The sequence below is a fragment of the Oryzias latipes genome, chromosome 1 (assembly GCF_002234675.1).
Source record: "Oryzias latipes chromosome 1, ASM223467v1".
Taxonomy (NCBI): Eukaryota; Metazoa; Chordata; class Actinopteri; order Beloniformes; family Adrianichthyidae; genus Oryzias; species Oryzias latipes.
The window spans coordinates 15501567-15645131 of NC_019859.2; the positions used below are offsets into that span (position 1 = coordinate 15501567).

Here is a 143565-nt window from a genome sequence, read left to right on the forward strand (position 1 = left end):
AATGACGCACATCAGAGGAGGACTGTGCAATGCCATATCGGTTACCACTTTTGCTTCACAGCGAGAAGGCCCTGGTCAGAATCCTGCCTGGGACCTTTCTGTGTGGTGTTTGTATGTTCTCCTTGTGCATGCGTGGCTTTTCTCCGGGCACTCCGGTTGCCTCCCACAGTCCAAAAACATGAATCAGGTAACTCTAAATTACCTCTATAGGTGTGAGTGTGTGTGGTCCTACAACAAACTGGCGACCTGTTCAATGTGTACCCCGCCTTCGTCCAACATATCTGGGTTGGCTCCAGCGGCCCGCATGACAGAAATTTAGCAGATTCTGAAGAAGGATGGATGTTTCAGAAGAATTTCTGCTTTTTACAGTATTATAGACTCACCTGTGCAGGGATCCTATATATTTTTTTAATCGTGTCATGATTTGCATAAATGCAGGATTTCAATTTAATTTTCCTAAATTTGGTTTTCCTCATTACCCTATCTAAAACAATTTTAGTTTGTATTTTGTATTATTTATTATAAAAAAAGAAATATTTCTTATTCATGAGTGGGCAGTTGATTCTTAGCGTTGTCTAGTATGGTATTGGCGGCTGAGGTGCAGCAGTAGGGCAGTCGACCTCTGATCTGAAGATTGAGGGGCGTGACTGAATGGGACTGTGAATGTAAAGTATACACCATTTACCATTATTAAAAGACGCACATTTTTGTAGAGAAAAAAAAATCCCACGGCATTCTTTTTTAAAATGCGCAGTATCATCATGTAGATGTTTGGGGATCGCAGGTTTATTTCTAGAAAAAGAGATTCATTATAAGTTTATGAGAAGCTTATGAGAAGTAATTTCCTTATAAAAACAGAAGGTAAAGGAGGCCCAGACTTTGGGACAAAACTAAGCTTCCCTGGGGCTAACATTTAAAAAATACATTTTTGTCACCCGTTAGATTAAAAATTTGCCTTTTTTATCTTTTTTTATTAGTCCAGAGACTGTTACTAAGAAAAGATGGATCTTTCTTCAGACATTGGTTTTGCTGGTTTAAAGTTCTTGGATCACCATATTTTGAACTTGATTTAATGCAGAGATAAATGCATAGGTTTGTTTAACTATCTCCTGCATTTCTAAGAAAACTATGTGTGCATTTAACAGTCTGTTGGTTTAGACTCAACACCCACGTAAACCAGAAAAAGCAGTTTAACTGGACATATGACAGTTTTTCTGCATACCTTAGATCCATTAGTAACTCTGAATGTAACACTTTTAAACGGATAAACTTCGCTTTGCTACATCGAACTTCCAACACTGTGCATACTCATAGTCACAGTCAAAGATTAAGTCACTGGATTACTCTCTTTTGCTGACATGTTTGAGGTATGAGGTACTGCATTGTAGTATCAGCTCAGTGAATCAATTGTCCCAACCTTAATACACTACATGTGTCGAGAGCTGCAAGCAGACGGCTACACAAAAACGGTTCCTCTGATGTTTGCTGAAGGATCGCACAGCTAATCCAGGTGCAAACATTTGCCTCGATGTTCCGCGTTAAGGGCCGACACCGACCACATGCTAACCAAACACGAAAAGAAAAATCACAATTTACTCTAATGCAGAACAGAAAGTGAACCACCTCTCATTTTCTTATCTTTTTTTTTTTTTTTTTTTTTACAGAACTTCGCAATAAACCATCATCTGACCTTTACAAGCTCCAAGAACATCCTGAAACCAAAAGAGCGAGATGCAGCAAAGGGTTGCCACAGCAAACAGGAACTTATTGCTGAACTTGAGTCAACCACAGAAAGACGTATTCTAAGTCGGAATGCAACAGGTCAGCAATAGGAATCACAGGTCCACACCTGAATTGCTTGAAAGCAAAAAAAAGGGTCATGTCAAAGGTCACTCTATTACCCAATGGAGTGACTTTAACAGGTGGAACACAAACAAAGGATTACTTAGAAGCACACATTTTTTTAAAATTCTGACTCCAACAGAGTTAATTTGTAATAAAAATATAGTTTGGTTATATCGTTTGTGTACAATTGTGTGAACATTGCTTATCAAACTAACTGGTCTGACAAAAACTAAAATTATATCCGTTTAAGAGATGGTAGATTTTTTAAAGAAGAAAGCAATTTAGTCATCATTCTGGGTAAGGGTCTGCAACCTGAGGCTCTGGACATGTGGCTCTTCTATCCATCCTTTGTGGCTCTTTGACTCAGAAGAAAAATACTAACAATTTTAACAATGGTTTTGGTTTATTTGATTTTGTTAATTAAATTATGGCATTTATTTTTAGTGGAAAAAAAACATTACAGCGCACCTAAGTCATAACAGTAGAAAATGACATATTTGACTTAGATTTCTTGCTTTTTGTTTAGGTAAATCTGCTGCAGCAGGAGGATCTTAGTCAACACATGGTGTATTTTATTTTTGAAGGAACTTGTGTGTGTTGCTGTCAAAAAAAAAAAGTAAACTTTTTTATGAATAGAAAACTGTAATACTGGTTTAATTCAATTATTGTAATAATTTAAAAGCTACATTTCATAAACGAAAGGCTTAATGGCCACAAAAACATGAATAAGGTGTATTTTTCCAAATTATAAAATGGGGCTTTGCGACAGTAAAAACTGGACCAAATTGCTCTTTTAGCGTTAAAGGTTGTAGATTCCTAGCTTTGGGCAATAAAATACCTTGATACTGATAGTATTCGTATCGAATTGTCTTTTTTTTACCAGTTGAAAAAATAGAAAATGAAACTGTTAATGCTTATTGCTGCTCATTCTGCTCATTGCCTGGTAAACATTGTCTATAGGTGCTGTTAACCTGGCTGTCTTGGACTCATTTTCAGATTTTACAACATCTTTGGGTTTTTTATTGACTCTACTTGTGCAGCTCGAAACCTGTGCCACAATAACTGGTTTATTTCATCTATTTTAGTTCTGTGACTTCATGAAAATAGATGCAGGGATCGTTCCATGCAGCTGTTCTCCATATGTTTTGAATTAATATTTTTGGTTGCAGAGGAATTCAGAAACGTCTGGTAACGATGTTCTCCCCTGAGTTCCATGCAACTTTGATGCATTTAAAAGAAATGATGTGAAATGCTAAAGTCTGCCCAGATCCCGAGACTTTCTCTCCCACCTCTCTGATGATTGTGTTTTTACTTCTAGCTTATCGTTTACATTTCTCATCAGTGTAGTGTTTGATCTTCCAGTGCAGATCTTTAACTTTGTCGGTGAAGGCTTGTAACGTATTGCTTGTTGACTGGCTGAAGAGGAAACAAACACAGAAGGCGCACACATGACTGGCGGGCTGTTTTGTAACCCTCCGCCCTTCTTCCTCTATCCGATAGCGGTTTAATTTGACAGGGCCTACCCTCCCTCAGCTCTGGAACCACAGGCCAAACACAGACTCACGACAAGCCCTGACAAGTCAGCCAAAGTTAACTTCAGCCCGTACGTACAAGTGGATAATATCAAATGTGATTATCATGCTGCTGAGTGAGAGGATCAAAACATCACGTGAAAGGACTTTGTCGGGTTGCAGCCACACGCCAGAAGAAAAATGTTGTGCACTGTAATCCAAAGATTTAGGCTTTAAATCTTTGGTTTTCATCTGCATAGTAGAGATTAGATTACAGAGTCTCACCGGAAAAACAAACTGGAGTTCTCTTATAGAAGTTAAGCACGGTATTTTTCACCTTTGTTCAAACCTAGCTCAAGGAAGCTGAAATTTCATCATCAGATTTAGCAGCATTTGGCTGCAGCCTCTTTATTCAACGGGTTTCAGAGACTTCCTCATGCACAGGGCTGACCTGTGCAACAGGACAACTAAACAACTCAACTTATTCGAAGGGAAAGTGTCTTCCCCAACCCAAAGGATTCTTCACTCAGGTTTCCAAACTGTCTGACAAACCAAGAAAACAAATTAGGTGACGAACTTAAAAATTAGTAAATAATGCAGGAAAAAGTATAGCACATTAAGAAAATAAAAGCCACAGAGGAACAAATGAATAAAGTTCTATGTTTTCTTCCCCCACTCCTGTTGACTTTTTGGACTTTCTTCACTAGTTTCTGCTGCTGAAGCTGCTGACATAATACTTTTGTCTAAGTTGGGCACAAATACAGACAATCGGGCCAGGAAAGGAACAGGGAAGAATGCCCAGGACAAAGACATTTCAGCAAGGCTCTCTGAAAGCGATAACCCGGTTAGAAGAGGAAACTCCAGCAAAAAAAAGCAACTCCCTTGTCAGAGGGTAAGATGATTCTCTGAGGATTGTCACCTGCTAGAAATAGTAACTTTTAAGCCACATACACATGGACACATACACATTCTTGAATGCACCAAACGCTGTTTCCTGAACATGCATTTAACCCACGGCATTCACACTGGACAAGCAGGGAGGGGCCTCCTCTTCTTTTTCTTTTCAACTGTTAACTAGTGCACGAACGCCACCTACAGTTGGGAAGAAGCTTAGTGTGAAATATCAAAGTGGTGCAAATCTGGTGAATCTTATTCCAGGATTTTTTCTTTCACAGCTCTATGTGGGCATATGAAAGACCTGGTGTCATATAAATCCGGCCGGGCACAAACCGCGATTATTCATTTCTCAAATTTAAAAAAAGTTGGCACATCCATGAAGTAAGGAGGACGAAATCCATATGTTACTAATAAATCCGAGTCCCTGATTGGTCAAAGTTTGACCTGGCTTAACTTGAAAAGCCTTTTCGGTGGCTGCACAATTTGCATGTAGATCCAAAAAATGGTTGTAAAAACTTGCGTAGCTGCGCATGATAGTGAGAGTTTTGAACAAGGAAGTCTGAAACGCACATCTATGCATGTTTACATATACTTTTCGTTGGAAGTGGCCACTTGAACGCACGTTGCTGAGAGCAGTGTGAACTCAGCTTCAGACTGTACATATTTGTGCTGTGTGGTGTCATAAATGTCAAAAGTGGATTACCGTGTGAGCTCTGTAAATAAAGAACCTGTCTTACGTGCATGTCCTAAAAGTTTTTCTTGTGTTCTAACACTATTTTGGTTTCAAAGAGTTACAAAGTTCTCTTATTGCTTATAAGAGTTTAGCACTAAAACATGATTCTTGCTTTGATATGGTGACAAAAACATTCTACGGTATCAAGAAAACACTTTCCTGCAAAAAGATTCCATTTTACTGTAATACAAACAGGTTTCCAAACACATTTTTGCATCAATCTGCAACTTCCTAATTTATTTGGTGCCTAAATTTGTTTTCCCGCTCCTCCTTTCTTTCTGCATCCTTTTTTTTTTTTTTTTGCAGCATGAGCCCACTGTTCCTCTTGTCTGTTTTTCTTTGGGTTTTTTTTGAGACCTGAGACACAATGACCCACTTCCAGTTCCTTCCTCTCTCTGAAGTTGACTGTGTAAATGTTAAAGTTAACAGTTGCTGTTTTTGCAGCAGATCATCCCCTCTCCTGCGGCTTTTTTTTCTCCATCCCTTTTGCAACCCACCCCGGGTCTCTGTGCTCCATCTGCAGCAGAGCGCCCTGTTTAAGAACTGAAGTGGATGAGGAACTTGGCCACAAGTCAATACCAGGGGACCCCCGTACCCCTTTCTGCATGCAAGGAATGCCCCGCTAAATGCACACAAGCCTCGATGCAAAGGCAAACTAATTTAGATCCAAACAAAGGAACTTTAGTGAAGTTTGACAGACAGCTGAGATTTGCCAAAGAAAGGCAAAAAAGCAGGGTTTTCCAAGTGGAACAAGTTCATTCAAGGCTGCTGAAAACTGATGGTCAGGGTGTTTTATGAATCCCCCCCCCCTTTTTCCCCCTCATTTTGCTCTGCACAGCTGCATGTTGAAAATGTGGAAACATTTGAACGCACCAAAGTTGGGTATCTGACATGCTGTGTCATTAAAACATATATGCGGATTAAGCAACCTGCTCGATCCATCAGAGCATGAAACAAAGTTCTTTTCCTTATCTTTTTTACCCACGCTGCCTCAGCCTCTTTCGCCTTGTTTTTCTCCCTTCTGCCTTCCCCCATGGCTGAATCTGGCAGGGCTATGGGTTCAAAGACGTGCGAGCAGCAGAATGTAGGTCAGCCATCGGTGCTGAGTTACCGATTAGAAACAGCTGTGTTTGCGGGCCACTCTCTCTGTCTGCTGGAGCTCGCAGCCATGCATTGCAGAGCCGTGCAGAGCAAAAATTTTACAGTAGGAACGATCCCTGCACTAAAATGTTCTCATTCTCGTGAAGAAGGGAAAAACAAAAACAGTCTCCTCGTCTGTTTGGAGAGCCGTTCTCCTGCATCAAATTGCGAACAAGTCTGGAGAATCTTTTTTGCTGACACACATTTTGTTGTTTGTCTTCTCTGAAGAGCGTGTTTCCTTTAAATGTCGCCTTTTCACTTCCTTTATGAAGAAAAAAACAGCCATGGAAGCTCATTGCCTATCTTTTCCTGCAACAGTGTGGCATTTCTACGGTTCTGCCCATTGTTTTTAAACGAAGTTTGCTCAGCTGCAGAATGTGTTTCCCTCCTGCTGCTCTGGACAATAGCCCATGTGTCACCATGCCGAAGCAACTCACAGATGCATCAAAAACAGCGGGGTCTATGAAAGCTGCACCAGTGCACAGGCATATGTGGGAAAAGGCAGGCTGGATGTGCACCACTTCTTACGAGAAAAAAAAACACACAAAGACCAGAACACTCGACTTGGTTGTGCTTCCTGAAAGCAGCGGTGAGTCTCTGCACTCCAGACTGCTTTAACTATCCTTCCTCCACTGCCAGCTCAGCAGCGGATGTGAGGCAAACCCTGCAGCTGCGGGTCAAAATGCCCAAAGGGCAAAATAATTCACACAGACACCTAAACACACACACACAGACAGTGTACTCACAATGCAAGTATGCACAGAAAGCACACAAACAAGGGGTCACACGCCACAGCTCAAAAAAACACCAGTTGCACGGAATTCATGACCTTGAGGGATAGTGGTAATCACTGTGGCGTGTTGTCTCTGACATGTGTCCATGCCACACCCTTTGATTACTTGTGAGCCAGCTGATGAAAAGCTTGAGCAAGGCATTTCAGCAACACAGGCTTTGGCACACACGCGAGCACACACAGCTGATTAGTGGTTGGACACGTGCATTTGTAAAGGTGGCTGTACATGGAAAAAAGGTAAAAAACCTGGAGGGAAAGGTTTCAGTTAGGTTTCATACTTGTTACGGATTGTGTAAACACATTTTTGCATGAAGTTGTGTTTTTGCCAGTCTTTTTAAACTAAGAGCATTCAGGGTCCCTTTTGACTAATTCAGACTTGCCCTTCAATGTATAGGCTAGTAAGCTTTCCAAATAAATATGAAATTATAACACATTTTCAACAATGTATGAATTTCTGTTTTGTCTCTTCTGCGAAGTAAGTCACTTGGTGTATAATCAAGACCACTGCTATCTCAAAACTGACAAGCATTTAAGACATCAGTGTGCTAACAGAAAGAGATCTTAAGTATTCCTGCAGCTGGAACCACAGAAATGCAATAACTCAACTCATGCAAGGTCTATAGAATAACACAGTTTGGGAGATATGACATGCAAAAGGGTCCATTAATGCAAAATGCTTCCATATTCTTTTTGTTTCATTAAATAATCACTTTGAATATCTTTTGATGTCTTTTCAAAGTGTTCCCAGTGGTCTTTTTATTAATTTAAGCCAAAATTTAGGGGGGAAAAAAAAAATCGTTTTTGGGACATAGTTTCTGCAGAGTGGCAGGAGTTCATTAGAAATTCGCCTCTGAGTTGTGGATGGGACCGTTAGGTATGGAGCAACTCCTCCCCCTCTCCGATGCAGGGAGCTTGTGGCTGGCCAGTGCATTTTCCACAAATATGTTCTTGTTCAAACAGCATTTTTTTTGTTTGTTTGTTCCTGATTCCTAACGATTTCAATAAAGAAATACTCAGAAATGCAATTTTTAAGATTAATTTTCTTTATGAATGTCCATCATCATCAGAAAATAACCACATGAACACGTTAAAAACACCAAAAACACAATTTTTGCCTGCCTGCCTGCAGGAAAAGATATGCTTGGTTTGCAGATTTTTTTGGGAGCATGTTTGTTTGAAACCTATGGATCGAATGGGTTTAACTTCACCAGCTGCCATGGTCATGATTATGTTTGTTTTATTTGAGCCTTTGAGCTCACATACACACAAACCAGTGTCGTAAACCCTCTGGTGTTTTCTTGACACACTGCAGCTGTGGACCATTTCACGTGTGGCGTCTTCTGAACCGCCCTAAAAAAGGTGGGATTTTGGTACCACCAACCTGACCGTCCCGAATGTTGGATACAACATAAACAAATCACAGTTGCAGTGCTGCAGCATAACGTGAGCAGGAGGAACTGGAAGGCCAAGACGTCTGCACACGGACAGTTATCCAGGCTCTGACATTTGTGCTACTAAGAAGCAGGATCACAAGGCTGAAACAGTGAAGGGTGTTGCTCAGCTTTGAATGCACAGTAACACTCTCAGGTTTAGGAGATGTGTCAGAAGCACATTGCTGAATTAGGCATGACTGCATTATTTAGGTGGACGTGACCGATTGCACGTACAACTGAATTTTAAAAGGCAAGGATGCTTAATGGCAAAGAAAAATGATGGATCTGACTAAAAAAGTCCAGCCAACTTTTTTGGCTAAAGATGTGTGCTAATTTGAGGCAGAATTTCACATCTTTACAAAATCCTGAAGCGTGTCCATAGCTCCTCATTGTGTGCTAAACATGGATTGATTCAATGTAAAGTTTTGCACCGAACACACTGGACTAAATCTCGACTCTCTCGGATATACCCAGATATTAATCCTGAATGCGATCGTTGTCACCACTCCCCCGCCTCTTCTACTCATATGTTTTGGTCATGTCCATCACTTGCACAATACTGGACTAACGTCTTCGGATTCTTATCGCAGACCCTCAAATTGCCCCTCAAACCTGAGCCGTTAACTGCCTTGTTTGGGGTCATCCCCAATATGACAAACTTGCCAACACTACAATCTGATTTTGTGGCATTTCTTACTTTTTTGGCAAGACGCAGGATTTTGTTGTGTTGGAAGTCTCCCTGTCCTCCTACGCTAGAAATCTGGATCAAGGATGTTTTGCACTATAGTAAACTTGAAAAGATTAAGTTTACTCTACGTGGTGCCACGGGCAAGTTCTTTAAAATTTGGCAACCCTTTTTTGGACATGTTAACACCTTACAATCACGTAACATACCCACCTAGCTGGCTCTCATTTTCCTAAAAAATATACTTTTAGGTATTTCGATTATTTCGTTTGCGCTCACTCATTTTTACTTTAAAATATCACTGACCTGAACTATTTGTTCTCTATTTATGAAGACCCTTTTTATGTATTTTTTTTTTTTGTGTGTGTTCTAATGCTTTACACATCTCCTATTCGTGATCCCTGGAGAGTTTCTTTTGATATATCACACATGTTGTGCTGCCATTTTATTTTCTTAATTTTAATGATTCATTACTATTATTGTAAGTCTTTGGTGTATATTAGGCTTAGTGATGGGATGTGTATTGCCTTTCTGTTTGGTTTTTTTTTTTTTTTTGCTTTTGTTCTAGGTTTCAATGGGGGGGAGGGAAAAAAAAGTGTAATCATTGTTGTTATCATGTGTTTACTATTGCTGCTCTAAAATCCAATAAAAACAATTTTGAAAAAAAAAAGAATTTCACATCTTTTAATCACCCAGAACATGCCCGAACACATAAATGCTTCATTCCTCCTTTTAAAAGGTCTTAACAGCCAGAGTGAGTGTCCTTCCTTGCTGTGCCATGCTTATTTATGGAAGGACTGCAGGGCAAAGAGCTAGCTCAAGGCTGATTGAGGTTCCTGCTCACAGATGAGTGTATACGTAAAATATTAATAAAAGATTGAATAGAAAGGTTCAGAAATGACAGCTTGAAGTTGGAGGAGCTTGTGAGTCTGAGCTGAAGTGAGTCAAAAACTGACCAAAGCATTTTAGAAATGTCATACCTTAATTATGTGGGGCAATATTTCACCAGTTTTTGCGCTAAAAAAAGAGTTTTAGGTAGAGATCATGTGATAGATGTGATTCCACCCATTGGTGGGAACACGCCGACTCACCCGTCAGGACAAATATTTTCCCTTCAACAGTTCCCTGCTATTTCATTGGTGTGTCACTAATTATGAAACACAGGATGCTTCAGTAATGGAGTTGTGATAGAACATGACCAGTACCTTAACTGACTAAAGCAGTTTGTGTCAGAGTCAACCGCTCAAACCACGCCATGTGTTGCAGCCGGATGGAAATTTTTTGAGCAGCAAGTGTGAGGCCATGGTTTAATGAGTCAGCTGTATCTTTTCATCATTGTCACGGGATTTAGCCAGTCAAGTAAGCATAAGGAGATGCCGATGACCAATCAGAGCACACCCCTTCTGAAGCACTCTGACCCTTGTACAGTGTGAGCATAAATACTTAGGATCTTAGCATGGGAAGCTGGTTTTATTTCTTTTCTCGTCTTTCATCTGCTTTAATGGTCTCATAATTACTTGGCGCATGTTGTATTTTGGAATTCAACTGACAGAGAAAGCTAAATATTTCTGTGCACTCTTGGCCTATTTGCAGTCAGACTGCTGTGGAACCAACATCTGTGACATGTGACAGCGACGCCAACACATCCACACACACTCAACAAACTAAGGTTTAAATGATCTGTAAGTCATAACCAACAAATGAAGGCTCAAAATACTTTAATCTATGTGTAAGAATTAAACTGTTGACAAATAATTGTGACATTGTGAAAATTTTTCTGATGATGGAGGACATATATGTTGAAATGACTCTTAAAATTCCTTTCTGAGTATTCAAATTGTAAATCACATGAGCAGTCAAAACGCAGTTTAAAAGACGGCTTGTTTGTGATGTAGTTAATACGATTGGTGAGCCCCAGGCTCCCGTCTCCAAACTCTCAGCAACAGGAAAGGAAAGGGGGGCGGGGTTGCTCAAACCCTAAGGTCCCACCCCCAACTCAGAGGTGAATTTCTAACAAACTACTGCTGCTCTGCAGAAACAATGTCCTAGAAAACAATACAGGTTATTTATTTATTTATTTATTTGACTAAAAACTGCATAATCATAATTAAAAGACCACTTTTAAAATAAATCAAAAGATGATTTGAGGTGCAGTTTTCTTCCCCTTCTCTAAATACCCTAATAAACAACCTCTTTTAAGTGAAACAGAAATGACGGACATGAGGTTGAGGTGAACATTGCATCAATTTAAAGACATTTAAAGTGTCTGAGGTTTGGTGGTACACCTAGCGAAATTTAAGAAACAGCTTTTGGCTCAGTTGTTATCACAGACAAAAATTTGAGAAACAAGCCTTGCATGACATATACACACAAATGCAAACAGCTTCTATACACTGAATATTTTTCTATCTCAATTCTCATTTTCACAAATATTTTCTGTTAATGTGGGGCACTGGTCTCTGACCAACCGTGGCTTGTGTGTGGAGACTCAAGATGGAAGGATGGAGACAGATGAAAAGGAGAGAAGCGACTGTGCTCATTTGGCTGCAAAGGCCAGAGGCAAGGTGCAGTGTGAGGCCTGAGCCTCAGTGATCATAGAGCATGCAGATGATAAGTCTATAAATAGAAACTGGGACAAAGGCTTTTCCCTTTCGAATAAGGCAGAAGGATCATTCGGTCTGTTGTATAGGACTAGATGTTATTACCCCTAAATATATTTTTTGATTGATGAGAATGTAAAAGGTTGACCTGTCAAAAATCTCCAAAGAAGGTTCAAAAGCAGGAGCATGATGACTGTTTGGATCATGTCACATTTTAAATTAAAAGTCACGAAGCTCAAATGTCACCTTGCAGACCGAACGATTAGCTGTTTTATCACACAAAAATATTTTAATTTAAAAAACAATGCAAAAGACAAATGATTTTGTCAAATCTTAAGGCATTCCAACACTTCAGTTTAAATGGAAAAATAACGAGTTTCTATACTCAGTAGTATGACTCTGAACATTTGCAGTAAACGCACAAGCTAAGAAAAACCAGAACTTTTTTCTTAAAATTCCACGTCAATAAGATAGGAAACAGAACTTGTAAAACAGAAGTGACTACATGCTCAAGATGATGAATGCATGCTTACATTAAAGATCCTTGGAGGGTCGAGATCAGCTTACTTGCAGGGCTTTGCTTTAGTGCGCTGGCCTCCTGGTAGGTCAAACAAATGTTAAACCTGAGGAGACATATACCTTATGTGACTCTTCAGACCAGCTGGAGTCGGAATGTGGTTTTAAACAGAATTCGGCACTACATCACATCAAAGTCGTCACATAGTTTCGCTCTATGATAATATTGTCTCATATTATTCAATATTGTATTACAGTTATGTGATCAAAAACAAAATTAGAATAAAAATGTATAGGATTAGATGTAGGTCTTAGCTTTTGTGAAACATATGCAATATATTACTGGTGAAATGACAGTGTGACTTACACTATGAGTATGTACTGGTTGCACAAATTCAAAAAATGACTTTTATGTTCTTTAAATGACGAACTTAAATGTAAATTTATTTTCTTGCGTACAGTTTTTTTTTACCTCCTTAAAAATGTAATAAAGTTGTTCTAAATGTGAAGACATTGGTTGAAATGACCACCTGATTTTAGTCTTTATTATTGCTGTTTGTATTAGATTTACAACTTTGCTAACCCTTATTTGTGTGAAGCTGAAATGATGGAAAATACAAGGGAGAAGGTGCTCGATATGCATAGATCATGCGATAAACAGCTCAGCTTGCAGCTGAATGTGGTTTCTGCATGGCTTGAGCTTGGTGAGCCAAATACAAGAACCTTTTTTTGTACATCACACATCAAAACGCAGCAGCACTCTGGGTATTCACACAGTCTGGAAACACTGGTATTTTAATCTATAGTATTTTTAAAAAATTCCCAGTTGTTTTTTGAATTATGACCATGTCAGTTTCAGCCAAAACCGAATAACCTGTGCTGTCCCCGCCAGTTTACAGCCCCTCACACCCCAACCTAGCATTACTAGTGGAACAAAAATGGCGAGCAACATTGGAGCTATCCAGCCGTGCAGTTTTGAGCAAGATGCCAGCTCGGACGAGAAAAGCGAAAACCTTCATGGATCTAGTCGTCTACAAGTGGACGTATCAGAATGAAGTGGAGCAGGTAGCTTGTGGCCCGCCCTGTTTATTTTCTACATCACAAATAAGCTCTTCTTCAGGCTCCTTTTTTTCATCTTATTCTTATTCACAATAATTTGAATAAAGAAAATACCCAGAAATGTGTACATTTTCTTTATATACAGTATATTTACAACCTAAAACAACTTCCCACCTTTGGATCGTGCATGTTTTTAGCAATTGTTTCTGTGTAACATCAATGTTCTTTCATAGTGGCAGTCTTATGCAGCTGTGCGCAAATTGCATTGCCTCATATGTTGTCGTGTAGAAGCTCTAAATTACTGGACTGATAGTTAACCCCTATGAAACATTCTGTATTACAGTGGTTCAAACAGGGCCTACTACAGTGGTTCTCGGTGGACTTTTTACTCATCACTCTGAAAGTTACTTTCTTGTGTACCACATTTGAGATTTGTCGATAATAGGGTCATACATTTTCCAGAACTAATATCTTGCCATGCTTGGCAAACCACATCTGTCCTCCCATCTTCAGACATTCATAACTTTTCCACAACTTCAGCAACTTTGACACCTTAATCGTGCTTACTGGGCATTTGATGTGAGGTTTTCTTTTAATAAAATTAAATTGAACATCTGTTTTGTAAGCTAGGGTGTGCACTCTATTCACATGGCCTTTAGTCACCTGAGTCACGAATCATGCTTGCAGACTTAACTCAACAGACACAAAAATAGATATGAAACCCAGCTTAGTTAGCAAAAAGGAAGGTTTTCTTTCTCTCCCTTTCTTTTTCTTTCTTCAGTGAGCTTCGGTTACATAAGGGAAAAAATATTAAGACACTAAATCCATAGACAAAACCCTCATTTTCACATTTGTACAGGATAATGAGGCCATAACACACAATATTTTACAGATTTGCATTTAAAGATTCATCTAAAATATATGATCTCCTGTTTCTTTTCAGCTTCAAAATTGAAAAAACAAACAAAAAAACAAATTTCTGATCAGATTATAACATCAAGGTCTCCCCACACTTAAATGTTAGCATTTGATGATTGTTAGGCAAAATAATAACACTCCCAGCATGCATTTAACATAAATTCTCTATAAAAGTAGATTATAATGAGCAAACATATTACTCATAATATGCCAAATGTGTATACAGCGGAACAAAAAGCAATCAAATAACTCAAATAACTTAAATAACTCAACGCACTTACTTTTTAGAGAATATACTATATGTAATTTTTTTTACTATCCAATGTTAGACAACTAAAACAAACAACACAATCTAATTTACTTTACAAGAATTTTGGTTCACAGTCGTAAAACATGTAATATTTTAAAAATGAATTTTTACTTCTAATTCCTTTATATGTGCTTACAAACTTTTTGATAGCATAATATTTCACTAACAAATTGCATACCCTATGATTTATTTAGAAAGCGAAATGCTTTTGGACATAATATTTTATGAGTCATGTCTGTACCACAATCTGCAAATTAAAACCTGTAACTGTGGTTATTTCTACGATGAACATCTTCAAGACAAACATTTCAAAGATTGTGTGTTTCATTTCTCCTACACTTTTGTGTGTTTTTTTCATCATAATAGGAAACCATGTTACGCCATATGCTCTTATATATTAATTGTGATAACTTTGCAAACGTGCAGGCCTGCACAGAACTTTCACCATGACTTGGACAGGAAATTAGAAGAAGTTAAAAAAAGAGGAAGAATGACCAATTCTCTTCCCAAAAAAACTCACGCTAACGACAGATGACGTACGGTATATGAAATATCTTGACTGAAAACATCTAGTTTACTTTATAATTTCAAAGGAAAGGCGTACACGGGGAGGTTCCAGCTTGGCCTCCAAAACAACACCCAAGTTCAGCAACTACACATTAATTTCCTTCTAACCAATCAAATCGCTCTCTTCTGAGCATGCAGCCAATCAGCTGCGGAAAAGGTGGGCTGCTTCGGCTGTTGCTAGGGCATGCCTCTTGTGACTTTCGCAGCGTGTAGCCAATCAGATCGCACCTAGGAGGTGTCGACCGATTCATTGGTCTAGACACGCCCAAGAGACGACGGAATACTTTTTTCATTGGACGGAGGTACGATCACTCACTTCCCTGAGTTAGGTGCTGTTGTTACTGTAGTTTGGAGTCATCTCGACTCAGAAGTGATCATAGCAGGGCGCTCACACCGCTCTAAAAGAGTTTTTACACGGTCATTACACCATTTTATGAACTGTACATTAGTGTAAATAGGCTATTTCTATTTTTTATATAAAGACAACAAGAAGATGGAACTTAATTCTCTTTTAATTCTACTGGAGGCTGCAGAGTACTTGGAAAGAAGAGACAGAGGTATTTAAACATTTGCGATTATTTGTGAGTGGAGGATGCCAGTAACAGCTAGCTTAAGTTTGTGTGTGTTGTTACGTTTTGACGTGCCCTGCCATAGTGCAGGTATGATGTCACTTCAGGCTCAGTGGGACACTATCGGGCGATGGGTCCAAGCTGTATCCTCACAGCAGCTTCCAACTGTTATTTGTCACACGTTTACGACCTAATTTTTTTTCTACAAATTGCTCAAACTTATTTCGACTGCGTGTCGAATTAGTAAACAAATATTGTACAAAATGTCTTTAAATGGTTGTGTATCAATATTTAGCCTGCCTAACATAGATCTAACCGACTATATAGTTTACCCTCCAGTGTATTGTAATCCAATAACGATCGATCACCCTTTTTTTATCCCTTAAAGTGACACCAAGCTGATGCATTTGTCTTTATGCCTTGTCTTTAATGCCTCGTTAATTTCGTTTTGCTGCTCCTGCAGCAAGCTATAGCATTTATGTTTGCTTTGTGTGCCAACAGAGGCAGAGCACGGTTATGCCTCTGTTTTACCATACACCAACGACTTTTCTCGAAAGAAAACGAAAACCTCTACAATGTCCAGAAAAACTCAAAACAATAGGTAAGTATTTTATTTTGGTTTTTTTTAAAAAAATTCCGGGCTTTTATTTTTTAAACTCCCGGTTTGTGTTGATGGAAACCCTCCCAGTCGCACGGTGGGTTTCCGGCCGCCAGCGTTCAGCCTTCACGGTGTTTTTTTTTTTTTCTCACGGAGCTGGGCCTGGCTCTGGTGTTTTGGTCTGTCCAATAAACAGTGCCACGCGTACACTGTCAACTCTGCAGCCTCTGCTCTGTCTCTTTCACTCTCACCTTTTACCACCCCCACCAATCTAAAAACACAACACTTCACATGGGTTTAACCTTTTGTTTATGCAGACCCTCTGATCTGCTGCTTCCACCAAAAGCTTCAAAATGCCTTTTTTTTCTCCTCTTCATGTGGTGTCTGTGTTTAGTTTGATGTGTTTGATGTAAAGTCACATAACGCCGGGTCCTGGGCTCAGAAACCGCAGCCCTGTTTAGATGCATTAACACTTGGTATTAAACTTGTGTTTTTTTGCACTGAACCATTGCTCCTGCAGGAAAAACAAACAAACAAAAAAAAAAACACTCGACACCTCCCATTATTGCTGCTGCAAGAAATCCTCTGGAGTAGTATTACAATACTGTAAGTTTCAGTTTCACTTCGGCCTCGTTTTGCTTTGAGCACAGCTGCACAGCTGGTTAAAGGTCATTTAAACACCAGCAGGTTAATATTTAACTTTGAAATAAGAGAAAAAAGGAAAAAACAGACGAGCAGAAACAGGTGTAGCTGCAGATTAATAACAACGTCTCAATAATGCAGCCTTTTCAGCTAAAAGGATGTTTTTTTCTATTGTTAGGTGTGAGAATTTTACAATAGAAAAGCTTTTATTTCGACGAACCTCCTCCACAGAATTCAACTACTCTTAAAATATAAGGCACAGCAGTTGTTTACTTGATAATCAGACAATTTCAAATGCTAATTGCACATAATGTGCACCAATGAAATCCAAAACAGAAAGAAAATGCCCTCCTTGTGTGCATCAGTGGACCCTTCTGTTCATTATCTATGCCATTTACAGTAAACAGGCAGCTTGACATGACTTGCACGATATGACAAAAGTGTTGTTAGAAACACCAAAATGTCGCCATTGGGCAAGAACAAAAAAATTCATTACAACCACCGTTAGGAAAGATCAGCAGGAGCGAGTGCTATGTCACCACAGGCACTTTTAAATGTGTAGTTTTGTGAAATCAAAGGTGATATTTTTAGGGCGCGGATCCCTCCGCGTTCCTTTGATTTCTTTTCTGACACAGAAACATGCTGGGTTTGTGCGTGTGGATGTGAAAGGTATGAGTTTGTTTGTGCTTGACACATGCATACACTCTGTAACAAACAAACCCACTGGGCTTTAGGCCCGCTTTCTCCTTCAAGTTCTTTGGATTGGCAAATACGCCAGCCAACGGCCATTTATAGGCTTTGCCAAAATGTTTAGCGTCTTTTTTTTTTTACTTTTGAGGCTCAACGCTTGCTTGGTGAATCTGTCTCTTCAGGAGCAAAATGCTTTGTTACAATGTAATAAGCATGTTCTGTGCATAGAGAAATAAGAAATCCTGATGGGGTTTCCTGAGTTACTCATAGGCTGTTGTGAAATCAGAAATGCTTCTAAAAAAGGCCTGAAATTTGATTGGCCAGCGATGCCTCGCTTCAATTCTGTCACAGAAGAAAGTGATATTAGAGTATAAATAGCACTGATGAAAAGAGAAACCCCCTCCTGCGGTTTTGACCCCGACTTCAAGGACAGGCTTTTGATGCTGCGCATCGCAAAAAAAAAGAAAAAAAATTGGACATTAAAGTAATTTTGCATATGGGACACTCATCTTTTACATAACATGTAAAGCAGCGTGCCGATTTGCTGTCCTTACAGGTTTGCCGGGTGTCCCTCCCTCATAGTCGTTTCCTGTTCGTACTCTATGCTTTGACTTTAATGTTTCCCCAATTTGCGCTTGTTTGAGGAGCATAACTTCCTTCATGTCCGACTCTTTGTCTGCTTTTGTAGAAAGGCACCAATGAGACACCCAGAGATTCTTCTTAGGAGGATATTTGTGCAGACTCTCTGTTATCACAGACTCAACTGTGACTCCTCTGATAGGGCGGACAGTGCAGTGGTGTGGAGGCCCTGGGCCCGCTCCCTCCTCAACACAGCTGTGGGAACCACTGCTTGGCGAGCACAAGGAGCTCCCAAACAGGGAAAAAGTCTGAAAAGGCCTGTTGTCCGTCTGGCTCTTTGTTGTTGCTGTTTTTGTTTGTAGCTGCTGCGGTAACCATGACGGGTGTCATGAAGGGAGAGGCTGTTTCTTATACGGACTGCAGGGCCCTCCCAGCTGCGTGTCATAATAGGGGCTCTCCCCGGAATAGCCCACATGCAGAGGAATTCTGCAGCGTCTCAGCCTCCAGACGTCTGAGTTTGTTTTTGTTCGCTGTCCAGGCTGCTGTTCGGTGAGCATGCAGCAATGGCCGCAGAGGGCGCATGCTGTTTGCCCGATTGTGGGGCAGATAGGGAAGAGAGCTTTTTACCCCACAGGCTTTCTTATGCTCTTAATTGCTAGACTGTTAAAAAATGCAAATGTATAATCAATCAGAAAAGGTTACGTGTTACAGATGTTGTGAATATGCTAACATGGTTAACGGTAGCGGTATTCGACTATGTTTGGTTTTTTTTTTACGTGTAACTAACAAAGTTGGGAGGTGACAGTTCTTGTAATGTTTGTTTTAGTTGCATTAGTCTGTCTTTTTCATATACAAAAAAGGTTGGGAGTTACAAGTATTGTGAATACGCTAACACGGCTAACGTGTAGCAGTGTCGTAATGTGTTTTTTTTTTTGTATGTGTAGCAGTGTCTGACTGTGTTTTTTTTACGTGTTACTAAGAAGGTTGGGAGTTAACACAGTCACAGTAACGTTTTCATAGCAGTATCTGTTTTTTACATGTCGCCAAAAGGGTTGGAAGTTACTAGAATTTTGAATACGCCAACATGGCTAACATGTAGCAGTTTCCTACTGTGTGTATTTTTATTTAATTTTTTTACGTGTAGCAGTGTCTGGCTGTGTTTTTTTGTTTACATGTAACTAAGAAGCATGAGAGTTAACATAGTCACAGTAACGTTTTCGTTGCAGTATCTGTTTTTTACATGTCGCCAAAAAGGTTGGAAGTTACAAGTATGGTGAATACGCTAAGGGGGCTAACATGTCGCAGTATCCGACTTTATGTCTTTTTTTTTACATGTTACGAAAAAGGTTTGGAGTGAACGTTTACAGTAACATTTTTGTAACGGTATCTGTTTTTTTACGTCTCAAAAAAGGGTTGGGAGTTACAGATGTGGTGAATATGCTAACGCGGCGAACGTTTCTAATGTGGCTAACGTGTAGCGTGTTACAAACAGGTTATGGAGTTAATGGGAATGCAGTTAATAAAGTCTGACCAACTGATGGACCTACCTCTGACTCTTTTTGTCTGCTCAATTCGCCTTATATATAACATAAGTTATAAAAAAGAACATTTATTGTCTGTGCCCCTTATAGTGCAGAAAAATGGTAATTGTCCACATTACCTTCACCAAAATTGAACTCTAGTCTTCAAAGAGCACTGGGTTTGACTTGTTATTGCTATCATAGTTGCAAGCTGTTGTCCTGATGTGGATCATTGGGCATTAGCGTTAGACAATTTGAGAGGAGGCCCTAATTGCTTCCAATCACCCTGAGCTCCATTGTTAGCTCGCTGACTTTTAAGCTGCTCCTGGAAACGTCTTTGATGCTTTGGCCCCAAGATGCTTGTGATTTTGAACCATATACAGACAAGTCTCTAGTACCTGTGGATCAACTCCAACCTTTTATCTTTTATCTTCATCACAGCCAATAACTCTCAGAAATGTTTTCAATGAGTCTACCTTCATTTGAAGGTCTAAAAGACACACAAAAGACAAAGGGGAGACACAGCATTTTCCACTTTTTTGTTCTTTTATTATTTTCTTTGTTACATCAAAATGTTTGATTGTTTGCATCTCCCACCTTTTGTTTAAATAAATGTAAGTATAACTTTTTAATAAATGCAATTGCTTTACTGACACTCCTCTTTCCTTGTTTCAGATCGTCACACAATGAGCTGGAGAAACACAGGTGAGTCCATATTTAAACGGCCCCTACCTTGTGTTCAGTTGATGTGCGTCTTTGAGCTCCGACTCACTAGCCGAAACAGTCACGGCTAATTAGGGTTTTCATTTTAAAGGCACGTCAGAGATTGAAGGTCATCTTGATTCCAACGGTACTTAATTGTGTCAGAAATTAGATACGGAGACGATGTCCAAGAGCTTCACATTTATTACATCTGTTGCCATTTTTGCAACCAATTCCCTGTCATGGAGTAATCCTAGCTACAATGACACATTACTTATCCTATGCCGTTAAGCACCTCATCCCAGCTCACATAAATGGGAATTTTTTTTATTGCGTTTTCTCATAGATGTAAAATAGACGTTAGGCTTTCATCAGCAGGGAGACGACTTCACAGATTCAGATGGTTTCCTCACGGGACAGAAAACCCCTCTGTGTGTTTGTGTGTGTGTTTAGTCAGAGCTGCCTTGCAAAGAAGGAAAAAAAAAAAAGCATTTAGGCAGCGCTTGTGAGAAACTTCCTTTAATTGGTGTTTTCGGAAACAGCTGATGCGGCTATCAGCATGTGAGTAGAGAGCTGAAATAGGCATGTTTAGTCTGCTCGTGTGACACGCTGTCACTCACGTTGAGGGCCCGGAGTTGGCTCGTCACATGTCTCGGGAGTGAGTAAGAGCGTGTGGCGCCCAGAGAAACAAGTCGGAACTTATCCCCCCCCCCCTCTTTGACTTGAGAGGCATAGATGTAGGCCAGGGATGATTACACTTACATATGTTGAGCCATAGCAGTTAACTCCCATTCAGTGATGGGTGTGGTCGATTACCAACGAAATGACGTGCAGTCAACCTGACAAATGCCAGGAAAACCTTCCAAATTTTCTTAGCTCACTTCCTATTTCATCAGTAACCATTTCTGTAAGAGCGGGCATTCTCATCTTACCGTAGAGATGAACTACACCTGGAACTGTAAAAAAAAAGTCATGACTTAGCCCACATTCCTGCTGAATATTTAAATGGAAAAACTTGAGAAGCGTAGTTTCTGATGACAGATTATAAACTGACTGAGAAGTGTTGTGACTCCTTCAAGGTGAGTCAACCACTGTCTGAACCTGTTGGCCCTAAATTATATGGTTCATAGCATACCTGTTGAAAACAGGAACATTCTGAACCACACGGCCACTCAGATGCATGCTCAGTTTGTAGGATTACAGGGATCCCTCGTTCATCTTTAGCTAAAACACACAAAGTTCACATTTTTGTAGAAAAGACCAGTATTTTGGAATGAACCAAAGATTGAAGATTTATGTAAATTTGGCAAGCTAAACGGCTTCTGTACAGGAGACACAACACGGAGGATATCGATTGACAATGGTCTACAACCAATCAAAACATAATGTGCTGTAAAAAAGCAAAACTTACAATCACACATAAAACCTGCCAAACTGTGAGGTCATTTTGCTTGTTTCGATCGTGTGACTGGTCACATCTACAGACCATTTTTTATAGTGCAGTTGTAAAAATTTGACCTTATGTAGACTATTAGAAGAAAACAAATCACAAGAGTTTTGGTTCGGCGTTCTTGCATTCTTTGTGTAGCTCTTTGAGATTACTTGCGTAAGGGTAGGTACTTTCTGAACAAACTATATTTAGTAAATTGTTTTGCCAGCCGCATACTTCTGCATACATGTTTGACCTGTTAAAGATTCGTTAGAGACGTCCAGTTGTTTTTCAGCCCTGCATGATTGACGTCAGGTTGGCCTTTAGAAAGGACCATCTGCATTCTGCAGTGGCGTTAAAGGCCATATTACAAACCTTTCTGGGAACATGAGTCAAACTACGGGTGTGTTTCAAGAACAAAGAGTCCACCTTGAACTGATATCGTCTGCGTAGGTTAAGGTGGAATCATTGAAGAGTAAACAGGTACGCCAACACGTGGTAATGAGAGAAAACTGGTTCTAAATTAAAAATAAAATGATTTAGACTAACTCTAGTTGGTCAAACGGGGGTCAGTCAGGTGTAATTGTGTTCTCAAATGTTGACCATTGATCAAACTTTTGAACTCACCGAACTTTCTGGCATCTGCAGTGTATTTGTCGTAAACATTCTGTAAATATCTGGAACGACACGGATGCAGAAAAGTCCCCAAACAGCTTAGTCATGCCCAAAACCAAAAGCTTTCTGGTGGGCCTGTTCTACCAGTTTACCAAATGCGTGACCAGTTTAATGTCTGTTTAAAGCCTCAGCCCTGTTTAATCTCCAGCAATCCGACTGTTGCCGCTGAAATCTCTGCCTCCTTCACGCCTTCAGACATCAGTCCAGGGAGGTGCTGCTGTTTTGGTCCTGACTCACTGTCTTTGTGTGGTCACATGTCTTGTTTTTCTTTGCGCCACAGAGCCATCCCTTGTGCTGTAGTTTGTTCACATGGCAGACGAGTTGACTGATGAATGTCTGGTTTAAATGCTGGAAGGCTTGAAATCAGTAGTAGAACAGCGTGAGCATGCCACAAGAGCTACAATTTCAGTTCCAATACCAATGAACTTTTTTGTTGTTTTTTTTTGCTCACACTCAGCTTCACAGGTAGTTTTTGTGGAAATATAGTTTCATTATCTCATCAAAGTCACGCAGAGCTCGACTCCCTCGATCTGGCTTGGGTTCTTTGGTCAAACTGAAACCAATTTTCCTAACATTTTGTGTGATTGGTATTTATTTGTTTCCATTTTTACAACTTTACAGCACTTCCAAAGTATTTAATCAACAAAACTTCCCATAACTTATCCTTATTTTAGCTTAAAATTGCTCTAATAGGAGTTCCTGCAACTAACTGATGAATCAACCAATCACAGGTACTAGAACAGTTGTCAAAAGAAATGATCAAATATTTAAAATGATCTTTTGTTTGCTGAATGCTCTTTGATCCTGTGCAAGTGAGGTGTTCCTCACTGCTGTCGCGCCGCTCCCTGCTATATTTGTGCCCCCATTATCAGAATTAGTCATCTGTTTTGGTGGGTGTGGGGGCTCTCACAGGGTCATTTGCCAAGACACTTTCTTCTTATCTGCAGCAGCATGAGGGCAGCTGTGACAGCTGTGTCTGCAGTTGCACGGGTGCAGGCAGAATGCAGCAAAGCATCAGCACCGATGACATTTGTGAAACCATTTGCGGCCGTGCGGTTGGTCTCCGCTGGCATTTCTTCCTTCCTTTTTCTGACTCGAGCCGCTCTCGATCAGCCTCGCGACGAGTCGCGCCGCCGCAGAATTTCCTTTTTTCTTGAGCGGAGCAGAGAGGAAAAAAAAGCCCCAACGCTTTCGTCTTCTCCACTCGCTTCCACTTGTTTACAGGAAATCAGAATCCACTTGTTAACATGTGCTACGTCTGTGCTGGTACTTTGATCCAAAAAAAGGATTTGCTTCCAATTTTTCCCCCCATAATCCACATTTAATGACCTATTTTTATCAGTATCAATAATATTAACGTTAGTGAAAAACACACTGCAATGACTCGCAACCCTTCTGCAGACAAAGTGCTATAAGAACTGCTGATCTTCTAAAGTTTCTCATACTTTATGGATGTTGGAACAAGCAGACCATTTGTCATGGTCTATTCTTCTTGCTAATTAAATTTACTCCCCTTGTGTCATCTTCTCTCAGCTTTGATGAATGACTTATTTGTCTTCTGAGGGGCTCTTTTTCCCTGGAGGGACGCTCAGCAGCGGCCTGCCAAGCTGTTTAAGTTATGCAAGTGTTTCGATGGAGGGGAGGCCCGTCTATCGCCTTGTTGCTTTACCTCTTACTCTCTCTAGAGACAACATCTGTTTTTTTCTGGGTTATTCTGTTTTTCTTTTTCTTTCTTCTCCTTCCCCTCTCCCTGGCTCTCCTTTTGGCCCACAAAAAGTGTCTGAGTCAGCAGAACCCTGAGAAAAAATAGCAGAGGAAAGCTGGCCTCAGACATTCATCACGCTGTGCTGCAGAATAAAACCCCTGCACGCCGGTTTCTCCACATCTGGACCATTAGTCCGTTTTATTGTATAATTTGTGGCAGAATATGACTTGCAAAACCTTTTTTTTTTAGCTCCTGTTAAGCCATATTTCTTTTGGTAGTTTGGACGTAGAAGTCACCTTATATTTTTAAAAGGGTTAAAGGTCACGTTTGCCCCTGTGCAGGATCGTTTAAAAAAGTTTGGAACATTTCGTCACTTCCTCCAAGTTCGTTTTTGCCCAACCGCCGCATGCTTACGTGCATTTACTTAAACGGTGACGCTCGTCTGTTGCACATATCCAGCCAACATAATCAGCAGTACTTATGCAAGAGGGGGTCGCATTTGTGAAGTTTTCTTCAGGTAGTGGGATCTGTTCGGCCCATTAGCGACATTTAAAGACAAAAAGCTTCTTTCATATGGAGCTGCAGCGTAATAAAACCAAATGTACCTAAAACGTACAAACTCAGAATCTCAGAGGTCACTCAGGTCAAAGCTGGCTACACTCGTTCTGTTGTGTAGTTTACCTTTTTCACGACCAGTGAATGCACAGCGTCCTCTGATGTCAGTGATCTGTGGTAACGTCCTGATGGGATCATTAGACAACGGGAGGACAGTGAGTTCTTCCATAAGTCAGGTTGTTGTCAGGATGTTCAGTGTGTCACGGACAGCTTCAATGAGGGTAGGTCGTTCCGTCATGCAGAGACGGGTAGATTAGGGGCGTCTTGTCTACGTCCTAGCAAACAAAGGTTTAGCTGTGCTGAATGTTTTTTCCTCTAAAAGGTAACCAGGTTGGTGCAAATTCTCCTTCTCAATGTGGATAATAGCCCTTTTTTCCCTTTATTTTGTTCTGTTTATTCAAATTTTGTATTTAATCTCCCTTATCAACTCTTCCTTGTAACCAGAATTTTGTAATCGCAGGCTGGCTTTCTGACCTGTGAGCTTCCTCTGTGGGTAAACCCCTCGTCTTTCATTGATTTTTGAACGTGGATCAGCTTCCTCATGTATTTCACGATTGTCATGTTGGATAAATAAAATGTGTGGATGGGTTTAGGGAAACTGTGGAGAGGGAAAAAAGCAGTTTAAAAGCCAAAGAGGAGGAGTGCAGGGACGACAAGTTCACATGTATACCCAAGGCAGAGGAGGAGGAGGAGGAGGAGGTGCAGATGAAGACATTCTTAAGCACAACTGAAGACAAGAATGAGAAGCAATGGAGAGGGGGGCGGGGGGGGGGGGGGGCGGCTACAGTGTGTCAGCGTGTCAGGCTGCCTGAAATTCAGGTCAGCGGGGCAAACGCTCCAGTGTTGGAATGTAGAAACAGTAAAATTCAACGGGGAGTTCAGTCCATGCCTGGCAGACACAGACCGAGCCCACTTCAGCTTTGCTGGGGATCTCAGCCGCCGCTTCCACCTTTGGTTGTGTCAGTTACCTTTATTTTCTTCTTTTCAATTTTTTTTAGTTGACCCAAACACAGTCAAACATTTGTGGAAATTGTTGCCGTGCAAATGAGTGAGTTCACCAGCCAGATTTTTTTTTCTTTTTTTTGCTAATTTCCAACAGCCACAAAAGAAAAAAAACATTAGATATTGATCAATAAGTCAAAAACCTCTATTGTTTGGTCACAAATAACAGTTTTTAACAAACCAGTGGCTCTATCTACACAAAAGTGAAGGATTAAATAGTTGAATTAGTTATTGTTAGATGCAAATAACTGCAAATTATTTTAGCGATCCACAAACTTGAAATTAGCATTTTCAGTTTACAGTTTATACATTTATCATTGTTTTGAAGTCTCCGATTTCGTATCATATACAACATATTACTAACATTCATGTATGTAGCACAAAGAAATCCTATTGAATTCAGGATTAAAATCACATGTTGAACTGACTGCAGCCACAATGAGTGTTTTTTGCTACAGAGTTAAAAAAAAATGTAATTGTTTTGTGTCATTTGGTCTATATATTCTGTTTGAAACTGTTCTATTTAATCTAGAAAAGGTTGTAATCCTTTCTTTCCTCTTGCGGATTTGGTTGCAATTTGTAAATTGTCCTGCTGAAACATTTAAAACCCACTCTGATCATATTTTAAAAGTGGTCTTTTAATTATAGTTATGCTGTAAAATAAAAATAAAACATTTTTGTGGATATTTTTAGTCGGACACAGTTTCTGCATTTGAAATTTGCCTCTCAGTTGTGGGCGGGACTGTTGGCTCAGAGCAACCCCGCCCGCACTTCTCTGAGAGCTCTCTGTTTACAAGCTTTTTTTACAAAATCTATAGACATTTAAGGCTGTATGAGAGAGTCTCAGACATACTTTAACATTTTATAGTTTAAACACACAAAGTTCAAATTTTGGTAGAAACATTTTGGAATAAAACCAAAGATCTGATCGCAATTGACGATTTATGTAACTTTGGCAAGCTGAACGCGTTCTTGCATTCTTCGTGTAGCTCTTTGAGATAACTTGCATAAGGGTAGGTACTTTCTGAACAAACTATATTTAGTAAATTGTTTTGCCAGCCGCATACTTCTACATACATGTTTGACCTGTTAAAGATTCGTTAGAGACGTCCAGTTGTTTTTCAGCCCTGCATGATTGACGTCAGGTTGGCCTTTAGAAAGGACCATCTGCATTCTGCAGTGGCGTTAAAGGCCATATTACAAACCTTTCTGGGAACATGAGTCAAACTACGGGTGTGTTTCAAGAACAAAGAGTCCACCTTGAACTGATATCGTCTGCGTAAGTTAAGGTGGAATCATTGAAGAGTAAACAGGTACGCAAACATGTGTTAAAGCTTACTATATGTTACACATTACCGCTGCAACAAAAATGGCGAAGAACATCGCAGCTATCCAGCTCTACAGTTTTGAGTCAGACATCAGCTTGGTCGAACAAAAGACGGACACGGATCTAGTCGTCTATAATTGAATGCACCAGAATGGAGCTCGTGGCCCTGCCTAGCGTATTTTCTACATCACAAATACGATCTTTTTCAAATGGCTTTTTTCTCATCTGCTCCTAATTTACAACGATTTGAATAAATAAATACTCAGAAATGCAATTTTGAGCTTAATATTCTTTATATATGTCTTCCATCATGAGAAAAACGCCACAAAAACACGTTCAAAACACAAATTTCATCAGAGTGGGTCTTTAAAGGGTTAAAGCTCCTGCATCCCACTGTGTTTTATTTCTGTAGGATCATTTTATTACAGTGAGCGTCTTAGAAATGTTGTCCGTGCTCTGCAATCTGCAAAAACTGTAAAAGATCTGTAAAAAGTTGTAAAACAAAAACCGCTTTCCAGTGTGCTTTCAGGTCAGTTAGTTCTCTCTGGATTTGTCAGAGTTTCCTCGTTGGTTCTTTCCTAGACTTTCAGTCAGGAGATCTTCCGGAGTGAACGGCTCAAGAAGCCTAAAAACATCTCACGCGTTTAGCAAATCATTGTGAAGGATCATTATAAAACCCCAGCTTCTCCGTGTTGAGGGGGGGGGACGATGTGGTATTTGAACTTGCAGAACTTGCCTCCACTAGTCAGTCCAGCATTTGCAGATGTGTTCTTTTTTTGGGGTGGGGGACGGAGCAGAAGGCAGTAAAAGTGCAGGCCTGTCATTTAAGGTGGTGTTAAAGAAAAACATCTAGTGATGCACAAAGGAGCCGTTCTTCTGGCCGCAGCTCTCTGTTTGCTCGCACAGTCACCTCATGTGTTTTTGTGCGAACGCCGCAATCAGCAGGTCGCGTGAGGAGAGGACTCTGTAATGATCCATGCTCACATGGAGGGGGGGGGGGGGGGGGGGGTGAGTACACGAAAACAATCAAACGAATCCAATTACTCTGCATTCCTGAGCACGCCCAGTGGAAACCCTCATTTGTCGTGTGGTTACGCTACTACAGCGCATGAGCAGGAAAGTTCTTCCATTTCCTGTTTAATCGCCACCTAAGCGTGGATCGCTGTTGGAGTTTCTTTAGGGGTTTGTGCGCGGGGCGGCCGCTCTGCGTTCAGGTTTCTGTTTTCTGTCTGCGTGCGAAGGCAGAGTCATGTGAGAGCCGACGGGCTGCGTGTTCCTGCAGTCAGGAAAATAAGTCTGTGAACGGGGGGGGGGGGATTGTATCCGTCTGCCTCGCCTTGTAGTTGTCACAGCACACAGTGGGTGGGGCGTCCTCGATGACAGAAAACAAACACAGCCTGTCCCAGACGACTGACATTTCATATCGGCGCGATTAAAAAGCGCCTGTGTGTGTGCGTGTCGTCCCGCAGGGCGTGGGCAGCGCGGCGGACAACAGGTTCGTATTCCTGCCCTCGAACGTGGACAGAGGAGTCCTGCGGAGACGACTAATGAAGGGCCGCTGACAGATGGTGGGACTGTCATGCTTGTCCTGCCCCGCACCTCAAACCTCCCCTCCTGTCGAAGGAACCTGCCAGCCAGATGTAGAGCCACTTTGCAGCCCCCCCCCCCCCCCCCAAAAAAAAAAAATTCCAAGGCCCCACAGCCGTGGTCGTACTCACGCAAGGAGGCCTCCCCTTTCCCCCTCATGTGGAACGTGCACGCTGTAAACACCCACTTTGAGAAATAGATTTCAGCTTAGAAATGTAACCCTTAAGATGTTTCGTCAGAATTCAAATCCTTGAGGATGACCTGTTGTTGTTTTTTTCTTCGGCTGCTCGTCGAGTCAGACCAGGGTTGTCCTGCATGCAGACTGGAAACAACAAACCCGTCGTTTCCTCTTCCTTTAAACCCAGCAGAGAAAGTGCAGAGGCTGCTCAGGCAGGACGACCCAGAACTCTTCGGCTGCGCTCCTGTCGACCCGCCCTCAGTCCGGCGAGCCGCCACTCACTGTAGTGGGAAAGCACTGCAACACGAGCACGGAGGGCAGACCTGTTGTCTGTTGGCTCCTCAGTCACTGCAGCTCTTTGTGATCTGTCCAGGGACACTGCGTGCCCACAAGGGCAGTTCCCGTGAAAACTTGAACGTGTACACGGAGTACCAAACCCGTTTCAGAATATTCCTGAATGTGCCCTTCTCAGGAATAGTTGCTGCACTCAGCAGTAATGGAGCAGACATCAGCAGGAATGATGGCTTTGGATGTTCTACTTTAAGCTGTGTAAAACTTTTTGACAAGAAGTCGTTTTTAGTCTTTTGGTGCTGATCTGATGATGAGAAGGGGGACAAAAAGGGAGGAAAGGCCGGAGGTCTGTCACAAATAATCCCATACAGCTCAGGACGTGGGAGCAGTGAAGTGCAGATCTGCATTTTTAGGCCTCAATCGAGGATCCTACGCCCCCACAACAACAACAACAACAACAAGTCTTCCTCGCCCCCAAAACTCTTCCTATTTCCCCGACAAATTGGCTAGAAGGAAAATGTGTGATTCAGAGACACGTGGTGCAGGGAGCGCACGCCGTCCTGCCCTCTCAGGGACACAACGTTCGCGTTCATCTGGTGCCACGTTCGCTCTGATAAACATTGCGTGAGGAGAGCCTGGCTTAAGGATAACAAACGTGAGTGAGGGAGGGTCCAAACGCCCCCGCCCGCTCCCACACAGCTCCAACTCGTCGGCGTGCTCGAGTGTGTGTGTTTGTGTTGTGGAAGGGGAAGCACATGTTGTTGTGAGGGAGCTGTCACAGACAAGCTCCAGAGTTTATTTAGGTCTCATTGATATGCATCAAGAACACAAGAAAAACAACACTTCACTGAGGGTTTAGCCCACTTCAGGGAAAATTGAGTTTTTAACATTTTTCTGATGATGCCGGACATATAGAAAGAAAATCAGACATAAAATAGAATTTCTAAGGAATTCTTTATTTTTAATCGTCGTGAATCAAGAGCAGTTGGAAAAAGATGGTATTTGTGACATTAAAAACACGCTGGGCGGGACTCAAGCTCCTTTCTCGGCTTCATTCTGATGCATCGACTCGTTTTCCTCATCCAAGCTGGTGTCTGACTCTAAAACTGGATTAGCTCCAATATCGCTCAGCATTTTTGTTGCACTTGTGATGCTAGGTTGGTGTTGTGAGGGTCGGTAAGCTAGCGGGTGAGAGTGCACACAAAGGGATGATGGGAAATCAGCAGAGGCTTTTTACTCAGCCCGGTCCCAGCCACATCTCAGATGAATTTCTGATGAACTTCTGCCGCTCTGCAGAAACTATGTCTTAGAAAACGACACAGGTTTTTAGATTTGAGCTAAAATTGGCATAATAATAATTAAAATAGCACTGGGAATGGTTTTTAAATAAATCCAAAGATGATCAGGGTGGGACTTCAATGTTTTGTGACTGTGAGGTTTTCTATTTACTGTATTAAAGGCTGTAACATTACATCACATTAGCTTCTCACAAACACATCAGTCATGCCTAACTGACTCTTTTCCGTCATTCTGTGACTTTGCACATTATTTATGTTAGCATTTTAACTGTAAACACCTATTTTTAGTTATTTTCCTCCATAAATAGTTTCCATCTTTCCCAGCATGCACTGGTCAGCAGATGTTATTTGATGGCAGGATAAACTGTATGTTTGACCGTTTTAGGCGTCGCTCCTTTTGCTTCTCTCCGGGGAGACATTTCTTTATGTTTTGCTAGAAGCTAAATAAATGTTGGCGCTTTGCTTTGAAAGTGGTGAACATTCACCGGAGCTCTTTCTTGTTTTTTCGGAGTGTCAGGTGAAAAAGGTGGTGAGTGAACGTTGGGGAGGAGGGCGGAGGACGTAAGAAGGGTCTAAAACACTGAGCTCTTTAAAAGAGGGTAGTCAAGCAGAGTATTTTTTTTGGGTGGTGGTGGGGGGGAGACGCCTTGTTTTGCTTTTTATTACTAGAGAGGAATGGGGTTTGGGGTGGGGGGTGCAAGATGGTTGGCTCAAGTTACCCTTTGGATGATGTGCTGCTTGGTGTAGCTGAGCACACTGCATTCAAATACCCCCCTTTTTTTTTCCAGCGCAAGGGAAAGAAGTCACAGGCGAGCTCAGACCGCATTCCCTTTCCCAAAACAACACCCCCCCCCCCCCCCCCCCGTGCTGCAGACCCCTCCGCTTCTTCCTGCCTGCTTCCCCTGGCCGCAGACCAAGTGCTTCATGTGGCTGGACTTGAGGCAGGTTGGGGGGCGGCCCCCGCCCTGTCCTCAGAAGACACTTGTTTTCCAGTGGGAGCAGGGTGTGTTAGTGTTGGCAGGGTGGAGCAGAGGGTTGAAGGGGTTCAGTCGGGGTCGTCCCCCCCCGAGAGAGCAGGAAATAAAAGAAAAAGAGCACTTTCACACGGCCTCTGTGCTGGAAGGCCTCTATGCACCTGTAGAGCCCAGAAGTTGTTTTAAGCCTTTTTTTTTTACGATAAATCTTCTTTCTTACATGAAAAAAACTTTTAAATAATTCAGTGACTGCAATTTAAAGGTGTAGTTTGGATTAAAAAAACACAACTGATCTTTTAGAAAACTTTTTAGTCCGATCTACTTGAGGGGGGCGTACGGTGTTTTCCTTAAGCAGAATGCAGGTGATGTCCTTCTTGGAAAATGTTGTTGTTTTTTTATTCCAAAAGGGAGCAGAGGGTAGCTGTGCTCCTCTGTGTTCCCTGCAGAGGAGATCTATCTTCCTGATTAGGTTTATTGTGGTTGGAGCTGATGGCCAGAGGAGATCTCACATTGTCGGAGCTTGTTTGCCGTTCAGCCAGAGTTAGCTGAAAGAACAAGGAAGCGCTTCACGGGTTCAGCCCGACTAAACGGGAGGACTGTAAAGTCTTTATGAATACATGTGATACCGGGACACACAGGAAGAAGGGGGGGGTTGGTTTAGAACAGTCGGGAATAAGGTCTTGGAAAGCGTCTGTAGAAAGTGGACGGGCTGGAAGATTAGCTCCGTTTAAGCCTCGCTGTCACTTAAACAAACTTAGTTTACTCGAGGATCCGGGGTTGCTGGCCTGCAGGGCTTTGGCGGGGATTTTTCTTGGGTCACTCACAGTCTGTGTCTTGGATTTGAGTCTGCAGGGGTCACTAGAGCAGATGAGAAGCTTATAGTGGTTCCCATTGGGAAAGATTATTGATCTGTACAGAGATATGAAGCCATTAGTCGGCGTGAAGCACATTTTGTTAAGCCGTAGCGGATTCAGACCTAACTGTTTTGATAAGAAGGCATAGATGGGAGGAAAATTCATGAGAAAAATGATAAAAAAATAAACTTGCATCATAAATTAGCAGCTTATTTCACCAAACAGATGGAAACTCAATAAAGACAGACTGATGTAAATAGTGTTTTGGTGTTTTTAAACATGTTTCTGTGGCATTTTTCTGATGAAAAAAGGACATGTATAAAGAAAATTAAGCTTAAATTTGTATTTCTGAGTATTTCTTTATATAAATCATTGTGAATTAGGAGCAGACGAAAAAATACTGCTGGAAAAAGATGGGCGGGCCACAAGCTTCCGCTCCACTCTGATGCATCCACCAGTAGACTAGATCCATGCGCCTAAACAGAGAGCTCTCAGCAACAGGCAGAGGAATGGAGGTTTCCCATCGCCAAAAGCCCCACCCACAACTCAGAGGGGGACTCTTTATTTTTATTTTATTTTTTTACTTGTCCTGTCCAACAGCTGAGCAAACAGATGAGAGTTGAAGGCCTCTTGTGTTGTACAGATTTTACTGTTACAACATGGGGTTATGAATCTTCTGACACACGAGGAGTATATTTGAATAAACCCCTTTTGTGATTTAGGCTAAACTTTATGTATATTGTATATATTTGTAACCGTTTATTGTTGGACCGGACATAAAAGAAGAGGAGGGAAGAAGAGAGACTGATGTTGGGGGGAGGGGGGTGAATGATGATTACAAGGGGGGGGGGGTAATAAAGCATCATAAATTATAAAGTAACAAGTTGCTGGAAGTTTATATTCATTACTGTCAGGTGTAGATGTATAATATATCTAAAAGGGGCGGGGCCTGTCCACACACACTCAAGATTTTCACAAGAAAATCATGTTGTTGATACAATTCTGACTCTTTTTATGCCCTGTGTGAGGTATTTAATGCAAGTAGGCAAACAGGGGAGGCGTCTCCCGCCATCACAACTCTCGATGTGTGGGAGACACTGCAGTGACATGACAGCACAGTTATGAAACCCGGCTGCATGCGTCTCACAGCTCTTCTGATCATTTATCGTAGCTGCAGCTCTTGGTGTTCACTTGCATTGATTGTCAGCTAAAGTTGATTTAAACAATCCCTGAAACTCCTGACCCCACTCGACCTTCTGGAGACGTGTCAAATTTAAAAAGCGAAACCCAAGCTGGCTTTTATGTGTTTTGAAGCTGTGGAGATGCAGATGGGAGCGTTGACTCATTCTGTCTTTGTGTGCTTGCAGACGTGCCAAACTGCGGCTCTACTTGGAGCAGCTGAAGAAACTGGTGCCTTTGGGGCCAGACAGCACGAGACACACCACTCTGAGTTTGCTCAAAAGGGCCAAGATGCACATCAAGGTAAACAAAGAACCGAGGGAATGTGCTCACATGACGGCAGACCAAACAGGGGACAAGTGTGTTTGGAACATAAAAGAGGAAAACTGTATTTGTTATCATCTACAACCTTGTGGGTTTGAACTTAGTTTCTTCTCCTCTAGGAATACCCTGAAAGAAAAAAAAAAGACCGAAAGGAAGAAAAATAACCTTTATAACCAACGAGCAAACAAAGGGGACCAGAATTCTGTCAGCTGATCTGTAGATAAGAAGACAACATGATGTTGGGTTTGTGAGCCACCTTTCCCCTTTAAGGTCCATTCAGGTGACAGAAATGAAGACAGGAGCAATAAAAAAAACACACACAAAAAAGAAAGTAGCTGAGCAGGATGGATGATAAAAGGAAATCCAGGAAGGAGTGTGTGTGGATGCAGCTGTTGAGATGCAAAGAGCAGTTGATGTCGTGGCTTCGTGATCAGGCTGTTTACAGGCAGCAACAGTGTGGTTGGTGGAAGGCAAAGATGTTGGCAGAGGTTTTTTTTTTTTTAACCCTTTCGTTTCCTGTTTACTGTGTATGTTCTTCTCTCTGCTTGAGAGGACGCGCGCCAATTCTCTTCACTGTTCTGGTGTCACAGAAGGGTTTCGCGCCAGGAGCGCCTTTGATTCACCACCGGAAAAAAAAAAAAACTTCAGATGCAAACGAGAGCAGACTAAACCCCAGAAAAGTTTGGGTTTGTTCTTCTAGCTTTTTATGGGTAAACATTTAGAGGTTACAGAGAAATTCCAGCTGACGTCTGTCTCTATCTGAGTATCTGTTGGTACATTTTCTTCTTCTGGAACTCTGTCAGGCATGAAATAGAGGCATGTTTGAGGGGCTTTTGTTCTCCAGAACATCAGGAACAGCACTGATGTGATTTCTATCTCAGTCTCGCCTATGCAACATTATAGAAAACTGCAACAATTGGGTACATGGAAAAAAAGAAAAGACAGGAATTTTATCTTTATCTTTTTTTTCTTTTTGCATCCTGAAAATTCAAAAAAGGAAAAAATCTTAATCTTAAGAAACATTTAGTCAAGCCTGATGCCAATCTTTCCTTTTTTCTGTCTGCAGAAGCTGGAAGAGCAAGACAAGAAAGCTTTAAATGTGAAGGAGCAGCTCCAGAGAGAGCACCGCTACCTCAAACGCCGCCTGGAGCAGCTTTCTCTGTCGGGATCGGTAGAGCGCATCCGCACCGACAGCATGGGCTCCACCATTTCTACTGATTCAGAACAAGGTATGCTGGTTCAGATGGGAATTTTTGGGCCCCTTTCAGTCCCTAATTTCTCCCAAATCTGGATACTAAAAAATCCTGAGTGCACACAGATGAGAAGGATGTGAGCTTCTCTGTGTCCTCTGAAGTGGAGGTGGCACTTAAAGCCTCACTTAGGGGGGGTTTTAAGGCTGGTCTCTGATAAACTCCCGATTAGCTCAGGATTGTTTGAAGGGTAAAGAGTCGGGTTAAAGGTTAACCCCTTAGATTACAGATAAAGAGGTCTGTTGTCCCTTTTTTTAGCTGCTATAGGGAGATGTTGCGGCATGCGGGCCCTTTGCCGTGCGATTCCGAGACCATTCCTCATCCCTGCGATTGTTAGTCTGCTTGTCGGGTCACACGTCCCTGGAAAGCTATAGGCTGCAGAAGTATGCGTCCTAATCCTGCATGAGGAAAACACACATGCAGTTGTTTATCACAGTGGATTGTCTGTGGGAGCACAAAGATCTGTCCGTTCACTCCGTATCAAAGGGTTAGGTTTAATCCTGAGGTGCAACATGCTTCCTTGCATTTTTTTGTTTGTGATGTACTTAATGCGTGAAGCTTTGAGACACCGGGCATTTGACGAGTTCAAGAACATGCTAGACACGGGTTCTTGAATGCGCATATAGCCCATGGTGTTCACACTTGACGAACAGGGAGGGGCTTCTTCTTCTTTTTCTACTGTTTACCAGCACATGTCCGCCACCCACAGTTGGAGGAGGAGGTTTGGTGTGAAATGTCAAAGCGGTGCCAATCTTGCTCCAGGTGTTTTCTTTCACACAAAGACTTAGCATCATAGATTTCAAGCCAGGCAAAAACCACAATTATTCATTTCTCCTCCATGATCAATTTTCAAACGGTTGGGCATTTTGTGAATTAAAAGCTGTTCAATCAATGCATCACTACCAAATCAGAGGCCCTGATTGGTCAAACTTTGACCTGGTTTAACTTTCAATGTGCATTCAATGGTTGCAAATGGTCCAAAAAAGTCCTAAAAACTTGCATAGCTATGTGTAAACACCTATGAACCTTTTCACATAGACTTCATTGGAAGTGGTCGCATGTTGCTAAGGGCGATAAGAACGTGGACTGCCTTTATGGGTGGATGTGGGGTGTGGACAGGCAAAAATGGGCGATAATGTACAGGGCAGTCAGTTAGCTCGCCCGTGGCCTGTAGAGCCAAACTGTCCCTGTGCAATTTTAGATTTTTCCACGCAAACTGTACATGTCAACCCCCCCATACTGGTGGATGAGACTGAGGTCTAAGTGAGGGGCTTTATTTTTTTTTGTCTCTAATATGCTTTCTGTTTTCGTGCAGAGGTGGACATCGAGGGCATGGAGTTCACCCCGGTGGAGGCCGACAGCGTGGACAGCATCAGTGACGGCGAGGAGTTGGAGGAGGAGGAGGAAGAGGAGGACCACTACAGCCTCCAGAGCAGCTCCAGCGACACCAGCTACACGGCGACACATTCCCACAGACTGCAGCCACACCACTGTTAGACACGGCGCCAGGCCTCCGCCCCCCCTCCTTCTCCTAATTGATTTGCAGCTCGCCCTTCATCAGAGTAGTTCACGACGGCGGTACGCTCTGAACTTTTGTTCCTCCTTTCCTGGACACGACTCAGCAGGAAGCATACCCCCCACACTCCCAACTGTTTACCTGCCACCCCCCCTCCAACCCCTTTCCTCTGTTGCTGCAGGCTCAGAAAGTGCAAAGAGTTGGTGGTTTTTCCATCTGATCGTTCTGTGGTGAGGTGGACAGCTTTGACTTGTTAAGCGGCACGCGAAGAGGAGGTCAAACGCAGGCCTTCAGCTATTGTTACAGAGGAATACGCCTTAAAGCTTTTCCTCAGAAGTCTAAAATCGGACCGATGCTAGATGCTAAAAACGTTTTTTTTAACCAAAATTCAGAAAAAATAAGAGAAAGACGTATCAGTTTCTAAAATTCATTAAAAACACATGCTTTACTATTTTTCTTCATTTAACGTTAAGCATGCAGTACAAGTTGACAGAAATGATTTTTTTCCCTCCATGATGTCATTTGACCATGAAGACGCTTGAAAAGGATCAGAGCTGATCAAATAATGTAAATAGTTGTACAGATGTTGTTCAAACCCTTATGGCTCCGCCTGGTTGGGCTGCCTAACCACTACTCCACACTACTGACCACTACACTGTAGCACCCTATGGTGTGGATGGACTACTATGTCACACAAGCAGAGAGAAAAATGTTTCCCAACTATAAAATCACCTTCTCAGTAGCTGATTGATGTAGCAATAAGTACAAGAGGCTTCCTGTGGGTGTTGACTAGTTCCTAGTGGAGCATAAGGTGCAAGTCGGACATAAGCCCCCCCCCCCCTTTTTTTTTCAGCCAGTAGTTGGCGTGCTGGCACTTTCAAACAGACCCCCCCCCCCCCATTTCATTCACTAATGGCACTGTCCGTGCGCAGCTCTGATGGTTTTCCTGTTGCGTTTGGTGCACAGATGCATCTCCCTTCAGCGTTCCGGTTAACAAGTCAAAGCTAGGAATGCTGGGAAAAAACAAAAAAAGTCTTCTCCTTTCTGTCACCCTCCATCTACGTTCTTTGGGGTCCGTGTTTCTAAAGTACCCCCCCCCGACTGTACCTTTTGCACAATCCTGACAGACAAGGCGCTTCTGTTCTTTGGTCATTCAATAATCAGTAGCCTCCATCTCTTGCAGTCTCTAGAGCTTGGCACTTTAAAGTTAAAAACAAAAGAAACAAAACAAAACAAAACAAAAGTGGGCCGGTCCAAGTCGGCAGGTCTGACCAAAAAAATATAAAAGTACAGAAAAAAGAAAAACCTGCAAACAAAAAGAAGCTACTTGTCACTAAAAGTGATCCTATTAACTAGTGTAGTTTATATTTCTTGTATTAAATTTTGTATTATATTTTCCTAAATGTTCTCATATGATGAAAATACAAAAAAATGTAAAAAAAAATAAAAATGGAGCAAATGTATTTATCCCCCTCCTCATCTCTACCTTCGATACATTTCTATAAATATATTTATCAGAGAGACGGGCAGAAGCCGGGCTTTTTGAAGGGAACCTGGGGACAAAGCTAATACACTGACCCGCCCCTCCCTCCTTCTCCCTTGGGTGACATTTCTGCTGTCATTCTGTGCCTTGGCGAGTCTTTTACATCTCTCCTCCTCCTCCTCAGGTCCCACTCTCTCCAGTTCCTCCCTAGTCTTCCTTCTGTTTGCTTGTGGCGGTGATTTCAACTACGCAAACCGCCGCCACGAGGAACAACAGGGTAGGATGCAATTTTCAGCACAGTAAGGACAAAATTACCCCCCCCCCCCCCTCATTGCTCTGTTGGGGTTTTTGCTGAAACCACCACCGCCGCCAACCCACTCCCTCATGATGCCAGTACCACCTCCGTCGTGGAAAATGTGCGTGCGAACACACTGGTAAACCCCCCCTCCTCTCTTCCCAATGGCAGCTTCCAGTTGCTCCGGACGGTCACCAACGGGGTCGTAATCCCCTGGGGTTTTTTTTGTTTCTATCTTCTTATTACAAATGTTTGATGGCTGTGTTTGTTCAGTGGGAGCCACTGGGAGAGGAGCGATAAGTGAATAATCCAATCAATGGCAGCTTAAGGTGTTATCCTCCGAGCTCCTAGTGCTCCTTCTAATATATATTTAGTGTTATCCATTGATCAGGGGACCTCTTGACACACAGCAATATTACCATCTTGTGCTTTCTGAGGGGGGAGGGACAGGGACGGGGTTGTTTATGCGTTTGTTTTTGAGGACAAACCGGTGGTTTTGCTTTTCACTCTGTGGTGCATTTTCTTTTATTTTGGTGACCAACACTTTTATTTGGATGATTTGACCTCCTATCTGCACTCTCTCCAAAACACTGCAGGAGGCCAAAACCCCCCGAAAAAAAACTTTTTTCTTTTTTTAAATTAAAGTTTACATTCGCGTTAAGGGAAAAAAAAAAACTGACTCTTTGTAGCAAATAAAAGAGAAAACAATTTTTTTTTTCAGCTTGGTAAAAACAACAACAACAAAGCGAACAGCGCAGTCCAGTGTGAACGTGATGAGAGGATTCTCTTGCACAGAACCTTCCATGAAAATGAACAAAGCCGGATATGAGATTACGTGTTTTTCAGTGCCGTCATTGAAAAATGTACATAGCACACAAACGCACACACTCGGGATGAGTTCAAGGTGTTAACATTTGGCTTGAATGTCAGCGGGAATGTGTGTATGGAAATTCTTTTAATGATGTGCCTTGAAAAAAACAACAACAAAAAGTTATTTTCGTAAAGGAAACCACAAGATTGTACCATTTCTATGGACTGTTGAATTAGTTCCAAAAAGAGCCTTCTGATGGACGGTGCTCATTTAACCCACACGACGGCTTCCAGCTAATATTATTCCTGCCAAACAGATAGTCACTTTGTTTTTTTTTCTTTTTATTCCATGCTTTGAGCTCATATTCCTGAATAGCTTTAACTACCTTTAGAACAGCTTACTATTTTTCTGCACTCATGTCCCGTTTGTCTCCGTGTTGTGGGCTGACGCTCTCCAGTCAGCTGAGAAGAATCACCAAAGGGTGAACTGACTTAGATGTTGCTGATGTCTGATGTTCTGTCAGAGACCTGTGAAAATGTTATTTTCAACAACAGAGAAAAGTTATCGAAGTTCTTTTGTTTGTTTGTTTTGTGTGTCAGAGTGCATGCACGCAACTACCTGGTGCTGGCTACCTGTAAGCAAACACTTGAAGGTATTGTGCATTCTCTCATTGTAATATAAATAAAAATTTTATATATAAATATCTGATGGCTTTTGTTGTGATTGGTAGGTTGGAGATGGTTTAGTTTATTCCAAAATCTTTTAAAAAACGGCACACCCGCGCTTGAAAGAAAGCCAAATTGATTCGTCAGGCTTACCAGGTCGGGTTCTTCTCTGTGCTCTCCGCCGTCGGAGGCCACCCATTCCAAAATTGGCAAGTTCAGGTAGGTAAATAATAGCTTATATCCAGTCATTCAATTAAAAAAGTAGAAATTAATGCTACAGATGCTGAACGCTAATCAGGTTTTAATGTAAATGAAAAAGCTGCGTCATTTTTTGTCTCTCATAGTCTATTACAGTGTTTTTCAACCAGTGTGCCGTGGGAAATTGCCCTCATTAACTGATCTAACAACTTTTTCCATCTCCAAGAGATCAGCTCTTCATCCAAACAAGCCCTGATTAAACACTAAGTAGTTGTGAATATGAAATATCGTAAAAGACTTTTTTCTTTGTTTCTTTGATTCTATTAAAGACATTTTGATAAGAACGACGGTACCGTGATTTAGCAGCAACTAAAGCTGTTTTCTGAAAATTTTTAAAAATACATGGTCATGGATGCATTCTGGTAGCTAGTTATTCACTTCTTAATCAAGAAACTAAGACTAATTGGAGCCTCATGATTTCTCATTCAAACCCCTAGTTTAATTTGCCATTAGGTCTTGCTGGTCCTAAAAAAGAATTTGGATAATTGCTAAAAGTAACACAATCCTACAATCTAAACTTTTCCTTAAAGCTACTGCTAAAACATACAAATGCTAAAATATAGTAACATCAAAGCCCCAAATGGCAAAAAGAACACCAGTAACTATGATATTCTATGAAAGTACCTCATTTATTTGTACATGATTTCTGCTTAAGAAATGACAGATGTACAACATCCACTTGCACTGTTTTCTCAAACCATAATTACATCAAAATATGGGATCTGCTTTAAACTATCTAACTATCTTTCTATACAAAGTACACCAAGCATGACCTGTAAGAAGTAAATACATTTATTGAATAAAATGCACTACTAGTATATTTCATTTTCATCTGCATCTTTGAGTCCGACTGCAGTGAGTTTTGATCAATGTGGTCGGTTATTCTGCAGTCTGACCAAGAAAATCTACAAGGGGGGGGTTCTCCTGGTCAATGGGGCACTGATCAAAGAAATAAAAAAAAAAGATCCCAGACCAGATTTAACTGATTTAAATACTACAAAACGGTACATACAAACCATTCACAGATTTGACATAAATGTCAATTTCAAACAATGTATAAGACAGTTGGCATGTTTTAATCTCTGCATAAATTCCACCGTGACTAATTGTATGAGAGTGAAATTCTGAACAACACAAATTGTACCCACATCCAACATTTGTCTTGCAAATGTACGATGAAAAGAAATAACCATATTTGTCGTTTTCTTCCAGCCAAGACCACTTAAATTTGTTTATCGTCTTCTCTAGACTGATGTCATGACCACGCTCAATAATAACGATGCCCGCCATTATTTTAACACAAATTTGATCACAAACTCTTCAGATTTGTTTGTGAAAGTTTAGCGTGGGTCCACCATTTTTGGTCTCTAGGGAATCTGTCACGCTGACCACGTGGTACAGACAGCCAATCAGAGCAGTCGACGCATCCGAAAGCAACTAAAACGTCCCGGGATTGGTCAATTAGGCCGGAAAGAGGAAGACAGAGACGGAGAAATATCAAAAATAAAGCAAAAATTCGCCGATTGACAATTTTTTCATCCGGAAAGCGATTTGTCTGTAGAGATCAGGTCTTTATTTCCTGGAAGGTACGATCGCTTTGCTGAAAAACCCGAATTTCCGGGAATACCCGGAAGACTTTCATCACTGTAAAAGGTTCAGTCTTCATAAAAGTTCGTGTTCTGTGACATTTTTAATGTGGGCACAGATTCATGGTGGCGTCCTGCAAACATTAGCTTGCCTTTCATTCATTGTGTGTTGTTAGGTGACTAATGGAAAGATTGACAGGGTTTTGGAGGAGGACATTAAAGGACTCGCTCTAAACATCGAGTCTGACACCGTTTCGTGAGTTTTCTCAGTTCCTCCTCTGCTGCAGTACAAAGTAGAGACGCTGAATAGATAAACGTGTTGTTGCTTCACTTATGTGCTTCCAAACTCCGCCTTCCTGCAGCACCACATACATCACGTGTCCCACAGACCCCACAAAGATCCCGGGGATCAAATCCCCATTCCTGGTCTTGATTCTTAAAACAACGGAAATGTTTAGTTTTGAGGTCCAAGTAAGGTTTCAGACTGGTTTTGTGTCGCTGAACGCCGTAATTGCCTTCATTCATTGCAATTTCTTAGTCTACAATTGACTCCACATCAGATTTCGGACAACAGAAATGTGCGTTGGTGGCTGAAGTGGTCCACCATCCATAAAGAGAAGAAGGTGGACCACTTCAGGGCAAACCTGCCTTTCCAGGGAGACGGGTGGAGGCGTCTGGTTTTCGACTTGCAAAACATAACTAATACATCCTTCGGATCCAGCTACATCGAGACACTGCGGATCCAGATTTGTGGACGTGAAGCCAGCGAGGGGATGTTTGTCTGCAGATTGATTGATCTTAGGTTGTCGTCTTCATCAGATGGATCCGGAGGGTGTATTTTACAGACAGGGAGTACTCAGAGGACGAGATCTTCAAAGATTTCAAGCTCCCCCTCCCCCAGAGGGCCAAAGTGAGTAGCGTCTACATACTGGACTGGTTCTGGGTTCCATCAGAACTCAAAATATTCTCTTTTTTTTTACAGAAGTAGATCCTGATGGCCCTCTGTACTGGTTCGCTGGTTCCAAATTATCTGGTGGAGGAATCTGCAGACTTTTCCTCCTTAGAATGAATGTTTTTGTCTTATCAGTTGTAAAGTTTACATTTTAACATTGTTGTAAGTTTTGTTTTGTAATAAATTCAAATTTGTTTTACAGAAGTAGATCCTGATGGCCTGAAGTGGTTCGCTGGTTCCAAGTCTGTGGTGGAGGAATCCTTCACTTTCGTCCTTTACCGTGTCCCTGAGCAGCCGCAGGGGCACCTCTCCTGCAAGACCAGAGAGCTGCACTTTTGAGATCCTTTCCCTAGAAAAATAAAAAAAGGAAATGAATCCCTATAAACTGAAGTCATGATTTACTCTAGAAAAAGCTTACACACATCTCTTCTCATCACTACTACTAAAAAACTTCTAAGTCAGCTACTAGTCTGTGAGGCTCATGTTCAGAATTATTGGGACAGTCTTACATGGCGTTTCATCTCTGAAACGGGCGTGAAAGGGCTTAAAGTGAAAGGGCGTAAAGACAACTGTGCGGGCGTATTCAGGAACTGAGTGAAGAACCTTACAACCATACAACCGCGCAGACGCAATTCTAACCGAGCGACCCCGCATTTTAAAAGTGCACTGTTGCAGTCTTAACCGAATGGCGATCCTGCGCCACGTTGGGTTTGCGCGCAGTGTTCGGGGTGTGTTTGTCACTTGGGGGCAGTGACCTTTCTGGTTGATCTGATTGGCTGCAATTTGCTGGTCAAATCCGGCGAGAGAGCGGGGGGGTTTAACTCTTGAGCTAACCCCCCCTACATACAGTACTTTCACAACCATAGGGCAGTTCAATTTTTTTATTCCTTTTTAACTTGTTCTGTCCAACAACTGAGCAAACAGATTAGAGCTGAAGGCCTTTTATGTTGGACAGGTTTTACTAGCACAAAAAGAGGTTATAAACCTCTTTTTATTGTATTATTGTTTATTTGTTATATTTAGTGTGTGTGGGGAGGGAGAGGGGAAGAATGTGGGGGGGGGGGGGGGGTAGAAGAGAATAAAAGAGAGAGAGGTGGAGAAATTGGGGGACACAAGCGCTGATTTGAACAAGTTATTCTAAACTGTGTAACAATTATACCAGATCTGCTGAGATGACAAATATTACATCCAAAGGTGAAATTCTGACACTAAGATGGGGGGGGGGTATCTGTCCATCAATACACTATGGGTTAGGAACAGGGATGAAGCAGACAGGGAGCAGTGTGGCAGTGTGTACGTGGGGATGGAGATACAGACATGCTGCCGAAGTTAACCGTGTGTTCACAATGGGAACCAGATCCTACCCAGCCCGACCAGGAGAGGGGGGAAGAGACCCCCGGGCCATGAGCACCCCCGGCCTAACCACCCACCCACCCAGGCAGGTGCAGAGGGAGCCCCCGGGAGGCATAGGAGAACCCGGCGTGTGTGCTGCTAACATGCAGTGTGTGTGTCTAAAGTGGAAGTTAAAATTGTGAGGCGGACCAGTGAAAGATGAGCACAGATGTATCGCTGTGCCCCCCTCCACCAGACCATCCCAACAAGGCCCTTAAATGATACAAGGTTTCTAATATGCGAGTAAAAGTTGAATAGAGGGCGGGCGCCGACGCGACCCCAGAGAGAGACGCCCCCAGCGAGCCCCACCAGCATGTCCCACCCATCCAGTTCCCGGAGCCCTATGTGCAACGCTGGTTTGTGTGTGATGGCAGCATACCCTGCCACACCCACAAACTAAATGGCGGTAACCTCCCCATTGCACACTTTTTAATTATTATTTCAGATTTTTATTCTTAAATAAATGCACACATTTCTTTGAGTTAAAATGCACATTTATTCTGGTTTCAGTATTTATTTGTAGCAAATACACATACATTTGTTTAGTTTACTTATTCTGGTTTGTTTAATTAATGTCACCTATTTTTGAGTTGTCAGTGCTGAGGGTGCTACTGGTCCCTACAGATGTGGCTGAGGTTCTGCTCCTGCAGCTGTGCTGTGAGGACTGGCAAAGGAGGAGCTCAAATCTTCACAGCCTTTAAATACTCCAGTCAGACAATTGGGCAGGTGCCATGTACAGAAGCCTCCAAGGTAGGGTTGGGCCGATGGACGATATCATCGTCCATCGTGATGGGTGACTGACATCCCGATGGAGAGACCACCATCGTGATGCCACGCCCCCGCCACGTTGCGCGTCGACACCATAAGCCGCGGTTACATGTAGAAAATATCCTGATGGGATCAATGGTCGGATTAGAATCCAACCGTGTAGATGGGCCCAGAAAAATGTTTTCAGAATGTAAAAACGTTCACTAAGGTCACAATTTCGGTCGGAATAAATCATTCGCACATGCGCAGTATTCGCACATGCGCAGTTTGAAAACCGGAAGAGGATACAACTTCCGCCGAGCGGCTTTTTTTCCAAACTTTATTGAATATAACAATTCAATACAAAACGATAACAGCGCCGAGCGGCTATATACATTGACATGTCAGCTCGGTAAAATACGAGATGATCTTCTAAACTTGCTTTTAATAATGTTACGGTTATTATGAAACACCTGTTCGCTCATCATTTGAATTTTAATCCGTATGGTCAGTGCTTTTTCTGAACGTAGCCAGGATTAGCAGTATGCTAACACGGGCTAACAACATTAGCTTTGGGTGGCGCTGCATGCTGTGATAACATCAGCCTTTATTTAGTCGGGACACGACTGGAAACCCAAATCCACGTGATTGTTTGAATGTTTTCTAAGGACTGAGCGACATTTCTGCTTTGATGCTTAAACCTCTGTGTGTCTGCTGACGATCTGAGCTGTGCTCAGACACACTTTTAGACCCGGTTCTGAGTTTGATAGCTCGTCCCCCTAGAGCTGCGGGACGGATCGCAGTCTAAAATCTCCCACACATACCGCTCATGTACCCCCCCCCCCATCCCCCCATCAAACACAGAGCTGTAAATCCGCACTCCGCCGGTCCACTCCGCCAGTTAAGTGCGGGAGCGGACCACTTCTTTTCTATCTTGCTTGTTACTTTTTCTGTTAAAGTCACTTCCCTCAGTTTATACTGGATCATCGCGGATTAACCATTAGTTGGGAAATAAAATGAAAAAAGCAAAATAACGAATAGCAGTTATATAAGAACGAAAAATGCAAAAATACCCCCCCCCCCCCCCCCGACGATGTCATCGTCCATCCCGATGGTTGACAGCAAACATCGTCAACGGCCAATTTAGGGGACATCGCCCAACCCTACTCCAAGGTGAGAAACCAATGGACTTATTTAATGTTTATTTGCTTTGCTTCTGTTGGTCATTATTCATTTTGTTCCACTTTTGATGATTTTTCTTTTCCACTAAGAGACAAAGTTTTGTGTTTAGTCTTGTCTTTATAGTCTTTGTTAAATGTCTGTGTAGTCTATGTTAAATGTTAGTTCCCCCCCATGTTTCCCAGGTGGTCTGATCAGCCACTATATATGTTCCCTGTTGTCTCTTTGGTTAGGTCAGTATGATTCTGTTACTTGGTCTGCTCAGTCGCTTAAGTTCAAGTTAAAGTTAAGTTTGTTGCCCGAGTTAATTATGTTTCTGTTGAGCTCTTTTAAGGGCCCAGTTTGTTAATCCTTTTACATTTGAGAAAAATGAAAACTTTAATTTTTTGATAAACTTCTGTTGTCCTCTTTGGCCGCTCGATCCCTCACAGGGTGGGAGTGGGAAGGAGCAGGAGGATGGGCACAACCGGGGGAAGAAGACTCCCCCAGGGCGACCAGGGTGTCAGGAGGCGACAAGCCAGACACAGACAGAGGCCAGAGTTGCGCCAGCGCAGAGGGATAGTCAGCAAAAAAGGGGGCCCGGTGCCACCCCCGAGGGGCAGGAGGTCCAACCCCACCAATCATGCCCTGACTTCCCTAAGAGAACCCCTTAACCCAGGGGTGGGGAAACTATGGCCAGCTGTTCATTTCAGATACAGAAGATGAGGACTTTGATAGATTTTTTGGATGCTGATTGATGACTGAAAAAATTCAAAATAAATCAAAACCAACTCAGATTTGCGCTCGCTGCCTCTTTTTTTTATTTTTTAACTTGTCCTGTCCAACAGCTAGGCAGACAGATGAGAACTGAGGGCCTCTTGTGTTGGACATATTTTACTTTAACAACAGGGGTTGTTAATCTTCAGACAAACCAAAGGTATGTCTATGTATAAACCCCTTTTGTAATTGAGGCCACGCTCACTGCCTCTTTCAAACACACACCAGCGTGCACGTTTTACCGGTATGTGTTAACGTTAAATACAGGAAAAAAAGACTGATAACTGAAACTGTGCCTTTCAGTACTATTGTATTGTGAAGTTGAGGAGTGCGTTATGGGAAATAATATGGCTTTCACTGTTTGTTTGTGTGTGTATGTCTGGCAGCTCAGTGTGTGGTGTGGCTCTTTGACTATCACAGTTAGAAATTTCAGCTTTTTGTGTCAAAACTTGTTCGCCACCCCTGCATATGTTAGAGGCTTTAATAGAAAAAAAAACGGCTGATGTAACGTGGATTTAAACATTAACCACTGACCTAAAACCAAGGTAAGAAAGTGCAGCGTGTTTTTCTGTGCTGTAAGTGAAAGTATGTATGTGAAAGTCACTGCATTTGTTACCGTTTTAATCCATGTTACATCCGCCATTTGGACGCTGACTCCATCCAAAGTCTGGGAGAGTCCTGTCAAAATAAAACAGAAATATGAATAAATCAATGAGAGGATCGGACAGTGACATCTTTATTCCACAAATTATGATTTCATTATTAGGTTTGACCAAGAGTGGAGATTTATTATTATTATTATGTGTGTGTAATCATCATTTGTTTCAATATAAAAACCACTGTTGATAGAAAATGCATCTTTAGCGACCGAATGTGTCTGTTTAGTTGAGGGTTGAGTGATAGGTTCACGGACTGCCGTAAATGTAAATAACCTGCTAACACGGTGGTTTCTAAGTCGATTTTGTAGCGGCCATAGGGTGAGCAGGATGGTATAGACGGTGAAAACCGAGAGGCTATGTCTACCTACGATGACCACATCGAAAACAAAACGAAAAGGTTACTTCACAGTAGAGGCTTCACAGTAGAGGGCTGCAGTGGGATTGGGTCCCGCTGGGTCCCACAGGACCCAACGCAAATCTCGCGGGAGATGGCAGTTTGAATTGTGCTGCGGGTGGGAGCGGGCGCCCATGTTTCCATCTCTCTGACAGAGTTTGAAGCCAAAGCCCCTCCCCCGTCTTTTTACCTGCTTTTCCTCTCTACCTGTTCACCTCATCTGCAGCTGAGAGTTGTTTTTCCCGCACTCCTCAGTCTGTTCTACAAAGAGCGCAAAATAGGGTCATCGTAGGTTGACACGACAGTCGGGGCGCTCTAGTGCAAGCGCAGCACAAGGATGAAAGAGCTGTGACTCTATCTGGCAACACTGAGCGGGATAAGGAAACGCATGGTGTTCTGGGGCCTCATTTATAAAACTTTGCGTAGGATTTGCGTCAGAAGTGGCGTACGGATGAAACATAGGACGTGCGTACGCACAGAAATATTCGGAGTTATAAAACCGTGCGCACGCACATCCTACGCATCTTTCCCTTAATAAATCACAACCAATTCTAAATGCTGCGCAGCTTTTGCGGCCTCATCACACGCCCATAGTTGCCCATAAATAGTCCGTGAAACGCCCACAAATGAATATTCATTGATTGCGAAACCATGCCAAACACGGAGAGAAAATCAAAACAACGTAACTTCACTCAATGTGAAGTAGAAGTTATCGTTGGCGAGGTGGAAAAGAGGAGAATAATGTTGTTTGGAGGGCACAGTGTGGGCATTATTAATGCCAAAAAGGCACGTGAGTGCAGACAGCGGCAGACGCCGAAAATGCTGCAGCCTCACAACCTTGGACCGTGGCCGAAATAAAAAAGAAAAGGTCGGACATCAAAGTCAAAGCAAAAAAACGTCTAGCGCTGTACACGGGGGTGGGGTGGGGGGGGGGGGGGGCACCGGAGCTGACCCCTCCTGATGAGAGACTGGCGGCAATAATTGGGGAATCCCTTTTAAGTGGAGTGGTGACTGAGGCGCAGGGGGACACCGACGCGCCAGATGCACGGGGTGACACACCCCCAAAAGCCTGAAGAGGAAGTCGGAACCGGCTCATAAGCCACTCGTCCTCGTTTGCCAACAAGTCTCCTTGCTGTCTAAAGATGCGTTCACTCCGAATTCTTCCATTTGCCACATCTTCTAAGAGCTCAAGATCAGCCATTGTGCGTCATTACGCATTGTGATGGGGCATTTTATTTCCATCCATTTAATTACATCTGACAAGCTACAGATGTCGGGAATAATCGACGTGGAAATGGGAAATTGATCAGCGCAAATGTAATTTCTTGTTGCTTTCTGAATGGTTGAGACATACGCCATACATTGTTTTATGAAAAATAAAACAAACTAAAGGCATATGCATGAATACCATAATTCTGTAGCTTATGAAGAAATATTTTACTATGAAAACAACTTTCCCCAGTGGAGAATTAATGCATCTCTCTCTATCTATCCATCTGTCTGTCTAATTGCACCTATATCTGCTCCACCAGACGGACACATTGACGGGAATATCAGTTGTGTACATTATTTCGTTCTGTTAACTATATTATTTATATTATTTATGAGGATGAATTGCACAACATGCCAATATTGCAGAACATGTTTCACTTTTCTTTTTGCAAATAAGTGTTCATTTGAATTTCTGTTGTAATTTTCGTTTGATATTTTTATTTGTTTCACTGCTGATCGATCAAACGTGTTCGTGTAGGCTGTTAATTGTAAGACTTGCTTTGTGAAGTCTTCATGTTATTTCTGAGAGGCAGTATTGTCATTTTCACTTTCACGTGTTTCTTCCATCTGCCGACGGTGTCGCCGTTTCTCCTTTCACCCGTTTTTGTGCGTACGCCTGGGTCAGAGTTTGCGTGAAGGACCGCACATTTTCCCGTCAAGTTTGCTTTTTATAAATCTCAATTATTGCGTAGAGAGTGGCGTACGCCTTCTTTTGTGCGTACGCAACGTTTATAAATGAGGCCCCAGATCTGCATGCTGATGCCCCACTGAGGCGCAAAACAGCAAAAACTGGAAAAGGCTGAAGCTAAAAAGTATTTTTCCATCAGGAAAAAAATAATTCATAGATTTTCATCTCTGTTGAACCATTAATGTTTTTTTCCTCCATAAATTCAAGTGACTTTGACCTGCATCTGTACCAGGTGGTTCAGCGCGCTTTAAGAGATTTAACCGCTGGCTTCAGAGGGACATCACTTTAAGAGGAAGAACTTTACTGTCCAAAGCTGAAGGAATCTCCAGATTGACATATCCAGCACTTGCTCTCAATGTCAACACATCCATTCTTAAAACCGTGGATAAAATGCTCTACAAATTTATTTGGAAAAATAAAACTCATTACTACATTAAAGATAACGTGCTTTTGAACACAATAGACACAGGAGGACTTAATGTCTTAGATTTCACCACCTTAAATTACACTTTTAAGATCAATTGGATTAAGAAATTTCTTAGCAACCCAGATTCCTTATGGAATTTTATTCCAAACTATTTATTTGCTAAACTCGGTGGACTCCCTTTTCTTCTCCAATCTAACTATAACATTCAAAAGTTGCCCATTAAATTTGCAAATTTTCCCAAACAAATGCTTCTGGCCTGGTCCCTAATCTATAAACATTCATTTTCTCCTCACAACTTTCATATCTGGAATAAAACTAATATTTTATACAAAAATAAATCTTTATTCTTCCCCTACTGGTTTCAAAATAATATACTCTATGTAAATCAACTTTTTAACTCAGAAGGGTGTTTAATGTCATACAATCAATTTTTAACCACTTATAATATTCCAGTTACCCCCAAAGAATTTGCAGTAGTCATGGATGCTATTCCTGAAGGTATTATAATCAGTGATGAAAGTCAGGCAAGGAAAAAATCCCTGAACTTTTCTTTGAGCGATATGGCGGGCACAGAGCGAAATTTTGGAAAAATACGTGGTCTTAGATGCATTCTGGTGCATTCTGGCAGCTAGTTATTCACTTCTTTATCAAGAAACTAAGACTAATTGGAGCATCATGATTTGTCATTCAAACCCCTAGTTTGACTCTCCATTAAGGACTTGCTGGTCCTAAAAAAGAATTTGGAAAATTGCTCAAAGTAACACAATCCTACAATCTACGCTTTTCCTTAAAGCTGCAAAACATACAATTGCTAAAATATAGTAACATCAAAGCCCCAAATGGCAAAAAGAACACCAGTAACTATGATATTCTATGAAAATACCTCAGTTATTTATACATTATTTCTGCTTTAGAAATGACTGATGTACAACATCCACTTGCACTGTTTTCTCAAACTATAATTACATCAAAATATGGGATCTGCTTTAAACTATAATTCTATAACATAATACATCAATTCTTTAACACCAATACTAAGTAATCTGGGAAATATCAAAACAAACATACAAACTAAACTAAACATTGTAAACATTATTTTTTAAGGGAGTGCGGGTCCAAACCATCAAATACTTATAATTAATGTTAACTATACTGAACTAAATCATGGTAATTAGGAAATACAAATAAATTAGATAGAGAAATGTATTCAAAATAAAAACTGAAACTCAAAACTAAAATTGAAATTATTTCAAAATGTGGTTTTGAGATTATTTTACACAAAAAAGTATTTGACCTACACTACCTTAAAAATCTTTTTTTTTTTTTTTCCAGCCAAGACCACTTCAATTTGTTTTTTATCGTCTTCTCACAACTGAGGTCGTGACCACGCTCAATAATGACGATGCCTGCCATTATTTGAACACAAATTTGATCGCAAACTCTTCAGATGTGTTTGTGAAAGTTTAGCGTGGGTCCGCCAGTTTTGGTCTCTAGGGAAGCAAGTCACGCTGACCACGTGGTGCAGACAGAGCCAATCAGACCCGTCGACGCATCCGAAAGCAACTAAAACGTCCCGTATGTTGGTCAATTAGGCCGGGAAGACGAAAGATGGCCACGACCATAGAGGAAGCGATCTGCGGAGAAATATAGAAAATAAAGCTAAAATTAGCTGATTTCAGACCATTTTCTAATCCGGAAAGCGATTTGTCCGTAGAGATCAGGTCTTTATTTCCCGGAAAGTACGTTCGGTTTGCTCAAAAACCCGGATTTCCGGGAATTCCCGGAAGACTTTCATCACTGATAATGTTATTTAAAGGTCTTGTACACCCTTTACCCTCACGTTCAGTCTCTTTATTTGAAACCAATATTGGCAAGACCTGCTTTACTACGAGAACGTCTATAAAAAAACAAGATCACTGTTTCAGAGAGATATTGCAGTTGTTCCCTATGTAACCCACTATTGGGGAAAATTTGCCCCAGATATTGAATGGAAGAAAGTTTGGACTTTATCCTCTAAATATTTTATTTCAAATAAATCCCAGGATGTTTGCTTTAAACTTCTTCACAGATGCTACCCAGCCAAATCCTCACTACACATAGACATTGATAAAAACTGCTCCTTCTGTAAATTAGATACTGAAACAATTATACATAAATCTTTTCTGGAAATGCCCCCAAAGAGGAACTTTTTGGAAAGACTTTACCTCTTTTGTTCAATGTAAAATTTATAAAAAATTTGATTTGGTATACAAGAATATATTATTTGTTTTTTTATAATGTTAATAATTCACTAATAAGGGAATACTATTTAATTAACCTTTTATTAATACTAGCCAAATTCCATATTCCTGAATGCAAATTTTCTGGAAAAAAAAAAAACCTTATTCAAACTTTTTATGATTGAGATAAGCCAATCTATCAGAACAATAAAATTTTTCTTCCAACCTCAGAGCTATAAGAATCTTTGACACCCTGGAATTTTTTAAATGTATAGAATAGCAACTTCTGCTTTTACTGCTCTTGTTTATAATCTTTTTTTCCTCCTTTGTTCTTTATGTTCCCCTGGCACATTTTGTTACTCTTTTTTAATCTATGTACTTAAAAACTGACTTGCTTTTGTATCCTGTATATCTTCAATAAAGTTTTAAAGAAAAAAAAGAATGTAAGAGCAGGCTGCGCCATTTTGTTCGTGCTGTAACCGTTCTGACGTACAAGGTTAATAAAAGCTGTTTGACCACCGCCCGTCTGAGGAGCTTCTTTGCGGCCACTACAGTATCAACACAAATACGTGTTTCATTTTTCCTGCGGGGCGGGAGTGTAACGAATACATTACGGGATTGGTCAGAAATTCGGCGGGCGGGATGAAGAAAATAGTCCCGCGCAGGGCTCGACTTCACAGCATGTGATTGGTCACCATCATGAAGTGACCCATCTTTACAAAATTAATCTAGATTTACCATCGAAATTACAGTGATATACATATATTCTAATACTATTTCATAGTCTTACCTGTATAATATGTAAACAAAGGCAGAGTTTTTATGATATCCAAAGACAGAAGGGTGAGGTTTACATGGAACAACTCGTTCGCCAGTGTTAGCTAATTTGACACATTACGCTATTAACAAACAGGAAGGTCGTTTGAGCATTAGCATCTTGGCTATACTATAGTGACGTACCAGCTAGGTTGTAGCATTGGTGTCAGAAGTGGAATCCTTCGCCGATGCCAGTGGCGGTTTCTGACAGTGCCAGGCCAGGGCGGCACTTCACTGGGAGAGGCGTATCCCGTGTCTGCGGTGTAACACAGACGGACATGAGAAATTCTACATGGAGACTATCAGCCATTATTTTTCACTTACCTGCAACAGCACACATTTAACTCTCTTAGTAGAGAGTAGGCAGACGTGGAACATCGCACCCATCTCTTCATCCTCTCCCCTCTCCTTACTTATGGTGCAAAAATAAATAAATAAATAAATAAATAAATAAATAAATAAATAAGGATGAAATAACTAAGAGTAAAACAACGTAAACCAGTCACATGAAAAATAATTAGGCAGAAAAAAACTGTGTTTAACCCTATTTCGACGAGAGCAGGCAATGGGGATTATTTCCCACAATCCCCCTCTCCGACACAACGTGCACGTGACCACCGCCCTCTGCTGCAAGACACTTGCGCCCACCACACCTCTTTGAGGTAGTCTTTGGAACATAACAAGTCAAAAAATTCGAGAGGGGGCGCAACTCACCGGTGGCTGGCTGAATCACACACTAACACAGGTAATTGGGAATCTTTCACTCTAACAATCAACTCTAGGCCGCAGCAGATGCGCGTTCCCGTCATAAAGACGGAGCTGTGTCAGAAGGAAGCGGAGGGGGAGGCAGCAAGGAGTGCAGTTTACATTACGCAACACCTGAATCATCGGTGCTGTTGGATCACTCAGCAGCTCATGTTAATAATGTCATTATTTACTAATTATTGTAGATATTTTCATTAAGATTCTTTTCTGTGGTTTAGTTGGTGTTAATATTTGACAAAAACACAGCAGGTAATGCGGGAAAACAGCTGCACTTTATGAGACCATAAATAATTGATCTTTTTTTATTGATTGTGGTCTTTTGGAGGATTGTTAATGTTGGTGTTGCACAAAATTAGGGAAATGCCAAATATTTTTGGAGGAATCTCACTGATGGGTACTATGATTTAGTTTGTAATGTTTTATAAGACCACCGGCCACCCCAGCCGTATCTAAAACCGCCACTGACCCTGATGGTGGTGCTGCCACTCACGTGGAGACAGTTTGATTCTGCTGGCTGGGCACATACTGGCACGGAACTGTGTCAGTAGGTTACAGATGTGCGAACCCAGTTAGACTGTTACACGGTCAGGTGGTTGGAACCCAGAATTGTGAGCACGAGTCTTCAGCCAGTGTGTTCATGTGTTTTGCTGTTTGTGTTGTTTGGTTCTCAGCTATGTGAGGGTTGTGGGGTTACTTAACTTAACCCTCTAGGTGGGGGCACTGTAGCGACCTGGGGGTTAGCCCCGCCGTCAGCCCCTAAGACTCATGAGAAGTGGAGAATCTTGGTGAGAAAACCATGTGTGAGATGGCTGGGAACAGAAGTGAAGTCCATGCTGTTTGGCTCATTTTCCTTATCCTCCCCCCAGAGGCTGTCCGGAGTCGTGCGGTGTATGGGGCACGGACAGCTTTCTCTTGGAGTCATCAGCAAGGCTCCCTACGCCATTAAAGCAAGTCTTACAATTAAAAAAAGTATAAATCAATTTAAAAATTATGCTATATAGTCATGTTTTTGTGTAAGTGTGAATCTGGCCTCCTTTTTTGTCTCTAATGTCAAGGTGCGCTTGACAAAATGCGGAAGTGACGTTGATGACTAGAGGCGGGAAAGATGACCTTTTGGCTAAGGCTAACAACCCAAGGAAATCGTGTTTCGCAAATATCAGCGGGGATGTTTTTCTGTCTTTACGCCGTTGGAAGCCACCTCTTCGACAACTGGCAAAAAGAGGTAGGTAAAGATCGGATCATTCAACTAAAAAAAGTAGAATTTGGTGCTAATGTTACTAACGCTAACCAGGTTGTAATGTAAATGAAAAAGTGGCGACATTCTTGTCTCATTATAGTCGATCTAAGTGGACCATCTTAGTTTTGTTTGGGTTTTACCGCAGAACCTACATTATCTGAAATCAACACATCGTCACGGAGCCTGAAAATGTCTCTTTTGAAGTCCAGGTACAGTTTTAGTCCTGTTTGTGTTGCTGAACGCCGTATTTTCCTTCCTTCCTTCATTGCTATGTCTTTTGTCTACAAATCCACGTCAGATTTTGTATGATTAAGAAGGCCCACCTGTGGTTGAAGTGGTCCACCATCCAGACCGAGACCAATGTGGACAATTAAGGTCCCCCATGGCCTCGTAGCTGGGGTTGGGTGGAACAAACTAGAGTTCAACTTGGATCCAACTACCTGGAGTCGCTTTGGATCCAGGTTTGTAGACGTGAAGCCGGCGAGGGGGTGTTTGTCCGGGTTTTCTTTTTCTAGGGGGGGCTTGCAAAAATTGAGACTGCCATAAACCAACCATCATAAAAATTTCTGTTGGATTATTCAACCTTGTGGTTTTGTAATAACCATAATTTTTGCTGCAGTACAAAGTAGAGACGCTGAATAGATAAACATGTTGTTGCTTCACTTATGTGTTTCCAAACTCCGCCTTCCTGCAGCACCACAAACATCTCCTGTCCCGCAGACCCCATAAAGACCCCGGGGATCAAATCCCCATTCCTTGTCTTTATTCTTAAAACAACAGAATTGTTTTCTTTTGAGGTCCAGGTAAGGTTTCAGACTGGTTTTGTGTCACTGAACGCCGTAATTGCCTTCATTCATTGCAATTTCTTTGTCCACAATTGACTCCACAGAAATGTGTGTCGGTGGCTGAAGTGGTCCACCAGCCAAAAGAAAAACAAGGTGGACCACTTCAGAGCCACATTTATATTGGACATGGGGGAACGTTGGGGAAAGGAGATCTTCAACCTGGCCGAATTTACATCATCTTCGTTTGGATCCAGATATGTGGAGACACTTGAAGGTATTGTGCATTCTCTCATTGTAATATAAATAAAATTTATATATAAATATCTGTCTTTTGTTGTGATTGGTAGATTGGCGATGGTTTAGTTTATTCTAAAAAAATGTAAAAAACGGCACACCCACGCTTGAAAGAAAGACGAAATTGCAGTTGACAAGAGGCGGTAAAGACGACCGGCAAACGGACATTCTACAAAAATGTTTCGTCAGGCTTACCAAGTCGAGGTTTTCTGTGCTCACCGCCGTCGGAGGCCACCCATTCCAAAATTGGTGGGTTCAGGTAGGTAAATAATAGCTTATATCCAGTCATTGGATTGTCCAACCGTGTGGTTTTGTAATAACCATGATTTAAATATTCTCCATAGATGTCAAGTTAAAAGGTTCAGTCTTCATAAAGGTTCGTGTTCTGTGACATTTTTAATGTGGGCACAGATTCATGGTGGCGTCCTGCAAACATTAGCTTGCCTTTCATCATTGTGTGTTAATAGGTGACAAATGGAACCACAGACAGGGGTTTGGACAAGGACATTAAAGGACTCGTCCTAAACATCGAGTCTGACACCATTTGAGTTTTGTCAGTTCCTCCTCTGCTGCAGTACAAAGTAGAGACGCTGAATAGATAAACGTCTTGTTGCTTCACTTATGTGCTTCCAAACTCCGCCTTCCTGCAGCACCACATACATCTGTCACGCAGACCCCTTATGATCCAGCTACATGGAGACACTGCGGATCCAGGTTTGTGGACGTGAAGCCAGCGAAGGTACGTTTGTCTGCAGATTGATTGATCTTAGCTTGTCATCTTCATCAGATGGATCCGGAGGGTGTATTTTACAGACGGGGAGTACTCAGAGGACGAGATCTTCAATGATTTTTAAGCTCCCCCTCCCCCAGTGGGCCAAAGTGAGTAGAGTCTACATACTGGACCGGTTCTGGTTTCCATCAGAACTTGCATGTTACCTTTGTTTTACAGTAGTAGATCCTGATGGCCCGCAGAGTCTGCTGGTTGTCTCTACCTGCTGGATCAACCCCACCAACAGCTGCATGAGAAGAATGACTGTAAAGTCCCCCCCCCAACAATGACTGCACAGAGGAATCTGCCCCCACCATTACACCATTTCAGAGTCACCTCATCAAGAACTGTTATCAGATCCAGGGAGAACGCTGGAAGATCAACTGATAGCAGAGAGTCGGGGCCAGGATAAAGTAGCACATGTCTTCAAAATGAATGGACCTGTTGGATCAAACTGTTTCCTGTTGAAAGTAGAGTAGATGTTTACAGAGTTCTGCAGGATCAGGTTTTGGTTTCTGACATTTTGCTTTGTTACATTTTTTTTTTTAAATTGACGTTGGGATCTTAATGTTTTTGTATCGAGTGATTTGTTGAATGATTTGCACTTCAGGGCCTCTGTATTATATTCTTTATTTCTGTCTGACAAACACATTAAAACAAAGAATTATAATAACAATTCATTTGCATGAGCTGATCATTAAACATGCTAGAGTCTCAAAAGTACATTTAACTCATATTTTATTAGAATTTAACACAAAATAAACATTCAGTCAGAACTATCACGCATTGACATGTTTACACTATTGCACATGAGTTGGGTCACTACACAGGCGTTCTGAGCTGACTTTCATATAAACCACTAGTGTTGTGATTGTCAGTTATGCTTTCTAACCATCTGTCCACTGCAGTGTTTTGTGATGGTTCTGCTCCTTCAGAGTCCTGATGTGATCTAACACTCATTTGGTTTGTACTTGTTAGTCCAGATTGAAATAAATGTGCGTTAGTTCAAAGATTCAGTCAAATCTGAACTTTGAGTCAGCAGAACGGCCGTCCGTCATGAGCAGCTTCAACCTGCAGCACATTAGGCCTTAAACGGAAGCTTTCATAGCTTCAAAATGTCCAGCTGCTGTCTGAGGCAGACGGTTTTTTAAAAAGAGACTTGTATATTTTAAAGCTTAGAGACACAAAATATACTTAAAAAAGAAAAGAGGTGACGAGGTAATTCAACAGATGCTGGTTGAAACCACAGAGCAGCCCAGGTCCCAGCGTGATCAGACGCCACCGTCACCATCCGACATACTGCTGGGGTTTCTGTGGGGTGGCGGCGGCTGAGGCCAACGTCTTGGCTGCCTCTTTGGCTTTCTCTGAGGCGTCCTTTACCGTGTCCCTGAGCAGCCGCTGGGGCGCCTCTCCTGCAAGACCAGAGAGCAGCACTTTTGAGATCCTTGAGATAAACAGTTAGAAAACCTGCTACCTTTAGGCTTTTGCTGTATTATTTGTGTGACTTCTTTTATTTTAAACCAAACAAGAGAAAGAATCTGGGATCTTGAGAGTACCTTACAGCTTAATCTATGACTTCACAGTGACCAAAAATTCTCATGTAGCAGCTCATGCAGAGCTGACACCTTTAAAAACAGAGCACAAAATACACTATTTTGTTTTTTAGACTTCTTAAAAGCTAGAAAATATATTTTTTAAATGTGAAATGGGGTTGATTCTGCAGTTTTGATGTCAGAGGATGGTCAGGGGAACCGTCCGCATGCAAACACAGCTTTTCCTTCAGAATGGTCCCACATCACAGCAGCCTTCCTTGCCATGCTGGCAGAACAACACACAAACTAAATGAACCATACAAGGAATCTCTAAAGGGAGGAGGAAGAACAAAGCACTGCACAGACCTGATAAAAGGAACCACAACAATTCCACATTTTATTGTTGCTTTTGGAACCAAAAATAAAAAAAGGAAATGAATCACTATAAACTGAAGTCATGATTTACTATAGAAAGAGCTTACACACATCTCTTCTCATCACTACTACTAAAAATCTTCTAAGTCAGCTACTAGTCTGTGAGGCTCATGTTGGGAATTATTGGGACAGTCCTACTGCAGCAGATCCCAGCAGACGTACTCACCACAACGCTCAGCCTGATGCCGAGTCCTGCAGTGCCATCAGCAGAGGCATTAGGACAGAACCGTGACAACAGAAGAAGATCCTCACTCATTAAACACTCTTCTGCCAACTCAAATCAACCACTTTTACAGAGTTGGTAGTTCACAGTCCCCCTTAGCACCTTCTGTAACTGGCTTCAAAGCAGACATCTTCTGCTTTAAGCTAGAAGTGATGTCAAACTTTTCTAGAGAGACGGGTCAGGACGGGGGATTGCAACCCCTCCATTGTACCCTTCCATTGTGGCTCTGTGGTTAAAGAAATGAAAACGTTTTTCATTTAAAAAAGTTACTGTAAAGTAAAAGTAAGTAGCAGGGTAAAACAACTTTAAACTCAAACTTTATTCAACTAGTTGCCAAACAGTTGAAGGATGGTCCGCATCACACGTCAAACTAAACACTTTGACAGAGTTTTGAGCAGAGCACTGTGTAGCACAGAAAGTCATTCGGAAGTCAGTAAATTCAAGGATTTTAAGTAGAAAAATACGGTAAGGGTCACTCAAGTAGCTTTGATTCAATTTTAGGTTCCAGACGTAGAAATTTCTGGCTGAGATGAAACACAAACGGTAAAAACTGTTTCCTTATTTCTTTTTTAATTACGGCTGATGTCACACTGCTAATACATTTGTTCCATTGAGATGAACTATGTGACACAGGGTCTCTTATTTTGAACGAAAGGTTATGTAAACCTCTGTCAAAAATATTTCATTTTTGAAAAAAAGGCTATTATGTCTTTATATTTATCTTTTTAATTCAGAAAAAGCAACTTTATATTTTTTCCCCCAATAGTAACAATAACATAAAAGAAATCAGTGTCTTCCTTTTCTACAGGGTGAAGTCTCCTACCGGGTTGTAGTGAGTGAGTGTGTGTGTGTGTGCGTGTGTGAGGAATGGCTCTGTGAGTGCAGGTTGCAGACTCAAAGGTTGGGGGTTTTTCTGTGATGTTTGTTTCCTAAATAAAGCGAGAAGCCGTGACGTACCTTGCAGGTTGGTCAGTGCGTACTCCAGGCCTTTCAGGGCTTTCACCTGGTTGCTCTTGAAACGGGCCAATCCAAACTCCTAAGAGAACGGCAAAGCAGAAGGATATATTAAAGACAACGGTCTCAGAATCACTTTCACTTCTGCTGTTCAAACCATCAACTTCTGTATCTTGTTCACAGGTTCCAGCTTTTCGCTGCATGGAGTTCTCTGACCGATTCTTTTAGTCCAAACATCACTGTTGGCCTCCATCTTCCCTCGCTATATCGCGGTTCACCTTTTGCTAATTTGTTTTCAGTGCACTTTCTCCTCCCTCCCCCTCTAAATAATGTCCACACTGATCTTCATCTGACCTGTTAGTCACTCAGAAATGCTGTTTATTTACGGTCTGTAACTTGTATTTGTAACTGTACACAAATAGTTTCTGTGTTCTTCTGGAAGGATCCTGATCTGCCTCATCTGAATGATGAAGGACTTAGAAAAGGTCTTCAGAGGTTGTCCTACCTCCTACTGCTGCTCTTTTAAGTAAGTCGAAATCTAAGTGGACTTTTCTTTTGTTTACCTTTAAATTATTGATTCTGTAAGTTAACAGAATCCTTTTACTCCTTATTGGTGACCATTTCATTTCAGTTTCAGAGGAGGCTTTAACATCAGAAACAGTTATTGGACACAATATCCTTATTTTTAAGATAACACGTTGACGTTGAATAGAATAAGAAAGACGTCTGGTGCCACTTTTATAAAAAATCAGTCAAAGTCTAATTTTTAATTTAAATCCCAGCTGGATTTTAGTGTCTGTTAGTAAACTGAGAGGAAAACATCCCATAAAGGAATCAAACTAGTTATGATGTAAGAAAACAGCTTCAAGCATCTTCATGTGCTGCTTTACGTTGTGTTCGGGAGGCTTGAAGGACGTTTTTCTCAGTTTCTGTCACCTGAATGGGTTTGGAGAAGCCATAAATGCTGGAGGATATCCACGCCTCCCGTTTCAGCTGTGTGGTGGCCGGATGCTCCACCGACTCCAGGAAAACGCAGCGCTCCTCTACAGACTGATGAGACGACAGCAGAGACAGCAGGCTGTGAAAGCCGCTTCATGTGATCACTTTTGTGTCAAATAATTATAGCAACATGCAGATAAAGCAGGCTTCTAGAAGACAGAGTTTGGCAGCACAAAGTACAAACAAAGCTTTGATTGAATGTGACCAAATGTTTAAACTAGAACAAACATTTTAAAAGCAGAGATAATTTCACACAAAATGAGGCGATTGAACCAGAAGGACACGAAAGCATGAGAGCGTCCTCACCATGAGAGTGGTGTGGTTGAGGTTCCAAGTGTACGTGGTCAAACTCCGCTCCACAGGATCTACGATGGAGTCCTCCACGATGTATACGGAGCGAGACATGCCGGCAGGGAAGAGCCGCTCCGCCCAGCGCGGCAGCCGGTTGGTTTTCATCAGGAGGCGTCTGGAGAGGAGCCGGTGGTCCGCCGTCAGCTCTCGGTAAACCACATCCTCTGTGAGAACATGGGTGCTGCGGGACACACAAACACATTAGTGGTATTGGTAAAGAAATGCATCAAATAAAGCAAAATCTCCTCACCTGACCTTGTGCTCTGAGCTATTTGTACTTCCCTGTTATATTTTCTCACTTCTCTCTTCTAATAATGGGTGACACTTTGTCACTTCTAAGTGAGGCTAGAGTTTGCCATTATTTCATACAGCAAGTAATTTAATAAAAATGAACTGCATTCAGCAGAAACATTCTATCTTTTCTCTGATTTTACACAAGATAACTTAAAATCTTTTAACATAGGGATGTAAATCAGATGTATCTTAAATATATCAGTGGAGTCTGTGAAACTCTAGACATTAAATGACAGAAAGATATAGGTGACTAAAACACTGCTGAGCTGAAACTTTCACTGATTAAAGCTAGTTTAAAGAATTATAGCCACTTAGATCAACATGTGAAGGTTAGTATTATAAAAACAATTAAACAGATATCCCTAATTTTGGAGCTGTGATGCTAAACATCTCTACATGCATGATGTGTGGCGTCCATACCTGAATGGGTTCGGGTACCTCTGCCAGAAAGCAGACACCACGTGATCCCAAGTGCTTTTGATGTCTATGTTGCTACAAAAATACTTGACCATTTTTCTGGCAGTGATGTACACACTGGTCTGAATGTTGTTTTTCTGTAAAAAACACTAAAAATCTGGACGCTGACTCCATCCAAAGTCTGGGAGAGTCCTGTCAAAATAAAAAAGAAATATGAATAAATCAATGAGAGGATCGGACAGAGTGACATCTTTATTCCACAAATTATGATTTCATTATTAGGTTTGACCAAGAGTGGAATTTTATTATTATTATTATTATTATTATTGTTATTATTCTTATTAATATTATGCATGTGTGTGTAATCATCATTTGTTTCAATATAACCCCCTGTTGACAGAAAATGTATATTTAGCCACCAAAGGCGTCTTTTTAGTTGAGGTTGAGGGTTGAGTGATAGGTTCACGGACTGCCGTAAATGTAAATAACCTGCTAACACGGTGGTTTCTAAGTCGATTTTGTAGCGGCCATAGGGTGAGCAGGATGGTATAGACGGTGAAAACCGAGAGGCTATGTCTACCTACGATGACCACATCGAAAACAAAACGAAAATGTTACTTCACACCATATGATTGGTCACTATCACGAACTAAGTGACCCATTTTTCAAAAATTAATCTAGATTTACCGTCGAAATTACAGTGATATATATATATATATATATGTTCAATTACTATTTCAGAGTCTTACCTGTGTAAAATGTAAATAAAGGTGGAGTTTTTGTAATATCCAAAGACAGAAGGGTGAGGTTTACATGGAACAACTCGTTCGCCGGTGTTGGCTAATTTGACACATTACGCTGTATTAACAAACAGGAAGGTCGTTTGAGCATGCGTCAGAATTATTTTCAAAGTAATACTATTTCCGGGTAAAATATAAAAAACTTACAAGTTCAAGTGACCTTTTCTGTAGTTGATTACAAGATATACCTTTGCAAACTCCATCATCAACATTTCTTAAAAAATAGTAATGATTTTAAAATTTTGTAGAATAATTATCTAAAAATGCTATCTTTGATAAATCTCTTCTAGATTCCCATTGATATGATCCTAAATTAGCATTTAGATTTTTTTACTTAATATTAATACTTAATTATTAACCCACCCACCCACTTAATTATTAGTTATTGCTTATAGTGTTTGGTAGAGATTTCCCAATTTAAAAAGGAAATTAATGCTCCCTTTTTTTCCAGAGACAGCTGATCAACTTACTTTGGATCTGCTGACATTCAAGAACTTTTTAGAAAAACGTCCACAGACATGTTATTGATCATCTTCATAAGTACTTCCCTTTTAACTGTGAAAAAAAATTTTTTTTGTTTCTTTAGAAAGCAAAAAAAGAAGACTCTTATTTCAGAAATGTGTTGATCATGATGCCAATATAACACGTTCATAAATTTAATACACTTTCATGATGATATTATTTTCTATGCTAATGATAACAATCACTGACTGTGTACATTATATCAACATTCACTGACTGTGTTTAAATTGTTTATTGTTGTATACTGACTGTGTATTTTAATTTGACATAAGAAAAATAATTTCTTTCCATTTTCCGCCAGTAGAGGTCGCCATGCAAAACAGGTCAGCCCTTTTTTACCGGTGACATTTCCTCCTGTTCTTCTTCGTTGGTGCCCTCCAGAGGAAGTGTCCTCCATGGTGTCATTGTAGGTTGATCGAGGTTGAAAATACTGAAATAAAAAAAATGAGTGGTTACACACCAGACGAGAAGCTCCGTTTCGAGCAGATAGTTAAGCTGCGGAGGCAGTGGCTGAAGGACCAGGAGCTCAGTCCCAGGGAGCCCGTGGTGACGCCGAAACCCCCCGGTCCTGTTGCCAAATTCTGGGCTGGTTTTCTGGAGCCGAAGACCCTCTGGAGGCTTTACGTGAGTCCCGGCAGTCAGCATCTGTTTACGTTGTTTTAGTTTAGTTGGAAACGAGAATAACAACAAGCCTTTTATACGTTCAAATCAATGGCTGTTATTCTTTTGTTGTGATTTAAGGTACAGATTAATATGTAGTAGCGTCAGCGTGTTATGTTTATAAGACTTATCCTAATTCAAGAACGTTTATTTTGATCAACAATTTGACTTGGAAAAAAAAGAGCCTACATCGAATTGTTTAACATGGAATAAAGTGTATTTAAAGTCCTAAACGTCTTTACAATGTTTAGCTGTTATCATAGAGAAAAATAAAACATTTAAACTAATTTAATAGGATACATTTTTTTAAATTTTGTAGTTGTTGGCAAGTATTTCATTTACACTACCTAGTGTCTATGTATAAACATAAACAAATCATTCAAATATATTATTAATACATTTTATACAAAAAGGTATTAATAATATACTCAAATATATTATCAATACCTTTTTGTATAAATATAAACATAAATATCTACATTTTTTGAGAGTGTAGTTGTCTTTTTGCACCTTTTAACGCTCTTTAAACTCTCAATTTGCACAGGAAGCCGTTCTAATGATCCTGAATGTTTTCATGTCAAATCATCTGCACATTTTCTTTCATTTTGAAATCACTACATTCATCAGTTTGGGAAATCCTGCTTTATTTTTGATTTTGTTTACTGTTCTGGCTTTTGATCTAGAAGCTGCCTTGCAGTTTAAATGAATAGAAAAGTATTTATATCTATTCAAAATAGTCTGTAGACCTTTAGCAGGAAAGACCAGACTTTCATCAATTAAGAAGAAATGAGCTTATTTAATATTTACCAATTATCTAAAGTATTATAAAAGCTAAACATCTTTTTTTAATTAAAAAATTGCCTTGTGTTATTTTTTGATTGTTTTTTTAACTGGGTTAATTAATCATATTTTAACTTTTACATTAATACTAAAATATATTAAATGTATTTAGCAATAAGCACATGTTCAATGAAGCTCCTTTTTGGTTTTTTTCCACCAACAATTGAGAACATTCTCTCCCATTTAAATGGTAAATGGCGTATACTTGTATAGCGCCTTTCTTCCTACAAGGACAAAGCGCTTTACAGTCACAGACCCATTCACCCAGTCACACACACATTCACACACACATTCATACACTGATGGCGGCTCCGCTGCCAAACACAGGCGCCTGCCTACCACCAGAGGCAAGGTGGGGTTCAGTGTCTTGCCCAAGGACACTTCGACTCATGGGCGTGCAAGGCGGGAATCGAACCTGCAATCTTATGATCATGGGTCATGGGTCGATCGCCCTACCGCTGCACCACGGCCGCCCCTGGCACCCTGGCAGCAATGAAATATTTTGAATAATTCTTACTTTTTGTATTTATTTTTCTGTGTTAAACTTCATCTTAAATTATGGGATTAGCATTTTTTAAGCGTTCTATGTTTGTCTTTATTTCTTTAGTTTGGTGTCTTAAGCTGTTGGCCTTTAAACACACATTGTAGCAGGAAATATATATTTTTGATCGTTTATTGATTTTGTGTTTTTATTTCTCTCTTTCAGACCTACAAAGTATACAAAGGTGGAGTTTTCACATTGACAAGACTGCTGATTCCTGCCTGGGTTGTCCACTATTGTGTGAAATATCACATTGCTGTGAGTTCATTTGCAGAAGCTTTTAGATGTATTTGACACTGTTTTGTTTTGTCTTTTGTGCTGTATATAAATAAGAAAGGTTTAGTATCAAGATCAACAACATAAATATTATGTTTAGTTAATATGTAACAAAAAGAAAAGAAAAAAAAGTATTTATCCTTCCCCTTTTTAAAATTGACCTAAAATTTAAAAAAATGGCTGCACGGTGGTGCAGTTGATGCCACTTTCACTTCACTCCCACCTCCCAGTGAGAAGGTTCAAATCCCGGCTGGAACCTTTCTGTGTAGAGTTTGCATGTTCTCCCCGTGCATGTGTGGGTTTCTCCGGGCGCTCTGGCTTCCTCCCACCTTCCAAAAACATGCTTCATTGGTTCCTCTAAATTGCCCCTAGGTGTGCATGTGTGAGTGTGTGGGGGGAGTGATTGTGTGACCTGGGACAGACTGGTGGCCTGCCCAGGGTGGACCCTGCCTTCGCCCAGCAGTAGCTGGGACAGACTCCCTCAACCCTGTGACCCCAAAAGGAATTTAGCGGGTAAAGAAAATGGATGGACCTAAAATATAGTTTTCATGCCTTTTCTTAAAAAAAAAAATCCTTAACACCTACAATGGGGCAAAAACTATCTAGTGTGCCACCAATTGTGCAAGTTCTTCCACTTAAAAAGATGACAGAGGCCTGCTAATTTCATCATAGGTATACCTCAACTATGACAGACAAAATGAGAAAAAATAAATCCAGAAAATCACTGTCTTATTTTTTGAAGAATTCTTTAAAAATCTGATTATTGTGACTGTGTTCCCTATGTAGCCACCTCTCCTGCAGGTTTTGAGGATGTAAACGCAAGGACATTTTAGTTCCGAGGCTGCAATTCTGAACAGTTGAAATTATAATTAAATCTTTCCACAATCACAATATTATATTTACCCCACTTTAGAATAAATATCAGAGAATGTGAGTATTATAAAAAACATCTGCACTTCCAGGAATCCCAGGAGCGACACGCAGAATAAGACTGCATCTGCACAGATGTGCTGTAAAACCTTCATTTTAGGATGTCAACAAGGTTCCACAGCTTCACTGAATTTATCAATGAAGAAGAATTTAAGGGATTTCAGGCATAAACATAGAAATATTGTATACTTTCAAACACCACATTGTGTATGCACACATGTCCTTGTGTGTCATCAGCAGCATCTTCAATTTTACTGCAGTCAATTTTTAATAAATCATTCTCAAAATATGGATAGTGTTTTCTAAATATGTACATTATGTTATTAATGCGTATCAGTCAGTCACAAGTGTTTCTACAGTATTGTCAAACTTTTTAGAATTTTCCATAGATACAGTATTGTGTCTGTTGTGCATTTTGTTTAGATGTTCACTTCAGTTAAATGATCAGAGCCGTACACCTGACAGCACATGCTAATTATGAATGCTTTGTTTTCCAGCAAAAGCCCTACGGCATTGTGGAACTAAAACCCAGACTGTTTCCTGTAAGTTGTCTTCATTTTTGGCTTTCTGTTTGTGGTTATTGTATTCATCATAAAATATATGTATATAATCAACCTTTTTTCTGTTCAGGGTGACACCATTCTGGAGACCGGGGAAGTTGTTCCAGATCTCCCAGAGACTCATAGCCATCATTAAAATCAGAACTATTTCAGTCATTTTCTTAAATTTCTGTTGTAAAAACTATGTAAATTCCATCAAAGTGTCAATAAAGGCTAAAAATATAACTTCACTGGTTTCTAGTGAAATTATTTCTACAAAAAAAGATTATATTTCAATTAATTGTCATTTATTAAAGAACATAGAAATGCAGCATAATGCAACTTGATGCATTAGGTTTTGCAGCATTAAGGTCAGAATATTACTCATGGTGATATTAGTGACAGAAAGATTTAAACTTTTCTTAGGATAAAGTCAGTTTGCAGATATAATCATCTAATTCTTATACAGTAACTGTTAACAATCATGGGAAACAAGGACATTAGAAGATAGATTTAGATTTTGTGTTGTGATTTATGACCAATGCATTAATCTCCCACTCCCATCATTTTTTGATCTATTGTAAAAGCATTTCCAGTGGTCTTTCAGTTATGAGAAAGCAGTTTTTAGGCAAAAGTTAAAAAACTACAGTTTTCTAGGACAGTTTCTGCAGAGCAGCAGTAGTTCATCAGAAATTCACCTCTGAGTTGTGGACGGAACTGTTGGCGTGGAGTAAGCCTTCACTCATTTCCCATCATCCCTTTCTTTACTCTCTCTCTCCCCCACTAGCTTACAGCTCACAACTGGAGCCAGTTATACACTTATAATGCAGATGCCATCTCAGACGAGGAAAACGAAGACGATCATGGATCTATTTGTCAGCTAGTGGATGTTTTAGAATGAAGGGTAGCAGGGAAATTGTGGACCTGTCAACTGTAGCACCTACGTCAGCGTTATAAGATTTTTCCAACAGCAGTTTTTCATCTAACGAACTCAAGACGATTTGAATAAACAAATACTCCCAAATGCAATTTTGATCTTAATTTTCATATGCATGTCCTCCATTGTGAGAAAAATGCTACAGGAAGATGTTATAAACCCCAAAAACAGGATTTTGGGGTCTTTAATTTTCTTTTAATGGGGAATGGTACTCTTTTCATTAGATCGTTTAAAGTTAGACGTGCACTTATAGGCCAATAATGGGCAGTAATGCATTATTGGAAAACTGTTAATGTTTTCAATTTTTTGGCCATTTCCTACGAACATAAAAATGTAAACAAAGTTCCTGTCTACAGTCAAGCTATAATTTCCTGTGTTTGGACTTGTTGACATTTTATTTTGAAAATCGGAAACCTGTACCGACTATTAATAGCTTCCGTAATGAAGTCTGAGGAAGGAAGGGTTAATACGACCGTTTACTTTTTATTTTTTTTTAAATTGACTGTGTTTCTACCAGACTAGAGGTTTAACCCATATCCTGTGGCACACGGCTTCAACGAAGTCGAAGGTAAACTCGACACCTTTTTTATGAACTTACTGAACCGATGTGTGGTTGTTTTGTTAGCTCTGCTGGCTAAACTTTAGCCGCTGTGTGTGCTAGCCAACTTAGCTAGCCTGCTAAGTTTTATTGGGGAATGTATCCCCTTATTATATTATACTTACTGTTTATGTGTTTGTAAAAAATAAGTCTAGAAATATTGGAGAGGCTTATATGTTTGTGTCAAGCCTATACTTGGGTTTTGATGTCATTAGCTGCTCAAGACAAGAAATCAGGCTATTAGCTTAAACAGAATCAGACAAACAAAACACGAACGTTACAAATTACAAAACGACATTTGACGAAATATTTGATAGAGTGCGAAAAGCTCTTTATCCTGACGCTCTTTCAATTGGAGAAAAGAATAGACTCAGATAATCATATTTCGGGGGACAGTGTTAAAGTATGGCGATGACGATTATGAAAGGCTGCCATGTTATAACACGTACAGTAGACTCATTCTCTATGTTTATTTTAACTATACATACGATAGAAACAGAAGGTCAGTGAAAGTATTTGAGGCTTTGGGTAATTTAATATTAGTTAAAAACCGTGTTGATAAAGAAAACAACACACATCTTTTACCATTAAGCGTTCCAACAACTAGTGTGATGTCACTACATTTAGCATGACCAGGACAACCTTGCATGAGAAACCTGCCTCACGTTTCTCATGTAAGCCTAGACACTAGTGTTTTTCATTCTTTACCAAATAAATGTAAATAATATCATATATTTGGATTGTATGTTGAGTAAAAATGCTAATTGGGCTTTGTCACTGTATATGTAAAGGTGTTGTCCATATCTGTGATCTATGCACCATATGTTGTTGGATGTTCAAAAGTTCAAAAGTAAACAAGAGTATAAGTACAAGGCTGCGGGAGAAGAAAGGAATTAAGTGTTATATGTCTACATCTAATACTTAAAGCATAAAATTGACAGCTCAGGATTTCTGTTCAGCCCAATGAGTGTTACATTTCCCCTCAAATTCATGCCAGACCCAAAGTGATCCAAACTGCACTGCATATTACTTCATTAATTGTGATGTCAAACTTGTAAGTTTAAGATTTCTGTACCAATCCCTATTTTACTTAGAGCTAGAGCCAGATTCCTAAACCAGCTCCATTTAGTTTCAGAAGATCATGTTTAGGTATGAATTAATATTAATTACTTTTCCAAATTAGCCCTTCAAACTTACATTTGATTAGTTTAAAAATAAACAAGAAAATGTTAAATTTTTTCTTTTAAAATTATTATTATTACTTTCTTTTGAATGTATTTCTTTATTTTACTTTATTTATTTTATTATTATTCATTTTTTTATTTTTATCTATTTTTAGTTCTCCATTTATTTATTTTCTTTTTAGGTGTGTGTGTGTGTGGGGGGGGTGCTAGTCCATTAGGGAAGTCAGGGCATGAATGGAGGGGCTGGACCTCCTGCCCCTCTGGGTTGGCACGGGCCCCTTCCTTGCTGACTGTCTCTCGGCGCTGTCACGGCTTTGGCCCTTGTCTGCGGCTGGCTTGCCGCCTCCTGACTGCCTGGCTGCCCTGGGAGGGGGGGCGCCTACCGCGGCCGGCTGGGGGAGCCTTCTTCCCCTGGTTGTGCCCATCCGCCTGCTCATCCCCGCTCCCACCCAAACAAACGTTGCACACAGGCACATAGGGCTCCAGAAACTGGATGGGTGGGACATGCTGGCGGGGCTTACTGGGGGTGACTCTCTCTGGGGTCGCATCGGCGCCTACCCTCCATTCCATTCCACTTTTACTTTTACTTTAGACACCCTGATTCATCTAGGCCCTCTTTTTGTGATAGTAAAACCTGTCCAACACAAAAGGACTTCAGCTCTAATCTGTTTGCTCAATATTTTTAGGACTAAGTTTAACAAAACCAAAATGATTGAATTGAACTTTTCTTCGAAAATGATTTAGTGATTCATTTAGTTTTTTTGCAGTGATACTCAGCCTTAGTCATCCCTAAGATTGAAAACTGAGAAACTATGTGAGCACACATGCTAACAAATGTTAACTTGTGCATAAAAAACAAAAGCAAATGCTTTATTTAGATTTAATTTGTTCACTGCCAATTTCTTGACTAGTAGTCTCTGCATGAAGCCAAGTGAATGTTTTCAGCATTTAGTGATTTCACATCTTTTTTCAAAATGTGTTTAAGTCTCCTCTTAAATTCCCCTGCATAAATAAAAAAAGGACTATACTGATAAGATCATAAGAAATTTTATAAGGTTGACCTCTATTTGAATTTTTTTTCTTCATTTTTTTTCCAGATCATGTCGGCTGTCAAGGTCGCCCTGCAGCACGCTCAGAAAAACGGCAGGAGAAAAACCTCTGAAGCGATGTCTGTGGAAGTGTCTCCCGACTCCAAGTGTCCCATCTGTTTGGACGGTTTTCACAACGTTTCTTACTTGGATCGTTGCCTGCACAAGTTCTGCTTTCGCTGCATTCTTGAGTGGTCCAAGAACAAAGCCGAGTGTCCACTCTGCAAACAGCCGTTCAATACAATCTATCACAGTATAAAATCCGAGCAAGACTTTCAAAAGTATGAACTGAAGCAGCAAGTGGAGAACTCCTCTTTTGGGTATTTCGAGGGAGTGAGGTTCAGGTACCGCACCACTCTTACCGGTGTCCATCGGCAGATGCGAGGAAGAACCTCTCCGCCTCCGGATAACGGGGTGATGTTTGAAGCTTCGGCGCATCCTCCCTTTCAGCGGCAAGATCGCTACATTCGGCGCATGATGGCGCGGTTGGCAGCCAGAAGGAGAGCCGAGAGCGAAGGCAGGACGGTGAACAATGTCAGAGAGCAAGAGATGGTAAATTTCCGAAGGGAGCTGTACAGACAGGGTGTCAGGGTTCGCAACGTTCGAGACGGCGGCCGCTCTCGGGACACCTCCGCCGAGTTCTACCGCAGAAACCCCGCCTGCCTGCATAGATTGGTGCCCTGGTTAAAAAGAGAACTCACCGTGCTGTATGGAGCTCATGGCTCTTTGGTCAACATAGTTCAACATATCATCATGTCACGCATCACACGCTACGATATGGAAGACGGCGCGATTCAGGAAGAGCTGAGGCCGTTCCTCCAGGCTCGAACCGAGCACTTCCTGCACGAATTCATCAGTTTCGCCAAGTCCCCCTTCAACATGGAGGGGTACGACCAGCACGCAGTTTATGACTGTCCGGCCCCCTCCTCCAACGAAGACAGCAACTCCAACTCGTCCGTTATTGCCATCTCAGAAGAAGAGGAGAACCTTGTAGAGATAGAACAACCAGGAGGATCTACTTCTTCTCTGAGTCAGTCTGTGTGGGATGATGAGACTCCTGGTCCATCGTATTCAACAACAGCAGATCCAGGAAGGATAAGTCATCTGTCGGTCCATGACTCGGACTCTGAAAGCAGTTCAGACGGGGGCGTTCAAGAGTTTAGGGCTCCTCAACAGCGAGTGAGTCCAAGAAACCAAATAGACATGACTCAGGAGAACTGTAATGATGAAGATTGTCTGTCTTCTGACAGTGATGACTGTGTTATCATAGGATTTGTTAAGCCAACAAAAGAAAGGACTCCCGAGCTGGTTCAGCTGTCCTCTGATTCTGATGAGTCTTTCGGTGAAGACGCCAAAGCTGCGGCTCTCCAACCTAAACACATTCGTTTCCCCAGTTGTAGTCCAGCAGCTTCACTGAGGAGTGAATGCAGCGGCTCCAGACGAACAGAAAACCAGAGAAACTATCAATATCCCAAGTCAAACGAGGAGTGCGGCTCATCGAAATCAAGCAGATGTAAAACATCCAAAGAGTCTCACAATAAAGAGACAGACCGAAGACACTGCAGTGAGAAGCAGCCAAGGGAAAGGTACAGGTCAAAGGATAAAGAGCACAGAAGGCAGAGACGGTCAAAAAGCGGAGAGCATAGACAATCAAGCAGAAGTCCAGACGCCTCACAGAGTCAGTCCATCGACGGGAGTTACTCTTACATTAGCAAAGACTTTTCCAAACGTGACAGGAGGTATAAGGATAGAGGCAGTTATTACTACAATCAGACATATAGCCATCACAGACATGAGACAGATTGCACACGTAAGCAGGCCAACCATCACAGCAGCTACAAGTACTCTGGGAAGCACGTTCGATCTCGCTCCGGGAGCCCCAGCAGGGGGACAAGGGGACGGGACGGGACCAGGTCTCCATCCAGGACTTCCTTCAGCAGCTGCTCCCCTTCGTCGAGAAGAAAGACATACTGCGACAAGCCTGGCGGGAAGAGAAAATACAAAACAAGACACTTAGAGGACCCATCCACACAAAGGCACCACAGCCAGGATGAAGACGAGGACTCTGTGTCAACTGCACACAAGAAAAAAGCTAAAGAGAGGCGTCATAAAAAATCCAAAGAAAGGCAGAGAAAGAACAGCAGCAGCTTAGAGTCAAAAGAGCAAAGAAAACACCATAAAAAGAAGAAGAAACACAAGAAGAAAAGTAGACGGCAAAGGAGTGATGAGCACAAAAATACCTACTTACCCTCCGTCATCGTCATGGGGAGCAAAAATGAGTCTTCAGCTAAAAACATGCAGGTGTTAAGCACAGATGAGGAAAAAGACACAGGTGGTTCTGCTGTCAATCCAGTAGACTCTGACTCTATCGATTAACCACCTGGCATATTTATATGGTTCTATCTAACTTCAACACAGATGCCAGTATCTCAAGAAAAGAGTATTCTTTAATGCATAAATAATTCTGCCTTAAAAGCTCCTTATCTACTGTGCTGTTGAAGTATGGACTTTTGTATTCAATTTTAAGAATAAAATCTAGTCATTAACAATGGATGTTTGAATATTTGTGATATTATTTCTGTGTAGTTTAACCCAGAGTAGGTTGAATTGAAAAGACATGCATATACAATCTTTATTAATATTCATGCATATTTGATATTTTATGCCTAAAATATGATGATTTCTGGATTATTGTGATTTGCAGCTTCACCAACAATGATCTAAAATCTGATGGATATTTTTTTATTTATGTAAAACAAAGAATAGAATAAAACTGTATTGATTCTACAAAGGTGAAATTATCACGTTGCCATAACTCTATTAAAAACAGAAGTTAGATAACAAAAAAAATCAAACTTATTTGACAGAATATAAAAACAAAAAATATGATGTCCTTGAAAAAACCAGCGCCCCATGGAGGCAGAAAACCGCAATCGCAATCAACAATTTAAGTTCAACTTTTGCCCATTGACTGTAGGACTTTTATTTTGAAAATCTGGTGACCGGGAAGAGAAATGTTTGATGGCCGTCTTTTTTTTTTTTTTTCAAATATTTTGATTACGAGCGTTAACGGTTCAGCGCATTCCCTTTTGGTCAAATCCCACTCTTCATCCCAGAGGCGTTGTCATGGCGTCTACGGTTCACGTTAAGGTAGTACTCTGTTTAAAACGGTGGTAGTGTTATTTAAAAACAAAACAAATAAAACATTTGCTGCTTTAAACCACTGCTAGGAACCAGAACGACAACAGAGGTTACAAACCCGGAAATGCAGGGACAGGCTGGTGTGTTAGCATGCTGGGAAAAGTAAATGTGAAAGGCTTGAATTATACCCAAGCCTTCAGGAGTTTCAAAATGTGCTAATATATGTATGGCACGGATCATATATATGAGCATAAAAATGTCAACTACAAGCTAACGACGCGTTGCCGGACAGCTTACATGCTGCAGCTTCTTCTTGACCTCTTGCTAGTCGGCTGTCAGCCGGCTTTACTTCCAATTCCAACTCATTAGTTAATGTTTGGAGACTTAACTAGACTACAGTAATCATCTAATGGAGCATTATTGCACTTTACGGTAACAAATGTTTTTTTTTACATCGTATTATTTTCTTTCATGCTACTTATTTTATGATAGTTAATCATTAAAACAGCTGTCACTCAAATCTTCACTTCACCTAGGTCACATTGATGGAAACTTACATTGTGATTTTGGATTTCTTTTTATTCTGGACTAACAATACAAGTTAGTCACGCCTGCCTACAGATATAACAGATTTGAAGAAATATGGATTTCTAATTTTGAAGAACACATGAAAGGAGTAACACTTAATAGGGATAAGGGAAGAAAAAATAAAATAATGTTTGTGTAATGAAACTTTAGCAGCGGTCACATAATCGGCACAAAATCCAATTTAATTTTTTTTCACTTTTTTTTTTTTTTAGGTCTGTTAGATTCTCATATCTGTTGTACTTTAGCATTTCTTAAATAATTTTAGTAATAAAGAAAATGTCTGACTTGAATCAAGGTCATTTTTGCCTTAAAATTAAATTGAACAAGCTAAAAAAGGCTGAGACGATTGACCTTTTGGGCATATTTTAGGTTGGTGTACCTAAAAAAAAAAAAAAACCTCTTATTTTGCATTGCATTTATAAACAAATGCTAGATTATAGATATCCTAACTTTATGCCCAAAATAATAGAAAAGAACAGTTTTTGTTGCTTGCAGCTTTCAGCTCAGATCTGCAGATGAAGCACTAAACGCAAACAGTCCATACAGGCTTAGAGTTAAAGGTTATTTAAGACTTTTTCTTTCAAAGTAGGATTATTATTATTATTTAGACATTTACATTTGTAACTTGAAAATGTAATAATTAATGTTAAAGTTTTAGTTTACCACACAAACACGTTTGAGTAAACATTCCACTCATTTTATCGTAAACCTTTTATAAAATTTAATGTATTAGACTTGGGTATTTAAAAATAAAAAAACATTTATGTCAGGTTAGAACTTAAATAAAATTGAAAAACAAGTTCTAAGCATTTCTTTTATTAAATTGTAAACAGTGGCAATTTCCCATTTTTTGTACTATAAATCACAACTTTGTGAAATTCTTTTCTAGACCAGTTTTTTTGTTTTGTTTTGTTTGTAATCATCAAAACTGCCAGATGTGACTTATACTGCCCACATTTTATAAACAGAAATAAATAAAATGTACTTAAGACAGCAAGTTAAATTTAATTGATGGTTTCAAACATTTATAAAACAAAAGACGTTTAAGAAGTGAAACTTCATGCTACTTTTAATAATAATAGGATTGCTTAGTGAATGTTACTGTAAAATTACAATATTGATCTAACTTAAACGTTCAAACTGATTGTTTTACAGACCCCATAACTACACTTTTCTAAATGATTTCCTAGATTGGAATTATTGGAGGGTCAGGATTGGATGATCCTGATATTTTGGAGGGAAGAACGGAACGCTATGTGGACACGCCATATGGAAAGGTGAGTTGTGCTGATGCCAGGGATTGTTCTTGTAAGCATAAAGGCTAATCTTCTACCTTATTACATATATTGTAACTTATTAATAATATGTAATATTTCTGTTTCCAATGAAAAGCCATCAGATGCTTTGATCTTGGGGAAGATCAAAAATGTGGAATGTGTGCTCCTTGCAAGGTAGGAGAAACAAACTAGTAATGAAAATGGTAGTTTTTGTTGGCGCCACCTACTGGAAAGTGCTTGTAAACAAGAAAACAGACTGAATTTTGAAAGGTTCCTGGCAGGCATGGAAGGCAACACACCATAATGCCATCCAACGTGAACTACCGGGCCAACATCTGGGCTCTCAGAGAAGAAGGCTGTACACACCTGCTGGTCACTACGGCGTGTGGATCGCTGCGAGAGGAGATCCAGCCGGGAGACATTGTCATCATAGATCAGTTCATTGACAGGTCAGTGAAACCAGAACACCATCACTTCTAGACAGTGTTGCTGCAAGTTCCACCCAATTTTACAATAAAATAAATTCAAACAAATAGTTATAACTTAGCATTGGTTTGAAGAAGAGGTAGAAAATGCCTTTCAGTTGCTTTTGGGTAAATCAATTCATGGATTTGATGAATGTCTATTGATAAATATGTTGTTGTTTTTTTAAATCCAACCCTGGATTTTAGTGGAAGATGAATATAACCGTTTCAGCAACCAGTTACACCTGTAGGCTTTGTTTTCAAAAAAATGTCAATAGTTTAGAGAACATAGTGTTCTACGAATAGCATAGGGTTCAGACACTGTCCTTTTACAGCAACAGTCAATCATATCAGATTTTTTGGCCTCCCTGTCCTGCAAGTTTGACCTGTTTTCCTGCTCCGTCGTACTGATTCATGACACCAGCTTGTCATCAGTCATTGCAGAAAAACAAAAATCCGTAAAAATAACACCGCTGTTTGAATTGGGTGTGCTGGAAACAAGTAAAACATGGAGGACAGGAAGGCTTCTGAGCCAGAACAGAGAGGGAGACAATCAGTGAGAGTATTTCTTTTTTAAATTTTTTTCAAACTTTGTCAGCATTTTCATCCACAGTATTCAATTACAGTATTGTTGAACTGACATTTATAGATATGTACCAAAATATATAAATATACATAAATGAGTAAAAGTGAGATGTAACTAAAAAGTAAAACATAAAAGAGTAAAAAAGTACCCTTCCCACCCGAGGCTCTTAAAACAAATGAAGGAACACTAAAAAGAAAGGATGATTGATAACAGTTTACTTCCCATCCAAGTCATCATATATAAAATATTAAGCAAGCACCACATATTGTAATGTAGAACGACCGGGTAAAAAATCAGTTTGGTTAGAATGTACAACTTTTGGTAATACAGTGTCAATTCTATAGTAACTGGTAGTTACTAATTAATAGGCTCACTGGTCTACTGGAGCTGCATTGTAGGCCTCCTTATGCAGCACCGATATTGTAGCCTGTCTCATGGTTAGTGGTATTTTTTCTAAAGTAAATACCTCCTGATACACAGCTTTAAGTATTGGAGCCAATTTATCTATAAAGGTTTTATGCCGTGCAATGGGGAAACCATCGGGTCCCGGTGCCTTGTTGCTCTGCATGGAATTAATCTGAATCAGGAGCCTTTATTGTCATTGTACATAATAATACAATGAAATTGTAGCAGCCTTGTAGTGGCAAATACTATAAATCTAAACAAAATAATCACAACAACCGATAAAAATACAAGTAATAAAAAAATAGAATAAAGTGAAGTGCAATAAAGTGCAATACAATTCATTAATTGCCTGTTTAATTTCATTGGTTGTTATTTTATTATCAATTTCTTCTCATTCATCTGAGGATATTTGGGGACTAGACAAACTCTCATAAATGTGGTGAGACTGCTTTCATCAACCGACTCTGAGGTGTAGAGATTAGAATATAAGATTTTAAACTGGTCATTTCTTTTCTCTAAATGTAGTGCCCGCCCCCTTCGAGGTTTTACAAATTTCAGGAATGGTATTGGCAGTCATGGATTTTTTGGTCTGTTTGTCCCCATGGTTATAAAATGTCTGCCTTGACTTAAAGATTAGGCGCTCTGATTGTTGAGTAGACCAACTCTTCCAACTCATTCATTATTTTATCTTTTTTATTTTGAAAAGATGTATAAGAAATAATGTGGCCCCTAAAATAGGCCTTCATTGCTTCCCACATAATATTCATTTGCATGCCCGGAGTTTGGTTCAGGTCCAAAAAACATTGTATCTGGTCAGACAAATGAATTTTTGGATAAACGTTTAGGGTGCTCATGCAGCTCGATATCCAGATGTACTGTTCATTATATTGACAGTCTAATATGTTGGGAAGAATCCTATGATCTAATACAAAAAAAATCTATTCTTGAATATGGTTGGTGTACTGGTGAAAAAAATGAAAACTGTTTAGAAGTTAAGTTGTTATTTCTTCAAGGATCAAAGAGCGCATGAGATTCCATAAAATTTGCTATAACTGTACCCACTTTAGACATTTTGCTATCGAGTCTTGGGTTTGATTTATCAAGCTGTGGGTTATGGACACAATTGAAGTCATCTGGTAAATTCCCTAAAAAGTTTTGTTAAAAACTTGGGTCTTCCCAGTTTGGTCCATATACATTTGCTAAGGTAAAACACGTCTTTAGATGGCTACGCTCAACATCCCCCCCCTGGATATTTCTGACTGAAGTTTTCGTATCATGTTTGTGTTGGAACTCCAGTAAAGAAATAACAATATATATGTTTACTTGTGTGCCAGTATTCAATCCAGAACAAACTCAATTCCAGAATAAGACACTGTGATTTTATCCAAAAATTTGCTATTCCAGTTCAATTATATTTAGAAAAAAACGAGGTACCTGCTGAATTCATCCCCAAAATGGAAGTAATGGGACGTGCTCGCTGCATTTTGTGACTGTCAGCTGATAAAAATCCTCTCCTCCCCAATTTATATTGTTGAACTCTAATGTTCAATGTTTTTTTCCCCCCAATCCAAATTTCTCTCTCTATATATATATATAAATCTTTGAAGAACTTTAGAAACAAACAGCCATATTTCTCGTCTTGTAAAGCAACCGAAGATTCTGTGATAAACCAAAGTTTGCACATCTTGGTCACCTGTCTTGAACAGCTTCCAGCCCCAGTGGGGCTGTTTCTCAAGTCCTGTTGCCTCATCTTGATGGTTTTCATGCTGGAACTCATCCAGTCAACTGTGCAGCTTCAACCTTCTCAAAGCTGGCATCTCGTGAGCCGTCTATCATCAGGTCTTACCCCTCAGAAATGTGTCCTCTGATTCAGGTGAGATTTGGGGTCTGCCAGACCCCTTCCTGTCAGAAATCCCCCCAAGTTCCTGTTGAAGAGAGGAGAAAGAACTCACTGACAGCTTTTTGTTGTTATTTGTAAAACACACTACTTATAGAACCACAAAACTGTTCAACTAAAGCTCACGAGGGTTTGGCAGCACATTGCTTTCCAGCTCTGCTCTCTGAAATGTTTTTTTTTTGTGTGTATTTCTGAAATGTACACATTTTTTCAGTTTTGGCTAACTTTAAAAAAAAAAAAAAACTCTGATAGTTTGTACAATTTCAAGATATCTTCTGACACATCCTTCTCAATTACAAAACACAACCTTGAAGGCGCAAGTCAACATGTTTAGCGAGATCTTTTGAAACAGATTTTTCTTATGTATAATTGGGAAAAAGGTTCATCTCTTCTTGGTTTTGCATTGAAGATTAAAACTGGGGAAACTGCAGCTTCCTTACGGTGTTAGAACCAATGTGATGGTGTGTCACCTCTACAGATAAACTCAGCTTGTGCCTTCTTCCTGTGACTCATGTTTCAGTCTGTCATTTTTTCTGTGAATTTTTCTGAGGAGTTCTTTACCTGTTAAAACTTGTTGTTCTACCAAGTAAAGTAAATGAGTTTGTTTTGTTAACAAAGTTTTGAGGTAAAACCTTTATTTTTAGGCGGTAGGATTTAGAGAAGCAGTGTTTCTACTTCATTAGTTTAGGGCCTTCCTTTTTCAGTGAACGCTTATATGATATTTTTTACTGTTAAAGTAATTCTCTTTGCTTTTGTCTTCCTCAAAAACACTCAGAATTCTGCTACTCAGACCGGTAGCGAAACTTGCCTCTGTAACATATTCTCATCCTGAAAGAACTCAGTTGACTCCCCCTTTCGTTTCAAAATTCAATTTAATATTCCTGAATGCTAATGAAGCCTTCACAGTTTCCCCCTCAATATTTGTCTTATTTTCACCCCGTTTTCATTCATCTGCTTCAGCACAGTTATTAAAATGATCGTACATTTTGTTGTACAAGCACCAAATTTGGCATAGATCCCCTCTTTCAGAAATTCATGTTAGCCATGAGAAAATCCAAGATTTGAAAATACATATGATAAATATAAAATATACATATGATAGTATTCTGTAGGTACCCCTCAAGTTTACTTTTTTTTTTTTAAAAGGGGATCCTAAAGGTACATCCATACCAAATATGGTGCTTCTACAACAAATTGCACACTTTGTCTGAAATATCAGCCTAACCGGCTCCACTAAGAGCTTTATGTCGTTGTAGATCAACTTGAAACCCCGCCTCCACCTGACATCTGAAAAAGGAATTCTCTTTCTGCCTTAAAACTAAAACTGTCTGTTCCTTATAATGTCATTTTGATCTATTTAAATCCAAATCTCACTTGTTTTCCAAATTAAAATGTTTCTTAATGTTATTTTGGTTTATTTTCTGTTTGTGATAGGCTTAAATTTGAAAACTTTATAGTAATATTATTTTTAAAAGTCTCAATTGTTAATTCATAGTTTTGATGCCTTCAGTGTGAATCTACAATTTTCATAGTCATAAAAATAAATAAAACTCTTTGAGTGAGAAGGTGTGTCCAGACTTTTGGTCTGTACTGTGTGTGTGTATTTATATACACACACACATATATATATATATATATATATATATATATATATATATACACATTTCCATATTTCATGGAAAGTTTTTGACAATAAAGTTTCTTAAACATAGAGTAAATTGTTGCATTAGTAGGACAGCTGCATTTGCAAAAGGCAAAAACACTAAAAGATGAAGGATTTCTGTTGTTACTAATCATACTAGTTAAACTAGTATGATTAGTAACCTGCCTTTCAACATTAAACAGCCTTGGGTTTTATGGCCTTCTGAATGGGAAGCGCATTAACTAACAGCGCTGTGTCTTATTTATCCAGAAGGAAGAAGGAAGTTTCTTGTTGAGACTTGCTCAGACTTGTCCCGATGCATGTGACATCTTGCTTGTGACAGCATCAGTTGATCTCTTCCCTGCTCTTTATTTTCTACAACTGTAGAGTCTAGACTGTAGAGTCGGTTGCTATGGACACACGCCAGCCTCATCTAATCTTTACAACATTTTTCTCAAATTGCTTCCTGAAAATGGCTTTCATCCGACTTTAGCCGCTTTTGTTCTGTTTCTTTTACTTATGACCTTAATGTCTTAATGTCATTAATACATTTTCAACTGAATCTCAAGCAAATCAGTTATATTCGCCCATAGTTTTTATTCTCTTTTTTTGTTAAAATCCACCCGAGCAAGTGCTTGAAAATTGTTTGGAATGACGCCGCTCTACGTAGCAGCGATTCAGCAATGACAATGCTTGACAAATACCAGGCCGACCTAACTCAATTTCTATCGCATAAACGAGCATTGTGCTCAGCTCAGGCTTTATCCCACACGTGAGAGTTATTGACTTAAAGCAGGACAAAGAGGGCTGAGAAAATGCAGAAAAACATGAGGCTTAAGGGCTAAGTGCCCGGGTTATGAGTAAGACTTGAGGTTGACGCATTTTGAATGTCTCATATCATTATGTTACCTTCAATGAACCCTGAGAAAAACAAAAACAAACATGTGCAATCAAGATGAATGGTTTAACAGTATTGGTAGAAAATTAAAAACTTTCTATTATTTTGACGTTTACATTGTGGGTTAATATTACCTCTGTCCAACATGAACACAAAACAGCAGTTGTTTGGATGAAGGAGGTATGTAAATAACTCAAATTATAAATTGCATTTGTAGCCTTTCAGTATTGTTTGGAGCTGTAGCAAACTGCTTTTTCTCCATCACATTAATGAAACTCTGTACGCATAAAGTGTCGTGGCTGCAGGAAACAGAATCTTCTTATGGGAAAACAGGAATCGGCATTTTCACTGCGTTGATTATATGACGTCCTCATCGCTTTCCTCACTCAGCACAGATGGGTTCTGAGTTTATAAAGGGAATTTTTAAAAAGGCTTTTTGGATATTTTTAATAATCACTATTAGAGCTGGGTTAAAGAAAAATGGATTTGTTTGAATTGAACTTGTCCTTACTTAGAAAATGCAAATATATTGTATTTTGTTGGTTTTTCTGTAAAAAACCTTCCATTTATTTTTATTTTGAACATTCTAAATCACAAGTTTTGTTTTTTAATCTAAACAAATTATTTCTAGTTGAAAATTTAAACATATTTTTAATGAACTGTGTCAAGTTTAAGTTAAATCAAATTAAACTGTAATTTTTGTGTGTACCAAAAAATCAATCACTATTTCTTTCTTGAGTTCTTCAAAATCATAAACAAATGAGGTAATCTACTTTGCTTCATCAAAAAGAATTTGGAAAATGTGGAGTAAGAGGCTTTTCCCTGGACTGGAATGCATTTATGATCACTTGGGCTTTCTTTCCTTCTCTGCTTCTCCAGGACGACCAAGAGACATCAAACCCTGTACGACGGGCAGCCCTCCAGTCCTCCGGGGGTGTGTCACATTCCCATGGCTGAGCCCTTCTGCAGCAGAACTAGAGAGGTCAAATATACAAAAGCTATATATATATTAAAAAAAAGGAAAGTTGAACTGAACCAAAAGCAGAACAATGCTCTCTGCTTATTGAAATTAGTTCAATGTGTCCCTGTTTTGAAAACCGTTAGCATTTAGCTCCTTTGAAGACACAGTTTACCTGTGATTTAGTCCAAACTTGGAACTTGTTACATTTTGAAATAATTTCTTCACAAATTCTGCTGACTGTATGGGCTGACAGGTCTTGGTGGAAGTGGCTCGAAGTCTGGGGGTGAAGTGTCATCATCGAGGGACCATGCTGACCATCGAAGGGCCTCGCTTTTCCTCGCGGGCCGAGAGCCTGATGTTCCGCCAGTGGGGCGCTGATGTCATCAACATGACCACCGTGCCAGAGGTCGTCCTTGCCAAAGAAGCTGGCTTATGCTACGCCAGCATTGCCATGGCGACAGACTACGACTGTTGGAAGGAGCACGAGGAGGCAGTAAGTGCCATTCTTGAAAGAGTTTTTCTTTATCTCCAAGGAGAAGCAGGGGAGGGATGGCGCCTGATCCTGCCTAACCTTCACTGCATCGTAACACAAATAGCAACTTTAAAGTCCCACTCTGATCTTCTTTTGATCTATTTTATAAACATTCCCCGTGGTCTTTTAATTATGATGATGCTGTTTTGAGACAAAATAAGAAAAAACAGTCATTTTCTTATTAGTTCCTGCAGAGCGGCAGGAGTTGATCAGAAATTTGCCTCCGAGTTGTGGGTGGGACTGTTGGTTTGGAAGTAAACCTCTGCTGATATCCCCTCATCGCTTTGTTTACGCGCTCTCCCGCTAGCTGACAGTCCCTAACATTATTGATGCAACAAAAATGCCGAGCAATATTGGAGCTACATGTCAGCTCAGACGAGGAAAATGAAGACAAACATGGATCTATTTGTTTGCAAGTGGATGCATCAGAATGGAGCGGAGCAGGGAGACTTTGGCCCGCCCTCTTCACTTGCTTTGTCACCAAATGAGCGACCTTGGACGCCTTTCCGGCAGACTACTCTAGCAGTGTTTTACTCGGTTACTCCCCTAGGACGGTTCAGTTAATCAACTCACCTGTTCAGCGTCATATTTAAGTCCAGGTGTGCAGTTGTTCCTTCTCTTCCTTACCCCAAGCGCTGCGTTCGTCACCCCATCCTCCTCCCAGGCTTCCACCTGTGAGCTCCGTGGGGGGTAGTTTATTACCCAAAAGTTTTATGGAAATCTTGTCTCATGGAATTTTACGGAGCCTTATGCCAACTTAAAGAATGTGAAAATAAATATTGTACTGCATGAGTTGTCTGACTGAAAGAGATCTTTTTCAAACGACACGTTTAATCTGCTCCTGATTCACAACAATTTGAATGAAGAAAATCTCAAAAATGCGATTTTTGAGCTGATATTAGTTGATATATGTCCTCCTTCATAAGAGAAATGATACAAGAACATGTTACAAACACCAACAACTGATTACCTATTTGATTCTTTGAGGAGTATTTTAAAATGAGGCTACTCATAGACAACCCAGAAAAACAATAAAAACTTGCAATGGACCACTGAGTCTCTATTAACTTATTTTGTTTTTTGGTTTTCTTTTAATAAAAAATATGAATACTGGTACTATCCTCTTCCAGATCGTAATTGTTTAAAGACAAATGTTTTTCAGTTGTACGTTTTATTTTATTTTAGCTCATATTAACTTGTTAATGTTGAGGGGAAATATTTTAGCTACATTTTAACAGTTCAAAATAAACTCAAATGGCAGAAAATCAGGCAAATCAGATCATTAATGGAATGTTGTTGAAGGAGAAGTGATGAGGAAAATATTGTTTTCTTCATTACATTTACAGTTGTTTCAGAATATTTACATGTGGTGGTACATTTAATTGTGCATATTGAAATGTTACAGCCAATTTATTTTGAAAATATAAATATCTCAAAAATAAGAATTGACATTTAAACTTTCAGGGGGATGTTGTACTGGAGTGTGGCACTTTCATTCTTCCCTCGTCATACTATCGTGTTTTGTTTTATTTTTCATTCCCCCCCCCCTGAAATTGGGTAAGAAAGCTTGACTGCAGCCATATATCATTGTCATTTTTTCATACTTTACTTTATTAATATCTCCTGTCATACTATTCTAGGTTGTACACTGCTTTTCCCACCCTGTTACATTTGTAAGTGCGGCATCAAGCCTGGCCTGAATACTACTGTGCTTTAAAATATTTAAAATGAACAAAGTTCTGGAAAAAAAAAGATTCTGGTTTTGCAGCTGGTTTTCACAACAAACTGAAAATCAGGTTGGAAGCTTGTCAGCAAACGTAACGGCTTTTTTTAACCCTCGGGAAGTACCGCAAACACACTTCTAAGGCCTGTAAAACAGAAACTACCTTTGAAACAGTAAAACGTTTGAGGTCAGGCAGGGTCAAGTCACTGTTTACCATAGAAGGATGGAAACACATGTGAGCATCTGACACAGCTTTTATTGTGCAAAGAAAAAAACTACCTCCTGATAACATTGTGCAGTGCCATTCAAAAACCCAGTGTGGGTGGCTCGCGTTGAGTTGGGCAATAAAACTATTAATTCACAATTATAGTCCAGTCTTCCCATGATGACTGTATGACTGTAAAACCTATGATTTTACTGCACCAGAAAGTGATAACCTCAAAGGTGGTTTCACCTACAATTGAAACTGGCTTTGAGTTTTTGTAAAGCTGGGAAATTGGCATCGTTTAAGTCGCAGTTTACTAAAAGTTTTGTGTTCTCAAAGAAAAATTGTGAAGTATTTCTTCTGGTGACTATTATGGTGTCAAAGGGGACTTTTCTTTTCAGTAATGAATCGTTTGAGGAAGGGAGATGTTTCTGCGGCTTGTTATTGCTTTTGAGTGACTTGTGTTCTGGCAGACGGTCGCCATACTGCAGTCGATATACCCCGTGTGGGTTCATTCTGGTTGACTTGTCACCGATCCAGCCCGACTCACAACTTTGCTTCCGAGTTCCTGCAGCTGACCTCTTCCCCCTCCTGTTGCAGAAGGCTCGCCACATCCTTCCGCCACCCACCTCATTCCCTCCCTTCCAGCCCTGCATTACCTCCGGGCCTCTCCTTGCACCCCCCCCCCCTTCCCCCCACCTCCTCCTCTTCGCATTTGGCTTGCATGCCAGCCTCCGGGGGAAGCTCTGCCAGAGGAGGTTGAGTCACTGTCTTTATCCTGACAAATACCACAAAACATCAGCATATTAATGGAGTGGGACATAAAAACACAGGACTAAAAGGAAGAGTGTCTGAGGGTTTCAGAAGGTCAACTTGAACACAGGAAACATTTTTTTCTCATTTGCTTTGTGTCGTGTATTCTAATGCATCCATTTTTGTCAGATTTGGTATATTTGTAAATAGTTCAAGCAAATCTTCTGCATCAAGGAAGCAAAATGATGAGGTCCGTTTTTCCTGCAAACAGTTGTTCGTGTGTGCAGCATACAAACGTTCACTGAAATTTGGGTGATTTTTTTGTAAATCTATTCAAAGATCCTCCCCACGTTTAGCACTGAGAACAGATCACAGCTGCTGACAGGTCATCATACCCTCTTATGTCTATAGTCGTGTCAAAGGACAACCATTGGACTTCTTCATCGAAGCCTTTTGGAAAACAAAAGCAGCGAGAGCCAGGGCAGTTCACAAAGTGACCTCTATTGGTGGATTGTGAGTAAAATGATCTTAATTCAATGGAGAGATGAATGTACTAACAGTCTGGTTTAAAAAACATTTTTCTTATCTGCACTGAGATTGCATTATTTTCCGTAGGGTACATTTTCGGATCTTTTTTTAGATTTAATGTTGAAGTGACACGTAGATGGGGATTGGATTGTTTTATTAAAAGGTGAACATCAAATCTTCAGCAGGTTCTATTCCTCCTTCCTATTGGCCTGTTTTTCTGCATGTCTGCTAGACCAGATCAGACAAACAAAAATAATGTGTTAGAATGCAGGACACATCCTGGTGAAAGTCTAATCCTTCTCTGCTGTTGTGGTGTTATCCATTGACAGCTCTGTACGCAGTGCTTTTTGAATAGCCATGAAATGAATCCTTAAATCTTAAAGACCCACTCTGATCATCTTTTAAACTATTGTAAAAGGGTTCCCGGTGGTCTGAGAAATGTGATTATGCCTTTTTTTTTAGCCAAACTTGTTGTTTTCTAGGACATTATTTCTGCAGAGCGACACTTGCTCATTGGAAATTTGCCTCTGAGTTGTGAGCAGGACTGTTGGCCTGAAGAAAACCTCACCGCACTTCCCACAATCCATCTGTTTACATGCTCCCCCGCTGTCTTACAGCCCTTCGCAACCCCAAGCTAACAATAGCGGTGCAACACAAATGGTGAACAATATTGGAGCTGTACAGTTTTGAGGCAGATATCAGCTCAGGCGAGTGAAACAAAGACGAACACGGATCTATTAATCTGCAGGGGGATGAATCAGAACGGAGCGGCGCTGCCAGTTTATTCTCTAAAAGACAAATACAATCTTTTTCAAACTGTATTTTTTTCATCTGCTCCTGATTCACAACGATTTGTATATAGAAATACTAAAAGGACCAATTTGAGCTTAATTTCCATCATGAAAAAATGCCTTAAGAATGTGTTAAAAACACCAAAACACCATTTTTTTATCAGAGTGGATCTTTAACTCTAATTTTGATTTATCCTTGAACCTCTTTTATTATAGTTTTAAAATGCAGGAAAAATGCTTGAGAACCCTTCAAAACTTTCTTTAGAAAGAATGTTTAAAATTTAATCAATTACATAGCAAATGCTATATAATTGATTATGTTTTTATACTGTATAATTAGTTTCCCTTTAATAGTGGTGTCGTTTATCAGTTAATCAGTTTGATGGACTTTGAAATGAAGTCATTTCATAATTGCTCTTTAGTGGGTCGACTGTTGTTTAAATGGCTCTATATCAGATTTTAATAAGTATAGTCTAAGGTTCGGATTATGCTGGCGATGTGAACTCAAAACGAAACTTTGCTGACTTAGCTCAACTTGAACTTCTAGGAGCCAGATGTTCCAGATTTTTAGAGAAAATGCTAAATAACTGTAAAGTTATTGTTCCTTATTTGATGTACATTACATGTACGTTTTTATTTTATTTTATACGTTTACTTTTATACAGAACTAAAAGGAAAAAAAAATGTTAAAGTGCCCATGTTAAGAATTTGATAAATATAAATATACAGTATATATAATTATCACAGCACATTGTGTGTGGTTTAACATGACTTATGCTACAATAACAGACACTTTAATGTTATTCCATTTGATGAACGTACATATTTAGTGGGTATAAATTTATGGCTATCTATGGTGCACTTAGACGTAACTTTTGTAAAAAGTGTGATCTTCTTTGATTGCTCCGTTTTAAGCACAAATTTTCTTATGCTGTACAACAATGGTTATAGCTGTCCAGAGGGGAGCTGTTTAAATATATATATATATGCATATTCTTTTGTATATTCTTTATGTACTACTTCTACTAAATCACAAACAAATGAACTCATGTTTATGTTCAGGTTAACACCAGTAGTAGGAAAAATAATGAAAACTCATCAAAGTAGGCCTAAGGTACAAGAGAAAATGCTATTTTTGTCTTGCGTTGTTTAAACTTTTCATATGTGTACATTAGCTGCACTGGGATCATGCTGTTTCGCACAAGAAGTCTTTTATTTTGAAAGGAAGTCATACAAGCTTCTGTCAAAAGTGAAAAAGCTATTTTAAATCTTGAGAAAACGCCTGTTTTTATACACAATTGTTTTTATTCTTGGCAAAATAGAAATGTAGTTCATATTTATCATAAAAGTAACAATATATTGAATGCAAAGCAGTATTCAATTTTCTTAAAGGGTAAAATAAAAACACTCTGGATCCTGCGAGGTTTTAATTAAAGAAAGTGGTTCAAATGGCTCTTGGTGCTAAAGGTTGCAGACCCCTAATGTAGCAGATCTTGAAACAAAGCTACAAACATGTTCAATAACTATAACAAAGGTTGAATCATTGCAGTCAGATTATGTCCCAATTTAAATAAGCATTTGTCATATTTTGGCAATACCAAATTCCCCCAGCAGGACCCAGATTTTATATATTTTTTTATATTTATTTATAAGTTTTTTATTTTTTATTACACCTTTATTTACCCAGGAATTGAGATTAAGAATATCTTTTTCAAGGGAGTCCTGGCTAGGGTGAAACGATAAATTACATTTACAATAAAAATGTTAACATTCAAAAACATAAAATAAATAAAAATGAGAGCTTATGTAAAATGGGTACAGATCCGCTCTAAAGGTGTTGCCAAAAAGCAACAATTCAAAAAATGAAATGAAAGTGACATCAATGTCATGTTTTTTTTTTTTTTTATATATTTCAGGTCTGCGTGGACAACGTTCTGAAGACCATGAAAGAGAACGCTAATAAAGCAAGCAGCATCCTGCTCACTGCAATACCCCACATCAGTCAAGTGGACTGGACTCAGACAATAAAGACTTTGAAGGTAAGCCGTTAAAGCTACGGTGATTCACTGAAGCAGAACCTGAAGTTGGTACTTTAATTGGTTTCTCAGAGTATCTGCCTTACGTTGGAAATGTTTTCTCTGACAGAAAGGTTCATCAAGCATGCCATCGCAGCACTTCCACAGACTGAACTTATTTATTAAAGTCATTATTGTTAGCCAATCTTTACATCTACAGGGAAGTGTGACTCATTGTGCCGTGCTGCACCTCTGCACACTTGATTACACAAACTTTTCTAGATGTGAAAAAAATGGTTACTTAGGTTCTTTTTAGATTGAGAAACGTTTATGTATCGAGCTAAGACGTTTAAGTCATTTCAATCAGTAGTTTTGGAACCACTTAAGTGAGATTTGTTGATAAAGATAAGAGATCCTTTTGCTGTCTCTATTTTTCTGCAACTTGCTAAAAAGCGAGCTTCCTCAGAATTGTGGCAAACAGTAAATCCTCATAAATGCAGCTCGTGCAGCTTGTTTATAGGTCGATACCCTCATAAAGGTTTTTTACACAACACTTAAAGGAACTGAAAGCAGTGTTGGCAGCTTTTTTCTAAATGTCGTTTTTCATCTTTTAGTCCTAAAAATCTCTCTTCTTTTCTGTTTTTTTCTTTGCTTTATCTGTTGCAGTCAATGGCACAATCGTCTGTGATGTTACCAAAGCACTGAACCGGGAATGAAAACGAGCAGCAAGGGATAAAAACAGCAGACAAACTCAACTCTGCCTGCGGATTCGTCAGCAGTGTATCAGGAAAAGTGCCTCACACTAATAATACGTCAAAAATCAGCTGGAGATTCAGTGTTTTATCTGTGCCACTCATTTTTACAGATTCACAATTTGTCTCCGGAGAGTTTTAATGCTGTCTTTGTCATTACAGCATTTGCCTTTGTAGATCTTCAGGCAGAAAATACTGTATGCCTTGAAAGCTTCATTATCACTTCAGTTAAATGTCACTCTAAAAGCTATATATATATATTTTTTAAATTCATTTTGGGAAGTCAAAAGTTCGCGTTCTCTGTATTAAAGTTACATTGAAAATAAACCTGCTGCAGGGTAAATCAAACACATTTCACGTTACCTGCTAATATTCAGTATTGGAGTGGATTAGAAAAGCCTTTATTGTTTGTACGTATCCAGACTGGTAACTGAAGTACTTTATGTGTATTGAAATTGGCAGTTTTACTTTGTCACATATTATATTTTTGCACTTACACTGAGCTTTACTGCATGTTTTGTTTGCATCCACTTCCTTTTTGTTGCCTAAATTTTCACATTAAAAGTGTCACGCCTGGCTGAAAACAAAAACTGTAAATATGATGGACTTGTTTTGATTATTCAACTTATTAAAGGGAATAGTTGCATTTTATAGATGTTTTTTCTGCATAACTAAGATCTTTTTGTTTTTAGCTCCAAACCAACTTAATACTAAAGTGGTAAAAAAATTTAAGTCTGAGGAAAATCCAGCTTATTTTAAAACATGTCCAGATCTACATGCTCCTCGTTTTTTTTCACCTCACTGTGCTTTTAAATTGTTTTTCTCTTTTTAATTTTTTGCAGAAATGCAGAGAAAGAAAATATATTTTTGCAATAAGCTGTAAGGGGCACTTCCATGCTTTACAAAAAGTGAAATATATTCTTTTTTTTTTACATTTTTAACTTTCTTTTTCTTGGTTTTGAATCTATTTTTACTATCTTTTTTAATCCTTTAGGAAAATAATAATGGAGCAAATGTTTCCTTTAAGGAAATACTCTTAAATCAAATGTATATGCACCAAAATCATAGTTTTAAACAGTGTTTATGGTTTCTTGTTTGTGCAATCATTAGACCATCATTTAATCACAGACTAAACTTTCCTTTCAATTTAAAATTTATTGTTAGACATTTTGTCTACTTAAATACAGGACCATAGTTATTTTTAATGAAATAATTTAAAACTAATAACAGCTGTACATGATTTTTTTCTTCCTAAACCAAGACAGTCTCTGACGCTGCATAAAAAGAATAAAAATAAGACTAAACAGTCTTGATCTGTAATAATTATATTAAAATAAAAAGCAAGTAGTCCATTTAAAGATAATATATATTGCAAATAAATATAAATATAATCTGAGAGCAGACAAAGGCATCACTTAATTTAGTTTATGGGCCGCTTCCGGCCTGTTCAACAGTCCTGGAGAAAGGAAAGCAGCCACGTCCGCGTGGCCGTTCTGCCGGGCCACATCTCCCGGCGAGCGGCCCTCCCTGTCCTCGGCCTGCGGGTCCGCTCCGGCCTCAACCAGCAGTTGCACCGTGTCCAGGAAGCCGGTGCGCGCCGCGTCGTGCAGCGGGGTCGCGCCTGTGCTGCTGTCCGCCACGTTCGGGTCCGCTCCGTGCCGCAGCAGCACCTGGGCCACCGCCGTGCTCCCCATCATCATCACCTTCATCAAGACATCACAGTGAGTCTGCGGCCACACCCGCGCGTGGAAGCGCCAAACGTTTTGCGCTTTTGATCGAAAACGAGCCATTTTTACGCACTTTTCAGCACTTGAGTCTTTTATGCTCAAAACCGAATTCACTGTTTTTTTTATGACAAGCAAGAAATAAAAAACGTTTTCCTGGAATAATTGATTGTGCAAATTGTTTCTTTCAAAGATAAATAGGCCAACATAATAAAACAATAATAACAAGAGTTTAAACATTTAGAAATGGATGTCAGAATAATCTTTCATCGGTTTGTACTTATTAAAATGTCTGATTTTTGTGAAACAGGCCTTTTCTTATTTTGGTTTAAGGAAGTGCTTCATTCATGCTTTTTCCTTGTACTTTACTCAACATTTTAAAACGTATCACTTTTAGCCTGGTGAGATTAAACCGTGCCGTGGCGTGCCGTGTCAACGGGTGTGTGACAGAGGAAGAAAGGTGGTCATTTAAACGCGCACATTCAGTTTCGTTTCTTTAATGACTAGAGGTGAACCATTTAAGTGTTTAGTTTTCACAGGAACGATTCGTGTTTTATTGCTGAGAAATGACTTAGGATTTTCTAATCGTGGCGGGATGGATTTGATGGAAGGCCATCTGATCTGGGCGTATAGATCATCGAGCGTCGCATTTTCAAAACATAAACAAACCCAGCTGAAAAACTAAACTAAACTAAAAGAAAGCCGCTTCTATAGGCGTGACAGTGTCGTCTGCTTGTTTGTTCTCTTTATTATGACTTAGTTTAAAAGCGCACTGACCTGGACAGCGGTCCGTCCAAAGCGGTTCCGTCCGTTAACTTCGGCTCCGGCCGACAGACACCTCTCCACCTCGGCCGCGTTCCCCTTCGCTGCAGCCGTCGTCAGATCATCCTGCAGAGTCATGATTGTCCCAAAACCTGCTGCTGCGAGAACATCCGCGGCCCGGCGATGCTTGTGTGAGGAATCCGACGGAGCGAGTTTTGAACCGGAGACTGACTCTCCCCCACCCGGCCTTGTTCGTCTTCCTAAGTCCAACTCCGACAGTCTGGTCCTCGGCGGTGTCCGGCTTGACGGCCGTCCGCGACCCCGGCTGCCTGAGCGGGGTGAACAGCCCCTGCTTGTCCCGCAGACGCTGGGTTTGTGTCTGGACTTGTTTGAATTGAATGGGTGGTGCATCGCCTCTTTATGCAGTGGTGCATCGGCTCCTACTGCAGAGGCGCCACTGCGCAGGCGCAGTTGACAGGCTGTCAAAGTCAGCTGCGAGGATGCAGACAACCCCAAGAAAGATGATTGAAAATAGAAAATTAAAGTATTTTTTTTTCTTTTTTTGTTCTTCAGTAAACCCCCTTATAAATAATACATATTGCATTATTTACTAATTTAAGTTAATTTTTGAAAACCTATGTTTATCATGTTTTGAGTTTTTGTATTAATACACTTATAATTACTTATAGATTAAGTTTAAAGTAGATTTTTTTTCAGGGTATGCACCTGTTTCAACTTTTTAGACTTTAGACAACCGGTCAACATAATACAGTGAAATAGGACTCAACTATTGACTGGATAAAAGAGCAGGACTGAATGTTCCTATTAGTAATAAGAAAAATAATAATAATAATACATTTTATTTGTTAGGCGCCTTTCTAGGAACCCAAGGTCGCCGTACATAAAAGTGAAAATAAAATAAAGTTAGTCCCAAACAGGAATATTTCTATAGAGAAATAAAAAGCCATTGCTCAGCCATTCTATTGTCAGAATAAGCACTCCTGCTCTGCTACCTTATTCAAGTTATCCAAGTTATAAACTGGCCAATCAGATGCCTCCTGACCGGCGAGAGAGAGGCATCTGAATGAAGAAAAGAAAGAAATGTAGACTTACTGACGCTGTCTGGTTCCAACATTGCAACATCCATATTGTGAAAAGATGGTGATTGAATTGGCCTAATTTTGTTGGAACCTGAAGTAAGCCATTTTCTATGGGTGGTGTTACACTCGCTCGGTCCAGTCTTATATAAAGTCATTGGGCTCAACAGATGAATCCGGTGTTCTCTGAGCATTTTAGAAAACAGCATGAGTGTTTAATATTATGAAATGGAAACATAAGAGATTTCTACCACCCACACATCTTTGGTGTTTTTGCACTTATCTCTTTTGTCATTTTCACTTTTGGAATGAGGCAATTCTATGCACAAATCATAAGGCTGGCCACTGATTGTTTCATTGAAGATTTAGCACTGCCTTGTACCCAGTGCTGTTGTATTTGGTAGATTTTGGTGTTCCTTCTGTTCTCCACTCTACCAAGAAAATGAAAATAAGTGGATGACTTAGCAGGTGTTGACACTCATTTTTACTTCAAATCTGCTTGCACAACTTTCAAAATGATAAGTCTTTTTTTCCTAACTACAATGAAGGACTCCGTGTAGTATGCAGGAGCTGATAAAGCGGGTGCTCTTGCCATCAAAGCTATGTTAGCAGTTATGCACGTGGAATGCTGTGACTGTTTTGAGAATAATGAAAAATATGGCAAATATGAAAAGTGACAACAATCCAGCAAACGTTCAACTATAATCTCTGCAGATGAACAAATGATGGCCTCCACTCAAGGAACCCTGTAGGTCACATTGATCAGTTGTAAAAAAAAGAGTGTCTGGTACGAACCAGATGATCGATTTGTAGCTATTTCTACGTTCTATTTGCTCTATACTTTTTCTTTTTCTTGTCTGATCTAGCCTAACTTTTCCTCATGTTCCTCGTGTTCTGCTGATACAGTAGTAGAAATCGATGGTTTTCTACGGGGTTCTGTTTGGGTCAAAAATATGCTCTTCTAATACAAAACAATCAACAAAGAAGCATCGACAGGCTTAAGATCTTGTTTAGTAGCGCATAGACATTAACAAATGTTCGCATGTTTTATTTTCTTGTGCCATGATCTTTAGTATTGTCCAAAACTGAGTCCAAAAAAAAGTCTTTCTAAAGTTTTATGACCTTCTGTCCCACATTAATTTGAGAGTAAAAAATAACAACAAAAATCAAATTAGAGGATCATTTTATCATTGTCTTGTTAAAAAAAAGAAAAATGCCATAATGTTCAGGAGTCCAGAGGGGGTTGCATCCCCTTCCCGCAGCGACTCCCTGTCTGTTGGCCAGCTAGCTGCCCAGGCGGCTATAATAGTTAATAAAGAATGACATTATTAACATGAGCTGAGTAATCCATCAGCATGTGATGATCCATGCTGATGGATCCCCTCCCCTTTTCCTCCATGTAATATACAACTTCCTCAGTTGTTCTCAGTGGATAATGTTCTCTTTTAATGGCAGCATTCAGGTCTTGTGGGTCAATGCAGATACAAACTTTGTTAGGTTTTGTTACAGTCACCATACTATTTACCCACTCTGTGGATTCTGTTTGTTTGGTTATTACTCCCAAGCATTCCATTCTTTTCAGCTCTGTTTCAATTTTGTCTTTCAGAGCAACAGGCACTTTCCTGGGTGCATGGACGACTGGACTGACATCTGGATCTGTTGTGATATCCAGTCCAGGCAAACAGCCTAATCCAGTGAAGAGATCCTCATATTCATCAAGTATGTCACTCTCTGTTTCAAGCACATGCAGTCTTTTATTTCCTCACATGACGCTCCTCCCAGAATTGCAGGTGCCTTGTTCTTTATGACTTCAAACTCCATATCATAGTTTTTTTCTTTGTACGGACATGTCAACACGATTTTTCCTTTAGTTTGAATTTTTTTGACCTGAATACGCAACAAGCTTGGAGTAAGATCTGCTCACCTTTTTGTCCAATCTCAGCTTTCTGAGGTCCCTCATGGAAATGACATTACATCAGCTCCAGTATCCAGCCTGACTCTCATGCCACTTTTCTTTCTTTGTTTCCCTCAGCATTCATCTGCGAGACTGGGTGTTCATATTTTTCTGCTTGTATGGAGCCAATGAAAAATTCTTGATCACACTTTTTTACCTGTTGCACTTTGTGGTTATCTTGTTGTCTTCGTGAATTACACATTTTTGCATAATGAATGAGACTTTGCACACTTGTCCATAAGCAGGACATTTTCTTGGCTCATGCTTGTAGCCACATCTGGTGCAGTTTCCTTGATTTCTCATCTTTATGCTCTGTGACTTTAATCCATCATCTTTCTTTCTCTCATGTTGTTTTTACTTGGTGACTTTATGAACAGGAATTTCAACCTCCTCATGTAGACTTTTGAGCTGACTCCGGCTTAACTCACTGGCCTTACAAAGGTCTATTGCTTTTTGTAGCGTGAGGTCAGGTTCTTGAAATAGTCGTCCTCTAACTTGATCATCCATTACTCCACAAATGAGTCTATCCTGAATCAGTGAGTCAGTGAGATGCTCGAACTCACAGTTTCTTGCTTTATTCTTCAAATCAGTCACATACGCATCAACAGTTTCTGAATTTTCCTTGCAGGCATGTGAAGAACAGGTGTCTCAAATACATCACATTTTTTCTTGGCTTACAATGCTGCCTGAACATCTCTTTCATCACATCGCAGTCATCAACGTCTTCATCAAAGTTAAATGTGTTGAATACCTTAACTACCTCGTCCCCAGCCACGTGCAGGAATGTGGCTCTTTGCAGCGCGTCAGACTTTTCATCGATTCCGCTGGCGACAAGAAAAAGTTCAAATCTCCGGATTCAGACCTTCCGATTTTCCGCTAGATTTCCTTATAGACTTAGTGACGTCTGTGGTTTCATCTGCTCCATTTTCTTCCTCTTTTCCGCTAAGTTTCTTCACTTCTGACAGCATGTAATACACGATGTGTACAGAGTCAGGTTTTCAGTCTACCGTCTTTTTATTCAGTTTTCTTTTACTACATAGAAACAGCACAAGCTCAAACCTGTGGACACAACGAGTATAACACCTCCATTACACTACAATTCACAAACATTTGTGGCTCCTTCTCTAAGATAGGAGCGCTTGCAGCTGCGGGGACGGCAATTGGCAGGTTTTAGGCCGTTCCAAAGTCTGGGAAATAACAGATGATAGAAAACCGATAGTGTGCAATTTTTTTCTTCCAAGCACGGGGATGGCAACCCCCTTTGAATTTGCACCCCGGGAAATTGCCTGTGTTGCCCGTGCCTAGAACCGCTACTGCACAAGGCTCAACAATAACACTTTTTGTTGTGAAACAGCATTACAATCAGTCATTAAAAACAGTTGCTGTGGGTCAGAGTTGGAAGAGTTTTCCTCAAGCTTTAGTTTTTAGCAGTGCTTGGACCTTTTGATGGTCCTACTCCAATTAGCCCTGAAAAGGGCTGCAGACCTGTATGCCTTCAGCAGGAGACGCACCTCCTAGAAGCGTTCCCAGTGATCTTTTAATTATGATTATACCTTTTTTAGCCAAAAAACCCCCACAAAAAATTGTATTGTATTCTTGGACATATTTTCTGCAGAGCGGCAGGAATTCATTAAAAAATTGTTGGCGGGATTGTTGGCATGGAGTAAACCTTCCGCCTTCCCATAATCCATCCCCACTAGTTTACAGCTTCTCACATCCCCGACCTAACATCACCGAAGCATCAAAAATGCCAAGAAATATTAGAGCTATCCAGCCACACAGTTTTGCGCTCTGACGAGGAAAACCAAGACGTACATGGATCCTTATTGCATTAGCACATGGATCTGGTCGTCTACAAGTGGAAGCATCAGAATGGAGCGGAGCAGGGAGCTGCCAACTGTGGCTTTTATGTCTTAGATAAAAGCTTTTTCCAACAGCATTTTGCTCTTGATTCACCATGAGTTGAATAAAGAAATACTCAAAAATGCATATTTCTGAGTATTCAAATTTGCACTGTCTGTGCTGTGGCTGAATTGTACAAAGAAGTGGGAAGTTTGATGTGCACCGCTGTCAAGTTTCAAGTCATTTATTCTCTTCGTTTTCTGTTTGTTCACAGTTCCCCATTTTGCATTATTCTTCTTCAATACGTCAATAACTTTACACATTGTCATGTGGACCAATCACCTCAAATTGCAGAAGGAATTCTGTTTATCCAGCACGGCTGTGGGAAGTAGTTCCTGATTTCACTCTCCAAATCACTCTGTCTGATGCTACACTCACAAAGGGTCACAGGTCTTCCAATGAAAACATCAAAGCTCAACCCACCAAGAAATCACATGTTCTTCAGAGCTTTATGAGTAAAAAGAAGGTATATTTTTTCATTCAACACCAAGGTTTCAAATACAGAGTCGTTATTAAAAGCCGTCCCCGTTCTGAACACATAGCTGTATGCAAATGAGAGGGTGTAGACCTACTTAAACAAGAATCAAAACAGAAAGAAGCTTGTTGGTCGAATAATGCTGAATAATCCACACTTGCTCTTCATTCTTTCTAATATAAACATGTGATATTGATATGAAATACTTTTGCTCACAAAAGATGCAGACATCTTAAATTTACTGAATTGAGTCAAAATGTGTGTTTTAAACTAAATTATGACAATTAGTCATCAGTAATCCACAAAAAAGCTAAAAATGAATTGTTTTTGTGGTTATGGTTCAGTGTAAAAGAGAACATGAGTGATGATTTTATTTACATGAAGGATAACAGTTTGACTAATCAGCTTCAATCTGTATCAGTTGAGACAGAAAGGTGGCTTCTGACAATGAAAGGAGACAAGGAGATGGCAGCTTTGAGCTAATCGCACAAACAGAGACAGACAACTACGCTGAAAATGTTGCAACGATGATCAAGTGGGTTAAAAAGCTGTTTTAATTCTAGTGCTCTGCTGCACTGACTGCAGCTGTGAACAAAGGCCATTGAAGACTGATGTGTGTTAATAGATATTCAGGAAACATTTCATGCATTTAAGAAATGCAGAAGATAGATGAAGGACGCTGATTCGCTGTGGCGAACCCTGAAGGGAAAAGCTGAAAGGAAAAGAAGAAGAGGCAAATTTTGTTGAAAGATTGTAGGCCAACATTTCTCTGCATCACTATTATATTTAATTTATTGGATAAAAAAAAACATAACTGTAAAAAAACAAACTGAAACTATGTAATCTAAAAGAATTGCAAACTAATATCTTCTTTTGTCTTATATACAATGTTATCAGGGGTGAAAGTAGATTTTTTTTATGCCAGTACCATATCAAGTTTTTTCAACCTAAACATTTTTAATAGTAGTAAATGCAGAGGAAGAGTGTAATGATTGATAGATGAATTGATTTATCCAACCAAATTTATCCGTCTGATTAAAAATTTTAATTGAATCAAACTATAAAATTATGAAAAAGTTTCAATATGAAATAAATTGATTATGATTGATCTGGGAAAATACCATTTAGATTGAGATGTGATAGGTTTGTTGTACGATAACGTAATAACAACCGAATTCCATCATAGTGGACAACTCAAGTGATGACATCAAAATAATGATCAGTCATTCATTCATTGTGGAAAAAATATTTGAGTTGATTATTGTTCTTATTGATAAATGCTAGAAATGCACCTCCTTTTCCATTTTATTCTTCTCCACTATTAATTTCAGCTTGTACATTTTCATCGTCACTTACAGTCTTCCTCCTGAACAATCTACCCTGCATTGTTCTTTTTTCAATGACTTTTTCATATATAAATTAATCTTTTTGCTGCACATTTCACCTCTACCGTTGCATTAAGTTTTATCTTGAACTGTCAATCACAATATAGTGTTCAGAAGACTGTAGGAATCATTTAATATTTTTCTGATGACATGCAAAGTAACCAACCTCCAACTTCTATGAAAATATGCCAACTTGACTGTGAATGAATTGATTGACCCCGGACAACAAATCAAAGGTTTTATGATATGTAAATGTATATGCTATTATAAAGATGAAATGCTCAAAATTAGATAATAAAGACATAAAGCAGTAATATTACAATTCAGCTTTAAACTACTGGTATATAACATTTTAGCTTTTCCCTTTTGTAACAAATTTGAAAGATACAACACAAAGCACTGCACTCACAAAACAAAATAAACAACAACAAAAATACCTTTATTCACAGTAAAGGTTGACATTTAGAAAACTATGTGTATCAGCTCTGAGGAGCTGATCTGGTTTCTTCTGTCAGTATTGATCTACTCAGTCCTGGAGAAGATTCTCTCAGGTGTCTGTAAAGGTTAATTGGTGAGCTGATTCTTTGTGGAATTATTTTCCTGCAGACTCTACACTTTTCCTTTGAATTATCAATAAAAGTGAAATGGTCCCGGATTTTGCTCTATTTCCAGTGTTGTTTTCTCTACTTTACATTTTTGTGTTGATGTAGTTTGTTGTTGCGTCCCTCGTATACTCTCTCTGCGTCCCTCGTATTCAGTCCTCGGATCACGTGCTGCATGTAACAACACAAGCTCAGCGCAAACACTGCTTTATTGACCAGTCAGGTGAGGCTTAAAGAGAAAAAAGAGAGGTCAAAAGAAAGTTATTTTTATTTTTAAAGAACATGGCTCCCATGAAGGAGCCGGCTCTTGTCCTTCTCTCCAAAGAGCGGCTCTAAAAGAGCCGTTTCACTGGCGACCGACAAATGGCTGTTGTTTATGGAAGCAACAGAATTAGCGGATAACTTGAGAGGAGAGAGGGATGTAGATCACAATTTTTAGTGATGATAAGACACTAATAACTGCTAAAATAATGAGATAAAGTGCTGCAGGGTTCACAGTTTTAGCGGCATCAGCATTCACCGCCAGTTCGTTGCTCCTCCATGGTGCCTAGTCTGGTCATCTATGTTTTTGCTCTCAAACCTTTATTCCTAAGTTTATCTCTGCTTATGCCTTGCTTCCAGGAAAACAAACCATCCACAAGTGGAAACCTAGGAATGCTCCTTGAACCGTTTGGACCTCCTCGCTACGCCACGATCCTGTTCATGCCTATCCTCCAGCCACGCCACGACCTCGAAGCTTTAATCCTATCCCTCGCTCAGCTTCTCACCTGCCACCAGCTGTCATCCTCGCCAACGTCTCCACAACCTGCAAAGAAATAAATCATCTTTGCTTACCTTCTCTCTCCTGTTTTCCTTCCGGGTTCCAGCATCTGGGTCTGTTTTCGTTCACTGCCAATCATGACAGTTACAGCAGTAACAAGCCGCCAAACAGCTGATCTTCCAGCCGGTACAGCGTACCTCTGCCAGGTACCGCAGTACAATACACAGTACTGGACCGTACTGGCTTACGTCCAGCCCTGAGTATTACATAAATGTTTACCTTAAATCCTGTCAATGTTACATTGATCTTATTTGTACTAATGGCTGCATTTTTTAAATTCCATATATCATTGTTTTAAAAAACAAACTGCAATCAAGATTCAGGAATTAGCAGGGATTTCATGCCTGCCCGTGAGGGTAAATCCCTGCCCACATTCTGTTCCCTGTATCAGCAGAAATCCTTGCTAAGACTCCGTGTGCCTCCGCCCTGTCTGTGGCACAACAGACAGACTGCATAGAGAAAAAGGCAGGAGACAAAAACAGCAACTTTACTTAGTTTTATTTAATCCAGCAAGAGTTTCGGACTCTGTTCATCAAAAAGTAGATGCTCCGGTGTGTATCTGGCCTAAATGTTCAACTAAACATGGATAGATTCATATATTTAAATATCATTCATGAACATTTAGCTACAAATTATATTCATTTAGCCTTAAGGAAAAATGATGCACAGAATTTGCAACAATATGCACATCTCTGCAGAGTCAACAAACAAAAAAGGATCATACACCTACCTTCAATTCAAACACCTCTTTTAACTTTCTAAGAAAGAAAGAAAGTATTTTTCATTTGACTTTAATTTTCATTTAAAAAAAAAAAGCATTTGAAAATGTACTCAATTGGCAGCTTTCCATCACTGCGTGACCTCTTAAAAAAATGCATTCGTTTGTGCAACAGCATATTCAGCAGTGACTCAGGAAACAGGTTTGATGGTGTTTTCAAGTTAGCAATAACTAAATGTGGGTTTAAGTGTGTGTGTGTTCAACACAAAGACTGATTCTCATTTTATCAGTGTTAATGTGAGCAGACCTGCATGGAATGTGTAGTTCAGCCTGTAGCAACAGTGGTTGAAGATGTGGGTGGATGTCTGTCGGCCCAGGAAGTCCCCTGTTTTTGTGTGTGTGTGTCTGTGTGAGTGTGAAAAGGTCACTGAGAGCGACTGAAGACGTTATTGCTGTAGCCTTTTGTTTTCAAAGGAGATTTAGTAAAGTTAATAATAGTTTCCTCCTGAACAAGAAGCAGTCAGTGGAGCTGTCATAGCAGGGAGCTCATCTAAACTCGCCGTAGTTCATGTTTGTTCTCCGGGTTCAAGTTTCCAGCGAGATCGGAAAGGTGTTTGGTCACATAAAAAGAAAGATAGAAGCTACAAGAAAAGGTTTTTTTTTATCGTCTGTATTACTACATTGGGGTGTTTGCCATCCTTCTTGATCCTTACAAACTCTGCTTTGTGTGCGATCACAGCTGCACTCTGGACCGATGTCCTGTGCAGCTGAGGAGGGGAATACCTTTCCTCTGATTCATGGTGAATGAGACAGCGACCTGCTGACTCGTTCACTCTTTACACCGCCACTTGAATGGTACCCCATTGATCCCCTAAAGCTTCCTGATGAAGATTTAAACCATTATACAACAACAAAATTGAAATTAAGCCCTCATGCAATTCAGGATTTGCATCTTGCAACACGCCCCCCTGTTTAAACACCAACATTCACTTGTGCTGAACGTGGTAGCCTTGTTTTTTTTTCATTTTGTGGGATCTTAAAGTTATTGCACACTTGGTTCTCCGTTAGAGCCATTTGACTCATTTGTGTTAAGATCGCCCTACTCGCTGATCCTCCCCTCCTCCCACGATGGCAGACATTACATCAAAGTCATATCAGGAACCATGACTTGGGTTAAGCACACACAATTCATTGTACTTTATTGCAGTTTAACTATTTGATAGGCTGCTTTGTTTGCTTTGACATTCACTTGTCTGAACTTTTTTCAAATAAAAGCCAGACTGAGAAAGACTATGTTTCTCTTTGAACTTGAGGTTAGGTTTTAACACTGAAATAATCGTTCCATTCATTCCTGGTTTGCAGTCAGTTTGGAGTTGTTCCTTCTTGTATTGCTCATTTAAATTACAGCACGGCTAATCTTAGCATCTAACTGTTTTGCACAATCTTTTGTTGGGGAAACAGATCTGCATCAGCTCCGGATGAGACCAAAAATAAGAGAACAACTTCTACTGACGCTTCCCCGTCCATGGAAACGCAGGTTAGAACAGAGGCTGTCTCATGCTGTCCTTCGTTTACCAGGACAACACGTACAAAAAAAAGGAATTATACAACAAATCACAGTCACTGAATCATGATGTGAGGTAATGCTGTCTGCTGCTTTTTGTTTTTAGGTCCAAAAAAGTTTGAATAACTCTTAGATTTTATTTTCTTGCAAAAGTGTATCACAGAATGGCCACTTATAAAATAAGTGTTTGGATTCTTCTTCTTCTGTTGTTGCGATACAAAAATGTCATGAAAATAAAAAAATAATAATTGAAAAACATTGCAACATTTTTGTGTGAAAGTTAACTTCATACCACTTTTCTTTAAAAAAATAAACCAAACACATAATGATATCTTGTTTGTTTAGGTTTACTTATAGACCTAAATACTTATAGACCTAAATGAACTAAATGATTCGCCAATGTATCAATTTTTTTAACCTCTTTTCTGGTTGGAAATCCAATTTAAAAATATCTTTAATATTGCATAACTCCTCATGGAGCTCTTTAAAGATAAGTCTCTGACATATTTTGATCTCAGACCTCAGAGGTCATGGTTTCACATCTGTTTTCTTTGATTTTTTTTTCTTTTTGCCAGAATAAAAATAATTGTCCAGTAACAGTGTATTTCTTTTTCTATGACATGGCGATATAAGTGCCTTCAAAGATAACTGGTTATTTATTCAACCCTTGTGCTATCTTAGATGACCCCCCCATACATTGACGTGTTCTCCCTACCATGACAAAGGTGGATAAAGGTGGAAAGATTTCATGTAATCCATGGACACCAGTGAAGATCACAAATCATTGAAGAAAAAAGGTTCAGTGTACTGTCTAGTGGGTCTAGATGACCCAACTCCAAACGTTAAAGTGCCTAGGATAGCACAAGGGTTAGAAAATATATATCAATTCATCACTATAGTGTAAGAATGGAATTCTATTCAACCACTCTGAATGAGGGGAGGTGATGATGGTTATATTCAAAACTTTTTTTTTTTTATCACTCCACCTGAGTTGAAGCCCTGAAAGAGGGTGGACCGTTGTGTGTCTGTAGAATGACTAACCTAAATTAGAAAAACTGTCCCTTCATTCAAAAAACATGAATAATTCTAGCTGAATCATAAAAACAAAAAAAGCAAATTTTAGAAGGTAATGTGAATTTTTCGAAGAAAAGAAAAACTGTAAATAAATATGCACAACATAAGGTGTTGTAAAAAGGGGTGGAATGATACAATATTTCTCTTCCCACTCCTTTTCAAACACACTGTTTTGTTTTTTCTGTCTGCTTTCAACTTCTGTTTTTATTTTCATTGTGTATTTAAATAAAAAATAGAAATTGAAAAATTGAAATTGAAATATGTTTTGTTGTGCAGACTAACATGGTTGTCATGGCCTAGTGGTTTGGATGACAGGGGGGAAACCAGTTTGGGTCAATACCCACTGCAGGGATTCCATGTTAGTGGGATCAAATCCTGTTAACAACCAATACATTTTTTTTTCTTCTTTTTCAGGAAAGTAATCTACCATTTCCTGCCATTCAATCAAAATTTCAAAGATTTATTTAATACACACATGCACACATGCACAAATGCACACACACCCACACACACACACCCCCCCCACACACACACACATACATATATATACATTTTCTATATATATATATATCACCAATAACTTCATAACTGGTTTGTGAATCTCAATTTCCTATTGGCTTGCAAACTAACATTACAGTTCTATGCTTTTTCTTTTGTTCCAATTTCAATTTTATTTCCAAATAAAAAACTGTTTATTACTTTGTCCAAAATTTTAGCAACAAACAGTAAAAAAACACAACAAAATTCATTATAATTCAAAGTAGCGGGTGAACAAAGCACTCAACTGCACTTGGGCTTTCTTCTCTTTTCCAAAAAGCTTCTGGAATAATTTCAAAATAAGAAAGCCCAACTGCACTTGGGCTTTCTTATTTTGAAATTATTCCAGAAGCTTTTTGGAAAAGATAAGAAACATCCTCAATAACAAAAATTTACGATGGAGTTTTAGGGCCACGGTGAGAAAAGAATTCTGATAGTTAATCTTTTTTTGTTTCTCACTTACAGGAAAAATGTCGAGATTAAATTTGAAATACATTCAACCCGCTAAAGCAAAGTTGTCTGTTTATCTGAGCCTTGGTCTAGGATGAAAGACATGGAGCATTTTGTGAAGCTTTAGTTCCAGATTGGTTTCAAAAACAGAAATTTCTAAACCTTTTGGCGGCTCAAAATTAAATTATTGTTAGTGTAGCCGGCCTTCCGGGGTTCGGTGGCAGTAAAGCGGAGTTTCCCATGTAAAATAAGGAGCTCAGAAAAACGTTTGGGTGAAGAGGACTACAACTTTATTTTCCTTTTTTATTCACACACCTTGAAGTTCATCTGTCACCTTACGTCATAAACCTGTCATCCGAACACCAATGCAGAAGTAAACAGTGTTACACATGCCCCCTCCTGCAGATGAAACGCCCCGTTTCAACATAAAACAACAAAGATGAATGACAATAGTCTGTTATATTAGCATTAGAACGTTAAAATGCCAAAAAGTGCACCTGCTGACACGGAAGTGTCACAAAGACGTAGAGATCTTGTCTTTGGTGGAGGAAGAAAGGATTCAAGTGGACAGCTGCCTGCAGGGATACCGATGGCTTCATCAACGGCTGCAGAGATCCTGCAAACCACCCATCAATAAATAAAACTTTAATAAATTGTAAATCAAACAAATGAGCTTCCCATCAGGAACGTTATCAATAAACATTCAGCTCACCTGTTCAACTAAGTTCAATAGGTCTGCTCTGCTGCTGCGCGGCGTTCACTTGCTGCTGCTCTGTATGCTCACAATGATCAGTTCGACTTTAATCTCGAAAATTTACAACTTTAAATGTCGTAATTTTACTTTCTTTTTTTTGGTGGCCCTAAAAGTCTGTCATAAAAAAAACAACCAAGTCCAGTTGCCTCTTTTTTCTTTTTGTACACCACTTCAATGGAATCAACCTGAATGAATGAGAATCCACACAGACAGGCTTTTTAAAATGCTCTGCACACGGACGGGCACACGCACTATTTAGCCTTGCACTCTCCCGGTTAGAACAGCTATGAACAGTCTTAACATCGTTAGCTGGAATGTGCGTGGACTTGGCGCTGGGCCAAAGAGATTGAAAGTGTTAAATCACCTGAATGATCTTAAAGCAGATATAGCTCTGCTGCAGGAGACCCATTTATCTTTATCAGCTGGTAATCTCCTGTGCTGTTCCCAGTATCCAGTTATGTATTCTGCCAGTTTCAACTCCAAACAAAGAGGGGTTGCAGTTTTGATTAAGAAAAATGTTACATTTACTCATAAGGACACAGTAACTGACCCAGAAGGCAGATTTGTAATCATTAATATATCCATTCAGAATAAAGACTTTTGCATCGCCAGCATCTATGGTCCGAATGTTGACGACTCTTCCTTCTTTCACAGATTCTTCACCTCACTCTCAGCTCACTCTGACTCCACAATCATTATAGGAGGAGACGTCAACCTTGTTATGGACCCTGAACTTGACAGACTCAGCACAGCAGCAAACCAGCGTACATGGCAGTCTGCAAGTATTCTAAAGCAGTACATGAATGATCTGGGTCTCTGCGACGCTTGGCGCTCATGTCATCCAAACACTAAGGGGTTCACCTTTTTCTCTCCAGTTCATCATTCACACTCTCGTTTAGATTATTTATTAGTCAGTAACTCCCTTTTGAAAGAAATTAAAAGTTCCAACATTCATCCAATTATTATCAGTGACCATGCACCAGTTTCTGTTACTATTTCAAGGGAAGTACCCACACCCTCAGGTTCAACCTGGAGATTTAATACGTCTCTGTTAAAAGACCAGGAATTTATTGAATTCTTTAAAAAAGAGTGGGCAACCTTCTTAGAATTCAACAATACTTCTGAAATATCACCAAGTATTCTTTGGGAAACAGCAAAAGCAGTCATGAGAGGGAAAATCATCTCTTATTCAACGCATAAAAAACGCAAAGAGAAAGCAGATTTATTAGAATTAGAAAATAAAATCAAAACCCTGGAGACTGCTTATGCTGCTTCTGCACAGGAACACATACTGGGCGACCTGAAAAATTTAAAGCTGCAGTTTAATGACATCATCAATAAACAAACACAATTCCAGATACAAAGGCTTCGACTGGAAAGATATGAAAACTCGAATAAATCTGGCAAATTTCTAGCTAATCAGCTTAAAATTAATAAAGAAAAATCAACAATCGCTTCTATTATGGACAAAACAGGGAATGTCACCCATGACCCGGTAAAAATTAATAATGCGTTTAAAGACTTTTATCAAAACTTATACACTCCACAGATCAATCCATCAGAACAAAGCATCAACTCATTTCTTACCAATATAAACCTGCCCAAGTTAAACGAAGATCAAATCACAAATTTAGACTCTCCGCTCTCGTTGTCTGAGCTTCATGAAGCTCTGTTACTTATGCCTAACAGCAAAGCACCAGGACCCGACGGCTTTCCAGCAGAGTTTTATAAGGAATTCTGGGAACAACTGGCACCAACGTTTTATAAAACGGTAAAATTTATCAATGAAAGCCAATCTCTACCACCTAACATGAACTCTGCCAACATTATCCTTCTTCTAAAACCAGACAAAGACCCCACGAGTCCTTCAAGCTATCGCCCCATTTCTTTAATTAATGCAGATGTAAAAATTATCTGCAAAGCACTAGCACAGAGAATAGAAAAAGTCACTCCTCACATAATTCACCTTGATCAAACTGGATTCATCAAAGGCAGACACTCGGATGACAATGTCCGCAGACTCGTTAACATAATAGACTTTGCCACCATCAAAAACCAGGAAATGACTATACTATCACTGGATGCTGAAAAAGCCTTTGATAGAGTAAATTGGAAGTTCCTCATTGCTGCCCTCCATAAGTTTGGGTTTGGAGAATCATTCATCAATTGGATCAAAATATTATATCACAACCCCAATGCATCAGTTAGAACTAATAAACAGACTTCCAACAGGTTTTTTCTTGGAAGAGGAACTAGACAGGGTTGCCCACTCTCCCCCTCTCTTTTTGCAATATTTATCGAGCCTCTAGCTGCAGCAATAAGACAGAATGAGAGTATCAAAGGAATTAAAACCAAACACAGCCATCATAAAATTAGTCTCTATGCAGATGACATATTACTGTTTTTAAGTAATATACATTCTGTAAATGAAACGGCAACAATCATTAATGAATTCTCTTCTATATCAGACTATTCCATTAATTGGAATAAATCTGTTTTATTACCACTGAACAGTAATGCGGAGCAAGGACCCACAATACCAGTTAAATCAGGCAATATAAAATATCTAGGTATTTATTTTCCCCCCAAAATATCAGAACTGGTGCAGCTAAACTACACCCCATTACTGAAAAACATACAGGACGATCTAACACGCTGGACCAACCTGCCTCTGTCCCTTATGGGCAAGATAGCCACGGTAAAAATGAAAATCTTACCCAAAGTTAATTATCTATTCTCAATGATTCCCACACAACCGCCATTAAAATGGTTCAAAACATTAGACTCATCCATATCAAGCTTTCTATGGAACAATAAACCTGCAAGAATTAGTCTAAAAACTTTAAAATCTGCAAAAAGCTGTGGAGGATTAGAATTACCTAATTTCCACAATTACTTTCTTGCAAATAGACTACAATACATCTTAAAATGGTTAAAAAATAATCCAGAAACCAACTCATGGTTAGACTTGGAACAGGCGTTATGTGGAAAGATCAACCTGTCAGATCTTCCATTTATCAGCCAAATAGTTAAAAGACAGGATTGTTTCAAAAGTACCAATATAAATGCCACCTTAACAGCCTGGTGGGAATTTCTCAAAATATCAAAATCATCAATTCAACCGTGCAAAATGACACCCATCTGGAACAACCCAGACATCCTCATAAACAAAAAGATTATCCACTTCCCAGCTTGGCAAGCAGGGGGCATAAAACAACTAGAGCACATAATTATTGATAGAAGATTCATAACTCCCCAGGAACTTCAAGACAAACATGGAATATATAACTTCTTGGAATATCAGCAACTTAAATCAATTATTACTAAAAAGTTTAAATACAGAGACAACGATTTAAAGCTACCAGATGTAGTTACCACTCTGATCAATTTCACAATGAATAAAACTCTCTCCAAAATATACAAACTTTTATGTAATTTAGATAATAATATTTCACTTCCGACAACAAAATGGGATGCGGATTTGAGCATCAGCACAGATGAAAGCTTTTGGTCAGAACTTTGTCTAAACACCTTTAAACTGACAAAAAGTCCAAATCTGCAGCTAATCCATTTCAAAACTCTTCACAGAATTTACTACACTGGACAGAGGATGTTCAAGATGGGTCTCAGTAACTCAGACATTTGTCAGCACTGTGACAGTAATCTACCCGACAATTACATGCATGCACTGTGGTTCTGCACGCCTGTCCAGGCTCTCTGGCAGCAGGTATGTGCCGATCTATCAGTCTGGCTTAAGGTTTCAATCACAGCTTCACCGTCACTTTGTGTGCTTGGTGACATGAGTGCCATCGATGTAGAAGGAGGATTAGGCTCTATCATTTTCATAACTCTTTGCATTGCTAAAAAAACTATTTTAATAAATTGGAAAAGCAAGAAAAATATAAATATAAGTCAACACAGAAATCTGCTGCTTGATCATATCAGCTTGGAAAAAATGTCAGCCCAAGGTTCAAGTAACTTTGAAAGAACTCAGTCTCTCTGGTCTCCCATAGCTAACTCCGTGACTTAGGGGGTGGGGGGGGCCTGGTCGTCGCCGCTCCTTGCCCTTCTGCCGTGGGCTGGGGTGGGGGTCGGGGCCTCCGGTGCCTGGCGGGGGGTGGTGGGGGCTCCGTTGGTCGGGGGGTCGGGTCCGGCGCCTGGGTTGGGCGGGCTGGGGCGCTGCGTGGTCCTCTGGGCTTGGGTGTGGGGGTGCGTGGTGGGGGGGTGGGGTGGTGGTCTGGCTTGGCTTGGGGGGGTGGTCCCTTTGCCTGTGCTGGGGGGGTTGGCGGGGGGCGCTGCTCGGGGGGGGGCCCAGCGGCGCTGGATGGGCTTCCCACCTACGCCTGGGGCTGGGATCGGCCCTTCCCTGGCTCTGGGGCGGGACGGGACAGCCCTCTTGGGGCCCCCGGTCGCTCTGGGTGTCATCCGCTTTGGCTGCGGGGTCTGGGGGGTGGTGGGGTGGGGGGTCTTGTCGGCCCTGCCTTGTGGGGGGGCATTCTGGGGGAGGGGGGGGGGCACTATTGGTACGGGGCAGGGGGGGTTGACGGGTCGGGGTCTCCGCTGAGGCCATCGGCGGTTTCCCCGGCCGGTCGGCTGCCTCGGTCCCGTCGAGGCCTGACCAGAGCTCTTCCAGGGCCGGCGTTTGGGGGTGGGGGCCTGGGCTTGCTCCTGGGGGGGGCCGACGCTTTCTGGCTCCTCTCTCTCTGTGTGGGGGGGGGTGGTGCTGGGCCTGGGGTGTCGGCGCCTCCGGGGGTGGGGCCCCTGGGCTGGGTGGGCCTGGCCCCCTTGCTGGGGGGGGGGGGGGGGGGGCAGCTGTCTGACCACCGGGGGACAGTCTACCAGCTGTCCCCAACTTACCCCCTTCCTCATATAACCTCATAATAGGGTGAGGGGGTGGGGGGCTTAGCCTGCGATGAGCCTTGGGGGGGGGGTTTACTAGGCAGTGGCCCCCCTCCCATGGTTGCCGTATGGAGTGGGCCCCCCCTCTTTCGGTTTTATTTGCACCTTAGACATGTAGGGCCCTTGGTAGGGGGGGTGCTTGGACATCACTGCCAGCAAGCAGCGGATGTCCTCCTGGCACCCTACCCGCCAATTTTAACCACACCTTAGACATTTAGGGTCCCTTGGTGGGGAGGGTGAGGGGACGTCACTGTGAGTAATCAGGAGATGTCCCCTCAGTGCCCTACCCGCCAATTTTAACTGCACCCCCCTTAGCACACACACCCCTCCCCCCTCAATATATACATTCCAACATAAACACACACACATGCACACACACACCCTCTCAAACACACATACACGCACACACATTTTGCAAGGAAGGTGGGACCTAGGGCCATCTGTCCCCTGCCTCTTCCCTGGTGGGGGGTACGGGCCCCTTTGCAACGGCGGCCGTGTCCCCGGGGTGCCGGCTTCCTGGGCCCGGCGGTGCTCTCTCCGCGCGGCGGGGGGGTTCACATTACATCTGAGCCGGGAGTGTTCGTGTCCCTGGGGGGTGGGTTCTGGTCCTTGCTCCTGGGCGCTGGGCCCCGCCATATTTCCAACTGTGGCCGAGCCTGGTCGGGCCATATTTACAACACCCCTTGTGGGCCCTCTTTTTTTCCCCGGGGTTCCCCCCCTCTTGGGCGGGGGCGGCGGGCCCCTGCCCCGCTCCTCCCTGGACCAGCCGCGGGCCGGGCGGATGGCTGCCTGGGGCGCGGAGCGGGTCTCCCTTGGGGGGTCCTGGCTCGTACCTGGGGTTGGGGCGGGGGGATGCCCGGAACTCCTGGGTGGTGGTGGGGTGCTCGTCTGGGGCTGTGGGCGTCCGTCTCCGGTGGGGCCCTGCGTTGGGTTCTCCCGGCGCGGCGGGGGGGCTGCTCTCCTGGTTGGGCTGGGGCGGCGCTCTCTCTCCCTCCGTGCTTCCCTGCTCTCTGGCTCTGGGGGCCTTGCGGCGGTCCTGCTGGCCCTGGCCTGGGTGGCGGGCTTGGTCGCCCGGGCGGCGGTTGTTCCCTGCCGGTTCCCGTGTGGCGTTGGGGGGATTCCGGCTGCCGCTGCTGCTGCGGTGGGGGTCTTGGGGTGGGGATGGCTGGGCACTCTCCCTCCTTCTTTCCACGTTCCACCATCCATTTTAGAAGAACATAAACACTCACCTGAGCACAGGTGTTAGCTCACCTTTGCACTTACAGTTTGCATGACTGAATGACTGAAATATTTCACACTAGTTGGTTTTAAGGCATAAGTATGCGTGTGAACACTATCTGTTTTGTATATATGTCGACAGGTGGACATTTTTTGCAGCTAGCAGGTGTGTTTATAACATTTGAGTGTGTGTGTGGACAGGCTCCGCCCTTATTGTACTACATTTGAACGTTACCATAATGATTAACAACCAGTAAACTTGTTGCTTTATGCTGCTTCATGGTCTTATCCCCCTTCCCCTCCTATTATCACCCCCTACCCCCCCTCTCTCTATCGTCCCTCTCTCTTCTTCCCCTCTTTCCTTTTCCGTCCGGTCCAACACCAAAGATTTTCAGACATGATTGAAATTAATAAAGTTTGGCCTCAATTACAAAAGGGGTTTATCCAGACATACCTTTGGTTTGTCTGAAGATTAATAACCCCTCTTGTTAAAGTAAAATCTGTCCAACACAAGAGGCCCTCAGCTCTCATCTGTCTGCCCAGCTGTTGGACAGGACAAGTTAAAAAAAAAAAAAAAAAAAAAATAAAAAAAAAAAAATAAAATGCTCTGTTAAAAAATGAGCAGGTTTAAGCTTAATGCATTGTTAATTCCCTTTTAATTTGAAGTTTTGGATGATGCAATCAAAGGGAGGTTTCCCTTTTGAACTAAGTCCACTTTTGATGCTGGTTTCTGCACTGAAGGCATGTTAATTGTCTTTCTCTTACAACCATATGTGCAGCACAGTCATCAGTAAGTGGTGTGTGTTTGTGTGTGTGTGTTCCTGTGTGTCGCCCCTGGTCTCAACTCATCACAAACGCTGAATATCAATAAGCAGCTTGTGAATGTCAGTGGCGCGCGAGGCCTGCAGATCTCTGGGGATTTCACTGCACATGAAGAAAAGAATTCGGCGGGGGGGCTGAGGAAGTCGGCAGCTGAAAGCCATCTGGATTTGCTTCCGCTGACATGATCTGGTTGAGCCAGTCAAATGTACACCCAGCAGCCAACGCCCACATACTGTACTATCTTCAGCCACAGAGTCACATTTAACCATCCTGACATGAACAAATGGAAGGAATGAGGGAGCATAGACTGCGATAAGCAACGTCCAAAAACATTTACAGTTTTGAAAAAAGGATTTCTTATGAATGCAGATAGCTTAGACAGTATTCACACTATTCACTATAGGCTACTGCACTTGATAAGATTCTTTTTGCTTCTTCATGTGTACTAAAAAAAACTCCAGAAAACGCGCTTTGTTCCGTCCTTATCGACATATTTGTTTTCCAGAGCAGAGCAGGTTAAAAGGCAGTGTTTCAGAACTTCCATGTCCGGGTAATATTTAACAGAGAGGTGACTTTACTGCCCCTCATAATGACAGTGATTGACTTCAGATATGCTTAAGCAAACAAAACCAATGGCTTTTTATGGATGCATCATGGAGACCAGCTCCCTATACTGTCAAAAAAGAACAATAAAGGCTTTCAATTCTTTTTTTTATTTTCAGAAGGTGTCCAACTAAAAGTTGGATTTTGTGTGTAAAAGAATAAAGATCACAGGAAAAAAAATGTATTCACAAAAACGACAGCAAAATGTAAGTGCATCGTAAGTTTAATTGATGTACATGTTGATTTATATTTATAAAGTATAAAAAGGATATAAAAAACTTTCATCTAAGAAGGCAAATCTGTTTTTTCTTTCACAGTTTATAGAATTTTTTATGAATATTTTTTCTGCTGTTTAATGTTTCGGAGGAAGCAAACATTTTCATGCTCAGCTGGTAAGCAATTTTATTTTTTTGTGTGGGTAAACTAACAGTGTTTTTGTGTGCTAATGCAAAGATAACAAAAGCTTGGATTAAAGGTGAGCTGCAGCGAGGTGTTTGCTCTGCGCTCAGGGTGTGGGTAGTCTTTGCCCCGCATGTTATGCCTGCCGGGAGAATTTGGACTCTGCTTTCGGTAGTGAAGTACGCACAGACTTTCTTTTCCTGATAAAATCCACAGAGGTCATAGTAAGAGTGGTTCTTCTTGTTTTCAAGTGTTTAAGATGAAGTTTACATGAGAGACATTGAGGCCACCATTGTTGTTTCAATGTCACATGATCAGGAGAAGAATTTGATTCACCTTGATTTTGTGGTGGTTTGTGTATGTATTTTTATTGAATACCTAATTTAACACAATCAATCGCCTGCAACATTTTTTGAAAAACTCAAAAATGAGGTCTTTTTTTTTGTTGGGTGTATTCTATGCTTAAGAATAAACACAAGAGTTTTATTGGCCAAGGAGTATTTTACAAACAATAGACCTGCCTCAGTGTCTCCGGCCTCTGAGCAAGCCTTAAAGTTGCCAAAGACATCATTTTAATACAATAACTAATCAATTTAAAAATAAAAGAAGCGCAAATTCCATCAGTACTAAACTTTCAAAGGTGTAAGGAAAAGTCATTGTTTTTTCAAAAGATGGGTAAAGAATTGGGTTTTTTAAAAGCACGAGACTTTCAATTTCACCACTAGGGGGCAGAAGTGACCCAATTCTTTTTTTTTTTTGAGGACACTTGAATTTTCACATTTTTTCCTGCATCACCTGAAATTATAAGAGGGGAAAAACAACATAAATATATAGAAACTCACTGTTAACTCCAGAAATGCTCATAACAATAATGCAGTTTAGCTTTCACATAGGTGTTTTTTTTTAATTTTTTTGCTGCTTTCTTTCTTTTCCTCAGTTTAATCTAAATTTGAGGCTCTTAAAAAAAATCAGCATTTCCAGTGCACGATTACTGAAAGAGGCCTAATGCAAGTGAAACCAAATGATAGATGTTGAAGGCCGCTGACAGGAGATTGAGAGGCTGCAGCCATGCAGACTGAGCTTCTCCCAGAGGAGCAGATAATGTGTGTAGTCACCCGCCCAGCACATCCCACATCAACACCATCCCTCTGGGCTATATGAGACGTCTAGGGAAGCAGAGGGGTGAAACTGGGGAGATGGTGCAATCACTGGCCCATGTAATAGAACGACAGAGCGGAGAGGAGCCACACATACACACACACACACACACACCTAGCCCCCCCACCCCCAACAAAAATACATGCACTTGTTGTTTTGTATGTTAAAAGGTGAATATCCAGGACAGTGTAATGCCTGGACTCTAGAATAAACTTCAGACTAGCTTGTTTCTGGTCAAATTCATTAACGTATCAATATTTAAAAAAAGGTGCTAAAAAATAATCAGCAGACATTTGTGAAAGTGACAAACTCTGTGCTGAATGGACCGATGTGAGGCTGTGGTGTCCTTTTAAAAGGTTTCTGCTGGATTATGTTTTGCTTCTGCCTCCTTCATGCAATAAATTCACCTAAACTCATAATTTTCTCACTGGTCTGAGCCAATAGAATTTGATCAGCCAATCAGCAATCTTCTCCTTTACTTCTCTGTGCTGTTTCTCCATCCTACTGGCCTTTTAGTACCACTCTTCCATTTGGTCCCAAACTTTGAACCCCGTCCACTTCAGCCTGCAACCTGTGTTGGACCTGTTCCATGCCGTGCCATGCTGTTCTCTGGGTCTTTGCAATAGATTGTTGCATACTGTTAAAAAACATTTTTAGAGCTTTTTTTCTGTTTATTAAATCCAACTGTGCTTATTTTTACTCTTCAAAATTCTTTGATTAAAAATCTGAAATGGAACTAATGAAAAGGTGCAACAAGATGAAGTGACTCATAAACTAATGCCTTTTATTTGATCTTTTTAATACAGTTTGCCCAAATAAAAAAAAAGTTTTGTTGATTTTATTGTGTGTTATGAATTTGGATTATTAAAATGTCTCTGTTCGTATTCAAAGAATGTGAAATTTTTACAATAACTCACTGAATAAACAAACAGTTTATTAATTGTGTATGAAAGTACTTGGCATTGAAATAGTTATGTTATGGTAGAAACTAGAAACAGCGGCAGACCAACTGAATTACTACCCTGGGTAACCCCAATGAGGTTACCAAACATGTAAAGGCCACAGGCTTTGGAATGTACACAAACATATGTTTTTGCTGGTCTGTACCCTTAAGGTTGAGATGTCTTTGCAAAAGAAAATGATCGTTGAGACTTCTGGATCACTGAAGGTATAAATCCTGACGGAGAACAATCTGCTATAGTCTGATATAGGAATGACAAGTCTGAAAATATGGAGTTGAAGACCCACTCCAATGATGTTTTTAACATGTTCTTGTAACATTTGGGGGTGGGGTTACTCTGCTTCAACAGTCCTGCTTACAACTCAGAGGTGAATTTCTGATGAATGACTGCTGCAGAAATTATAAAACTGTTTTTTAGATTTTGAAGGTATGCTGAGTGAGATTTTAAGAACAATAATGCCGTCTAATCATTAAAACCCTCACTATGTGTGTCTGAAAATTCATGACAAAAGTGAAAAGATTTACAACAAATATCAATATTTTAATAAATGTCATGTTGGTTTTAACAGTTCTTCTTACCTGATTTATTCTAACTAGTGTCTTGTGCGTTTCTGTAGCCTATTCCAGCTATTATGGGGGTAAAGGCAGGCTCCACCTGGAAGAGCTCACCAGTCCAAAGTCAAAACTAAAAAACAAACCTCTTCTAGCCTGCCGGTGGTTACAGCAGAGAAGCTGCTCGCAGTTTGAGACGCAAACAATCACTCGATAAATTCCACTTGCAGATGACGGAGAGTGTGCCATAAATCACTGTTTGGCTCTAATTGGATTCCTATTCAGTCCATAAAGAGGCCACCTGAGGATGATGTGTCCTGTTTATCACTCCTCCACTAGATGGCACTATGCCAACAGCAATGACCCTATCTAAGAGCACACTGACCTTTTCGCTATCTATCTAATTACACATTAGACCTGTAATATGCCATTCCACATCCACGGGTCTCAGATGAATAGTTTCCCTCTCTCCTCCTCTTTTCATCACTCTCTCCCTCCATCCTTCCCTCCTCCACCTGCATCTTCACGCCGTTCCAGGCCAGCTTCTCTCCCAATTACTGTCACGGTCAGGCCAAAACGTCTGGGAGGCTCTGTGGGTGGAGCTGGAGGAGGAGGAGATATGGAAGTGATGAGAGGAGGAGACAGTGGCTGACATACCAGCACATGGTAAATGCTCACAGGTGAGTTAATGTGTGTGAGCATGCACACCTGCGTCAGGGCGCTGAGACACGTCTGCGGGGCTAATGTTTGCCACCCTCCATGACTGCTGTTGCAACAGTGCTGCAACATCAAAGATTTGACATTTGTGAAAAAATGAAAATATATTCCACCATCAATGCTTATAAGAGTGTAGGTGTCTTTAAACTGTAATAGCACTGCCCGCAATTATAATTCTGATGTATTGTCTGTTGCATTGACTGAAGCTGGCGGTCGATGATTTGTTGAAGACAACCCGTGTCTTGCACTACAGGTTATCATAACTTATTACTAGTTCTTGACTGTGCGTTCTAGTGTGGGAATGCTCAAGTCTGGTGTAAGTTATGATTGTAATCCTTAATCATTTTCTGTCCTTGCTTCAACCTGTTTAGGGTCACAGTCCGCTGGAGCCTAATGAGCTGTCATTGGACGACAGGCAGGTCCCAGGATTGCCATTGCCATGACAACCTGATATAGACTTGTTCAACGTTCATACAGGTGTGTTTTTTTTCCAAGGAAATAGTTTTTATTTCCATCCATCCATCTTCTGAACCCACTAAATCCCTTTTCGGGTCACAGGGCTGTTGGGGCCAACCCCACTAGTTTTGGTGTGAAGGTGGGGCCACACCCTGAACCCAGTGATAAACTAGACAGAGCATGTTTTTGGACTGTGGGTGGAAGTGCCCAGAGAAAACCCACACATATGGGGAGAACATACAAACTTAGAAAAGATAGAAAAGGACCCATCAGGGATTCGAACCACAGTCGCTAACTACTGCGCCACCATACAGTCCATTGTTTTTATTTTCATTCATGCATTTTTGTACAGCTATAACCCAACCCAGACCCCAATCCTAATCAGCATCAGCAGCGGTTTATGTAAATCACCCTTGGCTGCCTTCTCAGTGATATGTTATTATCAGAGCGTTTGATTCACATTAGCCCCTCCCTCCCTTGGAATTTAGCTGATGAACCTGCAATCGTTCTCATCTTTGCTGCTACAACATCAAAACCTTGTATTTCCTACACGTATTTTGGGTTGTCTTTCAGTCTTAACAAACAGAATGTTGATAATCAATCAGTGAGGTGTAACCTTTACTTACCTGGTTTGTGTTTGCTTGTCAACCAGTTGGAGTCAGTGATTCCTGAAGGTGATGCAACTGGAACCTTTCAAAATAAAACAACAAAGAAAACTTGATTGAAGGTCAACAAAAAATGTTTCTTTGTTTTTACAAAAACAATCATCAACAATAGTTTGATTGAATGTAAAACTAATAGAAATCCTGTTTTCCTGAAAATCCATAAAAAGGATAATATACCATTAACCCTTGTGCTATCCTAGGCACTTTAACATTAGGAGTTGGGTCATCTAGACCCACTAGACAGTGCTCTGAACCTTTTTTCTTCAATGATTTGTGATCTTCACTGGTGTCCATGGATTACATTAAATCTTTCCACCTTTATCCACCTTTGTCATGGTAGGGAGAACACGTCAATGTAAGGGTGGGGTCATCTAAGATAGCACAAGGGTTGAAAAATCGTACATTTTTTGTCTCACTGCATGTCCAGTCTTAAGCACAGCTATGTTGTCACAGATGTCATGGACGTACATCATCTCTGTTTGTTGTGTGGGGACAACCTTTGAATTATAGGCTCTGATCTTCTAAGAAACCAAACAAAAAGCACAAAACATATGTATTCATGCAAATACTTTACAAATGCAGTTTAGACTTTGGAGGATTGCGCAATATTTAACAGGTGGAAAAAGTAGCAATCTATTGAGACGTTAGGATGCTAAGATGGGATGCTCAGACCATTGCTGCACAACTTGGTTGCTGGTTAGCCTATATATAAAGATGACCAATAACGTCCACGATCTTGTTTTGTTTACACCTTCTCCTTCAAACAGTGACTGCAGCCATTGTTGTGTAAAGTTGTACCATTTCTCCACCTACATAGTTTAGACTACATACAGTTGCAAAACACAATTTGTGCTGCTATTTTGATCCCTTCTCCTCATTTTTTGTGTGTTCTGTCAAAAGGCTTTAAAGTCGAAATTCATGTAGCAATGATGCCTTAAGTCAACTGCTTACATCTATTTGTTCATTAAACTGTATGCAGATGGAGGGGTCTCTTTTGCAGCAAGAGTTCTCTGGAACTGTTCAATCATGGAGTTACTCACAAACTCATCTTCATTCCATAGTGTTTCTAGAACCAGCTACGATGTCAACCATTCAACAGCTGAAACATATTTGCAATGGTCCACAAAGGAAAACAATGATCTTAACCCTTGTGCTGTCTTAGATGACTCCACCCTTACATTGACGTGTTCTCCCTACCATGACAAAGGTGGATAAAGGTGGAAAGGATTTCATGTAATCCATGGAAACCAGTGAAGAACACAAATCATTGAAGAAAAAGTTCAGAGCACTGTCTAGTGGGTCTAGATGACCCTACTCCCAATGTTAAAGTGCCTAGGATTGCACAAGGGTTAAAACCTGCAAATATCTACAAAAACGACGCCTTGATAAATTTGATGCATTAGAAAATCCCGATTGTAAGTGAATTGAATGCATGGGTTGAGGACAAACCAGGTAATGTGTCTTTAGGCAAGACACTGAACTTCACATAGTCACCATTGAGTGTTAAAACTGTGTAAGTAGATTTTCACAAAATAATTTTCGAGTGAAAGGAATAAAGTCAGCCAAACATTTATGCAAAACACTGATGTAAACAGAATACTTTCAAGGTGTTGTATCATGTGCTTAACTTCTGGCTTCATTTTTGTTTAAATCAAAAGTGTGCAAAAAAAAGTGACATATATTCTTTCTGATTTTGCATTTCCCTCTGATTTTGGCCAATTATAATTCTAAAATATGTGAAGACTTTTTTTTTGTTTTGAGTTGTCGTTGGTGGATAAGCAGTGTGTTTCATTTAATTGAGACAGTTTTGCTGTGCTTGCTGGATTCAGATACATTTTTCTCAAAACATAATTACATTAATATTTATTGAAAAGTAAATCGCTCTAAATTTTAAGGTTTGATTAGCTATTTTAATTGTACTGTGTTATAAAAAAACAAAAGATCAACAACCTCCATAGGTCTTTTTTCTAACATAAGTGTTACTGGATACTGACTCCCAGGATGGTTTGTATTATTTTTATGATTGCAGTTGTTTTTTTCAGTATTTTAAATCTTTAATTTCTTTTTTAATCAAATAAATGCATTATTGTTGTCATTTTAGTTTGTTTTTGTCTAGCTGCACCAACATTTTTTATGAACAAAGTCATAGTGCGTATCACGGAACAAGCTCTTTGACTGTAGCCTTCCTCACACCAACAGCTGAGACATTTTTTAAATCTCTTTCAATAAGAAAAATCATAAACGCTCGACGGTCAGCAAAGGCCCTTCTCCGGCCTCCTCTCACAGTCCATCTATGGTGTACCCATTGACTATGAGATCTGGAGTGAGTGACCTCTCCACCCTCGCGTTCCAAACAGGAAGTACCCGCTGGATCCAAGAAACCAAAATCCCATAGATTTCTATAGAGAAATAAACAGCTATTATTCAGTAATTACATTTATCAGAATAACCATTCTTGCTCTGATACCGGTTTTAACTAGTTCCTATTTTTTTTTTTTTTTACTGATTCAAGTTATGAACTAACCAAACAGAGGCCTTAATGAAAGTATGTGGTCTCACTTTGAAAATTCAAAACATCTTATTGAGGGACTCTCCCGAGCCTGCTTTTAGTTGCCATAGAAACAGTAACTCAGACTGACTGACTGACCAATCACTGCTCACTGAACACGTCTGGTTCCAACATCCAACAACATCTGTATCGCAAAAAAACAGCTACAGAATTGACTTAATTTTTCTATGGGTGACGTCACACTCACTTAGTCCAGCTCTTATATACAGTCAATGGTTGTACCCTTTTGTTACCCTGAAGTAGCTGGAATAAGCTCCAGGGAACTCCTTGATCATTACAGGAGTGAGCAGAAATAGAAGGAAAATGATGGAACAATTGTAAATGCACGTCTGTCTTTAAGGGGCTCTCTGAAGGTCTGCAGTTAAAGTCAGAATAATTTTTCCCATTTTCAGGAGTCTTCATTATGAGCTCAGGCCTGCTTCATTAAAAAGGCTGTTCACGCCTCTTACCCTTGTAAAATGCTCCATACATAACATCCCTAATTTTCTGTCTGGGTTCATGTGAGTAATTGAATATTTTCACAAAGAGGACAGACGTTGATCTCTCTATTGAAAGGGTTTTTGTGTCGTTTGGGCAAATGTAGCTGCAAATGCTCGTGAATACCTAGTTATGGGTGTGAACATCGCACATGTTTAGAAAGGGTAATCCATTGGAGCTCTTAATCATTTCACAGAGATTTTATGAACTGATGGTTTTACAGTCAAGTTACCTCTATGTCAGGACTCTCTAACCCTGGCCCTCGAGTCACTTCTACACCGCTGCACCACTGCTTACCTGGATCAGGTGTGTTGAACCAATCAAACCTGAAATCAATCTGCAGTGAATAGTAAATTTGAGATGGTAAAAAAAAAAACAATTAAGGTATTTTTCCCGTTAGGTATAAAACGTCTAAGCTCTTCCTTCTTATTTTGGCCTGTTATGAGGTTCATATTGTTAAAAGGTGGAGGCAGAGGAAGCCAGTTCAGCAAGCTAATAAAAAAGCCCACTTTAGTTGGTTAGTGAAGTGAGTCAGCACAGTAGGGGTTTTGAATCTTGTTCAAAGAACAATAGTGGTGAAGATGCATCAGTTTCCTACTTTTACCATTCAGGAAGTGCTGAAAACTACTTAATATTGTTGACAAATCAACAAAAGGCAGAAATACACACATTTTAGCTTAGTTGTTTGTCTTCGAACCCTTTTACCTCAGTCTTCTAATCGTCTGAAGAGGTTGAAAAGGCTTTTGGGGGCTTGGAGGAGAGGGTGAAAGGGTGAACAGTGGGGTGGTACCGTGGCAGCTTATTACTTGAATGCAATTGGTTTCTGAATCCTTAATTAGGGGACAACATGGGCAGCCTCAGAAGAAGAGAGCTCTTCTAAGACGTAAGTGGAAAGTCGAAGGACATCTGCTGGAAAGAACCTCATATTCTTCTCGTACAGCATCCTCCAAAAGCTTTAAGAGACTATTATGTGAGTGACTGTGCGCACATCCTCGCACAAATAAAAGAGAGGTGCAGTGGAGTAGAGGGTGGAAACAAGACAACGCTTCAGCAACCTCTTCTTGTTTTTTCATTTTTCTCTCCAGATCGGTGACTGACGTTAAAGTGAAGACTCAGAGGTGGGTGTGCATAATGCATTAGGAAAAAGAAAAGCAAAACAGGGTGACATGCAAGTGCGACCCACATAAAGAGAAGGACACGAACACCTGCCTCTGATTCATGAACTTGGCCGTGTGGCTCTTTGTGCACTTTTGAAGTTCAGACAGCACCAAACTGGTTTTCTTTCATGCAATTGTCACATTTAGCATCAGGTGACAGAATGATAAGTTTCCAATCATTACATGACGTGAGTGATTTGACATCAAAAACACTGATACAGCAAATTGTATGAAAGGTGCATCATGAATTAAAAAGGGTAAAGATCCAGGGTCACCAGTGAGAGTTCGTGTCATTTTTGACACATTAACACAGTGGGCCAAGGTCAGTGATCTCACACACAACAACTTGAAATCAGACTTTGTCCTCAAAATACATGAGGCTTGAGCTAAACTGGAGGTTTGGATCTTGAGAAAGATGTTTGCTATTTAACCAAATCACGTCACTGTTAAAATCGGACAAAGTGGTTTAGGTTTTCCACTGTAATGCATTTGGACTACACCTTTTGCGATCTCCAACCTTACTTCTTAAAGGATGAAATGATGAGGGCCAATGAGGGATAATAAACAGTTTGTCTCTTCTGGAGCTGTTATTGGATTTTCAAGTCAACATCCTAAGTGTCACAGAAAAGAAGGGACCATGGATCTACTCAGGATGAGAGTCCATGTTGTCTTTGAATGAGTTTGATGAAACACATGCTCTTTTTTGCTGTGGTGTATCCGCTCCCATTCCAATGCTCAGACATAATTCAGTAAACCTTGCTGATATTGGCTTGCATAGCTGGGCCACCATGTTTTAGACTCTAGTGGAATACAGGTACCAGTTCTCAAGCACAGTCACATCATGTAAATACTCTGTTTTACATTTTTTATACAAAACGGATGTGTACAGTGGGGCAAAAATTGTTTAGTCAGCCACCAATAGTGCAAGTTCTCCTACCAAAAAGATGAGAGGGGCCTGTAGTTTTTATCATATGTTTACCTCAGCAAGACCAAAGAGCTGTCTAAGGACACCAGAAACAAAATTGTTGACCTGCACCAGGCTGGGAAGACTGAATACGCAATAGGTAAGCAGTTTAAGTGGGAAGAAAGCAAATTTCAGAACCACACGGGGTGGGGTGGGGGGGGGGGGGGTAGTGAAAGACCAGTAGGGAGCTGGCACCAAAGTCAGAAAGGCTACCATCAGAAGCACACTTCAGCAAAGGGACCAGGACGACTGATCCATGTAAAAAAAAGAATGTATCGTCAGATTTTGAGTGAAAATCTCCTTCCATCAGGAAAGGCATTGAAGATAAAACCTGGCTGGGTCTTTCAGCATGACAAAGATCCCAAACACACTGCCCTGGTAACAAAGGACTGGCTTCGTAAGAAGCATTTCAAGGTCCTGGAGTGGCCTAGTTAGTCTCCAGATCTCAACCCCATAGAAAATCTTTGGAGGCAGTTGAAAGTCCATGTTGCCCAGCGACAGCCCCAAAACATCACTGCTCTAGAGGAGAACTGCATGGAGGAATGGGTCACAATAACAGCAACAGGTGGTGAAAACCTTGTGAAGACTTATAGAAAACATTGTCATTGATTATTAAGGGAGATTCATTCTGAAAATAACTTGCGATTGGTGAAATCGGTAAACTAGGATCTTAGTATTCATGATCACAGGATTTTGTTTTAAAACTGTAAAATTTCTCACTGCTCACTTTATGCAGCTTTTTCAGACAGACACAGACATTTTCACATTTTATTTTCTCTTGTTTGAACACTCTTAACGGTTAAACCTTTGTAGAAAACTAAGTCCAGTGTTATAAAATGAAAGCAATGATCTGAATTTGATCAAATATTTATGTAGATTTGGCAAACTGGATGAATTCTGTGCTGGAGACGGCATTCAAAATTAGACTGAAAAAAAAAGTGAGGCCATGAAAGGTGATGACGCCCAAATCAAGTTCTTTTTGTGTTTAAACCTTAGAAGTAAAGTTAAGTAAAAAGTTGGAACATCTCAAACAACAACTGTCTTTCAATGGTAAATTAGCAAAGGCAACACAATTAAATGCTGGGAAAAGCCAATTCAACACCTTCTGGTTGTCAGTTTGTGTGTTAAGTCTGGTCAATCGATGCCATCTCCAATACTATCTGCGGTTCTCCTGGAGTTTAACAAATTTGTAAAACAGCATCAATGAGGATTTGGGTGCATGAGAACACGTTTGTGTCCAACAGGGAGGCACAGCTGGATCCTCAGGGCTAAGAGTGTCAGCCAGATGTACCCCCCACCGCCACCACATCACCTTCCTTCCTCTCCCTCCTACGGGTCTCATTATGACCAGGAGAAAGCCAGCAGATATCCTCTCCTCCCTCCAACTCTGACTGTATCCTGGCTGTTGGGATGGCGAGGTGGGAAAAAAAAAACAGCTAAATGTGAACGTGGATTAGTTTCTATGCCAACGGTGGACGGGGGCACTTACGCATCCAGCCAGGGTCCGTGTACGCCACTTGTTTTTGTCCCTCTTCGTTTCTCTTCTCTCCTGCCCTCCCCTTCTTTGCTCTTTCTATCAGTGGGGGAGATAAGGGTGCGCCCAATGCCTGGTATTAAACCTTATCTCTCCAGCTGGGTGTAACGCCTGCTGGATTTGGCCACACAAGTTCTCCAGCCCAACTAGAGCCAACCATAGTTTAACAACCGCCCTTTAGCATCACTCATCAGCAGGAGGAGATGTAGAAGAAGTGGAGCCGTGAAGTGTTTGATTTCCTTTGTGCATATCCTGAGCTTTTTGTTCTCTCTGAACTTTGATGGCACAGAAAGGTTTAATTGATTTATTCGACTTGTCTGTCCTCTGAGCCCTTGAACTGGAACATCATCCAGGCCCTCTTTGTTGGATATTGGCTGCCGATGCCACTGTCCTTCTCTCTCTGCGTTAGGGCTGGGGGCTGGTGGGTGGTAGGAAGTGAAAAAGAGGAGCTCTGAAGAGGAGCAGGAAAGGAGACAGAGAGAAACAGGAGCAGGGAGAGCGAGGAGAGGAAAGAGACAGAGGAGGGGAGAAAGGCACACATAAACTCAGGCAGAGGAGGGGGGGTTAAGGTGAAAACAATAACAAGGGGAGTGGGGATTGTGCGTCTTGTGAGCGGGCTCCCTGGAAGTGTCAGGCTCTCTGTTCATTGACAGTGTCGTGCACCCGCCGCCCTGAGAGCGCCGGCAGCCTCACAAAGACAGACAGCTCCAATTAATCCCACGGGGGGAGTGCGTGACAGTTTGGCAGAGCGGAGAATTGAAAGGGAGGAGGATGCTGAGAATGGAGAAGGCACGAGCATTTGTCAAATCATAATTAAATGATGAATCACTATTCCGCTATTAACGATATGCCTCCTTCCGAACCACCCTTGTTACTGGAAAAAAAAAAGAAAAAGGAAATATGAAACCACCAGCAGCATCACGGCCAGTGAAAAACTGGATTTTTTTTTCCTGCTCTGTTGTAATACATATACATTTTATCAGGGTTATTTTTATGGGAATTTTGTGCACAGGATAAAATGTATATTTAGAGTTTGGTAGCTTACAAAAACAATGTAAAGCATTTTAACAGACAAAACCAATCAATCACTTCATATTTCTTTTAAGTTTGCATTTCAATTTTTGTTTTTCAGGACCAGAACTTTTATGTATTTATGTATCATGTATTCTAAGAATAGCAAGGCTGGTGGTCACAAAAAAAACCCTGAAAATAATTGGACATAACACAAGTATAAGGATTAATGATATTTATATATAAAATTAAATTAGATAAATCACTTAGAAGAAACCAAATTGAAATAAGGAAAAAACAAGAACAATATGAATTAAAAAAATCTTACTTTGCCATAAAGATATTGAAATCATATTTTCATGTGTATGAGTTATACATGATAAAAAACCCACTTTCTAATAACTTAAGCCTCCTTTATTTACATATGTACATTCACTGTATGTCTACATTTTCCTAAATTTGTTTGGAATATTTTTGTTTTGTGTGGCTTTGTTTTCAGTCATCAAAGTTTGCTTTAGCTATTCATACAATGATATTAATTATTTTAAGTAGGTTAAACCGACCAACAAACAGATTTATGACCCCATAAGCAAGCCCTTGTGGTCATACCAAGTAGAATTATATTAACATCCAGATCAACTGTTGAGTTTGGATCAAGTTTACAGTGCTCAAACATAAAAAACAACAACATTATTCCCATTATTCTTCAATTGCTGTTGTAAATAAGGTGTTTACAGTGATAAAATATTCTAATGAAATGGCTTATACTAATATATTCTGCATAACACAGCTTATCCAGACTGTGTTCCCATAGTCATGTCTTTGTAGGGATTGGAGTATCTTGAAATGCAAATGAATGAGGAAGTAAGAAATTTCAAGGGATACTCCTTCAAACTAAAATATAGATGAAAAGGATGTTAATAAATCCTTTTGTTAATAAAATTTAGGCAAACCTAAATAAACCAGACAGTTGATTATAAAGCAAAGGCCAGATGTCTGCCACATTGGCAGAGATATACTAAATAAAAAAATAGGGATTGGTGTGCATATTGAACCCTTGTGCTATCTTAGATGACCCCACCCTTACATTGACGTGTTCTTCTTACCATGACAAAGGTGGATAAAGGTGGAAAGATTTCATGTAATCCATTGACACCAGAGAGGTTCACAAATCATTGAAGAAAAAAGGTTCAGTGCACTGTCTAGTTGGTCTAGATGACCCAACTCCCAATGGTAAAGTGCCTAGGATAGCACAAGGGTTATATATAACCAAGATGAAAAAAGACAACTAGTAAGATTAAGAAGCAAGCAATCATTAAACATTTCAAAGGGCCTATTCTAAGCTATTCTTATATATATTCTTATATGAACATAAAAGGAAATAGTTTTTGCCGAAAACCGCTAGCTCAGCGGAGAAAGTGGGTTGTGTGTTAGCCTGGGGGCGGTGCTGGCAGTGCAGACTCTTCTTGGAAGGGGCTGTTCCTCACTGGTCTATGTCAGCTCGTGAGAACCCACTCAAGTTGGGAGGGGCTGGTGCTCAGAGCGCAGGTTTTTAGAGGAATACTAAGAAATGCATGAATGGATCAAAATACCATTTTGGGTTTCTTTACGTCAGTAATGAACATTGTAATACATTTAAAAGCTCAAAAAATGGATTTTGCATGGTATAGGCCTTTTAAACATGGCTACATTAAAGAATTAACGGTGGAGTTGTGCAACCAAATGGCAATGGCTCAATCTCAGTCCTTGGCTTCTCCCTGGTGCTTCTCAGTCAAGGCACTGTTGGCTGTTAGAAAAAACCCAATTTGTCTTTGCAGATATAAAGGGGATAAGTCAATGCTGGTTAGTATTTTATCGTCTAATACAGTGGTCCCCAACCACTGGGCCCCGGTACCGGTCCACGGGAAATTTTGGCACCGGGACGCACAGAAAGAAAAAATAATTTCCATTTTATTGTTTTTCCCCCCGAAAAAAACGTTTTATTTTGAAAAGTGACTGGATTCTCTCTGTTACATCCTTCACACTTAACGCACGTCAAGTTTACAGGTCCGCGGTAAACTTGCCTTGCGTTGTACCGGTCCGCGGTGACAAAAAGGTTGGGGACCGCTGGTCTAATACACTTCAACATAACTGTATATGTTGAGTGCTGGGTGATCACTGTAAATTGAATTGAATTTTTAATCTCACCTGTGGATTCCGGTGTGGTCAAGTGTGTCCTCTGCACCCCAACACCCTTTCCCGATCAGGAAAATCCTTATTTTTTTCAGCGTGCTCATTTACTGGTCTGCAGTCTAGCTGCAGGGGATGGTGTTCTGGCTGATCTGCTCAGAGATGGAATTTTTCTGGCACCAGCTAACAGTTGTTTAACCTTGACTCCCCCGCCAATCAGGGCAAGCTTGTTTAACCCTTGTGCTATCCTAGGCACTTTAACGTTGGGAGTTGGGTCATCTAGACCCACTAGACAGTGCACTGAACCTTTATTCTTCAATGATTTGTGATCTTCACTGGTGTCCATGGATTGCATAAAATCTTTCCACCTTTATCCACCTTTGTCATGGTAGGGAGAACACGTCAATGTGAGGGTGGGGTCATCTAAGAAAACACAATGGTTAAGCATTGTTTCATGACAGCTGGAGGTTTAGTTGTGTATCTGCTCCACAAATGTGGTTTGTTTACACCAGGGGTCGGGAACCTATGGCTCGCGAGCCATATATGGCTCTTTTGATGGTCACATGTGGCTCGCAGACAAATCTTTAATTATAGTTTTTTTTTTTTTTCATTAGACCAGTCCTTCTCGGGCGCGATGCGATGCCAGAGGCGCGCAGTAGTAGCGGTGCTTGGAGAGAGAAATCTGCGCCAGCGCTATCAGTTACTATTATCTATTATTTCACAGAGTTTGTACCAGCTGGAAACCTGTGAATTGACGCGCCTAAAACTACGCGCTCCCGTCTCTGAGAAAGAGCGCGCAGATGCGGGGACGGGATGTGTGAGGGAGAAAGCAGAGGGTGGGGCTGAGGTGTTGTGGGGACAGGCAGCAGGTGAATCGCGCAGGGATTGTAAAAACGTAAAACCCGCTTCCCGTCACTCACTGCAGCGTGTGAGTGTGTGTTTGGCTCCGCGTCTGCATGTGATAAGAATGTCTCACATCTACAGAACATTCAGACCTACGATCACGTTTAAAGTCTCAACGCCTGAACGAAGCAGAAACTCACCACGTATCAACCAGACTAGACCATCAGCAAAACTACCACGAGAAATACTCATCATTTATTAGCAACAGAATAACAATGTTATTAAAAAGAATCCACAGACTTATTGTACTTTAAAAATGTTGAAATTAAATCAAATGCACACATTCATTTGTGTATTTAGTTTTAAACAAATTGTCGCGGACTGAGTTGGATGGCTGTTGGGCCGCGTTAAAAGTTCTGGAGTTCATTGAACGCGTCAAGCAGAGATCTGATTGGCCCTCAGTTCTGTCGCTCAGCCTGTTGTTAGGTAGTTTGGACCAATGGGGTTCAGCTATGGGCCGGATAAGGAAATGGGAGGGCTGCAGCGGGAGCAGGGGAATATAAAGTTGGGAGAAGCGCTCTCGTGTCGGCGGGAGAGATTCAGGAGTTGCTGAATTAATTGAACGGCGTTTGTTGCGGTCTGCAGTAACCAGAATAAAGAACTTTAAAAGAGGTTAAGTCTCCGTGCCTCAGTGTGGGGAAGGGACACTACATTATTGTATGGCTCTTTCGAAATTACATTTCAAAATATGTGGCATTTATGGCTCTCTTGGCCAAAAAGGTTCCCGACCCCTGGTTTACACCCTCTTACTCTAGCCAGGTAACTCCACTCCTAACCTTGTACATAACTAGTCCTGCAAGAAGTCTGGGATTAGGTCTGTCAACAAGGCGTCAGTGATCATGACTGCTCTTCTGTTTACATGGTACACTGTGAAGGGTGCGATGTACAATTAGTAATGTTTACTTGCAAAAAGATATGCAAAATATAGCCTAGCATGGCTAGACTAACTGGATAACCAATCATAACCTTATATTTCCACTTGGTAGCATATGGCAGGATGAGCTGACTTCAACAGCTGTGGATTTACTGCACTTCACGCATGCTATTCCTTAAACTAGAAATTAAGGAATTTTCCTTTTCTCGCATCTTTCCACCTGTCTGTCTCCTGGCTGTTTGGCTGTCTGTCGCTAACAAATAACTTACTTACAGGAGACCAGTGTGCTAGTTCCTTGATTGTGTGGAGATTTTTAGCATGGAACTTATGTCAGGAGCCAGTGAGCTTCAGAACCATAAAGGGTTATCCCTGCTTGTGTGAAATGAACAAATATGTCCACATTGTGCGTTAATTTTTTCTTCTGTCAAAGGTTTTCTAGAAAACTTTGAGTAAATAATCGAAAGATTACAGGAACAAGCCCTGAATGAGGAGTGACGAGTGACACCATTTTTGTTGCTTTTCATGTGCTTAACTGCTGACCAAACCCCGTCATCAAAACAGCAGTTTTCCCAACATCCAGATAAAATAGATTTCTGTGTTTTTATCCAGAAGTGAAAAAACTTTGTGATTAGACAGAGTCAAAAACATTTACTGAAAGAGGGTGTTGTTGGAAAATCCGTGAGATGCCTTAGTGGTAAAGGATTCCCACCGTCCCAAGTCCTCAAAATCTGTTTTGCATCTGCCAAAAAAAAAAAAAAGTTTTCTTTTTGTATTTTTTCAAGCCCAGCTCTTGGATCCAAACCCAACATACAAGCACCCACTCTGAATTCTGAAAGCTTTTACAACTATTGATTTCATGCAGTGTGAGGAACAGTGCAAGAAATCCTGAAAGCCTGGGATGGAAGTCAAGCAATTAAAGAGCCATTAGCGGCACCTCTGAAAAAGCCATTAATCAAGAAGCAATGGTGCCGTTCACAATGGCAAGCACAATGTACACCAAGGAGAATGAGCGGCGGATGATTAAATAAAAGATATCTCTATTTGTAAAGTGTCACTGGGCAAGATGAGTGAGCAACAAAAAGATGAGTTTGATCTACATAAAGAAACACATCTGAAGAGTAGATTTTCTTCGCACACAATCTCGCTAAAATCATATTTTTTAAACTGCATTTTTAAATACAATTACTGGATGACAGAAGTTATTGTTTTTTTTTGGTATAAACTAAAAAGTTATGTGCAGTATGTTAATATTTTTTATTGTATACCAATACTATAATGCAACAGTCCATTAATTTATTTACAATTTGGGGCAACATGAATCCACTCCTCTGCTTAGAAGACTATTTTCCGGACATGACGGGCATTTCTGTTACGTTTAATGATACGTTTAACATTCTTGACTCAGAAGAATAGTGTCTTAAACTTTTGTTGGGGACATGATTTCTTACCTGAAAGTGCAAACTAACATATATTTTTAATTATGTAGCAAATAATTTTGAACAAACTTAATCGTTTCAAACTAAAGGTCTTATAGATAATTTTTAACAGTAACTTAATTTGCACATATACTTAACTTTTGATACTTGATCAATTTTTGCTATGAAGATTTTTAAAACAGTGTTATGTCTATTTTACTGATTGTTATTGTATTATTTTTGTATTCTTTGTATTATTTTTTAATTATGTACATGACTTTTCTAATAAATATAATCTGGATATATTTTAGATAACTAATCTGCATTTGCCATGTTGATTTCTAAAATAGTTATGCCTATTTTTACATAATAATTAAGTAATTCATCTTTGTAGTGTGCTTTATTGGTACCTAAGGATTCTTAACTCTTTCTGATAAAAGTTATGAACCGGTTTGTCATGACTAGAACGCGGGACAGACCCAGATGCTGAAACCCAGAAGGCAGAGACAGGTAGGTGAGAGGTAAGTAAGATATTTGTTGGAATTCTTGTTGTTTCCTGGCGGAGCTGTGGGTAACGTGGCTGCGGCTCTTGACTGGAGGCTCCGGTACCGTTCGTGGCAAACTCCCTGAGAGAGAGGGGCGAGACAGAGTCCGTGGCTGGTGTTCGTGGTGCATGGCGTGGCTGGAGATCTTGAGGAGAGCAGTGTCTCGGTTGGATGCGTGGCATGGCTGGGAATCTTGAGGGGCACAGAGACTGTGGCTCACAATGGCAGGCGGCGTCAGCGATGGAGAGCTGTGGCTTCTGCTGCTCGCAGTGGTAAGGCTCAGGTGACACTCGTGGCATGAGATGTAAAACCTGAATTGTAGAGGACAAGACAAAGTTAGCTCAGGACGAGACAAGGGGCCAGACATAGAGAGCTTCAGGAGACAAGGCACCACCAGGGTTAACAAACTGGCGAAGAATGATGAAGCTGGGTCTCCTTAAGTAGCAGGTGTCTTGATGAGTTGAGTAGTCACAGCTGAGATGAATGAGCAGCAGAGCTGGAGGGGGAGGAGTCTGATAGGCCACCATGACAGTACCCCGCCCCCCCCCCCCCCCCCCCCTCAACGACCGCCTCCTGGCGGTCCAGGACGATGATCCGGGTGGGCACGGAAGAAGATGGTGATGAGGGAAGGGTCGAGAATGAGGGAACGGGATACCATCAATGATACGGGCGTGTGGCGGGGAAGTGGAAGGCGGGCACGAAGAGGCCGTCCAAAACGAGTTAATGTGAGAGACGTGGAACGTGGGGTGTACCTTGAGGGCAGCGGGCAGATGGAGACGGACACAGGAGGGATTGAGGATGCGGTCGATGATATATGGACCGATGAACCTTGGTGCCAACCTGCGGGACGAGGTCTGCAGGGGAATGTTCTTAGATGAGAGCCACACCTTTTGACCGACCTGATAAGTGGGGCCCACCACCCTGTGGCGATTGGTGATTCTGCAGTTGTCCTTCTTTGTGCGAAGCAGAGCCTTTCTGGTCTGGTTCCACAAACGCTGGTAGCGCTGGAGATGATGCTGCATGGATGGGACAGCCAGGTCAAGCTCCTGAGAGGGGAACAGAGGAGGTGAATAGCCCAACGATGCTTCGAAGGGGAAGACCCCAGTAGCAGATGAAGTGTGGGAGTTGTGGGCATAATCAATCCAAACCAAGTGTTTTGCCCAATCAACCGGATTCTGAGCAGCCAGACAGCGTAGGGCCGCCTCCAACTCCTGATTAGCACACTCTGCCTGAACGTTGGATTGAGGGTGATAGCTGGAGGATAAACTGACGGTAGCCCCCAACGGGGAACAAAAGGCCTTCCAAACGTGTGAAATGAACTGAGGACCCCTGTCTGAAACGATATCTGCTGGAATCCCGTGATGACGAAAAACATGGTGTACTAGGAGGTCGGCTGTCTCTGTGGCTGATGGTAACTGGGGCAATGGGATGAACTGAGCGGCCTTGGAGAAGCGATCAATGACCGTAAAAATAACTGGGACGTGGGTAGCCCAGTAACAAAGTCCACGGCAATGTGAGACCAGGGTCTATGAGGAGTCGGCAGAGGATGGAGCAGGCCAGCAGGGGGTGAGCTGGAGGATTTTGACCTAGCACAGGTGGTACAGGCGGCGACGTACTCATCTTTGTCCATTTTGGGCCAGTAAAACCTCTTTCGGAGGAGATTGAGGGTCCTAAAAACGCCGCCATGGCAGGCGAACCGAGAACTGTGGCCCCAGGACAGAATGTCGGACCTTAGTGAGGTGGGGACAAAGAGGACACCGTCAGGACAGGAATCGGGTTTGGGTTCCTCCCCCTGGGCATTAATGACCCGGTTTTCTATGTCCCAGGTTAAACTTCCCACGATGCAGGTAGACGGAATGATGGTATTGGAGCTCGTGGAATCATCGGGACTGAATTGACGTGAGAGGGCATCAGGTTTGATATTACGACTGCCCGGCCTGTAGGTAATAGTAAAATTAAATCTATCAAAAAATAGACACCACCGAGCTTGACGTGAATTTAAACGCTTGGCTGAGCGTAAGTAGGCCAGGTTCTTATGGTCGGTCCAGACTATAAAGGGTTGGTCAGCTCCCTCCAGCCAATGACGCCACTCCTCCAGCGCAAGTTTGATGGCCAGCAGCTCACGATTACCCACGTTATAGTTCCGTTCTGTGGGGGAAAGCTTCCGGGAAAAGAAAGCACAGGGTTTGAGTTTATCCGTGGAGCTTTCTTTCTGAGAGAGGACAGCCCCGACCCCAGTGTCCAAAGCATCGACCTCCACTATGAAATGTCTAGTGGTGTCGGGTTGAGTTAGAATGGGTTCCGAGACAAACAGGGACTTGAGGGTATCAAAGGCGACTTGAGCATCGGAGTTCCATTGATAAGGCTTGGAGATGGAAGTTAACTGAGTTAGGGAAGAGGCAATGCTGCAGCAGGGGTTGACATAGCCCAGAAATTTGCACTGGCCCACAGGGCCAGTAGTTTTTGAAAGTTACTGGCCCGACACCGCGCACAGCGAGACCCGCCGCTCCGCAGGTGCTTGCAACTTTAGGGGGGTCCGGGGGCATGCCCCCCCGGAAAATTTTAATATGGTGCAATTTGGTGCATTCTGGTGACATCTAGCACTTATTTATACACTTTTCAATGACTAAAAATAGAGCATATCAAACTTAAATCTGCTCTAGTCTGTTTCAGATGTTTTGAAGAGAGCGCTGCAGTGTAGTAGTTAACACTAGTTAAGAAGTTTTCATGCTGCTTCTAATCACTGCTATTTCACATTTGTTCCTAATCAATAGTTAAGAAGTTTTATTGACTTTTTTGCCCTGACTGCCTTAAGGTTCTGCTTTTTGTTACTGTTGCAAAGTTACATTTACTTTTTAGTTACTTTAGTTACCTAATTAAATTAAATAATTGAAAAATTAAATACAATTAAATTACTGAGATCATTCAGCTAACTAGAAATACTTACTGCTTACAGTGTTGTAAAGAAAAACAAAATTAAGTAGTTTGACCTTATACTCCATTTGAGTCTGAGATTCAGGTATTTGGAGTTGCCTTTGATTCTTTGACATTCAGCTTAAAGCTTAGTGCATACAGTTTCATCTTCAATCCTTCTTTCCACTTTCGGCTTCTCCCATCAGGGGTCGCCACAGCGAACAAGTCGCATGGTAAATTTGGCAATGTTTTACGCCGGATGCCCTTCCTGACGCAACCTTCTCAAACCGGGCTTGGAACCGGCAGAGGTAGAGAAGGGAAATGTTTAAATAAAAGCATGAACTTCTGCAACCGGTGTTCAGGAAAAAAGGAAGAGCATCCATCTATCCATGTTCTAAAGCTGCTATATTCCTTTCGGGGTCACAGGATTGCTTATGCCTGTCCCGGTTACTGGACTAAGGTGAGGTACACCCTGGACAGGTCGTTAATCTGTTGCAGGGCACACAATCAGTCACACACACACATACATACCAAAAGACACTTTAGAGTAACCAATTAACCTATAAAGCCTAATTTTGGAATGTGCTAGGAGAAAACCGACACATGCATGGAAAGAACATGCAAACTCCAGACAGAAAGGTCCCAGTCAGAATTTGAATCGGGGACTTCTTGCTGTGTGGCTAGAGCGCTAACCACAGCGCCACCGTGCAGTCTGGATTATTAACAACAAAGATTATAACTAGAGATAGAATATTTAGATTAAAGAAAATGTGGACATAAAGAACACATTTGTTCTGCAAAAAGGCAAAACATACATAATATTGTAGTCATTGTGGGTAATGTGGAAATGCGGGACTTTTTTGTGACCTTTGCTTGTGTTGTTATTTTCATCTTTTTCACAGTATTCTGATTTAGTAATAAAAAAATCCTATTTTTCCTTTGCTTCAAACACAAGCTTGTCCTCCTTCGAGGACCAAAAAAAATTGGTCAGCAATTCAACTGACCAGTTTTGAGCCAGATGTCAAGACGTACATGGATCTCTTTGTCTACAATGCATCAGAATGGAGCTGAACAGGGAGCTTGTGGCCCGCCCTGTAGATAAGCTCTTTTTCAAGCAGCATTTTTTGTCTGCCCCTGATTCACAACGATTGAAATAAATAAATACTTAGGGATGCAACTTGAAACTTAATTTTTTCTTTATATATGTATTTCATCATATAAAATCCAAAAGATCATGTTAAAAACACCAAAAACAATATTTTCATTTAAATGGGTGTTTGATTCATTTAGATGTGTACCATATCAAGGTATTTCCTGTCAGGTAGCTCTATGATTGTTAAAAAAAATACGGATTTTGGACAAATCTGGTCCTTTTAAAGAGTTGAAATGGTTGAGGAATTAAAATGGCTTACCATGAATCTTTTCCGAAAGAATAAAAGGGAAACCAGTTTAAATAGCATTATAGAGATAAAGCTAATTCCTGCCTTATTGTAATCCTATGGGATTAATGTCATTTCCTAAACATTTTGTCTTGGAAAATGACAAATAACAATGTCTCACATTAAACAAATGTAACAAATAAGGAAAAAAAGTACATCTTCTTGTCCCTTTCAGAAAGAGGGTTAAAACAAATGTAAGAAATTATGTCTTCAGATCAGTCCTAAGTTTTGAACACTAAACTGTGAAAAAGGATCAAAACGAGGCGCTGTTTTTCAATTCATTGCTTTGTGTGGATTTTCAACAGTAATTATTTGCTTTCAAATAAAAAAAAATATTTTTTACTTGTTACCTCTTTTAAAGTATATCATTTAGTGATTCATACTTTTTTTTGCAGATTTCCTGCAATGGAAAATTGATTGCATTTCCCTGCTGTGTTGTAATACAGTAATACTGTCAAAACTATGTCATCTGCACACTAATTAGGAATATTGACAAAACATCAGGAATTCTGCTGGTTTCAGCAGGTCAGATGCTGTGAGGTAAAGGTTGCGTGTCTCTCATCCTTTCTCTTTAATGCCTCTTCGGGTCTCTGTTTCAGTTCAGCTCCTGTCCTTCTTCCTTTCTGCATAAACTCTTGAATCACATTTCCTCATGGTAGATTTTTACTGGGGGCAACACACCACCACGCAGAAAAGTTTCCTTGTTGGTTCCCCTCGGTGATCTCAGATGTGTGTGTGTGTGCACACACAGCGACTGCCCTCACTGTCATTTAACAGCATCCTCTTCAGCTTCCAAGATGGATGTCCTCTCACAAGCATTTATCCGCCAGCGCCGCAGTGCTTTATTATCTAATTTTGACAGCCCGGTAAGGCCCTTGTGCGGCTGTACTGCTGCAGACGGCTCCCCCAGGGACAGTCTGGGCGAGGCCTCTGCTGAACGCAATCCCAAAGTGCTAAACATGGTTTGCAGCTTGAATACTAATTTACTGTAACCAACACGCTGAAAGACCTCCTGTCATTGCCGCTCTCTCACAGTGGCGCATTTTGCCACCCTCATCACTGCACCCACCCGAACGACAAATGCACTCAACCGCTCAGTTTTCGTTTTTATTTTCGGTCTATAAAAAAATTTGCATCTTCAGTGTTGCTCAGGGTCCAAGGTTTACCGGGGCTGATAAAAATGGAGATTTTGAGGATGGCTATGTTCACCCACGGCAGAGATGACAAGACCTGAAAAGTGTGCGAGACTCCCCCCAGTCAGCTGAGATGAAGGATGGCTGTCCGTTCTCACCAAAGCTTGAGAGGATGAAGCATTAAGCCACCTTAGGATAACTGATGGCAAGCTGATTAATAGTCTAGTCTCCATCACGCTCATCCATCATGGCGCGAAGAATTACTCAGACTTGTCAAATTCACAGCTAACCTGGTGTTAGTTTCAGCTTGTTTTTTTCCCCACTTCATTCAAAATGAGAGACGTCTCATCAAGGTGATGGCCTTGCTTTGCCGTCATAATCTGCACAGACAAAAGACACAAGTATGTTTAGGTCTTGCTTAGAGCTTTTGAAACAAGTGGAAGTGTGAAGCAGCTCAGTTTGAGGCAGATTACATCAGGTATGCATCAGTTTTAAGGCATTAAATCTTTGTGGAGTTGCAACAATATTTCCTCCCAAAGATTGCTCATGGGAAACTCAAACATTTTAGAAACTCTGAGACAGAGTGTCATCTTAAAAATTACCATTGAATCAATGACAGAGAGGGAAATGGTCTGTTTGCGTAGATGAGGCAGGGTTTGCAGAGTACTTTGGAGCAAGAGGGGAGTTTTCCTAAAGGTTTTTATGACCCATGGTGCAGCAGGTTTCTCTGTGAGGAATTGAATTGTCATCAATTGAGTAAAAATCAACATTAATTTTAGAACTCAAAAACAGTTTTTCCAGCTCATCTAATTCTCTCTTTTATTTAAATGATTGATTTTGAAGTGCTGCTCAGGGTAAGTAGCAGGAGTGCATGAAATCTGCTCTGCTTTTGCTTCGTTTCTTCTTCTACTGAGCAAATGTCATCACCCTTATTTTTCCTTTTTCACCTGCATGCTTTTTCAAAATAATTCAGCAATTATTTCATTGCTCTCAGTCTAAGTGGGATGATGAAGATGCAATATTGCATTCTCAAACTTTTTTTGTTTGTTTGTTTGCCTTGCCTGAACTGTATTTTCAACTTAAAGTTATTGATACTTTTCTCACCTTCAGATTTCTGATCATCCTTATTTTGTTTCCGTTGGTTGACAGTGTTTTGCCCCTGAATAGGTCATTTCCTACCGATTCTCCTCCCAAGGTTGACCCTGCAGTTGTGACCCCCCCCACACCTTCCCAGCTTCCATTCTCAGCTCTTACATGAAGGTCCTGCGGTTGGTCACACTGCCTAAATCTTGTGTGAATGTAATTTCTGAAGAGTCTGCTGAACGGGGCTTTAAAGGAGGGAAAGGGGAAGAGGGGCAGCAGAAAAGAAAAAGAAAAGAGGAAGCTGTGATGGCAGAGGCACTGAGCTAAAAGCCTGGTCCAGGAGGTGTAGGTAAGGCCAGAGAGGGACTATTTTGGTGATGTAAAGGGCTCTTACAGTCCAGTCCTCTCTCCCTGGGATTCATGGTTGCCCTTTAAGGCAATTTACTTTTTCACCCAGACAAACGTCATACAAGTGGAAAAGTTGAATTGAAATGAAAGAATAAAAAATCAACAGCTAAAAAAATTCATTTAAACGCAGTATAATAAGTAGCAGTGGTGCCCATGTTTTCTGAATCAACCAGATCCACAAGATCTATTTGTAAAATTATATGTATGAAAAAGTCATCATTTGAAATATTCATATTTATTTGCTTAAATACGCAGACAGATTTTCCCTTCAATAGCTTGTTGAATTGGACCCGTGTATTTTCTAGTTGTCAGCGCATAGTTTGCTGAAAAAAGAAAGTTCTGTATTCGCTCAATTCAAGGTTCTTTTTGAAAGACTGATCTTGGGCCAGTCAAAAAAATATAAACAAGGTTACAGCTACATCCACGGTTAGAAGTCTGATGCTCAAAGCTCGCACCTTTCTGAAGGTTGGAAGGGAAAAAAACAACATTTCTGCTATTGGAGCAGAGCGCTCCGTTTAGTGGGAACACACGTGTTTATGTTTTTGGTGAATCTTCGATTGGCCGTTCTGCATGTCGATCGAGTGATGTGATTCACGCTGAACATGATGTCAGGTTAACAGCAAATTTGTGTAGCATCCCCAGTTGAAAAGATGGTCTCTCAAACTGATGGTTCACAACCCTTTATTTCGCCGTGTGTGTGAACACACCGTAAGAGCTACAAAAAAAATACAAATATATTTTACATCTCTTACCGTTGTATTCACCATTTCAACCCTTTTGTTTTATTCATTACTTTCAACACTTTAAACCATTAATTTATTACCTTAAGATTTTTAACCTCTGATGCAAATTAACTAATGTAACAATATTTTCAACAAAATCATTTAACAATAAAATTACGTTTCCTTCTGTATAAACATAAAATAAATCCTAATATTAGCATTCATTTCAAACTGACTCAGCATTAATTTGACATTACAGTGCCACCTAGTGGGCAAATAAAATGTGCTAACAATGTAAAATTATGTGAAAACACAGAACTAAATCGCCAAAACATAAAAATTACAAACCTTGTTCCCTCATCAACCAGGTGCTATGGGATACTGTAAACTTTCGTTTCTTTTAAACTTTTACCACTTTTATAACCGTTTTGGCTGATACGAAGCACATGCAGCTTTCACGTTCGCTTGCCTGACAACTTCCGGTTTAGCGAGTCCTTCAAAATAAAAGCCACAACCATGTTACCCAAAACGGGAGATTTACAAAAATAAAACTACAATAGGCTGAATCTAGAGGTCATTTACACTCCCACCAAATCAATCGAGCTTATCTACAAACTAAAAACGAGCGAGAATGATTTACAAATGTAGCAATGACCCATAAACTGTAACATTAAATACACTTAAGTTAATCTTACTCAGTCTCTACAAGCAAAATCAATCTTTGCACTGGGCGATCAAGGATTGACTGTTTTCCGGAACTATATCCCTTTTCAGTTTTCCTCTCTCCATAGCGAATCTTCACTTTTCTCACAAGTCCATCCTTGTCCGTTGTAGTGTCCATTACTCTTGCTAATCTCCATTCATTGCGAGGTAGCTCATCCGACTTTTCCATGACAATGTCTCCAACTTTCAGGTTTCTCAGTGGAGTGTGCCATTTCTGCCTTGTTGTAATGTTGGCAAGATATTCCTTTTTCCAGCGTGACCAAAACTGTTCTGTTAAATACTGGACTCGTCTCCACCTTTTGCGAGCATACATGTCCTCTCTGATGAATTTACCTGGAGGTGGCAGTGCAACGTTGGACTTCATAGTAAGGAGATGATTTGGTGTCAATGGTTCTGGGCTGTTAGGGTCACTTAGATTGTCCACTGTAAGAGGCCTGCTGTTTACAATAGCCATTGCCTCGTAAAAGAATGTCCTTAAGGATGCGTCGTCCATTCTTCCTGAGGAAAGTGATGCTGATGAGCGAAGAACGTTTCGAATTGTCCTGATTTGTCTTTCCCATACACCTCCTGTATGGCTTGAATGGGGAGTGTGGAGAATGAAATCACACTGTTTCTCAGCTAAAAATGTGACCAGTCTTTCAGAATCGACTTGTTTCAAGCATTCTTTCAGTTCATTTTTTGCTCCAATGAAGTTGCTTCCTTGATCGCACCTTATTTCTCTTACTGCTCCTCTTATTGCTATGAAACAGCGGAGTCCATTAATGAAGGCGTCTGTGGTCATATCATCCAACATTTCTATGTGAACCCCTCTGCAGCAAAGGCATGTGAAAAGAAGTCCATAACGCTTATGCACCTTGCGAGCTTGTTTAGTTAAAAAGGGGCCAAAGCAGTCCATTCCGCAATATGTAAACGGTGGTGATGGATCCAATCGTTCTGGCGGAAGATCAGCCATTTTTTGTTCTTCAGTGCCTCTCCTTAGTTTACGACACTTTACACATTTATGCACAAAAGATGCGACTGCTTTGTTGATGCCTGGAATCCAGAATCCATTTGATCTGATCTCATTAATTGTTTGTCCTTTTCCCTGATGCTGCACTTTGTTGTGAAAATGAGCTATCAGAAGTTTTGTGACATGGTGATTCTTTGGGACTATGACCGGATGTTTCAAAGCATTTGAGAATGAAGCATTTTTCATCCTTCCTCCCACCTTTAGGAGTCCATCGTTGTCAAGAAAGGCATCTATTGCATACAGTTTACTTTTGCAAGAAAGTGGATTTCCATTTCTGAGTGTTTTTATCTCTTCTGCAAAAGCAGTAGCTTGTAAGTCCTTCAGAATAACACATTGTGCCTTCTCTCTTTCCTGTACTGTACTATGTTTTGTTGCTTTGTCCTTCCTTATGAAGCGAATGAGTCGAGATATGGCTTGAGTGGCTTTGTACCAAGATGAAAACTTGATCAGCTTGTCTGATAAACATGTGTGTTCTGTTTTGAGTGTGTTCAGCGCTTGTACCTTTTTGACTTCTGGATCACCAAGGGAAATGTTCTTGTCAACTTCCACAGGGGGTGGTATCTCCCTTTCCCAGAGGAAATGCGGCCCTCTAAACCAGTCTGATGCAATGAGCTGACTTGCAGTGGAACCTCTGGAAGCAATATCCGCTGGGTTTTGATCTGAAGGGACATATCTCCATTGCTGGGGAGAGCTGTTCAGCCTTATTTTTTGAACTCTGTTTGATACAAATGTATGAAAACGGCGTGCTTCATTACTTATGTATCCCAAAACTACTTTGGAATCTGTCCAGAAATACTCATCTGCCTGTGACAATCCAAGCTCATTCTTTAGCATATTACTTACAGTAATTGAGACAACGGCAGCTGTCAATTCAAGCCTTGGTATTGTTGTGACTTTAATTGGAGCGACTCTGCCCTTTGCTGTAACTAGAGCACAATGTACATCACAATCTTTGTTAACTTGTCTCAGATATGAACACTGACCATAACCATAGGAGCTAGCATCAGAAAAATGATGCAGTTCGGTTTTCACTATCTGACCAAAGTCTTTGGGAACATAACAGCGTGGAATTGAAATTTTCCCTAAATTTATCAAGTCATTTTTCCAGCTGTCCCACACTGGTTTGAGTCCCGAAGGAAGGGGTTCATCCCATCCCATCCCTTGTTTGCATGTTTCTTGAAGCACTCTTTTACCTGTGAGTACAAATGGGGAGACAAGTCCCAGTGGGTCATACAGTGATGCGACCGTTGACAAGATGCCCCTCCTTGAGGCAGGTTGCTCGCTGGGGAGAAGACGAAATCTGAGACTGTCTGAATCAATGTGCCAGTGTATGCCTAGTGCTCTTTCAATGTTAGAGTCATTAAAGGATAAATCACAATCTTGCTTTGGTGCAGCACATTCTGACTGAGGAATGCTTTTCAACACAGATTTTTCATTACTTACAAACTTGTGCAGTCTGAGGCCACCGGATGCACACAGTTGTTGAGCCTCTGTTGCCAACTGAATGGCCTCCTTAATACTTGTAGTGCTTGTTACTCCGTCGTCCACATAGAAATCCTTCATGATGAACTGTGAAGCCAGAGGGAACAGAGCCTCGTTCTCCTTGGCAAGATGTTTTAAGCCATAATTGGCACATCCTGGTGAGGATGTTGCACCGAAGAGATGCACTTTCATTCTATACTCTTCTGGCTGAGCACTTAGGTTTCCATTTTTCCACCATAGAAATCTTAAATAGTCTCTGTCACCTTCATGCACATGAAACTGGTGGAACATTTTCTCAATGTCACACAACAATGCCACTTGGTGTCTTCTGAATCTGAGTAAAACACCGTATAGATTGTTTAGCAGGTCTGGGCCTGATAGCAAATGATCGTTGAGGCTGCTTCCTTTGTACTTTGCTGAGGCATCGAAGACAACTCTGAGCTTGTCTGGTTTTTGGGGGTGATATACCCCGTGATGGGGAATATACCACTTTTCTCCTTCCTTTGCTTCACTATGTGCTTCTTCAGCA

General features: G+C 40.6%; 6 protein-coding genes and 2 long non-coding RNA genes across 13 annotated transcripts; 5 read left to right on the plus strand and 3 right to left on the minus strand.

The window, feature by feature from the left end:
* Positions 1 to 15322: 15322 nt before the first annotated feature.
* Positions 15323 to 39803, plus strand: mxd4 (MAX dimerization protein 4). The gene is made up of 6 exons (XM_011476007.3): positions 15323 to 15564; positions 16078 to 16177; positions 20281 to 20310; positions 33610 to 33724; positions 34812 to 34974; positions 36311 to 39803. The coding sequence occupies exons 1-6, from the start codon at positions 15501 to 15503 to the stop codon at positions 36490 to 36492; spliced, it is 654 nt and encodes a 217-aa protein (XP_011474309.1). The 5' UTR covers positions 15323 to 15500; the 3' UTR covers positions 36493 to 39803.
* A 2387-nt stretch (positions 39804 to 42190) lies between these two features.
* LOC105354211 lies at positions 42191 to 53663 on the minus strand. Of its 2 annotated transcripts, none has more exons than XR_002873631.1 (4): positions 53435 to 53663; positions 53255 to 53366; positions 47252 to 47313; positions 42191 to 42872 (listed from the first exon to the last, which is right to left on the minus strand). It is a non-coding gene; the product is annotated as an uncharacterized LOC105354211 (long non-coding RNA). The 2 variants fall into 2 exon arrangements; XR_002873629.1 differs by having other exon boundaries at positions 42191 to 42910.
* A 63-nt stretch (positions 53664 to 53726) lies between these two features.
* On the plus strand, positions 53727 to 57636 carry LOC101170252. Of its 4 annotated transcripts, XR_002873626.1 has the most exons (13): positions 53727 to 53855; positions 54742 to 54844; positions 54931 to 55097; positions 55258 to 55321; positions 55411 to 55573; positions 55807 to 55915; positions 56002 to 56171; positions 56245 to 56450; positions 56536 to 56567; positions 56659 to 56744; positions 56842 to 56905; positions 56979 to 57070; positions 57141 to 57636. It is a non-coding gene; the product is annotated as an uncharacterized LOC101170252 (long non-coding RNA). The 4 variants fall into 4 exon arrangements; XR_002873625.1 differs by having other exon boundaries at positions 55213 to 55321; positions 56659 to 56905; XR_002290287.2 differs by having other exon boundaries at positions 56659 to 56905.
* LOC101164954 (PRELI domain-containing protein 1, mitochondrial) lies at positions 57574 to 63059 on the minus strand. Of its 2 annotated transcripts, none has more exons than XM_023957256.1 (6): positions 62915 to 63056; positions 62169 to 62357; positions 61410 to 61635; positions 61041 to 61154; positions 60108 to 60186; positions 57574 to 58372 (listed from the first exon to the last, which is right to left on the minus strand). In XM_023957256.1, exons 2-6 carry the CDS (start codon positions 62258 to 62260, stop codon positions 58245 to 58247), a joined length of 639 nt encoding a protein of 212 aa, XP_023813024.1. In that variant the 5' UTR covers positions 62261 to 62357; positions 62915 to 63056; the 3' UTR covers positions 57574 to 58244. The 2 variants fall into 2 exon arrangements, with proteins under 2 accessions (XP_023813024.1, XP_023813030.1); XM_023957262.1 differs by lacking the exon at positions 57574 to 58372 and adding an exon at positions 58384 to 59119 and having other exon boundaries at positions 62915 to 63059.
* Positions 63060 to 63833: 774 nt separating this feature from the next.
* ndufb6 (NADH:ubiquinone oxidoreductase subunit B6) lies at positions 63834 to 67524 on the plus strand. Its single transcript, XM_023957282.1, has 4 exons — positions 63834 to 64111; positions 65694 to 65786; positions 67232 to 67276; positions 67365 to 67524. Exons 1-4 carry the CDS (start codon positions 63932 to 63934, stop codon positions 67428 to 67430), a joined length of 384 nt encoding a protein of 127 aa, XP_023813050.1. The 5' UTR covers positions 63834 to 63931; the 3' UTR covers positions 67431 to 67524.
* A 1104-nt stretch (positions 67525 to 68628) lies between these two features.
* topors (TOP1 binding arginine/serine rich protein) lies at positions 68629 to 73633 on the plus strand. The gene is made up of 2 exons (XM_011476035.3): positions 68629 to 68778; positions 71090 to 73633. The coding sequence occupies exon 2, from the start codon at positions 71093 to 71095 to the stop codon at positions 73454 to 73456; it is 2364 nt and encodes a 787-aa protein (XP_011474337.2). The 5' UTR covers positions 68629 to 68778; positions 71090 to 71092; the 3' UTR covers positions 73457 to 73633.
* Positions 73634 to 74107: 474 nt separating this feature from the next.
* mtap (methylthioadenosine phosphorylase) lies at positions 74108 to 90889 on the plus strand. The gene is made up of 8 exons (XM_023957289.1): positions 74108 to 74230; positions 76000 to 76086; positions 76202 to 76260; positions 76368 to 76535; positions 82858 to 82960; positions 83193 to 83432; positions 89388 to 89510; positions 90153 to 90889. Exons 1-8 carry the CDS (start codon positions 74207 to 74209, stop codon positions 90189 to 90191), a joined length of 843 nt encoding a protein of 280 aa, XP_023813057.1. The 5' UTR covers positions 74108 to 74206; the 3' UTR covers positions 90192 to 90889.
* A 484-nt stretch (positions 90890 to 91373) lies between these two features.
* cdkn2b (cyclin dependent kinase inhibitor 2B) lies at positions 91374 to 93172 on the minus strand. Its single transcript, XM_023957296.1, has 2 exons — positions 92740 to 93172; positions 91374 to 91941 (listed from the first exon to the last, which is right to left on the minus strand). Exons 1-2 carry the CDS (start codon positions 93133 to 93135, stop codon positions 91654 to 91656), a joined length of 684 nt encoding a protein of 227 aa, XP_023813064.1. The 5' UTR covers positions 93136 to 93172; the 3' UTR covers positions 91374 to 91653.
* Positions 93173 to 143565: the final 50393 nt, after the last annotated feature.

Excerpts from the sequence above, each read along its gene's own strand:
- ndufb6 (XM_023957282.1), top strand. The coding sequence starts at position 63,932 with ATGAGTGGTTACACACCAGACGAGAAGCTCCGTTTCGAGCAGATAGTT. Across the intron at positions 64,112-65,693 it reads AGACCCTCTGGAGGCTTTAC|ACCTACAAAGTATACAAAGG; the intron begins GTGAGTCCCGGC and ends TCTCTCTTTCAG. Across the intron at positions 65,787-67,231 it reads GTGTGAAATATCACATTGCT|CAAAAGCCCTACGGCATTGT; the intron begins GTGAGTTCATTT and ends TTTGTTTTCCAG.
- mtap (XM_023957289.1), top strand. The coding sequence starts at position 74,207 with ATGGCGTCTACGGTTCACGTTAAG. Across the intron at positions 76,536-82,857 it reads ATAGATCAGTTCATTGACAG|GACGACCAAGAGACATCAAA; the intron begins GTCAGTGAAACC and ends CTGCTTCTCCAG. Across the intron at positions 83,433-89,387 it reads GGAAGGAGCACGAGGAGGCA|GTCTGCGTGGACAACGTTCT; the intron begins GTAAGTGCCATT and ends TATATATTTCAG.
- topors (XM_011476035.3), top strand. The coding sequence starts at position 71,093 with ATGTCGGCTGTCAAGGTCGCCCTGCAGCACGCTCAGAAAAACGGCAGG.
- mxd4 (XM_011476007.3), top strand. The coding sequence starts at position 15,501 with ATGGAACTTAATTCTCTTTTAATTCTACTGGAGGCTGCAGAGTACTTG. Across the intron at positions 16,178-20,280 it reads AGAAAAACTCAAAACAATAG|ATCGTCACACAATGAGCTGG; the intron begins GTAAGTATTTTA and ends TCCTTGTTTCAG. Across the intron at positions 33,725-34,811 it reads GGGCCAAGATGCACATCAAG|AAGCTGGAAGAGCAAGACAA; the intron begins GTAAACAAAGAA and ends TTCTGTCTGCAG.
- cdkn2b (XM_023957296.1), bottom strand. The coding sequence starts at position 93,135 with ATGCACCACCCATTCAATTCAAACAAGTCCAGACACAAACCCAGCGTC. Across the intron at positions 91,942-92,739 it reads TTGGACGGACCGCTGTCCAG|GTGATGATGATGGGGAGCAC; the intron begins GTCAGTGCGCTT and ends GTCTTGATGAAG.
- LOC101164954 (XM_023957256.1), bottom strand. The coding sequence starts at position 62,260 with ATGGTCAAGTATTTTTGTAGCAACATAGACATCAAAAGCACTTGGGAT. Across the intron at positions 61,636-62,168 it reads AGGTACCCGAACCCATTCAG|CACCCATGTTCTCACAGAGG; the intron begins GTATGGACGCCA and ends TGTGTCCCGCAG. Across the intron at positions 61,155-61,409 it reads TCAACCACACCACTCTCATG|TCTGTAGAGGAGCGCTGCGT; the intron begins GTGAGGACGCTC and ends TCGTCTCATCAG.